The following is a 129,724-nucleotide window of genomic DNA, read 5'->3' as shown; positions in this document are numbered from 1 at the left end:
CCCAAATCTCAAGGAAGGTGGTTCTCAATTCGTCTGTATGTTTTTAACCCCCGACGCAAAAACGACGGGGTGTTATAAGTTTGACGTGTCTGTCTGTTACTTCGTAGCTCCCGAATGGATGAACCAATTTCGATTTAGTTTTTTTTTTGTTCGAAAGCTGAGTCAATCGGGAGTGTTCTTAGCCATGTTTCATAAAAATCGCCAAAATCGGTCCACTATGTCGCGGTCGGGGGTTTTTTCAAAATTTTAATTTTTATATATTTTTTTAATGTTTGTTCCACGATATCTCCGTCGTTACCGGACCGATTTTGTTTTTTTTTAATGTGCATACAGATTGGTCCATTTTTATCAGAACCCAGTTCTGATGATGGAATCCTGGAGGAATCGAGAACTCCTCAAACCTTAACGGTATACGTATAATCATTTGTGTTTCCAACAAATAATCAAAGATTTACATAAAAATCAGTTTTAAAAAATACCTACACATTTCTACATAATCCAATTAACATTCGCAAGTACCTTTCACCAGAACACCGAAAGCGGCGGTTTTTTTCTTAAAAAAATATTTTTTAACAAATAGAAATTGATGCTTCGTTTTTAAAGAAAAACAGTGGAAATAACTTTATTTCACGACCTCTTGATCATTATTACCAACAGTGTCACCAAGAACTAATATCCGACCGCGATCTCGGTGTCGGTCTCGGTTCTCGGCCAAAATGGGCCGAGATTCTCGGTGAAACTTTATACGCACTCGCGCCCGTTTTTTCTCTACACCCGTTGGTTACACTTACACCGCCCGTTTGGTATCCCGATTTTAGTGATTTTGGTTTAAATACTTATGATTAGTTGGTTCATCTTCATATAGCAATAAAATGCTTAAATGTGGGTAAGTGTGCCTGAACTCGTGATGCTTGACGTGGCTTACACCGCCCCGGGAAATTACTTCGTGATTCCATTTAGAAATGTGATCTAATCCATTATTTCTTACGCCTATTCCTGGTTTAATTATGTTACTTAGGTTTTATGCCTTTTGATGTTACAATGTACGCACCAAAAGTTCCTTATTTAAGACGATACAGGAGGGGTCAATTCTCCATACAAACGCTCTCGACTATATTCCTTCCTGGTTTTATAAGATAGATCAATGATTTTTTCAACACAGATTATTATTATTTTTATCTGTGTCGGACCGTTTTGATTTTTTTGACATTTTTATTTTTAAAGACGATAGAGCCAACGAAAAATTTCTAAAAACGGCCTTTTCATTATGGCGCAAAAAAAGGTGTGATACTCAAGATTGGTAACAATTAGCCAAAAAAACTAAACGGTCCGACACAGACTATTTCATTGTTATTCAGAATTCACATTCTCAAATTTCGTTCCGATTGATTAAGTTTTGAAGGAGGAAACAGTCAAGAGCGGAACCTCGATTTTAAAGATTTTTTTCGCAATATCTTTTAACTGAGTTGTTCTTAATGGACATTTTTTGTTTTCGATAAATCTAGTTAATAACACTCACACTAGTACATTTAACTAAAATTCCCAAATTGAAAGGAGCCCTCCTTTCCATTTTAGCATTCTGTATCGTCTTAAGAAGATCTCGAACAGCTAAAACTGCTCTAATGTTTTAAAATTAGGTTGCCGTAACTTCGCAGTTACTATTATTTATTATTACCATATTAATTAATTAAATGTTATAGGTATGTACACTATGTGCAGTCGAGTTTTTATTTTACAGTTATACAATAACATATATATAATATCCAAACCTACTGAGCATTTTGTGTCCGGTTTATAATTAGACAATCTTTTTTGAGTAGCCTACGCATGTGAGCGCGTTGAAGTCTATTATTAGCACAACAAAATAAAAATACTATGCTCGGAAACTATAACTAGTATTTAGAGGTAGATCATACTTGAATCGCACACACTCTCTATTTCTATCGAAATCAAACTTTTCTACAGAAATTAGAAAAATAGGATTAATCGTAAAATGTAGTCTTACCGAACGGTTTTACTTACGGTAAATATGTAAAATAATCGGGCTTTTACATACATTAATTTGGTGTAATGTTTAGTTAAACAGTTCAGGTAGATTTAGTACTTGTAAGGTGTAAGGTAATATCTTGGTAATATTAACAATTGGTTTTGTATCGTCCTCATTGTTCAGATAATCATTTACCTGATTGTGTCATCCACCCAACCTAATAATAAAGCCGAATTTATAAAACCTACAATCATTAAATGATTAAGTATCTGAACAATGAGAACGATACAAAACCAATTGTCTAGGCGTTGGTCGCACGATGGTTCACGTAACCGCCATGAGTTTTGGTAAGTACTTACCCACATACAAGTTATTAAGATATAAAAGTCGGTCAAGCGTTGCAATCGCGGGATTCAATGCGTCCAATGGGGCAATTCCGAAGATAGGGTAAATTGTAGTTATAAAAAAAAACAATTAATCTTCTAGCTACCCACCATACTAGGAAAATTGGCAATTGACTTTTAGTCAATGGTATAGAGTTCAATTATTTTATTGTAATAAAAATTAAAGACATGTCACATACAAAGAAAAAGTGACCAAGGCCTCCAAGTGTTCCGAGCTGGGTACCTACGTAGCCGAATGGCACAAACGCTCACGAAACGAAACGCTCGTAGATATCTATCTATATCGCTCTTGCGTATTGGCGCGGCAGAGCCAGACTACTTTTCGTTTCGCGTCGTAGAAATTCCATTCGACTACGGCACCTGGAATCGAACCAGCGTACCTACTCCATTTACCGTTTATTTTAATATTGAATTACACAAAATAAAATAACTAACTCTATCCATTTCATTGAAATTACATTTTCATTAGAGGATATTTGGACATATTCATGACAGGTCACCTATTGTTACCATTTAGAATCAAAATCAAAAATAAAAATAATTTATTCAGCAAATAGGCCACAGGGGCACTTTTACACGTCACATGTAGGTACATATTTAGAAAATATTTAACACTGAATTGAAATTACAATTGATACTATACTAATTCTAAGTTCTAACTAAAGTATAACTCTACTACAATTAATTAGAGATGTAGAAAGTCTCTAAATGTCGAATTACAACCAAGAACTACGCTAAATACTCGTATAAAAGTACAAATACAAAAAAAAAGTCTAAAATTACTTTAGAGGTGCAAATGACCCTAAATGTCACAACTAAAGATAAAATGTATACTTGATCTAATTCTCCTTAGAGATGTATATTATGGTCTCCAAGAGTTAAAATCATCATCATCATCGTCATCATCAGGTATTCCGATATGTGAACTGTGTGTGGCCAATTTTCAGTCACGGTTTTAGTATTTTGACTCATCTATTGAAGATTACACCTCATATAATAATGACACCATACTTAGGTTATTTCTTTCCATATTTCAAAAAATAAACGAGCGCTATTTTTTACCCTTAGTGCATTTTCACATTATCCGATCCGATATCGGATGTAGGGCCGATATCCCATACAAACAAGCCGCCATCTTTGATTTTTGCCTTTGAAATCCTTCCGACATCCAGTGTCGGATCGGGTAATGTGAAAACGCACTTACTCAAAAACCTTTGTAATTGTAACTACATACAAGTTTAATTTTAATCACCGAATTTGCTTTTAGAATAACCCAAAATCCCTTCAGTGTGATGTGACCGACGTCTACAGAGTGTAACTGGAGGTACTTACAACTATCGACCTCGTAACCCGAGCTACGTAAGTCAAGCGAGGAAAGAAGGTACAAGTCGCGTAAAGCTTTTGACAATTATGGAAACTGTTTGCTGTGTGAATATAAATTATAAGTAATTAAAAAAGTTAGCTCAATTGTTAGTGATACTTACAGTTGAGTATAAGTAGTAACTATTTTATACGTTTGTACGAGTACTTTAGGGCATAATGTAGCTTATTATTTATTATTAGGCTAGTTTCCTAAACTAAAAATAAAATATTTTATGCAGTGCACGAAATAAAGCACCACATAATTAGAAGAAATATATGGACAGTAGTTATATTTAAACATAATTTCTATGAAATAAGTCAAAGAGAAAGATATAAAGTAAATGTTTTGGCCGTGACGTCACTCCTCAGTATTTCATAGTAATTCCATATTATCAAATCGTTTTGACAGATCATAAAAAGAAGCTGATTTGACTAGTAGGAAACTAGCCTATTATTACTTATTAGTCTTCTCCCAGTCTTTCTCATAACTACTCCATATTACCTTACATAGGTATTTATTCAGTAACAAAACTAAATATGTAAGTATTTACGAATGTGTGCCTAGCCGTCTAGTGGTAGAAGTCTAGTAGTAGCCTTGCAAATAATATTTAAACTTCATATTGTACGAGTACATGACATTGGGTACCAAAATAAATTTTGTGTCGAAACTTCAATAAGCTAACTATTTATTTATGACGGCGGCGGCGGTCCAACCGGGATATCAACAGTAACTTATAAGTATAATCTTTTTTGGTTTAAGAGTACTACTGGCTCAGTAGTTTTGTACAAGATATACAGTCAGCATGAGATCTGCATTAAAGTCCACTTTGTATCTTTCGCACAGACATGCGCCTGGCGAGACATAAGCCCGATGCCATCAGTGCGTGCTGACGTAATTCTAGGAACAGGCTGTTGTCGTAAAACACTAGACATTAACTTGGATGACGGCACTACAGCTGCCCTGTCTTTCTTAGTGAAAACCTACGTAACTAAGCGAGATTATCTAATTAAATAATAACTCTATACGACGTGTAATATGATCAGTGTCATACCTATAGTACATGTTACGTTACGAAGGAATGATTATGTCACGAATTAAAATTGATTTTGAACAAGTATTAATTAATATTCACACTGGTCCCATGATGGGACTCCCATCTCATCTCCACCCGAGCTCTGTGGGTACAGCGGGTTCAGTGGACGAAAAGTATTTTAAGTTAGTAAGTATATGTACATTATATAAAAACCCATAGTAACATAAGCAAAAGACTATGAGATAACTGCATGGTATGCGAAAGTAACCGTCTTGCGATAATTAAATACTATAAATACAAGATTGGATTCACGATAAGTAAAATCGAGAGTTTGACACAGATTGCACTAAAGCTTCAAGAGTCGATTAAGCGCCGCTTATTCAAACATCGCGCGGTTCATTGCCACTGAACCGGCATTAAGCTGCAAAAAGAGTCACAATCGGGGTACATGACCCGGCAAACGTGACCACATACGATTTTCACTCTTACTACCGTCTGACATAATGGGTATCACCGTTCATCAGGTCGGGTCATTAAGGCGGGAATTTGCGCGATGTTTTTATATCACAAATAATTATACTTGCTATCGATTACGTTAGCACGTTCACTTTTATTTTTGAGAGGATGTTTCCGGCGTGCCCAGTTGTGTATTGCATAAGCGTTCGAGGGCCCTGCGCCCACTCGGCTCGAGCTTGCGACCTCTTTCCGGCGACGGGAGACTGCCCTCTGACATAACTCTTGGAAAATACCGTCACTAAATGATCTATGCAGTCCCCGTACTCGCACTTAAGTTATTGGCATGTAGAAAAAGTCGAAGATCTGACTTACCGCTAACTAGGTTTGCGGTTGGTACTACTCGTACCTGCCGAACTTTGAAACTTTAAAATGTCTTAAGGAAATACAATAAAAGAACCCCAAAATTGGGTCGAAAGCATTTGTTATGATGTTTCATAGATACATAAAACAATACCATTACGACTGTTATGATAATTAAGTAACATGACGATGAAAAAGCACGTGTATGTTTTTTTGCAAACAAACACTCCACGTAAGCACTAGACTAGACGCTTAGAATGAATAGAAAGTGCTTTAGTCTCGGGGCAGTGCACTTGATTCGAGTGAGGAAGTAAGGAAACGCCGATAAACATGGCTTTGCCTCCGACACAACCTGTTCAGCTAGTACATTCTTCAATAGACCGCTGGAAAAATCCAATAGGCGTTGAAAAGACAGTCCGTTTAAGGATACCAATATAAGTAGATTATAAATTAGCTTACTCGACCGGTGTTTCAGGCACGCGCAGCTTTTCAATATGTAGTGATTGATTGATTACATATCCGCATTATTGAGATGTGATCTTACCGTCAGTCCGTCACTAATTAGAGATCCATGTATACCACGTAGCGTCTGGTTGAATAGGGTCAGCAGTGCACTGCGCTGGCCGCTTACGATGACTTGCGAAACCGGAATAATATGTAAGCAGAATGCATGTAATTACAGAACTTTTATTTATTAGCCAATTACGACATATTTTGTTAGTTTCCTTCCTCGTTTTACTTTAGATGCCATTTTGGGGTTTTATTCATTAGGTATGTATGTAGTGTATACTGAAAGTTTCTCAAATCTCATTATATAATAAACATGTTTAGCTATAACTAAGTAGCATCCTCTTTCGAAATTACCCGAGCATTTCTGTGCATCGAAATCACCCCAATGCACCTATTTGCTATTTTTAAGTCGAAAACTTAAAAAGAATAATTTCCGTATCACAATAATTGATATGAAAGTTTATTTGGTCCTCAATTTAAGGTTACATTTTGATATAGGTAAAATAAGTACGAGTACCTACCTATACAGTACCTACTTGTATAAGCGTAATTTAATGAAAAGGGTGACATTTCCTCTCGAAATGACGAGGATTTCGTCTACATTCTATCAACATTTCTGACATTATTTTTCTTCCAATTTTTGGTCTAAGCATTAATAGTTATTTGTTATACAAGGGGGCAAAGTTGTATTTTAACGCCGAGTGTGGAATTGAAAAACGAGCAAGTGAAAGGATTTTATAGTTGAACCACGAGCGAAGCGAGTGGTTCGAGAATAGAATCCTGAACTTGCGAGTTTTTTAACACACGAGAAGTAAAATACATTTGCACCCGAGTGTAACACAAAACTTTTCCCCTCACTGTAGCGAGGAAACTACAACTAAAAAAATGCATTTATCACTGCTTCCAGTAGTTCCACAGGTAGTAAATCATCTTTATTACTAGATTCACCTACTTTTATCAATTTTAAAGCAATCAATATGACTTTATTCAAGGTCAAATTACTTTACCCACTAGTGGATAAAATGCGTTTTTACCCGCTGGTATTAAAGGACAAAACACGTGTTTCCGAGCTAGTGAGGGGAAAACAATTTCAACATGTACGATTATTCAGTGTGTTACACTTTTGAGTGACATTTAAGAGAATTAAGTAGGTTAGGTACCATGTAACACAACCTATAAATAATTATACTTACTTGCCTATTCCTAACTCAAAAGACAGCCAACAAACTGTTCCAGTTTGGCGAAAAGAAAAAATGTAATATAGTCATAAGTTTTTTTGAAATAAATAAATAAATAATTAGCAATTATAAAAACTCAATCAAGCTTAACCACAACCTACGAAATTATTGCAAATCCATATTGCATCCAAAGAAGCTTGCGTATACGAAGTCAAAAATATTCGTAATAACATAATATGTAGTTACGTATGCGTATTTGATTCCGAACAATCGTCTTTATAGTCCAGTCGAGAACTCGCTAAGTGACGAAATGAAATAAAATTTTATTGGACGGTGCGTCCTACTTTAATTTTACGAGTAGGTATAGATTTTATAAAATTAGGTATTTATATCTCATATACGCATCAAAACTACAATCTTTAATTTTTAGACCTCTGAAATATGCACTGATTCACTTCGTAATATAAGTATGTACCTACACCTACCTAGGTATTATATATAACATGTTACTCCACGGCACCGCAAAGGTATTAAAATTAAATTAGGTACATAATAGTTATCTCAAATATATGACGTTTTCTTACCAACGTAATTATAAGTATATGTTGTAGCTGTAATACGTAGTGGAATAGAACGAAAACTCTAAACTATTAGGTATAACTTTGCGTGTTTTGTTCACAATCCCAAAATTCGTGTGGTTTCAATTTAAGACAACCCGGTTCAGAGATGACATAACTTTAGGTTGTATGTACTTGAAATAAAATATTGCAACAACTTGAAGTGAATGGTGTAGTTCTGAGAATCCATCACACCTGTTTAAAATGGAACACCCTTTAAAGCTTCAATTTCAGAAAATATCTCGAATCTGGAGCACAAAATTCAAGTACATTGATTTATCTTTACTCATACTTTACTTCATATTTTCTACTTTTATTTTCTCTAACATAAGAAACGGAATAGGTTTAGAGAAAGAACATAATTAACCTATCCTGTTTTCGAACCTGAGTTGTGTTATAGTGGATGTTCTATTGGTGTTGATATCTGTGCCATGGACTTAATTCGTCTACCTCTATCTAGGTACTGTCCGTCACTAGGTACATAAGGGTTTATTTTATCTTTATTTCCACTTATTCACCGGTACCTTAGTTACCGGTAATGTTTGTTTCAAGTACCTAAAACATGTTTAAGTACTCCAAAATAACTCCAGTATGTAAATACATTTCTCATTCGTTCGGGTCAGTTAATTCACTTACTTATCTATGTGTACACTTTAGCTCAACATGCGTGGAGTAAGTAACACGATAAAATGTAAATTGAAAGTGTCTCGGCGTTGTTTTTACGTCTAGGGATAAAACTTTCCTTTGAACCATACGACAGAGGCGAGTTTGAACCGAGATTAATATTTAAATGCACTTGAGGTAGAGGTACAACCTACTAGTATAACCACAGTATAATAAAGAGTACTACTATCGTACAGTATGGCCACTCCCGCTCCCCGCTGAAAGTGCCGCCCACCCCCTCTCGGTTACCTCACAGTTACCGCCTGTCAAAAATGCGAACAGTCGACCATAAGTCGACCTGTCATATTTCACTCATACAAGCATAGCACGCGTTCACCTACACGAGCTTAGACTGTGTGCTAGGAACGCGCCTTTTTCATATATTTGATCGTCAGTGTCCGAGGTGTGGTATAACTATGCTACTAGTATAAACTATTGTTTGAAAATATGGACTATATTAGTTATGTGGGTATTTATGTCACCGGTAATGCGGAAACTTTAGTGCATATAATTAGGTATTTACCTAATGATAAATAAAATTGCACCTGTAATTAATTAACTAAATATTATGTTTACACACAAAAAAGAAACCCAAAACCCAAAATAGAAAATAAAACCTTTTTACAAAAATACAACCGACTTAAAAAGAACAATCATCATCATGAGGTTCACTTTATGAAAGTGCTAGTTTTCGAGAGAAACTAACTCGAGTTACTTAAGAAAACACCCAAAATCATCGTACATGTGCTTTTAAAAATTGAGGAGTTCCCTCAACTCTTCATAGATCCCATCATCAGAACAGCTCCAGATTAATATGGGACCACCTTTCAAACAAAAAAATAATTAATGAAATCGGACCACGGGTCTCGGAGTAATCAGGTAACATACATAAAATGAACCCGAATATATAACCTCCTTCACCTTTATTTTTCAGTAAAGAAGTCGGTTAATAAGCAATACTCCGCAATACGATGAAGTTACAAGTCATGAAGGTCTCAATAGAGTAGCACAACAATGACAGTTGTGTTTGACAAATAATATATATATAAGTAAATAAATCTCAAACACAATCAAACGGACAAAATGCACAAATTAAATTAAATTTACTTAGCCATTGGCTCTGGAGCCGGAGTCAATGGCTAGCTCAGTACTACAGTTTTCTTATAGACCAAGTGAAGATTCACCAGTACGCCGACAAATACTTTTTAGGGCGTTACTCTTGATCGCAGTATGTATCGTGGCATTTACAGTGAAACCTAGGATACGGGATATACCTCATGGAAAAATTGCATGTGTCTATAGGCGACCCAGACGGGTCTCCACCTTTTCGAACTTGACCATGGCCCTCCTTATAGTTTTCGAACCACTCGCTATCTTCTGGTTGTTATCGAAAGACTTTGACGACGCCGTAGACATTTTTCTAATGTGGTCGCTGGCTATATCAATCACCGCTGCGATCACAGAATTTCTAAAGCTAACGGTTGGCAGACTTCGCCCAGATTTTTACTATCGGTGCTTCCCTGATGGAATAAGTAAAAGTGGTGTGCAGTGCACGGGCAAATGGCGGGATATTATGGATGGCAGGAAATCGTTTCCTAGCGGGCATACTGGTCTGTCGTTCGCCTCTCTTGGCATGGTCAGCTTGTTCATGTACCGAAGGAATATAATGTTGGACGTAGAGCAGAGCCGAACATCACAGCTATTGTGCTACTCTATGCCCTTGCTGGTGGCAACCGCTATAGGGGTTAGTCGGTATTTGGACAACTGCCACCACTGGGAGGATGTGCTGGTCGGAGCTATTATCGGATTCTCAACGACATGTTTCTGCTACCCTCCTGATTATGATTGGTATGATGTCGATGTCCCATATGCTATTTTATATCCCAGCAGTTTTTGAATTATTGACGGACACTTTTGTTAAGTCCCCGCACTTGTACCTATTCGTCATTTTTTAAATCAACATTGTATTTTTACAAGCTGAAATACTGTATTAACTTTATTAATCGTAAATAAATGTGAATAATAATATTTTGTTACACTATTTCGAGTCCTTACAAGAGGTACCTGTTGTGATCAATTGCTACGCAAAATCTTTTTCATCAGACTCGCTCGTAAACGGTAGGTACGTTATTACATGCCTGCTGCATACTGACACGTAATGAGGTATTTTACCGCCCTAGGGCGGTAAAGTGAATACCTGGGTGGGGCCTTCTACGACCTGTCAAAAATTACAAGATGGCGGACGAATGTTCGAAATGTCAGCGTAGGTATTTCAATACACTTGTTTAAAATCTGGTTATTACTTTGCGAGTGTGATGAAAAACATTGTGTAATGTGTATTAGGGTAATTCCGAATGACAGAAATGCTCTGGTAATTCCGAATAGGGAATCTTGTTATGATGGAAATAATGGTGATTTTTATGAGACTTTCGTAATTAGACGACTTTCGGAATTACCCTAATGCACCTTATACCACGGGCGGCTGAAGGATTACAAACTAGAGTTATTAAAACCCTCCTCCTTCGGCATCGGGCTTCATACGTAGGTCACTCGATAAATTGTGAGATGCTCGAAATTTTAAAATGGAACGCACCCATATTATATGTTTTTAAAAAGCAAATTTATTTGGAAATAGAACACAAGAAGCCAATTCGGTTCAATTTTAAAAATAAATTTGTTTCTTTTGTTTTACTACAACGGTTCCCGCGTTTTTTCTTCGAAACGATGGGGCTGACCCGCGAGCATTTGCGTGCTATGATATTTTATGATTTTAAATTTGGTTTAACCGAACAACTGAGTTTGCAACGATTACAATCAGCATTAGGAGAGTCTGCTCCATCCCAAGCAACTGTTTTTAGATGGTTTAGTGAATTCAAGAGGGGTAAAACTAACCTCGAAGATGACCACAGAAGTGGTCGCCCGCAAACAGCAGTAATTGCAGAAAACGTATGGACTACTGAAATGTTAGTGCGAGAAGACCCACGAATTTACATACACCGACATCGAGGAAATCCTAGGCGTTAGTTCGCCACAAGTTTTCCAAGCAGTGCGGGAGAGGAGACCAAAGGCTGGGCTTCGGGGAATCATGCTGCATCACGACAACGCCTCTTCCCACACGTCCCTCAGAGCAAAGGCGTTTATTGAAGAAACTGGGATTGAAACCTTGCCTCATCCACCCTACAGCCCTGACTTGGCTCCCTGTGATTTCTTTTTATTCCCGACAGTAAAGGAAAAAATAAAAGGAAAGTTTTTTTCGAGTGCCGAAGAAGCAGTGGCTGCCTATGAAGTAGCAATTTCTGGCCTAACCGATGAAGACTGGCAAAAGTGCTTCCAAAGTTGGTTTAGACGTATGGAACTTTGTATAAAAAATGACGGAGAGTATTTCGAAAAGATGTAAAATAAATAGTGTTAATATCTTCAATAGTTTTTTTGTATCTCAAAACTTTTCGAGTGACCCACGTACAGCCCAGCCTGTCGTTCGTAATCCTTCACTTTCCGCCCTTAATACACAAGAATGGCTGACGAAAGCAGAATCGAACAAATTTAGGAACGTGACGAAAAACGAACGCGGCGACCGAAGAGTATACCCTTTCGCTTGCTCGGGTATCCATATTGGCACGTGTGGTTAAACTTTGCCCCCTTGTAAAACAATAGTACATTGTGCAACAAGTTGAATATTACTAACGAGAGTAAGTTAAATCGCGACGACTTGCCGGAGCGATTTAAAGACTCGAGTTAGTAATATTCATACTCCCCGAGTTACACACACACAATGTTTTTCATCACACTCGCAATCTAAAAAATATGTAAATAGATGTAAAAAAGTTAAGTACGGTACAAGAAATTTCATTATTCCCTTGGGAGAAAGATTTTTCTATACCTCACGCGCCACCTGCGTGCAATAGCACATGTAAAGTGCGGGTGTGATGAAAATAATTATTATCTACCTAAAAAGACATATGTACAGACGGTGTCCCAACCCCAAGACAATGGAACATGAAGCCAATCGTAAGAGATAGGGTATTTTGCTGAAAGACTTTGTTTTTAAAAGTTAGTAATAAAATGCTGCATTCAACTTTTTCTAAGAATTATCTAGTTGCTCTGAGAATCGAACCGGCTGAAATGTGAAAGCGGGGGCTGGCTTTGGGGAATAGACTTTTATGTAGGGTTTTAAAGATCGATGCACGACCCTGTAAATGACGAATAACAGTTCGGGAGTAGAAAAAAAATGGTTCGATTCCCAAATGTTTAAATGCAGAATTACTTACTTTTAATGTAATACCCTATGGGCCACTAACTTTTTCATAACTGCTAAAAACATAAAAACAACTTAAAATGCTTACATATATATGTTTATTATCGATTTTAGAATATTTATGTTCATAACACAGTACACCAAGGAACTTTTATATATGTATGTATAAAATAAAGTATATCATACTCATAATATTCAATTCAGATCAATAAAGGCCCTGTCCGACCGGCGGTGATATAGCGAAACAATGACATTATATTTCGTCAAAAATTTTTACAGGTAGATCTCGTGTAAATAGAAGACACGGGCTAGATATAATAAATAGAAAGTCGTGAGATAAAATACATACATTTTCTGTTTTTCTAACAGGCAATGACGTCACAGACGAATTTACATTGAAATCATAATAGTAAGCGAGAGATAATTGCTGGACCCCACGTAACTAACGGTACATTTCTAATTTAATTACTGTAGCCACGTATATAAAAGCACATGGAAAACAAATATGCCAACCAACCTAGCTAACTTACGACAACAAATCTCTCTATCACCCTTCCATATTAGTGCGACAGGGACAGCTGCGTTCCGTTCGCTATGGAGCGTTAACTATTGGCATGTTGGCTACATGGCCAACAAGTCATTACAGTGTTAGCATTATAACATAATCAAGTATTATTAGCTCTATGAGTATAGTTAACATTAAATCAATACAAGATTTATTCCAATACTTATTATACTATAAATTTTTACACCACTAGAACTTAGGGATTGACAGAGAAGTATCAATACAAAATTACAAATTTTAAAACATTTTTTATGTATGATTTTTGAATACCTATAGAGTAATCGGAGGCATAGGCACTGGTCCCACCACGAGCTAGTAAGCTATGTGCTATAAAACGAACAAAAGATAATCACTCCCGTGTAAATAAAAGAGACACGACGATGTTTATAGTTACTCGCCCAGCGGTGAGCTATGAAAATAGCCGTGTCATAGCTTACTAGCTCGCGGTGGGACCAGTGCCATATTGTATTAAAGTAGCTAAAAATCTGTCAATCTTAAACTAAACTCAAGTGTGGTGCAAAATAAGTACTTTATTGGAAGCCCAAGCCTGCGAAAATATTGAGATTAGTAATTACCAAAGAGGATCGAGTATTAAAGAGCGTTACTGTCAAAGCAAAATGTGTAATCACAGTGCATAGACTGCCATCTCTCCACACAGGCTTAAAACTTTTGAACCTCAGTTTTGACAATTTGGCCCATATTCTGAGCTTGATATGTTTTAAAATGACAAATTTTAATATTAGCGCCATCTAGCTGAGCCTACCCCAAAGGTGTAACGCCATCTAGGTCACCACTGCTTTATCTATATGGTACTGAGGTACGTTTTTTTCTTAGACTTTATCCGTCTAGATGGAGTTATATAGGTCTTTGGTAATTACTAACAAATAATAAATGCAGAACATTCCAGCCATGGGCTTGCCGGTATAAAAATAATCTTATGATAAGTTATCATATACGAAAATGCATATATTAAAATTAAATATATTGTCAGAGATTAGAATCGTGTCCAATAAATAATATAATAACATTTTATTTCATTCACAACATTAATTCACTTACATTATGTTACAATTTATAATTATTGTACTTTCAAAATAAATGTACAGAGACTTGATAAGAATTTTCCATTAGTTTGATACAACTAACTGCTACATAAAATAAATAATACTAGTATTTACGGAATGCATACTTGTAGTTTAATATAGTTAATATAGTTTTGTAAAGATATCCACAAAGATTTCATTTTGAAGCAACATAACGCACACAGTAACTAAAGAGGAGTTGTTATTCAAAAGGCTATGTTGCATATGTTTGAAAAACAAATATCATTATAGAAATAGATACGACTATTTCGAATTCGTATTTTTTAATGTATTCGACTCGTAACAAATAAGTACCTAATGAGTAATGAAACAACTGTACATGGACTTGTACTTAGGAAGGTTTTCGTGCTTTGTATTAACAGAGATCCAGTTTCTTGTAAATAAACAATCAGATCCAGATTTTTCCTTCGCATTAGGGAAGCAGAAAACAATTTACAGAAAAACTGTACTGTATATTTAAATATTCTATCTACAATACAAATTCAGTCTGTCACGTTGCTAAATCTCTCTCTCAGAGCTACTTGAACGAGCGATTTAAATATTGAATAGTTATGAACAATGGAAATTTCATCACGTGACCATACATATAAGCTTATCGGTCGGAAATACGTTTGATGTACGTGTCTCATATTTTATCAAGTCTTATTACGCCTGATGTCCGTACTATCTTCATTTCCGCAACATGGATTTTCTGTGGTTCGTTCTATCCCAGCATTCAACAGGTCCGACAGTTCTTTACAAACTTTTCCTTGAACGAATCGATAAGCTAGTGTCGCAGCGTTCATTCTATGGGTGATATCAATTTATTAACATAGGGTGAAATTAAAGGGACCAGCAGAGTTAGCACATGATTGGTGCGAGAGTATGTAGCCGCGAAATAGATCACACGTCCTCTTCTAATTGTATTAACGACATAAGACTCTTGCGCCAATCACGTGCTAACCCTGCAGCCATACTTTCAATAGTGACTTTTGAAATAAAGTCAGTTTGTCGATAAAGTGTTTCTATTTTATTCTATTCATAATTAACAACTTTTATTATGGAACCAATGCTGAAATCGCAAAAAAGTGGCTGTTTCAAAGAAATAAGCGGCTCATGTCAGTCGGAATGTATGCAACAGCCAATTATTTTTCGCAATTTCAGTTGTTCATTGTGACTTCAAAAGTCACTATGCAAAGTATGGCTGATGGTCCTTCACAATTTCACCCTGTATTAGCATCAACATCAGCTGTCTTACAGTCTGGCTAAAAAGAGCAGAAATTAAAAATTGGCAACATCGTAGTGCCGTCACATCAATATGTGTGAGAAAACAGCAAAACAAAGAGTTGTTAGCCAGACTGTACTTGTAGGTACTTAACCTTTTCGCCAGCATTGTCTTGATATAAAGTTACTACATAGTCTACATATGTACCTATATACGCACAGAGAACATTACTTTTAGAAAAAGTCTCTTAGAACAGTTTAAAGCATGACTAATTAAAACTGCTATACTTATTTAAAATAATATTCTGATAACTTGTACTATAAAACATACCTACCTACCATTAGGTATACAACCAATAGGCATACTGATAGATAAAAATAACTTCTAAATACATGTATCAGGCCAAACTACGTACATATATTGTGATATACGACTGTTGTTTATTAACTAATTACGACTCAATATTAAATGGGCATTGATTTTGGTACATAGTCGTACTATATAATACTATAAGAAAAACAACGACATTAACAGGGTAAAATGATCACGTAATTCGACCCTGTATGATGGGAATTTTGTAATCTCTACTCTAATGCGGGTTTTGTTGATGTCATGTAAAATGAATAAGTTGAGGTCAAAAATCGATCTTACGTCATTACAATAAAATTTACCTCACTCCAGAACTTCACATTGACGCGTTTACGAAAAAGTCAGGTAAAGATCCAACCGGAGTTACTGTAACATGAAAAATCGATATGCAATCTGTGTTAAAATTTCTAAAACTAAAACCAGTTAGAGGAGCTCATTCACTAGGAAAGCGAGTACCCAAATGGTCTCATCGCTCATCAGCGACGAAATGTTGTTAAGTATGAATAAGTATATGGAATAGTACTGATCGACGTGGTACTGCAGCATGACTCGCAGTACAAATAGAGTGTAATACCACAACGATCACAACTCGTCCTTTACATTGGCATGAGTCTTGCAGAACTTGAGCAAGTCGTCGAGGGAGCGGTCGCCTTCGTAGTCGGCGAGGAGCTTGCCGTTGGCGAACATCTTGAAGGTGGGCAGCGTCTGGATGCCGGCCACGTCCACGGCCTTCGGGTTCTTGTCGGCCTCCACCGCTATCGCTGTCACCGGGGAGTTTTCCGTTTTGAGAGCCGTCGCTAGTTTACTGAAAGTCGGTTTCGCGGCGACGCAATGATCGCACCCTGGAAGAAAAAAGTTTTCTCAACAAGGAAAGCTGAAGTAATTTTTCGTATCGTCAAATGTGGCGAATATGGATGGCCGAAGTAAACAGGAACAACAACGTACTTTTTGTCAATTTATTGAACACATAACGTCTCCGGGCGGATTTCATCACTTCAGCGATAAAAAATGTAAACGCTTAGCGTGATAATTCCATCTTGTAATGTAAGATGCAGTTCGATTAACTTACATATGGCGTGGAACATGACGAAGACGGATTTGCTGCTACCTATGGTGGCCTCGAAGGAGAGAGACTCGTCTATCTAACAATAAAAGTCTTAGTACAGGTAACTCACATATGGCGTGGAACATGACGAAGACGGGTTTGCTGCTACCTATGGTGGCCTCGAAGTCAGCGTCGAAGGAGAGCGTGACGCTGCCGCCGAAGCCGGCCGCCTGCGGAGACGCGGCCGCCTTCTGCGCCGTCTCGCCCATCGCCGTGTGGATGTACGACACGAAGTCCGCCTCCTGCGATATAACAACATTAAGTTTGATGGCAATACCGAGATTAAGGGCCAGTTGCATCAACCACATTTAACAGACACATCGTCACGCAGCTGAGGTCTATGGAACTTCCCATACAATAAAATTTAACGAATGCTTTAACGGTGACAGACGGTTTGGTGCAACCGGCACTAAATATGTTTCAAATTGTACTAAATATCAGGAACTCAGTATGTGTGTTTTATTTAAATTTAATATGTGTAATGTAAGAGTACTTACAAGATAAGAGTAGTTTACATTTAGCACACTAAATATAAACTAAACAAAACGAGAGCGAGGATTCGATAGAGTATAATTATATCAAAGACGGTAAAAACGATCCGAGTGATCCGTACGCTCAATTTGTCTCTTGACATACTTGACTATCTTTTCAGTGAACGGGCAGCCACAATTACTCTACCGCCAACACCAAATGCCCATTTCTTTATAATTATTATTTTATTAAATATGTTTTGATTTTTTTTTAAGTATTAACACTACTAAGGATTCATATAGGAAGTGCAAGCAAGTGCAAGGAGTGGTGTAGCGGTTTAGCACGTCAGCCGCGATAGCTGGAGACCCGGGTTCGATTCCCGGCTTCGCCATGAGTGGGCTTGATCAGTTTTTCTTTAGTGTATGGCATCTATTTCAGTTTATACTTTAAAGATTTTTATTTAACATAACATACATTTAGTAACAAAATTGTTCGTAATCAGCTGCATTAGTATAAATTGTGTCGCAGCTATTTACGCCCACCTCGGAACATAGTGAATTTTATGTTCTACTTATATCTAATAGACACATCAGTTTAGAAGTTTAGTAAAATTAAGTATACTTAGTAATTGTTATAATTAACATTAAATAAAATTTTATTACAGCGCCTTTACGTTTTCAGGAAGTAATAGTTTAATATTTATGAATAATTAGTGAAACATTAAATATGTTTCACTAATGCAATATAATTCAAATAGTAACTCAGTGCTGAAGCGCTGGTGGCCTAGCGGTAAGAGCGTGCGACTTACGATCCGGAGGTCGCGGGTTCGAACCCCGGCTCGTACCAATGAGTTTTTCGAAACTTATGTTCGAAATGTCATTTGATATTTGCCAGTCGCTTTTCGGTGAAGGAAAACATCGTGAGGAAACCGGACTAATTCCAATAAGGCCTAGTTACCCGTCGGGTTGGAAGGTCAGATGGTAGTCGCTTTCGTAAAAACTAGTGCCTACGCCAAATCTTGGGATTAGTTGTCAAGGACCCCAGGCTCCCATGAGCCGTGGAAAATGCCGGGATAACGCAAGGAGGATGTTTCATAATAATTGAGGTTTTGTAAAAAGTTTTTTAGTTTTTTCTTGCATTCCCAGCATGACAGTTGATAAATAGCATAAATTAAATATAACAAGATCATACCATCCCATACATTAAAATGCGACCGCCTAAGACCGCGCTTACACTCCACCACACATAGATGGCGCCACAAAAAAATGTCTTGTAGCTTTCGATTATACTTGTAGATGGCGTTAAGTGTCACTTTTGACATAGATTTACGGCTTGGAATTGATACTTAATGCCAATCTACAAATAATCGGTGGCAACAAGGTTTTTTGTGGCGCGTTCTATGTGTGGTGGAGTGTAAGCGCGTTCGTAGGCGGTCGCATTTTAATGTATGGGATGGTATGATCTTGTTATATTTAATGTAAATAAATGTAAATAGGTAGCAAAGAATACTTCGTAAACTAGAACTTTCCTTTGCTAATCCGCGAATAGATAACGTGCAAGTCAATCAGTGCTAACCTGTTATAATTACGGTCCGAAGTCCCGCAACTGACTGTCAGTTGCGGGACTTCGGACCGTCAACATCAGCTCCTGAGGATGCCTCGTAGAGAGGCGAAACACGTGTCGAGTTTTGTATTTTTGGTGGTGGGTTGTTATATTTATTTGCGTATTTATTTTTATTTTTGCGGTGGGAGGGTGGGAAAATTAATTTGATTCCATCGATTATTTAAAGAATACTTCTTATAGGTACAGTACATGAACTGTCCAATTGTGTAAGGGCCCATTTAGACGGTACGAGAACTCGCATACGAGTTTTATTACATTGATACACTAGCAGCTATTTGCGTGTATATCACTGCACTTGTGTTTATTTTGCAAAAGTTCTATATGTACCCTCAACAGCCCGTAATGTATCTAAAATCGCATGGGAGTTCGCACGCCGTCTAAATCAGGTCTTAGTGTATGTGGTGTACCTGCCGGCCGGCCGTGTAGTCCAGCACGCGGCGGTCGAAGTGGCTGTAGTACTTGAGCGTGGGGTACCCGCGCACGCCGTGCTCGCCGCACAGCTTGGCCTCGGCCGTGCAGTCCACGGCGCCGAACAGGACCATCAGCTCGTCCGCGAACCGCGTGGCCGCCTTCACGAACTCGGGCTTTGTGCTCTTGCAGTGCCCGCACCCTGTGTAAAAGTAAAGAGGATCGAGTATTTCGACCGGTCTGGCTTAGTCGGTGAGCCGCGGTCCTGGGTTCGAATCCCGGTAAGGGCATTTATTTGTGTGATGAGCACAGATATTTGTTACTGAGTCATGGATGTTTTCCTATGTATATAAGTATGTATTTATCTATCGTCGCTTAGCATCCATATTACAAGCTTTGCTTAGTTTGGGTTGCTAAGTTGATCTGTGTAAGGTGTCCCCAATATTTATTTATTTATAGAGAGTTACTGTCGAAGTAAAATGTGTAATCACAGTGCATAGACTGCCATCTCTTGACACAGGCTTAAAACTTTTGAACCTCAGTTTTGACAATTTGGCCCGTATTCTTAGCTTGATATGTGTTAAAATGCCAAATTTTCATTAAAACAAAACATTAAGTCATTTTTCTATGGTGACATACTTGAAAATTTTGTATTTATGCTTGTAATTATGATTCGTTCGTGCTTTTCCTTATTTACAAATATAAAAACACCATAGTATAAATAGTTACATGGACTGTAGAACATAACGATGTGATATGATAAACGATTCGCGATCTTCGAGCGTGGTCCGGAAGGTGGAGGCGTCGATGTCGTCGAGCCACCAGCTGCTACTAATGTTACCCTAGTAACGCCGTCACCAACGCCTCTACTATGCCAGTGTGCGAAGCCGAATGCACAAATGCTCTATCTCTATCGCTCTTGCGTATTGGCGCGACAGAAGCCAAACTACCTTTCTGTGGCGTTTCGATTTCGTTTCGCGTCGCAGAAATGCCATTCGGCTACTGGGCCAGGTATCCTAGTTATCTCATACGTAATATCTTAACTTACATGGAGCGTAGAACATGACGATGGCATGCTTGCCCTTCCTCAGCGTGGTCCGGAAGGTGGAGGCATCCAGATGACGCACGGGAGACTCCTCTTCGGCCCACGGCCACAGGCTGCTACGTATGTTACCCTAGTAACGCCGTCACCGACGCCTCTACCATACCAGGTATCCTAGTTATCTCATACGGAGTTATATCTAACTTACATGGAGCGTAGAACATGACGATGGCATGCTTGCCCTTCCTCAGCGTGGTCCGGAAGGTGGAGGCGTCTAGGTGACGCACGGGAGACTCCTCTTCGGCCCACGGCCACAGGCTGCTACGTATGTTACCCTAGTAACGCCGTCACCGACGCCTCTACCATACCAGGTATCCTAGTTATCTCATACGGAGTTATATCTAACTTACATGGAGCGTAGAACATGACGATGGCATGCTTGACCTTCCGCAGCGTGGTCCGGAAGGTGGAGGCGTCTAGGTGACGCACGGGAGACTCTTCCTCGGTCCAGGGCCGCTCGGGCGCCGGTGGCGGCGGCGGCTCCTTCGGGTCCTGCACGTATATCGACAGTATGATAGATGTTAGTCCGATGTTACATTACACACGTATACGTATATCTTACAGTAAATATTCTGCTTAAAACAGAAACTTCCGAGTCTTTTTAAGGGCCAGTTGCATCAATCACATTTGACAGACATCGTCACGCAGCAGACGTCTATGGAACTTCCTATACAATAAAATTTAACGAACGCTTTAACGGTGACAGACGGTTTGATGCAACTGGCCCTTAGTGCCGAAACCCTCGGTGAATGGTTATACTTATTGTATGGACTAAAGTTTATCCGACATAGCTAATTCCCACAAAAATCTACAGACTTCTTCACGACGCATCGCTCTAAATGCGTATTATAATCGCGAGACCGTCTTAGTCTGTATTGCTTTGCGGGCGACACTTTACCCACAGGTTGAAAAAGACTGTGGTCGAGAAAATGACAGACAAAGCGTCTCTCGTCTCAAAATTCCAAGGCTGAAAATGGTTCTGGAAACGTTACCCTAATAAAGTTAATGATCTGTTTCTCCTGGGGTGTATGTCCAGCGTCATACTTGAACTCTGCACGGTGGAAGTACTTCTGTATACAGGTATGTATAGCTTTACGACTGGTAAACGCATCGCGGCTCCGTGGTAGCGTCATTCGTCTGAGAACGGTTCTGGAAACGTTACCTTGATAAAGCTAATAATCTGTTCCTCCTGGCGCGCGTGCCCAGCGTCGTACTTGAACTCGCCGCGTTTGAAGTACTTGAGCGTCGGGTAGCCCTTGACGCCGAAGGCCGACGCTAGCTCAGGCTGCTTCGTCGCGTCCACGGCGGCCAGGATGCCGTTAATCTGTAAAGTGATTGTGAAAATTAATGACTTCTTAAGTAACGATGAACTTTCAAACATTTAGGGCACTTGCACATTCGAAGGACCCAGGTTAACACGAAAACTTAACTCCGAGTATAGCTTTACGAATTTTACGATAGATATAAGGGCATTTTCAGAATTTGGGACCCCCCAATTAGCTTAAGTCGTTAACAAAAATGAACTCGCTGTCACTGGGCAAATTCTGAAAATGCCCATAAACGTCACTTACATGCCAAGATCACGGCCGAAGCGTTATCGTAGATTTATGGTTTGACTCGACCAATTAATTGACTTTTATTCCAAATTTTATTACGATTTGTATAATAAAATTGTCTGTTTATGAATTTATTCCTAATGATAATTGTCGTAAAGGAGACACCAGTAACATCAATGGCGAACACCATAACACTTGGCGTTGCACGCTGTGCGCACGACTAGTTCTTTACGAAGCCTGCAAAAACTGCGCACCTCAGACTGACTTGCGATAATACGCCAGGATAATGCAAGAAAGAATAGAAGCCTGCAAAATCTGTCATGTTTGTTTAGTGTTTACCTTATAATTTCCGTTGAATTTGACTTCATTGCACCTACCTTTTCTGACTTTATCTTAGTGGCAGCCTTCTCGAACTCTGGTTTGATGCGTTTGCAATGGCCGCACCACGGTGCGTAGAACACGACCAATGCGTGCTCCGCCGCCGCCAATACGGACTTGAAGTTGGCCTCTGCAACCAACCAGAAATTATTACAAAAAGTATTCAGAAAATGTTTTCCTGTTCCATATACTCCTATTCATCCACAATATTAAAGGTTTGATTAGTCCTATAACGGCTCTAGATTATGCACGAACACTCATAAATGGGTCCTAAATTAAAGTTATAATTATTGGAACATTGATCCAACCGCTTCGTTCTACCAGGGCTACCCTATCAGACATGTGCAAACTCTCATAAATACATACATACATATAATCACGCCTGTACCCCATAAAGGCAGAGCACATGAACTACTAAGTTTCAGTGCCACTCTTGGCAAAAAAGGGGTTGAAAGAAATACAAATTGTGACATTGCAGTGACAGATTGCCAGCCTCTCGCCGATGCCACAATTTAACCCATATCTAACAGTCGACTTCTACGACACCCCCGGGAAGAAAGGGGGTGGTGAAATTCTTAACCCGTCACCACACAGCTAAAGCATCATAAATAACATTTATGATAACGTAAATAAATAAAATAAATAAGGTAAAGTTGAGAAAATATAAAGTGAACCGACCTCTCGAAAAAGTTCAAACATCATAATTTTTAAGAAAAAAAAACCGCCGCCTTTGGGGTTCTGATGAAAGCTACTTGCGAATGTTGGATTATGTAGAAATGTGTAGGTATTTTTTAAAGCTGCTTTTAATACTTTAATTATTTGATGGCAACACATTTGTCATTTGATATTTACCAGTCGCTTTTCGGTGAAGGAAAACATCGTGAGGAAACCGGACTAATCCTAATAAGGTCTAGTTACCCTCCGGGTTGGAAGGTCAGATGGCAATCGCTTTCGTAAAACTAGTGCCTACGCCAAATCTTGGGATTCGTTATCAAAGCGGACCCCAGGCTCCCGTGAGCCGGGGCAAATGCCGGGATAACGCAAGGAGGCCAAGGAGGATGATGATGATTTGATGAGCATTTCTTTATTTTTTGCCAATAAAAAAAATTTGTTTGTTTTAGGGAATTTTAGGTCAATTATACTCAGAATCACGAGTACTTTCAATCTCACTGGGAGACAAAAAGTGTCCCAGAATTTCCATACATTTTTGTTACTTTCCTCTTTTGTTACCCCATACAACATGTATGGAAAATGGCAACAAAATAAGAAAAAATCGTATGGGACAATTTTTTAACTACTAGGATTGAAAAAGCTAGTAATTCTGAGTAGAAATAGCATTTTTTTTTTCAAAAATATCACACTTCATAAAAGTGGCAAAAAAAAAGAAATGCTCTGATGGCAACACAAATTAATTATCGTATACCGTTAAGGTTTGAGGAGTTTCCTCAATTCCTCATGAATCCGATTATAAGAAATCGAAGCTTGACAAAATTTGACTTGAAAACTCAATATTCTTAAGAAACATAAATAAATGTCACTGTTCTGAACTTAAATGTATGCTATTCTTATAAAAATACCAAAGTCCCTATAAGTGTGCGATTCAGATTTAAGGAGTACCGTTCTGATCTTCATCAGCAGTTCCACTGCACCAAATGTCACTGTTCCGTACGTAAATGCATGCTGATCCTTAAAAAACACAAAAATCACCATATGTGTGCCTTTCAGATTTGAGGAGTTCCATCGATTTCTCCAGGATCCCATCATCAGAACTGGGTTCTGAGAAAAATGGGACCAATCTGTATGCATATACATTCAATTAAAAAAAATTCAAAATCGGTCCAGTAACGACGGAGATATCGTGGAACAAACATTAAAAAAATAAAAATAAAAACATACAGACGAATTGAGAACCGTCCTTCCTTGAGAGATTTGAGGCGACGGTTAAAAATCGGCTCGAATTACCTACATTTCGTCAACTTTACTCGTCTAATATTTCGACTTTATACTTTCAGAATAATTATGACAAAATTAAATTGACCTTTAACAAGTGGTGCCTTGAGCGACAAGCGATAACCATTCAGAAGAAGACAAAACCTTGGAAACTAGCAAATTGTACCTTACCTATGCTTAGCAATACCATTCTTGCAGTTGAAGCACACATCTCAGCAACTTAATCGTATATTTAACTAGGTATTTTTATAAATGCATGCCCCAGTTTACCATATAATAAGCACAGCACGATTTAAAAGGAAAATTAGTAAACATTTTTACAAAAAACTGTCACAACCAAAGAGAATATAATCTGGTCACAACATGTCAGTTGTCAGCAACTAGAATATAAAGTGCCAGCATTTTCTGACAATAGGCCATATTCCATAGACCAGCATAGATGGCCGAAACCCGGTACTGGTGAAGTTAGAGTATATGTCTCTTTCATTATATGGTAAGCTTTATGAGCGTGTAAAGGATGACATAAGGTTATCTAGATTCTGCGTAAAACATTTTCTTCTATGTCTATAACATAGACATATCTATTATGACATGATTTGGACATGATTATGACAAATACAATCTATTGTCTTGTCTTGCAGTCTTGAATTCAACAAGATGCGGATAACAAATTGAGTATAAGAAACTGTGGTGGTGTGTGGTGTAATTTTAAACTTTTAATACAATGTACATAAACAGGGTAGGCAGTGCTACTCTTAGAAATGAAGAGGTTGAATTGAAAGAAAAATATACTGTGATAAATTGATAATGCAGTGACCGTCGACTTCTACAGCACCCACGGGAGAAAACATCACCACATGGGTAAGTTTTTATCTTGGTAATTCATATCATCGTTAGCAGATGTCTCTGTTTGATATCAAATTAATTGAAGGATAAATTTTATATCCCTTTCCAGACCGCACAAATCTAACCTCTACTACAGCTTACTTCAATAGGTAATTTAACAATAATTTTAACTATAACCATACTATAAAATAACTTCTGCAAACTGTAATATTTTGGGCAACAGAATCAATGTTTAATAACTGTTCACACTGTACTTTTAATTATATAGTTACTGTGTTTTTCTAATTTTCTAACTACTGTCAACAGACTTCCATGAAACTGAAAACTTACTTCAATAGGTAATTTAGTAATAACTTAATTATAACCATAGTATAAAATAACTTCTGTAAACTGTAATACTTTAGGCAACAGAATCAATGTTTAATCATTGTTTACACTGTACTTTAATTATATAGCTAACTTGTTTTTCTAACTTTCATGACATATAAATGCAATACAGGTCTCCCGCGGTACAGGCCTAGCCTAGTGCGGGGACCCCTGGAAACTTGTGTTAACAATAATTAGGATATGCACAAATGGATGTAAATTTTACCTATCTTTTGCAACAAATGACTTTGTGTTTATGTGCAACAATAAACGATTTTTACTTTTTACTTTTTTACTTTAGCTGCTAACCTCTTAACTTGTTAGTAGCTGCAGTAATTGGGACTTGGTTGGGACTCACGCTATAAGTAGGCGGTCGAATCAATGGTCAGATGCTGAAGGATGTCTAAGACTAACCTTAAACCCTTACTATCTCTACAGGTCGGCAGCAAGAGCTTTGCCGGGCTGCTGGTGCACCTTAGATTAGGTTTTTTATAATGTATTTGAGTATTATTTTGTAATTTTTAGTACCATAATATATAACCTAACCATAAAATCCCCCTTACACTGTGGACCGATTTTCATGAAACATGGCAAAGTCTAAGAACACTCCCGACAAACTCAACTTTCAAACAAAAAAACTAAATCTAAATCAGTTCCCTCGTTCGGGAGCTACGATGCCACAGACAGACACTCACACAGACAGACAGACAGACACGTCAAACTTATAACACCTCGTCGTTTTTGCGTCGGAGGTTAAAAACACAACCTAAGTGTAAGGCTGCGTGAACGCTCCGTGCGGAACGTTCGGCGGGGCGCGCAGCGGAGCGGGCTGGAGCTACGATGCCACAGACAGACACTCACACAGACAGACAGACAGACACGTCAAACTTATAACACCCCGTCGTTTTTACGTGGGGGGTTTAAAAAAACACACTAAGCACAGTATAATAAAGAGTACTATCGTACAGTATGGCCACTCCTGCTCCCCGCTTAGGGAATGCAAACCGGTAAACCGGTTTACCGGTTTACCGGTAATTTGCCAAATTTGGCTTCGGTAAATTACCGGTAAATATATTCAAAAACCGGTTTTTTACCGAAATTTAAATTTACTTAAAAATTACTACAAAAAGCACTTCTGTCGCAATTTCTTCGTAAATAAACACTTATAGATACTTCTGGTAAACACTTTATTTAGCAAGAATTCGTTTTCTCCACGAAAACGTTTATTTTTTGTGTAATTGCTATGCTATATTGTGGTATTGAAAACATGTCTGTTATAGCTTACTCACTGTAATACGTCGACATCAATACGCGCGAGAGAGATGAAGGGTTGTCGTCATAAACGTACCTAAGCATGTCTGCCGACATGTTTCGTGTCATATGGAGACCCATCATCAGGCATGAGTTCTTGCAGCGGCTAGAGTCCGTGCATTGTTGCCTGCATTGTCGATTCCAAGATAAAAAAACTGATTTCTATAAAACCAACAAGTGTGGACTGTGGACAATCACTATCCACAGTGGGTTTTATAAACTCCAAATTTACACCATTAATTCACTCATTGTTATATAAATATTTGATTAGCTTTTAAGATAAGACCCCCCTCCTCCTCGCATTGGTATCTTCATTGCTGAGGGTCGTGAAGTCCCAATAGAATCAGTTTTATTCTGAATTTCTGTTCCGGTTCTGAAGTTGGGTGTAGAGGGTGAAAGGGATCTCATCTGTCCATCTTGCGACCTCTGGATCGTTAGCCATCAACCTTGCCAGTAATGATTAGTTTCTCAAGGTTGTGACCTTTTGCCCTCCAAAAACTCTAAAATTCTACGTAAACAGATGGTTGATAGCCTGGTGTTGATTTTTAATTCGCGTAAGATAGACACATTTGTACGGAAGGCAATTCAGGGTATTTGCAAAATCTTCATCTGGCACCACATCTCGGAAGCGTCAATGCGGTTGCAGCCTTTTTCAGACTCCAAGTCTCAGCTCCGTAGATGAAAATGGAGAAGTCTAGAGCGTAAACCAATCCGGTTTTGGTTTTTATAGAGACATGCGGTTCTCAGGAACCAAGAATTATGGAGATAATCCTTGTAGCTGTGACTCTTTTGGCCATTCCTATGCGTATTCTGATTTTTTTTCAGAAGAACCGGTATTGTCGATGTTTACGCCGAAGTATATGAAGTCATCTACTGTTACTGGCCTAAGTGCATCTGTGTGTTGTATCTACCTACCACAATCCACCACCATGAGCTTGGTTTTTACTATGGTTAATCTTGAGATGCGTTTCCAGACTGATGCGTTCCATTTTACCAGTGCTGTCAACTATTTCCGCTTCATTGGCGGCCAGAAAATTGGTGTTATCTGCCTATCGAAGATTCGTTATTTTGGTGCGCACCAATGATTCTTCCCTCCCAGCTTCCGCAGGCTCTTCTGATGACATATTCACCGTAGGCAGGTGACGGGTAATTTTATCAACACATTTTACAAAAGTAAAACGGCTCGAAGTTTCTCTGCCAATCCAGTTTCCTTTTTCAACGGAGTTTCAAATGAATGAAAGCTACCAAATGCTTGATGACAAAACGATGCAGTCAAAGGCTTTGCTATAGTCGATGAAGCAGAGGATCATCGAAGTACTGAATTCATAAGCCATCTCTATCAATGGACGTATATTTAGGATCTGTTTGCACCTTTGCCCTTGACGAAACTTGCTTGTTTTTGCGGGATCTGCCAATCCAGGATGTGACATAACCTGCTGTGTAACACAGCACTTTTCTGGTGGGATATAAGAACCAGGGTCCTGTAGTTGTCCTTTACGCAATTACAAATACGTGATACTTATATGAATGATATGTGATGATTTCTAGTGTCTTAGTTGATTTTATCGAAGATGAGTGCTAATTGTAAGATTTAGCATCTAAAATGTATTTATTTTTTGTACCTAAGTACTAAAACTTGCTTTTTTCAAGATTTCATTAATCATATTTGTCTTGTGAAAGTGGTAGTTTAATGAACACTACTAAAAAAACTACTTAATTATCGATTTTGACGGAAAATATTGACTTTTCATGAAATAAAATGAAAACCGGGAAATTACCGGTTTACCGGTTTTGGCGACGCTATGTCGGTAAATTACCGGTTTTGAAAAACGACCGGTAATTGCATTCCCTATCCCCGCTGAAAGTGCCACCCACCCCCTCTCGGTTACCTCACAGTTACCGCCTGTCAAAAACGCGAACAGTCGACCTGTCATATCTCACTCATACAAGCATAGTACGCGTTCACCTACACGAGGCTACACGAGCTTAGACTGTGTGCTAGGAACGCGCCTCTTTCATATATTTGATCGCCAGTGTCCGAGGTGTGACCTAGTGTAAGGCCTGAGTGAACGCTCCATGCGGAAAGTAGAAATGTATATGCGTCGATCCAACCTAAAGAATTAATAGTATATTGTGCAACAAGGGAGGCAAGGGGGATTTTTTTAACGAGTGTTATAACTCGCGACAGCCGCAGGCTGGAGAGAGTTATAGACTCGAGTTTACAAAATCCTTACCTCCTGAGTTACAAACTATATTTTTCATCACATTTGAGAGGAAAACACAGAGAAAAAAAATTATAGTCAAATTTTAATTGTGCAAAAAAATCCTTGGCTGATTGAAACATCCTTTGCCTGTATTGTACGGATTGTATTAATTTTTAAAACTAAATCCATTACTCCCTTGGGAATAAAATGGTACATTATTCGTCAGTACACGTAGACACAATGAGACCTTTAAACAGCAAATGTGATGAAATAGTACATTGTGCAACAAGGGGAGGAAGTTGAATATTACTAACTGACGAGAGTAAGTTAATTCGCGACGGCTTGCTGTTAGTAATATTCATATTCATACTCCCCGAGTTACACACGATGTTTTTCATCACACTCGCAATGTAAAAAATATGTAAATAGATGTAAAAAAATTAAGTACGGTACAAGAAATTTCATTATTCCCTTGAAGAACGATTTTTCTATAACTCACGCTCCGCCTGCGTGCAATAGCACATTTAAAGTGCGGGTCTGATGAAACAAGTATTTAAGCCAATCGACCGACCTGTCAGGTGTACAACATCAGAGTCCTGAGACCAGCTCTCGTCGGCAGCTGGCTCGGCTTTCTTCTGTTTGAGCAGCGACGTGGGATCCCTCATAAAGTCCACGATCGCCTGCCTCTTGTTCTCGCCGTTGTAAGGGAACTTCAAGTGGCCCTTCCTGATTGTCAGATAATTCTTTAGTCAATTTCTGTGTACAGTCGCGTCAGTTACATCTAAAATCATAGTCACCGGCAATAACATCGCACAAAAAGAATCCAGCCAAAAGATCTGCACAATTTTATTTTTAGAGCCATAAGAACGTGTCAAATATTTATGTAGCCTTTTTTTGTTGTTTTTTTTGTCGATGTCAAGGACGGTGACTGGAAATAAAAAAAATCTAAACATGACCGTATTATCATGATCATAAGATCGTGTTCAGATTTTTTTTGTGTGTAGATGGAATTGAATGCGTATGTAATGCACTTTAAGGGCTTACTAAATAATTCTAGAGATCTCTGAATTGATCATCTCATCTCCAAATGAACCTACAATTCTATGGACGGATAACTCCGAAGAAAAACCTGTGATTCCATCATCCACATTGATAGCTTTGTCTATGACCTCATCCACTAATCTCCCGTCAGTCGGATCGAGGCGCCCGTGGCGAAAACATCTCCAGAAAATTAAGAAAATATGCCTACATGCGTTATCAAACTGTGTAAAAATTACAACAATCGAAAGAAAAAAAAATACGGAGTAACTATTCATGCGTTAATTAATACATTATCACGTTATTATACGTAAAATCACGATATTCATTAATGTTCATAATCATAAACCAACAAACTGCAAAACAAGAGTGTGACCAGTATTTTTGTTAAATAGTGTTTGCACACGGTGCAGTGAGTCATTATTTTATAGTTAAAAACAATATATTTCTTGTAATATATTACAAGTCTTTTCCTTTTCGCACGTAAACGTTTTTCAGTACAGATGAGCTTCCGATTTCGACCTGTTATTTGAACCACTTGATAAAAAAAAACACCATCTGTTCTGAAAAATAATTAATTTTTGATAATTTAAATGAAGAATTGATTTTCTCTTGACCTGAATCATCATTATTTTGATTTTAAATCGTGTTTGCACATCGCAAACCGTCTGCCATTGCTGGCTTGAGTGTTCCGCCACAAAGCCATAAAAAAAGTTAAAAAAAATGTCTGCCATTGTTGGGTCACAGCCGGTCTTCAGTGAGGCTCTCTCTGTTTCTATTACTCTATGCTCCAAATTATGTTTTTCGTGCGCGCTGCGCCAGACATAATAGAAATACGTAGGTATATGGACATTTAGCGCGCAAGAAAGCGTTAATAGTTGCAATTAATAATTTAAATAACAAACTTATGTAGTATGTACACAGATGGTATACTCGTATGTACAAAACACGATGTCTGCTGATATTTAAACATAATTAAATTCATAAAATGTTATGCTAAGTATGATGTCATTAGTTTAAGACTGTAAATTAGGTTGCTTTACATAATTGGCCACATTATTAAATGTCTAGAAATTCTACATTCGGCTTACTCATAATACAGCAAGGTGGGGAAACCGGTGATATTGTACAGTTGTCTGATCTTGGCGTTGCCGGGTTTGGCCACGTCGATCGCTGCCAGCAGAGCTTCACCCTAAAACACATCACATTATAGATTTGACGACTGGTTTGGCCTAGTCGGTAGTGGCCTGCTGCGGTGCTGAGTTCGAATCCGAGGGCATTTGTTTGTTTGATGAGCACATACATTTGTTCCTGAGTCATGGATGTTTTCTATGTATATAAGTATTTGTATATTGTGTATATCGTTGTCTGAGTACCAGCGGCGGGGCGTGAAAATTTTCGTTGTTAAAGCCGGAGGGGTTTTTGGAATCTGTTTTGTATGGACTTCTACAGATAGTACAGATACTAGAGAATTTTAGGGAACCCGTTGGGAATCGAGTTGTATCGACGCTCCGCCACTGCAGTGAGTACCCACATCACAAGCCTTCTTGAGCTTACCGCTAAGGCTGTCATATAACATTTATTTATAGATAGTTCTTAGGGTTTCATAGCACGGTTTGCGTGAGCGTTTGTGAGGAGAAATTGTTTTGTTTTTTTGCATGTTTAAGAAAAAAGGAAACCTAATTCCATCGCAAGTCAGTCGCCATGCTTTCCCTCCACCCCTTAATAAACGACGATCCCTCAACTTGTGTTCGAAATATAGAAACGTAGCCATATTTCTAACTGTACTATTATTAGGAAAAGGGTAGTCTGAACACTCTGAAGTAAACTAGTTTTTTCATATCCAAAAACACAAAGAGGCGACATATTGTTACAAAGGTTTTTACTTTTTTGTTAAGGCGTCGGAAGTAACGGTTATTTGAGCCCACGCTCTAAAAGTACAGTTGTTTAATAGCACTCAGGTCAATAAACTGGACGATATCCTTTTGGTTATCTTAAATATACATATAATAGCTAGTATTAGACAGAATGATATTAGAATGGAGTGAAGCTAAATATCCGCGAACTTAGCGTTGGCGAAAGCTGACATGACTCAGGAGTCTCAGGGCGCGTAGAGCTTGTCTCAGCGTATTATAACTCTCTTTAATTTATTTATTTATTTTATTCAAATATGTTTACACAGCAACAGTAAGAACCAAAGCACTGTGTAACTAAAAATACATACCTAACAAAAATACAAAGATTAATTAGATTTAGGTGACGACGTAACGTCGAGGCTTCGTTGCCTCGTCGTCTGACGTAGAATTCGGCAGGTTTCAATATGATACCCGCCCAGGATTTATCAAAATAGCGTACTTACTCTATGTTGGAACTTGACTTATCATCACATCAGCCACATCTCGGACACTGGCGATCAAATATATCAAAGAAGCGCTTTCTTTAGCACACATTCTAAGGGCCTTATCACACTTGCGATTTACAAGCGAGGCGAAAGCAAAGCGAGCGCGCAGCGAGTTCGTCGCGAGCCCGTTACCAATTCGCAGCGAGTGCGTCGCGACCTTGCCGCGAGCGCGCAACGATTTCGTAGCGAGTTCGCCGCGTCTAGATATGCTGTACCTTCGTCAGCAAAATTCATTTCTACCCACTTTAGTTTAATCCTATCATTTGTAGTAGTTTATTATCTACGAGTGTGAGCGGACAGTAACAATAATGGCGGAACAATCAAACACTGTTGGAATCGATATCGAGGCATTTATAAAATTTAAAAAATTTTGATTCGTTCACAAAACAGCACATAATAATCGCTCTCTTGCAGTCGATTACTTAAAAATGGATCCTCCCAAACACGCCGTTTCTGCTTTAGTTAAGGCCCTTCGTGTAGGTGAACGCGTACTATGCTTGTATGCGTGAGATATGACAGGTCGACTGTTCACGTTTTTGACAAGCGGTAACTGTGAGGTAACCGAGAAGGGGTGGGCGGTACTTTCAGCGGGGAGCGGCAGTGGCCATACTGTACGATAGTACTCTTTATTATACTGTGCATCAGCTGAGCAAGTTATTAGTAAATAAATTACCCTCAAATCTCCGGCCGCCGACACGTAGTCTGGTTTCATGCTCTTGCAGTAGCCACACCAAGGGGCGTAGAACATTATCAAACATCTCTTGTAGGCAGCTGCACCTTTTTTCAAAAATTTCGCCAATGCCTAAAATGAATAACACTTAGATTACAAATTTATAGTACAAAAAGGAGATTTTGAAATTGATTATTTTATTATGTCTCGTGTAATTTTGGCGGTACTCAGCGATATTAACACTTTCGCAGTCCAGTGCTCCATATTTGGATCAAGCAAAACTAGCTCCAAAAGTCCATGGCCCATATATGGGTCACTGAGTATCTTTATACTGCAGATGAGGTCGCATATTGATTAAAGTAATTTGATTAACTTTTGAAGACGTCGAGATTTATTTTGTGTCTGTTAACGTGTTACAAAAATAAAACAAAAGATAGGCAGATTAGGGCAAACTACAACGTTCTATTACGTTCAAGGACAGGACTTGTACGTTTCACGATATGCCTAGGAATTTCGCTGGCCGCCTATCGGCCGCCGTCATATACAAACGGTGAAATGTTTCGGTTCGTTAATCAGCATTAAATAAGGTTTCGCTTCAGCCCAGCTAAAACAATGGCAGTCAATTAGCTACAGCGGTCGCGCGTCGCGCATTCTCCACGCCCGTTGCGCAAATCTACATGTATATGTATACAATCAGAGAAGGTTGCAAGCTTGTTATTTTCACAATTCATCATAGCGTAAAAAATATTGATAAGACTTCAATTAATTATGACATCCTCGGAGGTAGGCTCCTATAGACTACGGTGATTGCTTATCATCATGCAGACCACTAATGTGGTTTAACCTCCTTGAATCCCAGAAGCATTTGTTTTGTTTTTATATTTGGATTTCTATGTCACTCAATAAAAGATCAAAATACTTATTACAATTTGTAAGTTCATAAAATATGTATAATTTATTTGTTATGAAAGTATGTATTGTATTAAGAAAGTGTCGACCCCAGTGGCTAGTGTGGCTACATCAGGTTTCTAATAATTAATAAACCTATTAATTTCTGTAAAATTTCATTGAATATTAATATGTAATTATGTATTATTCCCCAACTTTTGGTCTTAGTGATTTTTTTCAAAAACAAATATTTTTGCTATATGTATACCTAAAATACACTTTCCCTGTTAATGGAGCAACCACTGAATTGTCAACTCAATTTCAGTATATATTATACATATATTGGTATTTGGCAAGACAGCAAAAAGCGGAGCAAAATTCGCGAAATATGCACATAATGTCAGTACCTAACTACATAGTAACATGTTTACATTTAACAACAACAGCTGTGCAAACTTTATGCTCCATAGATATTGGCTATTCATTTGTACAACAAGTGGTGCAACATGGTATTAATTACCACTTAGTTCAGCATGGATTCAAGTATGAATCCAGAAAATAGTTTATGTCCAAATTATAGGCCACATGCACGGAAAATGTTTCATCATACACATATTTACGATTTCTTAAAATGTACAAAGACTTACCTCTCCATCTTGCAAATGGTATATGTCAGTGGCCTCTGGGTCTTCTTCCCATGGCAAGTCTCCAGTAGGGTCCCGGAGGAAGTTAGTCATGGAACTAACTGATTCACTTCGGTCATAATCTTTATGGAACTCTCCATCTTTATAATGTTTTATAGTGTAAGGTTTGTCAGGAGATATTTTTAATTTTTTACATAATTTCTTGCCTTCACTGAAAATAACAAATGCAGAGACATGCCTATTATTTTATTCATTACATAATATTAGCAACTACAGGTATCAGTGGATTTTAATCTTTTACCCTATTACTTGTTGCAAATGCAATGTAGCTTTAATCCCATTTGTACCCGGGTGGGTACAATGTCTTGTCGGGCAACAAGACCACTAACATACTTAAGGCAGAGGCAAATGGGAATGATTCACCTATTTGTATTTTCACATGGTAGGAACACAGGAGAATTTATTATCAACTGGTTATAAATCACTATGCCCATGTCAATCACGTGGCACCAAAATGAAAGTAGATTAGAAATCCAAGGTATAAAGTATTTGTGAAATGAGACTTACCTAGTACTACAGTCAACAATAACTAATGTCGCCTGACCCTTCATCATATCCGCAGTCTCCTTGAACACATCGGTTACACTCTGAGACTGCTTCACTATGTTTACAAACAATATCAACACATTTGTTTTAGTCCTAAGTAACTTTTTAAATTCTTTTATTTCATCTATTCCTGTAATTACTGATGTCTTTTGTTTTTTCGCTTGTACTGATATGTGAGCCAATATTAGCAGTAATGATAGAGAAACCTGAAAGATCAAAAATAAAATAAAGATTAAATAAAAGCTGTTGTTCCTGCACAGGCATAGTAGAAAACTATAACTTAATTGTTAAAATCGTAAAGTGTAACGAAGCCGGCGATAAACCGGTGGTAATTCTATTTTTATATTTATACTGTTATCGGCTAGAGTATTAATGAAAATAATAAACTTTAATTCAAAGTACTTCAGTTCGTAAAAAGTTTTAAAGTATAACATTGAAATAAAATTAAACCGGTAAGTATTATAATTACTATATACAGACCTTCCAAAAAAAATGACAGCGCATGTTTGTATCAAGACGATGTGCACTTGTTAATAAAAAAATTAACCCAACTTGACTATTTTGATTTAAAATAAATCGATTCCTTATTCAACTACGTATAGTAGTTGCAAGCTGCATTAATAACAGTATGTGCAAATGCAAATAATGCAAATCAAGAAGCGGCTGAACCAGTGTTGTCACATACAATTTGAACAAAATGGTAGACCAGGGTGAAAAAATAGGTAGAAACTGGTAGAATTAGAAACGAAAAATAGGTAGATCTACCTGTTTTAATACCATCTAAGGTAAGTCCAGTTTTAATGATTAAAAATGCTTCTAAACTAGAGTGTGGCTAATGAAATATTGCCCCAACTTTTGGCGGGAAATTCAAAAAATACTAGGGCTGGTCACACTTGGTATAGTAGGAGCCCTAGATTTTTTGAATTTCCCGCCAAAAGTTGGGGCAATATTTCATTAGCCACACTTTATTAAAAATATATTTTTCTACTCCCGAACTGTTATTCGTCATTTACAGGGTCGTGCATAGATCTTTAAAACCCTACATAAAAGTCTATTCCCAAAGCCAGCGTCTGCCGGCTTTCGGCGCATGCGCGCAGTATCGAAAAAACTGAAAACGCATTGTTTGGCTCTGTAACCATGGCAACGCATTGTTATAACGATACCGCGTTCGTGTGTTATTCAAGAAAACAGTAAAAAACTAAGTGCATGGTCGTAGAAAAAGTATTGTATGCAACGGTGTTTAACTGAGTCAAAAAATACTCGTGGCGTCTTAATAACAATTTTCGGCTTCGCCTCAAATTGTTACCCACGCCACTCGTCTTTTTTGACCCCCTTTAAACGCCTGTTGCATAAAATACTATTATTGGTTTACTTGGTGAGTTCTTTATGGTGTTTATACATGTTTTTGTTAAAATATTTTAAACACAAGCTAGCGTCTCCGAGAGCTGCCACTGTCAGGCTGTCAGAAGTGTCAGTGTCATGTCATTGTCAAATGACACTGTCACTGTCACTACCAGGCTGTCAGTGTCAAAACTGTCAAACATCAAGATTTTCAAGCTGACAGCCACAGATTATTCACTAAACACGTTCCGATTTAAGTAAAATGCTGCAGGTAAAACTTAATTTCGTAACACGCATGGAGAATTTTCTACAATAGTAATATTTTAGAAAATAGGTAGATTTAGGACCGAAATAGGTAGACAGGTAGACGGGAGGCAAAATAGGTAGATCTACCTATAAATAGGTAGATGTGACAACACTGGGCTGAACTGAACGAACACGTCATAAGTGCGGTGCCACAGACAAGACATGATAATAACCTAACCTTCTTCAATTTTATCATCTTTCAAAACCAAATTATGGCACTAAAAAATGGCGCAAAATTCAATTTTTCTATGGAAATTAAACCTTCGCCTTTCCATTTTCAATCAATATTTAAGTGTCATGGCTCGTAGATGATAACGCTAATGTTAAGGTTTAGGATGGCACGTATTTTACGAAGACAATTTGGCCGATGAGCACTACATTTTGCCGCCTTTTTTATTGCCAAATGGAATTTTTCCTCGTAAGTGAGAGCGAGAAAAAAAGGACTCTTTCTCGCTTTCGATAGTATTAGAGTCTGTTCGGAAAGTGAAAGCTAAAGGCTGGCGCACACCAGGCTCGATGAGTTGAATCTCATTAAATCGCCTTTTGGTTAACGTTGAACGCCGCTCTTTCCATGATGGGTGGGTAAATACATAAAAAAACAATATTAATGACTCGGTGTATAAGTTATTAAATTTATTTTGTCATAAAACTCTTTAGCTATACTGCCAATAAACTGCGTAAATTTTTCATTAACATTCCATAACACTTCAGCTGCATATAACTTAGGCGTCAATGACGATGGGTTGGGGAGCGGGAATGATCTCAATCGGGGAGGGAGCGGGAACGATCTCGATAGGAGTAGGGGCGGGAGCGATCTCGATGGGAGTGGGAGCGGGAGCGATCTCGATGGGAGTGGGAGCGGGAGCGATCTCGATGGGAGAGGGAGCGGGGACGATCTCGATAGGAGTCGGGGCGGGAGCGATTTCAATGGGAGAAGGTGCAGGGACTATCTCGATGGGCGATGGAGCAGGGACGATCTCGATAGGAGTAGGGGCGGGAGCGATCTCAATGGGAGAGGGAGCGGGGACGATCTCGATAGGAGTCGGGGCGGGAGCGATTTCAATGGGAGAAGGTGCGGGGACGATCTCTATGGGAGAAGGAGCGGGGACGATCTCGATAGGAGTAGGGGCGGGAGCGATCTCGATGGGAGTGGGAGCGGGAGCGATCTCGATGGGAGAGGGAGCGGGGACGATCTCGATAGGAGTCGGGGCGGGAGCGATTTCAATGGGAGAAGGTGCAGGGACTATCTCGATGGGCGATGGAGCAGGGACGATCTCGATAGGAGTAGGGGCGGGAGCGATCTCAATGGGAGAGGGAGCGGGGACGATCTCGATAGGAGTCGGGGCGGGAGCGATTTCAATGGGAGAAGGTGCGGGGACGATCTCTATGGGAGAAGGAGCGGGGACGATCTCGATAGGAGTAGGGGCGGGAGCGATCTCAATGGGAGAAGGTGCGGGGATGATTTCAATAGGAGTTGGGGCCGGGACGACCTCGATGGGCTGGGGAGCGGGAACGATCTCAATGGGAGTAGGAGCGGGAACGATCTCAATGGGAGTAGGAGCGGGAACAATCTCGATTGGAGTAGGTGCGGGAGCGATTTCGATGGGCTGGGGAGCGGGGGCGATTTCAATGGGAGTGGGACCTGGGACGACCTCAACAGGAGTGGGGGCGATCTCGATGGGCACGGGGACCTCAGGAACGATGACCACGGGCTCGGGGACCGGTGGGGCCTCGTCCACGATGATGACAGGAGAGGGCTCCTCAACAACGACGGGGGTCTCCTAAAGGAAAAAAGTTTCTTATTACCAACATTTTAGAATTATTGTTTTGCCTGTTGTTTTATTTCCTCTACAATCGCTAAAATATTTGGTATGAAAGTAGATGAAGTTAGGTGTGTAAGTGCGTTTTCACATTATCCGATCCGATATCGGATGTCGGATTGATATCCCATACATTACAGGCGCCATCTTGGATTTTTTCTGTTGAAATCCTTCCGACATCCGATATCGGATCGGATAATGTGAAAACGGCCTAAGTAGTCAGTGACCTACAGTCTTCATCGACTCATTCGGGTGGAATGAAATCTTGACAGATTATTTGGCAGATTTCGTACGAAATAAGCGTCTGGCATCCGTTGATTGCTTGGGTGAATGATTATCCTAAAAATCGCGGGGGAATTAGCCCTTACACCCTGGCCATGAAGAAATAATTAGGAGAATTAAACTTACGGCAGCGGCCGGGGAGTTGATATTGACGATGATCTGGACAAGGGGGTTGCCAGAAGCGTCGGTCGCAGTCGGCCTCAAGCTCTCGAGCAGATCCTGCGGGGACCATTGAGTGGTGGGCGCTGAGACCGCGAGGGCCAGAACGGCGGCGAAGACGGCAAATACTTTCATGGTTTAAGCTGGAATATAGTGAATGGTAATAACATTGAGCTACATTTGTAACGGGCGTAGTATAGCTGCATTTAAACTGATAAATATTGACCCTCTTACCCTCAGATATAAAATAAGTTTATTTTCTCAGTTTCCAAATTCAGTCACGCTGCGGCAAATTTCTCTAATAAGTAAGACCGTGAATAGTTATTTAAGGCAAAATCCACATATTCGTCAAATCCGTTGAACTTAGATACCGCATGTCTACTTACACTAACCTTTGCAAATTATTACAAGTGTAAAATTAGTTAACTAACTACAGTAACTATTATTAATGTATTCATTCAAATAGAATACTGAGAGGGCAAAGTAGAATAACATTGTAGAAGCATACAAACAGCTTGAAAAATTAGAGAAAAAAAGTATTTTCCCCTCACTAGCTCGGAAACACGTTTTTTGTCTTTTAATACCAGCGGGTAAATACGCATTTTATCCACTAGTGGGTAAAGTAATTTTACCTTGAATTAAGTCAAATTAACTGCTTTAAAATTGATAAAAGTAGGTGAATCTAGTATATGATTTACCACCTGTGGAACTACTGGAAGCAGTGATAAACGCATTTTTTGCGTTGTAGTTTCCTCGCTATAGCGAGGGGAAAAGTTTTGTGTTACACTCGGGTGCAAATGTATTTTACTTCTCGCGTGTTAAAAAAACTCGCAAGTTCAGGGTTCTATTCTCGAACCACTCGCTTCGCTCGTGGTTCAACTATAGACTCCTTTCACTTGCTCGTTTTTCAATTCCACACTCGGCGTTATAATACAACTTGCCGCCTTGTATAACAAATAACTATAATTCGAGTTTATTTAGTGCAGAAGTTAAGCACTTTTAATACAAGTAAAAATATAAAGATAGTAATAATTATTATTATATGTATTAAGTATGTAATTAATTATCTCGAGAGGATTTGTACTTACCAGATGTCCAATCGATTTGATATCTTCTTTCCCCATTTTCGATATTTATACGGTTTTAAAATAGATAATCGTTAAATATCAGGTAATTATATATGAAGGGATTAGCGAAATAATCTGGCAAGATTTCGGTGTAAATATACATATAAACTAAGCGCGATCATGGCTGAGCAATAAAAGCTAATCATGTCATTGCGTTCCCTATTTTTTATGATTATGACGTTAATTTAATAGCTAGGTAAAGCACTGGTCCCACCGCGAGCTAGTAAACTATGAGCTATCGGCTATAAAAACGAACAAAAGATAATCACTCCCGTGCAAATAAAAGAGACACCGCGATGTTTATAGTTACTCGCCCAGCGGTGAGCTATTAAAATCGCCGTGTCTCTTTTATTTGCACGGGGGTGCTTATATTTTGTTCGTTTTTATAGCCGATAGCTCATAGCTTACTAGCTCGCGGTGGGACCAGTGCCTAAGGTATAGAGCTAAACACAATTTAGGTACTCCAGGTACGGTTTTCGAATAGGCTATGTGTCATCAACACAGACAACACAGAGATAGGACAGTTGGGCGACATTTGTATGACGTTTTCGAAATAATGAACCTTAATATGTTGTTAGTATGACGCCCAGTCTCATCTCCTCACTCTCCTCCATCTCTTAGACTTAGATTGTGTCACAAGGGAGCAATATGACATATTTTCGGCGAGGGCTTTACATTAAATTTTGAACGAAGCATAGGATTCTGTAATCAAGTCCTGGGCATAGCGATGAATTCTAAATTAAATCCGAGCGTAGTAAGGGATTCAAGTGTTAACGCCCAAGGCGGATATTATTTTCCTACTATGTGACAAAAGATACTCCTTTTCACACCAGTTAGGAAGACATGAAAAAATGCAGAAAGTGCACTTTTCTACCCTCCTAGTGGGGAAGATGAATCATCTTTTCGAATAGAGTATTGATCATTGAAACGGACGACACACTGACACACACATACGGTTCGAAGGACCATGTTGAGGGGAATAATCCATACTAATATTATAAATGGGTAAGTGTGTGTGTCTGTTTGTTTGTCCGTCTTTCACGGCAAAACGGAGCGACGAATTGACGTGATGTTTTAGTCTACTTTTTGTCTCTTTCTAACGCGAGCGAAGCCGCGGGCAAAAGCTAGTAGGTTTATATCTTGAAACCCCAAGAACATCGTTTTTAGGGTTCCGTGCCTCAAAATGGAAAAACGGAACCCTTATAGGATCACTCGTGAGTCTGTCACAGCCAATTTTCTCCGAAACTACTGAAACGATTAATTAAATACTAAATACCTGCATCGACGCATCAGCGTGGCCGTGTATAGGTAGGTACATTAGGCACGTGTATATTGACAAATACGAATTTATATAATAAAAGTAATAAATATTAGAAGACTTATTATGTGGATTAAAAAGATAAGACACCAAGATAATCATTGTATGTGAATGAAAATGATGCTCATGTGACTGATAATTAGTTTTAGCCAATTGATAAGAAAGTAAAACAAACAAGTCTATACAGGTTCCTAAATCCCCGTCAATAAGTTATATCCGGACCGAAGAAAATAATACTTCGTATTTTTTTGTATTTTAAATAATACAATACTACAATTTAACTTTGAACCTCCGGGTATAAGAAATATAGGACACTTTTTTACGCCCAATAGTACTACCAATATAGTAAATAAAATTGTCCTTGGTACTACCTACTTTATTAAAGCGGGAACGTTACTTACAAAAAATGTATTGTACCTATACTACAAAGGAACCCAAATATTTTTTGTTTTCTGTAAGTAAGCGCTTGGGGTGTTCACTATACAGTCATATACATGTGTGTAATTTTTCGTGATACTCTCGCTCGCAACGAACTCATGGTAGTATTTTTAACCGCCGCCTCAAATCGCTCAAGGAAGGTGGTTCTCAATTCGTCTATGTTTTTTTTCCCTCACTAGCTCGGAAACACGTGTTTTGTCCTTTAATACCAGCGGGTAAAAACGCATTTTATCCACTAGTGGGTAAAGTAATTTGTCCTTGAATAAAGTCAAATTAACTGCTTTAAAATTGATAAAAGTAGGTGAATCTAGTAATAAAGATGATTTACCACCTGTGGAACTACTGGAAGCAGTGATAAACGCATTTTTTGCGTTGTAGTTTCCTCGCTATAGTGAGGGGAAAAGTTTTGTGTTACACTCGGGTGCAAATGTATTTTACTTCTCGTGTGTTAAAAAACTCGCAAGTTCAGGATTCTACTTTGGAACCATTTGCGCATCGCTTTGGTTCAACGCATAAAATGCATTTATCATTGCTTTAGTTCCACTGGTAAATCGTTTTATTACTAGAATTCACCTACACTCGGCGTCAAAATACAACTTTGCCCCCTTGTATAACAAATAACTATTTTATGTTTGTTCCACGATATCTCAGTCGTTACTGGACCGATATTATACATATAAATATATTCATAGAAAATATCCATGACTCAGGAACAAAAATCTGTGTACATCACACAAATAAATTCGAACCTGGCACCGCGGCTAAGCAGGCAGGGGTCACTACACGCTAGGCCAGACTGGTCGTCTTAGTTACTAAATAGCTATAATATACCTAATCTAGTAGATTTCTTGAAAAATATTTATATTTCGTCCATCTCTAATGATTAATGAATATAAATAGCGATTAAGCGAGCGATAGTGAGCGAAGTGAAACTAGGCACTACTTATACAATTTAACTGTAACTTCTTTTGAAAACGAAAAGTGTATGACATCATTGTACTCGATAACGAGTACCTCACGAAGAATGTCAGTGGAAATTATATAAAAACACGTTTAAGATAAAAGGCAATTTAATCAGACAATTTTAATATTCATTAATAAGGTACATCATTAAGGCAAATTCACACTGACATAAAATAAAATAAAATAAAAAACACACACATTAAAATGACTCAGTCTTCGATTTATTCTGCTTCGGCAGATGTACTCAAGTCTCCAACGTCAATGCCGGTATCATCGGCGTTATCTTGAACTAATTCCTGAAATGGTAATAAAGATTAGTTTACGTGACATTTCAGTTTATGTATGTATGTATGTAAACACTTTATTGTACATAAGACAATTAGGACATGGAAATACAGTATAGTTTATTCAGATAATTTACGGGTTTATGTTCACACTAGCTTTTTCCCGCGGCTTCGCTCGCGTTAGAAAGAGACAAAAGTAGCCTATGTCACTCTCCATCCCTCCAACTACCTCCACTTAAAAAATCACGTCAATTTGCCGCTCCGTTTTGCCGTGTAAGACGGACAATTAAACAGACACACACACTTTCCCATTTATAATATTAAGTATTAAGTATGGATATATAGGACATACTTCGAACAACCTTTACTAATGGGACCAACAACCACATCGCAAAAAAAATGTCGATAGCCAAAACATTTTTGTTGTCCTAAGGCACCCCAGAGGTACAAAGGGCCTTCACAAGCTCGCGCCACGACTTCCTATCTTCAGCGACCCTTGTGGCCTCGCTCCAGCTCAAACCAGCCGCTCGTAGCTCATTTTCGACGGACCGCTTCCATGAGTGGACAGGGCGCCCGGGGCCACGGCTTACGTTCTGCGGTTTTCAGTCGAAAGCAATGCTCGCGTTATTTCTTTCCCCTCTCCGAAGAGTGTGTCCAATCCATCTCCGTTTTCGTGTCGCGATTTCCTCGTCAATGGGTGTTTGCTGTCATATTATACTCCACAGGTCTAGATTTCGGATAGTATTTAGCCAGAAAACGCGAAGGATCGACCTTAGGGACTTGTTGACAAATACTTGGAGCTTTTTCGTTAGGCCCTTTGTCACTCTCCACGTTTCGCAGCCAAACAGCAGCCAAAACATTGTGTAGGATAAATTCATTTTTAGCATAATCTGGCCAGTATGAGGAGGTTAACAGTTAGGGGGCGTCCATTAATCGCGTCATACGTTTTTGGCTTATTTTAGACCCCCCCTTCCCCCATGGTGATCTTTGGTGATATTTTCAGGACCCCCTCCCCCCCTGGCCAATATGACGTGTAATTTTTTGGCAACTTAAGTAGACTTTTTTCCAACCCACGAATCAACCAAATCTTGGCGCGAAATTCAAATTTTCTATGAGAATTAAACCTTTGGCCCCTCATTTTTAAGGTTCCGTACCTCAAAAAGGAAACCACTGAACCGAAACAACTGAACCAATTAACTTGTTTGGCACACATATGTAAACTTGTGAACCAAAGACGGGCATGTAATTTAAATAAAATAAAAAACAACTATAGGGGCCACTTTTGGGGAGTAAAAGTAAAAATTAGAAATCAAAGTTTTTTGAAATAGTTTTTTAGCGTGTAACATATCAAATGAAAGAGCGTTAATTGGGCCCCACTTTTTTTTTATTTGGAATTTTTTATCTGCTTTTCACTTAGAATCGCGAGCTCTTTCAATCCTAATAGGAGTAAAAAGTGTCCCAAGGTTTTTCTCTATTCCGTTACCATTTTTTCATACATTTTGTATGGCGGTAACGGACTGGAAGGTCTAAAAAAAAAGGAAATCTTGGGACATTTTTAGGGTTCCGTAGTCAACTAGGAACCCTTAGGGACAGGCCACACTTAAGAGACGCATGTCCTGAGGTGCGGAACGGACGTCCGCGCCCCGCCGCCTGGGGGCGCGTCTTACGTGACTTACGTCCTTCCTATACAAAATGTACTGAGGAGACGTTTTTTGAATTACATTCAGGCGGCGTGGTGGAGACGTCCGTTGCGCGCCGCAAGACATGCGTCTTATGAGTGTGGATGGTAGCTTATAGTTTCGCCATGTCTATCTGTCCGTCCGTCCGTCCGTCCGCGGATAATCTCAGTGACCGTTAGCACTAGAAAGCTTAAGCTTAAGAAAATTTGGTACCAATATGTATGTCAATCACGCCGACAAAGTGGTAAAATAAAAAGTTGAAAAAAATGTTTTGTTTGGGTACCCCCCCCCCCCCCCACGTGTAAAGTGGGGACTGATATTTTTTTTTTCATTCCAATCCCAACGTGTGATATATTGTTGGATAGGTATTTAAAAATGAATAAGGGTTTACTAAAATCGTTTTTTGATAATATTAATATTTTCGGAAATAATCGCTCCTAAAGGAAAAAAATGTGGGGGACACAACCCCCTCTAACTTTTGAACCATATGTTTAAAAAATATGAAAAAAATCACAAAAGTAGAACTTTATAAAGACTTTCTAGGAAAATTATTTTGAACTTAATAGGTTCAGTAGTTTTTGAGAAAAATACTTAAACTACGGAACCCTACACTGAGCGTGGCCCGACACGCTCTTGGCCGGTTTTTTCTCCTATTACGATCAAAAAGACCTCGCGATTCTAAATATGAATCGCGTAAAAAATACCCATGTTACAAAAAAAGTGGGGTGGACAACATTGAAAAAAATGGCCCTTATACGTACATACATACAATCACGCCTGTATCCAATAAAGGGGTAGGCAGAGCACATGAAACTACTTAAGCTTCAGGGCCACTGTTGGCAAATAAGAAAAATTAAACACTCTTGGCAAACTAAAAAAATCTTTAAGAATTAAAAATAACCAACTGCACACAGCTCTTTTTTTCTCACTTGATGGTCTCATCGGAACAACAGCGCTGGAAGTCACCAGCAACACGCTGAGATGAGGCCATTTCGTGGCACTTCATTCCTTTCTGTTTGTGTTGTAATGTGTAATTAACTAATTAATCTTGACTGTGTTCACGAATAAATTATATTATATTTTTATTATGTTCTCTTTGCACTGCACAACGCAAGTTCTTACTGTAAAAGTTGTTATAAAAATAGCTCAAATGTTTTTTTCTTTACGTTAGTGTAACAAAAAAATACACGTGATATGTTCCTAACCCCCCCACCCCCCATGGTGATATTTGGTGATTTTTTCATGACCCCCTCCCCCCCCTATGCAGTATGACGCGATTAATGGACGCCCCCTTATTAGAAAGGGGACAGGAACTACACCCTTAATCATCCATAGGTACTAATGTGTGTGTCTGTTTGTGTGTCCGTCTTTCACGGCAAAACGGAGCGACGTATTGACGTGATTTTTTAAGTGGAGATAGTTGAAGGGTAGGAGAGTGACATAGGCTACTTTTTGGCTCTTTCTAACGTGAGCGAAGCCGCGGGAAAAAGCTAGTATTTTATAAATTGGACAGTCAATATTAATAATTATACTCACTTTAAAAACATCTACAAAGCTGTTAGCTTCCTCAAGTAAAGTTTTGTATTGATCATTTTCTATGGATAATGATTCATATAATTTACACAACCGCTCGTTTTCGCCTAAAGCCTCTTCCAAGGCCACACTGAAACAATAAAATGTATTAAAATAATAAAAACATTAAATATTGACTATCAAAATAAGAATACTGTCACACTGGAATACTCAATACTTAGGCTGATGATCATGAAGCAAAGACATATATAATTCCGTATAGACAGATAAAGTCTAAGAAAAAACGTACCTCAGTATCATACAGAAAAAGGTACAGCCTAGATGGCATCACACCTTTGGGGTATGCTCAGCTATATGGCGCTAATATTAATATTTGACATTTTAACACATATCAAGCTAAGAATATGGGCCAAATTGTCAAGGTTCAAAAGTTTTAAAGCTGTGTCAAGAGATGGCAGTCTATGCACTGTGATTACACATTTTACTTCAATAGTAACTCTCTATAATACTCAATCCTCTTTGTCATAAAGTAATGAAAATAATGATGTCAAAAATATACTTCTATTCTAACACTAGATGCGTTGCATGTTTTTTTTTGCTGTGAAAATTCTAGATTCTTAAAACTTGTTAATTTGACTGCCTGATTGAGAATGATTTAGTAGTGTTTGAAACGTCGGGACGAATTGTAAATTCATTATACACAATATAATCCGTTTCCATAATGCACATAATAACTTTAATATTACAAAATAAAAACTAAACTAAAATTACACTAAAAATAAACGACGTACAAACTAATATTAAAAACAAACAACTTAAAAATATAAACAATTTAAACTAAAAGACCGCTCCCAGCCGTTCCTGATGCAAAAGTGCCCATAACGCTCACTGCATTCCCGCGTTGGATTACAATGGAAAGCTTTTGCACCAGGAACGACTCGGAGCGGGGGTCCTCTCCTTTTTGTCTAAGTCGACGGCCCAGTTCGCGCACGAAACGCTTCGCGTCTGCACCCCAGCACCCTAGTTTCATTTCATGAGTAACTAAAGGTAACCAAAGACAATATTAATATTATCTGTTGCTTATGTTCATAGTTCTTACCGCCTCTTTTCCGCTACATTTTGCCAGAAATGTTCACTAGGGACATCACTTGAAATATCTTCTTCCGTAATCCATGTGCTGTTTACTTGTGTAGATTTGGATACTTTTTTCTTATTATCATTGTCTCTGTAAACATAGTAATAAGACTGACAACTGTGAAATGTTGAAGACACTACATAGGTTTTACCAAGCTCTTGTTCTGAGAATCGGCTTAATACAGTCATGGTGGTACAGGGTCCATTCAATGCCATATATGGTAAATAATCTTGCCAAATTTGGAAAGTTACACCGGGGAGGCTACTTCTCTTTACATATTGCGGCAATCACTTGGTCTGTGGTCAATTGTCAATTCCAAATGCTCATGGCAGTCATGGTCTTTGGGCCTAAGTATTGTTTAATGTAAACTTACGTACCTAGAGTGAAAGTAGTCCAAGAGGTTATTTTTAGTTTTCCCAGTTTTCAGTGGAACTCCAGTATGCCTATTGATATTGTGTAACGCAGTGAGACCTTGACAAGGCCTTGATTCCTGTAACCATGTTATAGATTTTAATCAAAATAAAAAAACAAAATTGTCCCATTATTTTATAACGAGATCATTTTATGAAAGAATGGGCATAATCGAAGTGTAATTTTAGTAAGCATAATAAATGAACAACACATATACATACCTCAGATTCTCCCATTTCTGAAGCTCCTTATTAAATACCAATAAATACTGTGACTTTTACAGAAGTGTAAGTTAAACAATGGTAGTTAAATTAACCGCTTATCAATTCATTCAACTGTTTTAGTTTAAATTTTGTTGCTGAGATTGTATTTTGTTATCGTCCGTTACACCAAACAATACACCCAGTGTTGTCACATACAATTTGAACAAAATGGTAGACCAGGGTGAAAAAATAGGTAGAAACTGGTAGAATTAGAAACGAAAAATAGGTAGATCTACCTGTTTTAATACCATCTAAGGTAAGTCCAGTTTTAATGATTAAAAATGCTTCTAAACTATTAAAAATATATTTTTTCTACTAGGGCTGGTCACACTTGGTATAGTAGGAGCCCTGTTTTTTGATTCCCGCCAAAAGTCATTTATTAAAAATATATTTTTCTACTCCCGAACTGTTATTCGTCATTTACAGGGTCGCATAGATCTTTAAAACCCTACATAAAAGTCTATTCCCAAAGCCAGCGTCTGCCGGCTTTCGGCGCATGCGCGCAGTATCGAAAAAACTGAAAACGCATTGTTTGGCTCTGTAACCATGGCAACGCATTGTTATAACGATACCGCGTTCGTGTGTTATTCAAGAAAACAGTAAAAAACTAAGTGCATGGTCGTAGAAAAAGTATTGTATGCAACGGTGTTTAACTGAGTCAAAAAATACTCGTGGCGTCTTAATAACAATTTTCGGCTTCGCCTCAAATTGTTACCCACGCCACTCGTCTTTTTTGACCCCCTTTAAACGCCTGTTGCATAAAATACTATTATTGGTTTACTTGGTGAGTTCTTTATGGTGTTTATACATGTTTTTGTTAAAATATTTTAAACACAAGCTAGCGTCTCCGAGAGCTGCCACTGTCAGGCTGTCAGAAGTGTCAGTGTCATGTCATTGTCAAATGACACTGTCACTGTCACTACCAGGCTGTCAGTGTCAAAACTGTCAAACATCAAGATTTTCAAGCTGACAGCCACAGATTATTCACTAAACACGTTCCGATTTAAGTAAAATGCTGTAATTATAAGACAGGTAAAACTTAATTTCGTAACACGCATGGAGAATTTTCTACAATAGTAATATTTTAGAAAATAGGTAGATTTAGGACCGAAATAGGTAGACAGGTAGACGGGAGGCAAAATAGGTAGATCTACTACCTATAAATAGGTAGATGTGACAACACTGAACGACGGAGATATCGTGGAACAAACATAAAAAAAAACAGACGAATTGAGAACCGTCGTTCCTTGAGAGATTTGAGGCGGCGGTTAATAAAATACAGACGATTAGAGAACCACCTTCTTTTGAGATATTTGAGGCGGCGGTTAAAAAATTGACACGAAACTGAATACAGAACCTCCTCCTTCTACCCAAAGAAGTCGGTTAAAAAATCTGATAAATTATTGTAGTTAATATCAACGCATTTTTTCCAAGCTATACAAACTCAAACGTTCATATCGATCGTTCATAACGATAAGTTGTCATCCCAACAATACGACTCATAGACAATCTAGACTTCATAATGTCAGGAGTTTTTGATGTCATCCGTTCGTAATTACAATGTGTGTGTGTGGATTGAGTGAGCACCTTCCGAAAATAAAAAAAAATATGCTGATCATTTAGTAAAAGTTCTAAAACAATTGTAAAACGAATCTCTGAATTTGTAAAAAGATAAATCAAAAGATACAGCCATTAACATGTGCTCACTCAGTTCTCACAAACTACCAACGAAAACAGTGAATATATTCATTTAACATATAATATTTATATACTAACATTTAGTAAAAAATAGGCCAACCTACCTCTATAAATATTAGATCACCTAGTGACGTATTAAATTTTTTACAAATAGTTTCTTATGCTCACTCAATCCAAACACTTTTGAAAAGCCGAATTTTGATGAAAAACATAAGATTTAGACCGCTATTATATGTGTATAGTTTAGTAAAAGTGAAATGGGAATTTGTAAAATACAAAACAAACCACTAACGTGTCAGGTTTTTTTATAATAAATTTTTGTAAGTGCTCACTCAGTCCACACGTTTTGAGAAAGTTAAAAATGTAAATATCTTACGATTTGTAGCACCTAAGACACTCGAAAGTACTTCAACATTTAGTAAAAATTTTTACTAAATATCCACCATCTAATATTTTATATTCGTTGTCTGATTTTAAAGATATTCAGACATAACTTTTCTCATACAAATGTATCAAGTAGGGTGACCACACTATGTCGGCTCCTGATTTTCCCCACCTTCCCATTGTCATATTGAGATTGGGGAGTTTCGTTCAATTTTGATAATAGTTCACCGGATTTGTAAGTGGGAGCGAGAAAAGAATAACTATTTCTCGCTCCCACTTACAAATCCGGTACGCTCATCTGTTAGCGCGATTAGATTACCAGGTTCTGGTTTCTTACTAGTGAAGTATTATATTCTTTGTTTCTTATCAATTATCATTCATGTCCTTCTTAATGCATGCATGTCGATATGGTTATTATCCTGACGTCGATAAAAATTACACAATACACATCATCACTAGGCCAAGAACATAACCTAAAACAGTTTGCAGATGGATAATTAATATGGTATTAGTTTAATATTATCAAAATTGAACGAACGAAACTCCCCAATCTCAATATGACAATGGGAAGGTGGGGAAAATCAGGAGCCGACATAGTGTAGTCACCCTACATGATACATTTGTATGAGAAAAGTTATGTCTGAATATCTTTAAAACCAGACAACGAATATAAAATATTAGATGGTGGATATTTAGTAAAAATTTTTACTAAATGTTGAAGTACTTTCGAGTGTCTTAGGTGCTACAAATCGTAAGATATTTACATTTTTAACTTTCTCAAAACGTGTGGACTGAGTGAGCACTTACAAAAATTTATTATAAAAAAACCTGACACGTTAGTGGTTCGTTTTGTATTTTACAAATTCCCGTTTCACTTTTACTAAACTATACACATATAATAGCGGTCTAAATCTTATGTTTTTCATCAAAATTCGGCTTTTCAAAAGTGTGTGGATTGAGTGAGCATAAGAAACTATTTGTAAAAAATTAAATACGTCACTAGGTGATCTAATATTTATAGAGGTAGGTTGGCCTATTTTTTACTAAATGTTAGTATATAAATATTATATGTTAAATGAATATATTCACTGTTTTCGTTGGTAGTTTGTGAGAACTGAGTGAGCACATGTTAATGGCTGTATCTTTTGATTTATCTTTTTACAAATTCAGAGATTCGTTTTACAATTGTTTTAGAACTTTTACTAAATGATCAGCATATTTTTTTTTATTTTCGGAAGGTGCTCACTCAATCCACACACACACAATTACAATTACTGATGAAAATCGTTTTAGAAATGATATGTTTCTGTGGTTTTTTGATTGATTTCAACACTTTGTGAGTTTTTTAAGTGTATAATAACATTTTAGTGATGGTTAATTAAGCTCGGAACACACTACGCGGACGTCCGTCGTAAATCGACCGCGGACGGGAATCTGGACAATGGAAATACACGTAGCCGTGCAAACTATCGGTCGACGGACGTGGACGTGGCCTTGAGCGCGTGGACGTCCGATCGAAATCTGGCTCGCCGGATGTTTTGTTCCGTGCACACTGATCGGTCGCGGTCGCGGTCGTTTTACGACGGACGTCCGCGTAGTATGTTCCTAGCTTTAATGTGTAATTCCAGAGAAAAGTGAGATAATGTTTTCCAGCAGTGTTTGTTTACTATATTGGACAAGTAAAGCTAGGAACACACTACGCGGACGTCCGTCGTGAATCGACCGCGGACGGGAATCTGGACAATGACATTACACATAACCGTGCAAACTATCGGTCGACGGACGCGGACGTGGCCTTGAGCGCATGGACGTCCGATTGAAATCTGGCTCTCTGGATGTTTTGTTCCGTGCACACTGATAGGTCGCGGTCGCGGTCGTTTTACGACGGACGTCCGCGTAGTGTGTTCCTAGCTTAAGCCTGTATAGGGTATAGCAATGTATGCACAAACACCCACCAAACACCAAATGTCAAATATGACAGCACCATGACAGCACTGACACTGACAGCGTCAAAATAATTGCGCGCTTGCTTCATTCACTATGCACTATTCACAAATACTATACTCCAATTGCTAATTCGAGTCCAAAAAAACTACGACAGATACGTCAATGTCACAGCTGTCAATGTCACTTATGTCACTGTCAAAATACTTTTCATGTTATTGATACCTGAAGTGATACAAGCGCAATACCAACTTTACAACTAAAAATCACGGAAAAAAAGAAAAAAAATCGAGCGACCTAGTATTTATGTAAATAATAAAAGACTATTACCTAAATATATAAATCAAAGGATTGAAATACATAATAAATAATTTATCTTGGCGTGTGTTTTTATAAAAAAGGATTATACTATTTTACAAACATTTTATTGCAGTGGCAACATCGTAGTAGTTTTTTAGGACTCGAATTAGCAATTGGAGTATTATATATACTATAATACGTGCAGCTTCTGACGTTTCCCATACATTGGAACGGCAACAATTTTACTAGCGCCATCTAGCGGTACGAGTTGATCAAAGTAGTTGTTCAGACTTTTATTTTAGTAAATTAAAATAGAAAATGCTATTACTTGATCTACTTTAACATTTTTAGACGGAATAAAACAAAAAAATAAGAATATGTGACTTTTTTTAATTTTATACTGTATGAAACTAAACTATTTCGATCAACTCATGCTGCTAGGATTTTTTTTTTTTTTTTTTTTTTTTTTAATTTATGGCCTGGATGCGAGTCCTTTAAGCCAAGTCTTTGTTTTATTATGTTTAAAGCACTTCATTTAAACAGTTTTATGGCATATTATGCACTAATAATTTGTTTTCAAACACTTCACTTGTTTAAATCTTCAGCGAGGTATTTTTAATATACTTGTACAACGGAACGTAACTGTCAACGTTTTTGAGAATGTCGGCAAGGCGGCGGGGGACATTATTATTAAACACTTCACTTAATTCACTTGCGAGGATAAGTCTTTCAAATGCAAACACTTGACATTTAAATATAAGGTGCTCCACATCTGCAATACTACCATTCTGGCAGTGAGGACATGTACCATCGGCTATTATTGAAAATCTGGCTAAGTGCGCTGGTGCACGATTGTGACCAAACCTTAATCTGTTTATGGTGGTTATAAAACTTCGACTTCCCATCTTCATCTTCTCATACCAAGGTTTTCCAGGTAATTCAGATTGAATACTAGCATACCATCTTCCTTTTGTTTCCCTGTCTCTGGTCCATAATTCCATCCATATATCAACAACATCAGTTTTAACAGAGGCCTGACAATCCGTCAGGGGAACTCTTGTGGCACATCTAACATCCAATTCATGGATCCCTGAGTAAGCAGCTTTGTCAGCAATTTCATTCCCTGTTATACCAGTGTGGGAAGGAATCCACATAAAATTTATATGTACATTATCATTTTTGAACTGTAATAGCATCATTTTAATTTTGTACAAAATGAAGTTATCCTTGTAATGCAACTGATTATTTTGCAATCCATAAATTAAGCTAAGTGAATCAGTAAAAATAAAGAAATGTTTATATTCTGACACTCTCATTATAACTTTCAGGGCCTCAAATACTGCATAAGCTTCAGCTGTGAATATGGAACATAAATCGTGCAACCTAAAGCTCTGTACAAATTTAGTTTGCGGATCATACACTGCACTTCGCACATGAGATTCAGTTTTACTACCATCTGTGTAAAGTTTGTAATAATTAGGAATTAGCGATAAGAAATTTAGGAAGTCAGTATTATTATTGATAGACTTTGTACATACGGTTATGTTTATAACTTTACTATTAAAATTATCTTCATAACATGGCCAAATTTCATTTTTATATACATTAGAAAATTTAGCTTCCACCTGTAAGAGTATTGTTGTTAGCTTAGGGAGTTGGGGATGACTCTTTATTCTTTTAATTATACTCTGATTGTTTTTAGCATATATCTTAATTAAATATCTGTAAGCTAACAGCACCCATCTGACTGGTAGAGGCATTGTTTTGGTCTCTACTTCCATTGCTCTTATTGGGGTTGAACACATTGCCCCTGATATTATTCGCATTGCTTTATTTTGAATTATTTCTAACTTATGTGTATGACAGGTATTCATATGTACAAGAAAACTATAGTCGAAATGACTTCTGACAAGGGTTTTATATAGTAAAGACAGTACTTGAGGGTCAGCACCCCAAGATATACCTGCAAGACATCTCATAACATTTAAACCTTTAACGGAATTAGACATTATATGTTTAGCATGTAAACTAAAATTTAAATGATTATCTATGACTACACCTAAAAATTTATGGGATGGAACTTCTCTAATTATCTCATTATTATATACAATATTTACATTTGATGTATCTTTGCTCAATATTAATAACTTGCTTTTGTCTGGATTTATTTTTAAATGTAAGTAATTGTTGTAATAAACATAAAGTTGATTGAACGCATCATTAATATGAGCTTTAGCTACATCTAAATTTGAATTAATAGAATATATTACAAGATCATCTGCAAATTGCAGTATATTAACATTAGAAGTATTTACAAATGAGTTAATCTCACTAGTGTATAAATTATACAATAGAGGAGACAGCGTTGCTCCTTGCATAGTGCCTTTGAAGACTTGTCGTGGTCCGTGTAATATGTTATTAAATTTAACATACAGCTCTCTATTATCTAAGAAATTAAAAATCCATTCGCAAAGTTTTCCTGGGATATTAAAATTGGACAGAACTTTTACTAAAATTGTAGGGTCAACATTATCAAATGCCCCTTGTACATCTAAAAATATGCAAACAGCATGTGACTTGTTGTAATTTGCTAGTTTTAAATCGGAGATAAGAGATATGAAGCTGTCAGAACAGCTTCTACCTCGTCGAAATCCATTTTGAAATGAAGGCAATATGTTGTTGGCCTCCACATACCAATCAAGTCTAGTTTTAATCATATTCTCAAAAACTTTACCTACACATGAAGATAAGGAGATTGGTCTATACGAATTTGCCTCACTAGGTGGTTTGTCTGGTTTTAAAATAGGTATTACACACTGTGTTTTCCAGGATTGAGGTATTTTCCTTGTAACCAAAGTAAATTCATGACTCTTAATAAAACTTTTTGACCGTTAATATGTAGTTTTTTTATAAGAAAATATGGTATATCATCTAAGCCTGGGGTAGTATTTTTCCTAGATTTCAAACTTCTAACAAATTCTTCCCAAGTAAAAGGTTGAATAAGATACCTAGACTGATCATTATCGTTGTTCATTTCGAAAAACTTTCTAAAGACCTACAATCGTTATTATTACCTTGACTAAGTTTATTTAAAAATGGTTCTATAAATTCATCGTTTTTATTTACCTGCTTAGATTTTAGTCCTTTAAAACGTTTAATATTATTCCAAATTAACCCAATTGGTGTACATCTATTTAAAGTTCCACAAAAACTACGCCAACTATTAGTCTTTTCCTCAGATATTGTTCGTTTTTTAAGAGCAACGAGTTTTTTGTAAGTTATATAGTTTTCTAAGGATGGATTAGACCTGTAATATTTTAATGCCTCATAGGCTTTAATGACACTGTCCTGACATTTTTCATTCCACCAGGGAACCGGTGGTCTGCTAATGAAATTATTAGTTCTAACAAATTTTGGAATACACTGTATTTTTAATAGGTTGAGTTCAGAAATAAATTTCTCATATGACTCTATAGGATCATTGTCATTTAAAGGAAAATTAGAGAAAACCTCTTCTGAAAGCTCTTTATACTTATCCCAATCAGCTTTAGCATATATAAATTTATCTGTCGGTTCACTTACTTGATACTTTTCAAGAGAGGTCTGCATACTAATTATAGTAGGATAGTGATAGCTACCCATAGGGTCATCATGGACTTTCCACTCACAATGAGGTGCTAGACTTGCACTGCAGAAGCTAACATCGATCGCTGAAGGATTTCGATTGGGGTAAGTTACAGTTGTTGGATTTCCATTGTTTAAAATACACAAGTCTAAGTCACTAATAATGTCAAACAAAGTGTTACCCCTCGGTTGATTAGAAACGCAGCCAAACGCTGCATGATGTGCATTAAAATCTCCTGAAACTATTATGGGTGTTGGTAATTTCTCAATTATGTGTTGAAGTCTATTTAGCCTTATGCGTGGACGGTTTGGAGGACAGTACACGCATAAAACTGATAAAGGTCCTCGGTTAGTCATGATTGAGATCGCTATATTTTGAATACTCTCATAAAAATCGGTCTGTATAAAAGTATGTTTATATATATTTTTAACCAGTATAGCGACTCCGCCGCGACCATTATCAGCATATTTGCAGAAAATATTATATCCAGGTATCCTAAAAGCAGTAGTTGGTTTTAACCATGTTTCATTAAGAAGACAAACATCTATATTATTATCTTTTAAGAAATTGATTAGCAAGGGTTTTTTATTTATAGCTGATTGAATATTAAATTGTGCAATTTTAAAAAGTGAAAGATCCATTATTGAATATTCTTAATAAACATTTCTTCAATTGAATGTTTAGTGATTGGGAGGGAATCGGTCTTATTTGCTAACTCTATGAGAGTGGTCACAACTGCATTCATTAAGACGTCGTTTTGTAGCAATTCCTTTTTTATATCAAACGTTGGTGTTTCTGCTGGTGAAGCTGTAGAAGGAACATTAGTTTGGGATTGTGGTTTAGCAGGTTTCGATTTATTTGTCTTGTCAGTCAGTTTTTTGTCTATTATCGCCGGGAATTCTACTTTACGAGTTTCAGCTTTAGAAGCATAAGAGATGTTTGCCTTCTTATCCATTATTTTTTTAAGCTTTATTGGACAAGCTTTTGAAATTGCCAAGTGAGGGCCGCTACAATTGGCACAGCATAACTCGGTTGGTTTATCGCACTCCTTATAGAAGTGGTCGCCTGAGCAAATGGAGCAACGCTGCTTTCCGTTACAAACTTTTGCCGCGTGATTGAATTTAAAACATTTAAAGCATTGCAGTAACGGAGGGACATATTCAAATACACGGTACGAGAACAAGTCGTACTGTACGTCATCTGGTAAAACATTTGATAGGAATGTTATGCTCACAGTCTGTAGGGGAATACGGTCCTGTCCAACTTTTTTTGTGAATCGCCGTATTGCGATTATTTCATATATTGAGCTTAACTTTGTGTACAAGTCCTTGTTTGAAATGTTGGTCGGTACAAATCTTATTATGCCAGTTTTTTCAATTTGGGTTGCCGGAATGTACGCCTTCATATTATATTTAGCCAAAAAGGCGTTGTTGTTTAAGAAATTATTAGCAGTGTTATATTGTTTAAAAACAACTGCGATTTTGTTTGCATTTACACGCTGTATTGCCGTGACACCTTTGATATCCGTCGTGAAGATGTGATTTAAGAAAATTGGGCTTTTATTTCCCAATTTTTCTTTCGGGTCCTGTTGTTCAACGAACACTTTAAACTCTACTTTTCCCGAGTTTTCAGGGTACAGTCTTTTATAGTCCGGTTTAAAATATGGTAAGTACGCATTGTTCAATTGCTCACCCCCGCCGCCATCGTCCGCGCCGCTGCCGCCCGAGCCGTCGATTTTGGAGCGTTTTAGGGTGGGCGGGTTTGTCCCGCCCCCCTCCTCGCCTTTCATTCTTAACACAATACCTATATATTTATTTACAACTTTACATACAGTATATACAAATTAAGCTATTAAAACTCAATAAATTATAATTTTAAAGATTGGAGCGAAAATTTTCCGACTACTTTTTTCAAATTCCCGCCAAAGACCCCATGCTGCTAGGAGCGCTAGTGTGCATGTTGCCAACTTTGGCACCAAGCTGCACGTATTGCCAACTTTGGCACCAAGCTGCACGTATCAAGCTAGGAACACACTACGCGGACGTCCGTCGTGAATCGACCGCGGACGGGAATCTGGACAATGACATTACACATAACCGTGCAAACTATCGGTCGACGGACGCGGACGTGGCCTTGAGCGCACGGACGTCCGATCGAAATCTGGCTCTCTGGATGTTTTGTTCCGTGCACACTGATAGGTCGCGGTCCCGGTCGTTTTGCGACGGACGTCCGCGTAGTATGTTCCTAGCTTTAACCTATTCACTAGGGATCCCGAGATTTCATAATATTTTTTGATTTTTGTCACAGAATCGTCAGTGTTGCCAGTTCGGAGATTTTCCTCCGATTTTCGGAGAATTTTAGCCTCTAGCGGAGAATTGGCGGAGATCAGGTACGATCGGAGAATTTCGGAGATTATGAAAAGGTCCCTAATTTTTTAAAGTTAAACCGCTCGGAAAACCTGAATGCATGAATTAAATATTTCAAATATTCTCAATGTTCTGTGCATTTCTGATATAAAAGCGTTAAGTAATAAAAAGTATGTATTCACTATAAACATTTTTTTTGTTTATAGACGGTCAACCAAATCTTGGCAGTAAAAAAGCCGGCCAATTAGTAAAATGTATCCTAAACATTGAAGTTGGAGGAATGGAATCATCGAGGAACTGCTGGCGTCCACTAGGCTCGCCGAGTCGAGCCTCGTTAGTTCGTTTTCTGCATTTCTTATGAGACCGCGTCCATTAAAGCGGAGGCGGAAACAGCCGCGTCGAGTCGCATTCAAAATGTATGAGGACTCGATGTGATGCGGCTTGATTCCGCCTTAGGCCGGCAACAGACAGTCTTAGGCACGCCACAGACAGTCTGAAAAATTCATAATCTGAATTTGGATTTGTATGCAACCTGTCAGTTCAATTTGACAGATTTGTCAGTTTGAACTGACAAGTTTTATACAAATCCAAATTCAGATTATGAATTTTTCAGACTGTCTGTGCTGTGGCCTGCTTTATGAAATCAGATCTAGTGCACGGATTTCCATACAATTCACAACTGTCCGTCTTAGTTTTTAAGATTATGTTTTTTTTCTGATCGATCTGACAAATTGCGAATAATCTTAATTTTCAATGCACTCGATCTGATTTCATAATATTTTGATTTTTTAAGATTATGAAATGAAGACTGTATGCAAACTGTCAGTTCAAACGGACACTGACAGATCTGTCAGTGTCAGTTAGCATACAAATCTTTTTTCAGATTATGATTTTTTCAGACTGTCTGACTGTTTCCGGCCTTAGTAGATGCCAGGCTTAAGACGGAATCGAACTGTGTCGAATCGAGTTCTCATACAATCGAATGCGATTCGACGCGTCGCTGATGGACGCTATTTCATAAGAAATGCAGAAAGAAGCTTAGAGGGTGCGCTCACGGGCGACTTTTCGAAGTGACTTTTTTGTCGCGACCATGGGCTAGTATGAAAGTGCGCTCATGAAGCAACGCAACTTTTCATACAAATACGTAGGTCGCCGAGCAACTTTGTCGGCCGTGGGCGCGCACCCTGAATAGATAATATGTTGTAAATAAATAAAAAAAATATTTTTTTTAGCTCTGTCGGTGACACTGACAGCTACAAACTGCGCAGCTATTAAATTAAAATGCGAGTACAAAGCTTTTGCGTGTAAAATGTAGTCGGTGAACCAAAATTTGGCACTAAAAATTGGCGGAATATTTGAAATGTTAAAAAAGGGGCTCACCGGCCAATTGTCTTAATAAAACGCGTGCCGGTTAGCCAAATGTTGGTACAAAAAAAGACGCGTAATTCAATATGCCCCTATATTCTGGGTCGTTGATTCCATCAACGTTAAGGTTTCGAAAGGCACGCGCTTTTTTCAGACCCCCCCTCGCCGAAAAAAAACTGGTTCTTGTATACGTTACGGAACATATGGATTGCAAAGGTCTGGCGGAGAATTGGTTGACATTTCGGAGATTTTTGCGACCGACTTCGGATAAAATCGTGGTTCACAGCTGGCAACACTGAGAATCGTGCTTTGTGCGATCTGCCGGGTACTTTAGAAATAATTGCAGTTCATGGTATTGGTATTTAAGTGTAATTTCGTATAGTATTTAGTTATAAAACATGCCAACGACTCGCAAAAAAGTAACAAAAGCAAAAAGTTACAAAGATGAAAACGATAGCGAGCCCGAGGAGTCCGGAGATTTTAGCGACTCGGGTTCCGACGCCAAAATAACTGACGTCTCCAGCTCCGAAGACGAGGAGCAAGCCGTGTCCTCAGGAGAAGAATTTGAAGACGAAGATCCAAAAAGCAGTAAACCCAAAAAAGCAGCCCCGAGAAGAAGACCGCAATTTGCGAAAAACTTCATTAAAAAGATTCGCGATGAACCTCCGGATGATTTGGGTGAAAATTCTGCTGCCACAAAAGCATTCTCGGGGAAGGATTTAACCGATGCTGATAAACTGTTGCCTTCTTTTCTCAACCTATCAGAAAGTGGTAAGTGGACTTAGTTTAAGAGTTTCCCCTTTATTTTATAACTGGGCCTTCACTGGCTCTGTAGTTATTGCCAACCGATATTACCATTAAATTAAGCCGTTAACTTTAACCTAAATAGTCTCAGAAAATACAACATTAGTTTTAGACTTGATTTATAAATCATAATCATATCAAAACAGAAAAAAAATTTGTTAGGTGTTAAAAATATACACTTTCAATTAATGTCCTGTATCTGCGGAGCCCAAACACCTAGCTTGCAGAATGTTAATCTGGCCCTATGGATAGAATAGACAAATATATATTACCGGGAATAGTGTAACAGGGAATTAGAATATTACTTTGCTGTATTTATTAAACAATACTTACATATAAGGACATAGATAAACTCATCTGTATTCCCTAACAGTTTGGTAAAGTACATGAAACGGCTCAAGTTTCACTGCCACTCTTGGCAATATCAGGGGCGGCTCACTCCGCGATTCTATCGCCGTGCTACAAGTACATGCCGGCGGCCGCGAGTTCGCGGCCTAATCAGGGGTGGCGCGCGTTCTCACGGAACGCAAGTTCGCATTTTCTTTTGTTACTTTACGTCATGAGTTTTTTTTAAGGTTCATATGTGATGTCCACGTGAGGAATGGCTAACAATGCTAAGTTAAATAGACATCATTAATGAAATATGTACCATAGGGCATTCTTACAGATGTGTGTAACCATTGATTAAGTCCCACGGAAAAGTTCAATAAGGCTTGTGATGTTGGAACTTAAACTAAAATACTAAAATACATAGAAAGTACTCAAGATTTAAATATAATAGTATACAATTTTATCTGAGTAATAATTTCGTTTTAATTCACAGGCAACCCTATCATCCGACGCTGCGCATGTGCGGCTGGTTTCTTTGTAAAAAAATTGTAGACATTTAAAAAGGCGGCATTTCGTGAACATCAAAGCAGTGGGCCTTCTGTACTTGTACTATTATATATTCTGTGGCAATATGTAAAAAAAACGAAATTGTGATATTTGGGCCATTTTTCAAAGTTGTCCACCCCACTTTTATTGTAACATGGGTATTCCCAAGATTTCCATACATTTTTCAAACCTTCCATTCCATTACCGCCATACAAAATGTATGAAAAAGGTAACGGAATGGGAAAAAACCTCAAGACACTTTTTTTTCCTATTAGGATTGAAAGAGAACGTAATTCTGAGTGGAAACCACATAAAGAATTCCAAATCCATAAAAAAGGTGGACAACTTTGAAAACAATGGCCCATGTATTAGTTATGTGTAGGGAATGCAATCTCGTTCTCGCGAGATCTCTTTTGTACGAGATCTCGGTCATTTTTAGCGAGATTGATCTTGGCCGAAAAATCGACGAGATCTCGCGAGATCAACAAGATTGAACTCAAGCATAAAACGTCTTATTCGAAGCTCGCGAAATGACTAGACATATTTTGTTCGCAAGTTGTAAGTGATTTACATGAACTATATCATTTAACTGAACTCGTCAACTCTTATTTCGCTCAATAATTTACCTATCTCAGTTCGGAATGACGAATGACAGATTCAGACCGTTTCGCAATCATTAAGGGTGTCAGCCAGGCCTATTTGCGTGATTCGCCATTATGGTATATATTACACATACGGCTGTGTGTAATGTGTATACACCGTGTTTCCGGTAACACTCAAAACCTCAGACACCCCAACTGATTTTTATTTTTTTAAACTCATCTAGAGTATTCATCTTTTAATCTGATGGTTACTTTTTTTTTAATTGAATTTTTAATTTTTTGTACAGCTCTACTTGACTTTTAGCTCTACACTCAATAAAATAATTGCTAACTTCCACCATAAACCACAAAACTATTTATTTGTGTACGTTACTGCAACGACATAAGGTTTACCAATAGACAGCTAAGATGTCACTGTAAAACACTTTAAAGCTTTGTCACAGTAAACTTCAAATTGGACAGGTAATCAAATTTAAACCCAATGTTTAAAATGACAAGGTTGTAATTAGGTACGAGTTCAATTTGTTATGACTTATGATAAACATTAAGATTAAACTGACAAACAACGTCAAACTCGTAGCGAAAAAATAATCGTCGAAGTAACCAGCCAGTATTAATACCAACTAAATACTGAAAAAGGTAAACAACCTCTAGCAATGCGATATACACAATGTTGTCTTACGAGTACAATAGAATAGGCACGTAAAAAATAAGTAATAATACAAATTTAAATAAAAATATTACCCCCATCAAGATATAGCTGAATCGATTCTACTCTCGATTCTGAACAAACTGTTTTCAGGTTTTTAGTGTTAAGTGAAACACGGTGTATAACCATCTATTTTACGAATTTTCATGCACAGAGTTTTGTTGGATGTCGAGAGAGCAGAAGCCTACAACAACTTTACTACGGCTGTCGTTTGTTAGGCAACCAATAACAATTTCTATTTTATACTCAAAAAATCAAATTATTGTATTAAATATTTTTTATTCCTTTTTTTAATAGTCACACTACTATATATTATAATATGTCTTTCCCATCACGGAACAATGGTATTCCGGACCTTTGGGAGGCGTGCGCGGCGCCGAAGCCAACGCGTAGAGGCCCTTTCGACACTTTAATGAAATGTAAGGGGTACACCGAACGGATGTTGCCCTTGCCCGTATCATTGGGACACACGCAGAGGCAATGTTATTATTATATTTTTGACGACCGGTCTGGCCAAGCCCAGCGGGTAGTGACCCTGATTGCTACGCCGCGGTCTCGGATTCGAATCCCGGTAAGGGCATTTATTTGTGTGATGAACACCGATATTTGTTCCTGAGTCATGAATGTTCTCTATGTATCTAAGTACTTGTATATTATGTATGCCATTGTCTGAGTACCCACAATACAAGCTTTCTTGAGCTTACCGTTGGACTCAGTAAATCTGTGTAAGAATGTCCTGTTATATTTATTTAATAATATTTATATATATTTATCTGTTTTTCTTTCTATTTTAGTTTCTTATTTAACTGTCGGGTTTAAGAATTAAATTACATTTCAAATCGGTATTAAATTACATAAAAATATTAGACTACCAATACAATACTATTGGTAGTCTAATATTTTTATGTAATTTAATAGTAGTCAACTAGTCATAATTAATTAAGGACAGGTAATATTTTTATGTGGGTCTATTTGATGATGGTAGGGATAACCTTGATTTTTGAATTTTTATCCTTTCATCAATAAAGGCATATGTTGCGGAATTTTTTAGTAGTCTCTACTGTGTACTGTTCGCGGTTGGCATGGCAACGAATTCGAATTTGGCACGCTTCTACTCATTCGTGAATAATTTTATTTTATTTTCTTACATGATAAATTGATAATCTATACTGCAAATTTTTATGAAAAGTTTGAAGTATAGATTAATATAATAATTGTGAGTTGTGAGGTACATAACTTATGTTAAACAATGTAAAATACATTTAAAAATATGAAAAAATAGGCAAGAATAATATTTGTTTCATAATAGCAATCTTTCTTATTATTTTTATCCTTATTTATTGCTATATTGTGATTATTTACAAGAATAAACCTACAAACCGGCCAATCTCGCGAGATCTCTAAATTGGCGAGATCTCGCGAGATTGGTTTCACGAATTCCCGAGATCTCGCTTGGGCCCCAATCTCGTCGAGATTGCATTCTCTAGTTATGTGGTATAATATCAAAGTTTGGCGAGAAACATAAATGTGAAGAATATAATGTACTTATTTGTTAAATAAATTAAAAAAAAAATGTCTAAACTTACAGACAGTAGTGATGATGAATCTCCCAGAAAACCGGCGAGTATACCTACCAACACCACCTTCTCATCCGCCAATGATGCAGACAGCGACCATGAAACTAAAATGGAGTATCAAGATGTGAGCATCAATTTTTTTTTTACTGTAAATGGGCTTGCTCATGGCCACAGACTAGCAGAGGCGAAGATGTGGCCTGCAATGGAGCAAACTTGCCCAGAAGGTGCCTGTTCACCCTTAATTTGAAGTTTGCTGGGTCACATCATGGGTCAGACTAGACAAGTGGCTTTTAAAAGTTTTAAATAATAAGATAGTGACATGACTTTGCTAACTATAAATCACGAGACACTGTGTGACATAGGCTCATCAGCTGAATAGCTGCTCGCCTATAATTGAATAATAATAATAATAATTGCCTTTGGATTAAAGATTAAAGTGTCTAAAAGGGACTCTGTGCTGTTGGCTTTGGCCCCACACATGCCTCCCAAAGGTCGGGACCCCATGGTCCCGAGATATGGTAAGACATACAAATAATAATAATAACATATATGGTACACATCATTTTAAGTTGCAGCTTTAAAAAGTGTAGTTTACTGAATTCTACAAATTAAAAATAATAGTTGGTGAATACTCCTTAAAACAATTTCTTTAGAATAATGAGAGTGAAAGCACACATTAATTAGACAATTCATCATTTTATAATAATTAAGTTATTGAAATAATTTGATTTGTTCCCTACATCGATAGATGCCAGCACCATCTCTCTCGCTATATCGTAATCCTGCAAAAGAATTCACATAGGAGGTGCAAGCACAAATTGTTCGCCCTTAGAGTTGGTCAAAGGCGCCTAGCCTTCAGAGATAACATACACTAGAGAAATTTCGACGGGTACCTCGGCGGTCGAGGTGGTGTAGCGGTTTATCACGTCAGCCGCGTTAGCTGGAGACCCGGGTTCGATTCCCGACTTCGCCACCAGTGGGCTTGATCGCTTTTTCTTTAATGTATGCCTGTATGGTATCTATTTCAGTTTATAATTAAGTTATATTTATTTAGTTTAGATTTGTAGAAAGATTTTTTTTACTCATGGAAGTCATAGAGAAGAGAATTTGCCCTAACTCTCTTCATTGCTACTACTTACCTTACTTTACTAGTTACCTGTTACAGTAGTTACTAATCAATGTCAATTTGTTCTAGGTATGGTCTAAAAATATACCCGACAACAGTGAGGAGATTGCCCAAAAGACTTTCAAGGAATTGGAAATCCACAAAACCAAAATCGAAGAGACAAAAGCCTCAATCCTCACTTACACGGCCAAAAATTCGTCCCAGGCCTTTGATGTCAAAGATCTGTTAGCTCAGGGAGAGGAAGTGTTGCCAGATCCCACTGAAGTTAAGAAACCTAAGAAAAAGAAGAAACAAAATGACAGTGATTCTGAAATGGAGGATTGGGAGGAGGTGAAAGGTAATTAGAATAAAATTAATCACTTATTAAGCAATTTTTGATGATCACTGTAATTTTTTACGATCATGATGAGAAGATAAACATAATTTTGACATGTAGCAAATTTATAGTGTAATTTGTACTTGTACCATGAAATAAAAAAATCTAATGTAATGTTATGATTGAAATGAATATGCAATGCTCTTTGAGAGTAATATATTTTACATGTTGGTATTATAAATAGATCATACTTAGGTAGAAAGTCTTTTCTCTAAAATAATCAATCAAAGAGCACTTAGTGTTGTCTGTAGCACGGCAGAGGCATACCAATATTTAAAAAAATGTTATTGCCATATATAATATACATTTGTGAGTGTGCACAGGAAAACGTCACACTTTGTCGATTGCTATAAAGCCACTTTGTCAGTTTATTCATATAAAGATGCAAGCAAATATGGTAACCGACAAAGTGGGACGTTTTACTACTTTTACTAAACACACTCACATTTAACAATTTTACATGTAATTACAACAATACATAATAGTCTTATCTCTCTCTTCTTCTTCCTCGGTTCCTCATGGCTGAGGGTCGCGACCACATGAGGTCGTTATTTTTCGCACCAAAGTTCTCCACTCCGCACGGTCTTCTGCAGTCCTCATAATAGGCGCCCGTGTTAATCCCTGGCCTTCTTAACGCTGTCCACCCAGCGGGTCTTATAAATAGTCTTATAATGAAGCAACTTTTAAACTATCTATTTAACATTTTCAGAGTCAAAACCACTTCCAGCTTCCGGATTGCAGGTGGTAGTTGACTTCCCCGATGCTGTCCACAGGAAATCTAAAAAGCTAGATGTTGAGATGATGATGAGGAGGAAAATGAACAGGGTTAGAAAAGAGTACCAAGTGTACATGCATAAGGTCCACGTCTTGTGCTGGCTGGGCCACGGAAACGATGTAAGCTCCATTTTAAATGACCAGGAAATAATGAGTGCAGTATTAACGCTAGTCCCATCGAAAGAATGCTACCCGGGTGAAAGAGTTGATGTAAAATATGTTGAACAGATCACTAAATGGTTTAAGAATAAAATGACTTTAGTACAAGATAAGCACGAGAACAAATTCAAGCCTAAATCGCCCCCTCTTAAGGATATCTTGTTGAAAGAGATCAAGAACAAAACAGTTTCAACTAAGAAGTTTATGTTTTTCATTTTTGTTAGCATGTTAAGGGCTCTCGGTCTACAGTGTCGAGTCATGTTCAATTTTGTAACATTGCCAATTAGGCCGCCTAGTTCCGAACTCTGTTCTCTATCTACCAAGGAAAAAGAAGAAAAGCAAAATGCGGAACCTAAAAAAGAAGATACAAAAAAATCTGCTCAGAAAAAATCATGCAAATCGAAGAAAAAATCAAAACAGATACCACAAGTTGATGGAAACTATGATAGTGACATGGATGTGGATGATATATATTTTAGTGATACAAACATAATGCAAGTTGATGGCAATGATGATGGTAATATTGTAGCTAAAAGTCGTAAAACTAAACGAAGTAAAGCATCTATAGCTATAGAACCCACAGAAAAAGATGAGGATGTTTCACCACCTAAAAGGGCAAGACGTGCTGCCAATCCCTTAAATTCTGAACCTTCGAAAAGTGTATCCCAAGATAAAATTCTACCAAAGAAGAGAAACAGAAAAGCCAGTGAAGAGAAATCTAAAGCTCAAGAAACAAAACCGGTCAAAGTAGATAAAAATAAAGCTTCACCAGCTTCTAAGACACTTTCTTTAAATAGACGTGGCAAAACTATTAAAGAAACTGAACCAAAAGAAAGCAAAAATGATATTTCAACTACTTTACAAGAAAATTCAAGTAAAAAGGATACAACTGCAAAACAGACTGATCCTCCAAAAATTATTGTAACTAACGAAAATAACAAGGCAGTTAGTACTAAATTCTTTGAAAGTAATAGCAGTGCTGAATCTATAGCTATAGAACCCACAGAAAAAGATGAGGATGTTTCACCACCTAAAAGGGCAAGACGTGCTGCCAATCCCTTAAATTCTGAACCTTCGAAAAGTGTATCCCAAGATAAAATTCTACCAAAGAAGAGAAACAGAAAAGCCAGTGAAGAGAAATCTAAAGCTCAAGAAACAAAACCGGTCAAAGTAGATAAAAATAAAGCTTCACCAGCTTCTAAGACACTTTCTTTAAATAGACGTGGCAAAACTATTAAAGAAACTGAACCAAAAGAAAGCAAAAATGATATTTCAACTACTTTACAAGAAAATTCAAGTAAAAAGGATACAACTGCAAAACAGACTGATCCTCCAAAAATTATTGTAACTAACGAAAATAACAAGGCAGTTAGTACTAAATTCTTTGAAAGTAATAGCAGTGCTGAATCTATAGCTATAGAACCCACAGAAAAAGATGAGGATGTTTCACCACCTAAAAGGGCAAGAAGTGCTGCCAATCCCTTAAATTCTGAACCTTCGAAAAGTGTATCCCAAGATAAAATTCTACCAAAGAAGAGAAACAGAAAAGCCAGTGAAGAGAAATCTAAAGCTCGAGAAACAAAACCGGTCAAAGTAGATAAAAATAAAGCTTCACCAGCTTCTAAGACACTTTCTTTAAATAGACGTGGCAAAACTATTAAAGAAACTGATCCTCCAAAAATTATTGTAACTAACGAAAATAACAAGGCAGTTAGTACTAAATTCTTTGAAAGTAATAGCAGTGCTGAATCTAGCAAATCTGCTACACGGAGCCGATCTAAAACTGCAGACGTAAAAAACGTACTAAATGCTAAAGATTCTGTAAATAAAAATACTAAGTCTAGGTCAAAGAGTGCTGGCACTTCGGAAACTAGTAAATATTTCAACGACAGTGCAAAGACACCAACTAAAATAGTTCCTAAAAGAACTAAGAAGACAGTTAGAGATCCTGATGATGAACTTAGAGTGAGTCACCGAGATCTTGCGCCGAAAATAAAGACATCTCCTAAGAATGATGTGGCTTCTACACTGATTGCAATCATGAAAGACATTCTGTCTTCCATTCTGGAAAAGTCGATGAATAATGTGAAAGCGATAAAGAAGAAAACGAAAACTGTAAAAGGTTGGTATTCTGCTGTTTTCTGAAATTCCGCATTACTTTAGAGTACAATATTTTGTTTTAGAGTTAATAAGTCAAAAGGAAGGCAAAAGACTGGCACACGTGGAAGTTGCTCCACCTACAAGAGTACAACTCTTAAATGATTGATGATGATGATGATCCACACTAATATTATAAATGGGAAAGTGTGTGTGTCTGTTTGTTTGTCCGTCATTCACGGCAAAACGGAGCGACAAATTGACTTGACTTTTTATGTGGAGATAGTTGATGGGATCGAGAGTGACATATGATACTTTTTGTCTGTTTAATGCGAGCGAAGCCGCGGGCAAAAACTAGTTTTGAATAATTCTTTTGAAAATTTAGTTTTCATGGTTGGTTTCGGGCGGGCAGGGTCAGAGAATGTGTTAAGCTAGAGATGTTTTCTCTAAAAAATTTGGATTTTAGGCTTTTTTGTAGCGAAAAACTGGATTCACCAGAGTATATGGTTGTTAGCGTATGTTGTAATTGTCGAAATCCTGTTTGTCTTCAAATGTATAATTTCATCGTTATTTGAGCAGGAAAATCAAAGACCAAAGGCGACAGTGATTACGAACCTGAAGCAGCGAGTGACGACGATTTCAAACCGACCAAAATCAGTCCGAAGCCAAGTGGCAGTCGGAAGATCGACCGGCGCGTGTTGTCCACTGATGATGAGGCGCCTAGAGACAAGACGGACGTCTGGTGCGAAGTGTTTGTCGAGGAGTTGGAGCAGTGGATAGCTGTCGATGTGGTGAAGGGGCAGGTTCACTGCACTAATGAGATTTATGTAAGTATTGCCGAGTTTCATCATCATCATATCAGGCTTTTATTGCCCACTGCTGAACATGGGCCTCTCTTCTACAACGCCACTTCTCCCTGATCTGAGCTAGTCTCATACAGTTGTGACCCGCAATTTTCCGGATGTCATCCACTCAACAAGCCAATGGATGCCAAGCGCTTCTTACATCTGTAAGCGGCCACCATTCCGTTAACATTTCAGTCCATCTGCCATCACTCTGCCTATCAACATGTCCCAACCAACTCCATTTTAGTTTGGTTTTGCCGAGTTTCACGTCTTCTTAGTTGTTTCTTTTTGATAATGCGGTTAGTGCCATCATAGCCCGTAATACACCCTTGTTTTTTTTTTTTCATACTACGTCGGTGGCAAACAAGCATACGGCCCGCCTGATGTAAAGCGGTCACCCTAACCTATGGACGCCTGCAACTCAAACAGTGTCACATGCGCGTTGCCACCCCATTAGAAACTTGTACATTCCCTTGTGATTCGTTTGCTAGTTTCTTATCGTAAAATGGTTACAGAGCCGAGCGACCCACCCCGTCTGCTACGTAGTGGGTTGGGACAACAACAACTACCTCAAAGACCTGACGCGTCGCTACGTGCCTCACTGGAACACCGTCACCCGCAAGCAACGAGCCGAACCCGTCTGGTGGGACACGGTTATATCGCCTTGGAAAGGACCAAGAACGCCACGGGACAGAGAAGAGGATGAGGCTCTGGATAGAATGCAGCTAGATGCCCCCTTGCCTAAGAGCATAGCTGAGTGAGTCATATTTATTATTAGTAATATTACTTGATGATGAAATGACAACAATTTCCTGAAAAGCCTCTCGCTACGTGCCTCAATAAAAAGAGGAAGTCAAAGCTTTGAATAAGATAAGAGTATTGCTGAGTGAGTGATGTTTATTATACTATATACTTGATGTGGCTTGAACAACTGCCTCAAAGACGTCACATGCCTTACTGTGGGTTACACTATGTCCGTGTGGTGGATGGGACATAGCTATCTCACTGTGGAAAGGGCCCAAGACTGCCTGAGATACGGGAGGAAAAAAAGCGTTAGAAATGATGCATTTGGATGCTCTCTCAGTATTGCTGAGTACTCAAACCTAAAGCTTGGGTTTGCCTAGGTGCTGTCATATAGCTGCGGCAGTCTCTATACTTCGTAGCTCATTGAGCATGCAGTTGTAGTTGTGTACAGTGAAGTGCAAAAATACGTATCGAAATAATCGTCTCATAATTATATGGTACTACGCTCTTATTACACCGGACTAAGATGCTATAGGACATATTTTTGAGTAAGATGTGTAATTGTGTACACCCATATTTTTACACTTGACTGTACTTACATGCGTGATGACAGAACTCGCTGGTCGTTTGCACGTACTCAGACATAGAAATGATGCGCGTGTATTGCCCGACAGGAGCGTCCATTTGACGAACTTGCGACAGGCGTATTCAATACAAATCGCCTGGCAGGCCCGATCTCCTTCCTTCCTATATCTGTGAGTATAACTTACAGTAATCATTTCAATGTTTACAGATACAAGAACCACCCTCTCTACGCGTTGAAGCGTCACCTATTGAAATACGAGGCGCTGTACCCGCCCGACGCGGCGACGCTCGGGTTCGTACGCGGCGAGGCGGTGTACGCTCGCGACTGCGTCTACATCTGCCGCTCCAGAGACACCTGGCTCAAGGAGGCGAAGGTAGTGCGGCTGGGGGAAAAACCGTACAAGGTCGTCAAAGCGAGACCCAAGTGGGATAAGGTGGGTATCAATATTAAAATAAAAATTTGGGGATACATTAGTCCCCCCCCACATCTAGCGTCTTTCGAGCGTAGCGTCAGGCCAACTGTATGGAAAAAGACGCCGCGTCGACGCTTTTGCCCATAGTACAGGATTAAGGGCACTGAATGTAAGAGCGATTTTCTGGCTTCGTCCGATCAGACTGTGATCATGCTGCAGGCTCTGTATCTTAGCGTACCTATGACAGTCCGTCGTATGCATGTTAAAGACCCTAAGGCTTGATCCACACACAATCGACGTAAGGCATAAGACGCGTCTTACGCAAGTCTTGCTTCTTACGTCTTTCCTATACGAAATGTACTGAGACGTTTTTTAAATTACACTCAAGTGACGTGGCGCAGGCACGCAAGCGCGTCCGTTCCACGTCTTACGCCTTACGTAGCTTGTGTGAATTTCATGCCTAACGTTTCACAATTCAAATTTTCTTTATAACAATTCAAATTATCTATTCATACTATTTTATCTCATCCTTTTCAGCTATCCAACAAGCTAATAACCGATAAACCGCTGGAAATATTCGGTCCATGGCAAGTCCAAGACTACGAGCCGCCGGTCGCCGAGAACGGAGTCGTGCCTCGCAACGCGTATGGCAATGTCGAGCTGTTCAAGGCCTGCATGTTGCCTAAAGGCACCGTACATATCAAGTGTAAGTATATCAGTAAAAGGTCATATAGAGTCCTAAGTGAGGCTTACGGCGACGTTCAAGGCCTGCATGTTGCCTAAAGGCACCGTGCATATCGAGTGTAAGTATATCAGTAAAAGGTCCTATAGATAGTGAGGCTTACGGCGACGTTCAAGGCCTGCATGTTGCCGAAAGGCACCGTGCATATCAAGTGTAAGTAGAAGAGTAACTGGAGTAGCGAATATTCGGTCCGTGTCAAGTCCAAGTACATGTCGGCGGCCGCGAGTTCGCGGCCCATTCAGTGGTGACGACCTTTGCGCGGCGCAATAAAATTCAATGTCGGCTGCTCGCATGGGACCGTTTGTTAATGAAGGTTCTTACCTTCCTTCCGTCCTTTATTTAGAATGGCGGCATTTTGTGAACATCAAAAGAGTGAGCCTTCTGTACTTGTACTATTATATATTCTGTGGTATACTAGCGAATATTCGGTAACTGTTCAAGGCCTGCATATTGCCTAAAGGCACCGTGCATATCAAGTGTAGGTACGTATAAGGGCCGGTGGCACTAAGGGCCAGTTGCATCGACCACATTTGACATACACATCATTGTCACGTGGCAAAGGTCTATGGAACTTCTGACACAGCTGAGTATTTATTTCTAGAGCTAAGTCTGTCTCACTCTAAAGTCCTTTTAGGTGTATTTTACTCTCCCTCCCTTCACGTTAACTATTTCTCTTCTTTTGAAAAGCTTCTTGAAGATTTGATGCCATCGTATACCCATCATATCGTTATGGGGGATTTTAATACATGCCTTCTGAAAAATGACTTCCGATCCAAGTCTCTTAAATCCCTTGGTGAAGCTTGCAACTTGTCCATTCTGCCATCAGGTCCGACGCACTTTTTTCCTAACTGTTCTCCGTCGCTTCTCGACCTTACTTTTGTTTCGTCTATGGATCATGTTGAAAGATTTAGCCAGTACCCGGCGGATGCTTTTTCATATCATCATCTGCTTTTTTTGTCGTACAAAATCCGTCCCCCTAAGGTCAAACCAAAAATACTCTTTCTGCGCAATTTTAGTCGGATGTGTGTTGAAAAACTTCGTGAGGATGCCTCGAGGTTCGACTGGGGTGAGGTGTTGGGGGCTGTTTCGGTGGATGATAAGGTATCTCGCTTTAACTCTGCTCTGACTCATCTTAAGAGGCCTTATTCCTAAAGACGAGCGTTTTTTGCAAAATAGAACCTTTTTCATTCAAAATTATAAAGAAACTATAAATGATTATTAAAAAACTGATAATGTTCCTAAAAGTACATATCTTAAGCTAGAAAGTCAATTGGTACTACTTTAAAATATGTCTTTTTATACTTCCGAAAAATCAGTTTTTTTGGAAGACGTTTTCAATTTTCATAGTGGGATAGCTCGTTTAGAATCGTGATTGTGCTGTTAAAAATGTTATTTGGGGTAATAAATAATCACAATCCTATTTGTTATATCCTGTACGAGTTAGCTAATACTTTGACATTTTAAGATTTACTTGAAATGGTGGATAAATAACCTTCCGTATCCTCCCCATTTTTTCGATAAAAAGAGGTTTTCATTATGTATTTTTCCTGCGATTCCTGCATTTTTTGTAACTCTTCAATAATATTATCCTAAACTAGAACTTCTTATTGACCTATAAGAAAAAAATCATACATATAAGACATACCTTTCTGTCGATAGATATGTTTTTAAAACACCTAAAATTCGAATAAAAGACACTGTGCTAACGCGAGCCCGCTCAGTCTGCGCCGAGCGCTCGAAGACAACGGACCTGCGTTTGATCGTCCGGCGCACCTAGCTTTCGTAAGCAGCTCGATAGTTCCGAGAAGTGCCGTAAACTGCGACTAAACAAATCTTGATCCTTTTTACACCTTATGCAATTTTAGCATTCGACATGCTTTTCATATGATTTTGGATTTTAAGTTATACGTGAAGTTTGTTGAGAGTTTGAATTATTATTATATTTTGGGACCAGGATGAGGTTCTGGTTCTCATGATGATGGAGTCAGGCAGGAGATGTTCAACAGAACTGCTATTCTACTTATCATAACTCCACCATGTTTGGGCTCATTAGATTTGGGCTGATGAGCACCATCGATCTAGATGAGGTCCAAGGTCTCATGATGGAGTCAGGAGGTGGTCAACAGAACTGCTATTCTCCTCATCATAACCCCATCATGTTTGGGCTCATTAGATTTGGGCTGACGAGCACCATCGAACTAGATGAGGTCCAAGGTCTCATGACGGGGTCAGGAGGTGGCCAACAGAACTGCTATTCTCCTCATCATAACCCCATCATGTTCGGGCTCATTAGATTTGGGCTGACGAGCACCATCGAACTAGATGAGGTCCAAGGTCTCATGATGGAGTCAGGAGGTGGTCAACAGAACTGCTATTCTCCTCATCATAACCCCATCATGTTTGGGCTCATTAGATTTGGGCTGACGAGCACCATCGAACTAGATGAGGTCCAGGGTCTCATGATGGAGTCAGGAGGTGGTCAACAGAACTGCTATTCTCCTCATCATAACCCCATCATGTTTGGGCTCATTAGATTTGGGCTGACGAGCACCACCGAACTAGATGAGGTCCAAGGTCTTATGACGGGGTCAGGAGGTGGCCAACAGAACTGCTATTCTCCTCATCATAACCCCATCATGTTCGGGCTCATTAGATTTGGGCTGACGAGCACCATCGAACTAGATGAGGTCCAAGGTCTCATGATGGAGTCAGGAGGTGGTCAACAGAACTGCTATTCTCCTCATCATAACCCCATCATGTTTGGGCTCATTAGATTTGGGCTGACGAGCACCATCGAACTAGATTAGGTCCAGGGTCTCATGATGGAGTCAGGAGGTGGCCAACAGAACTGCTATTCTCCTCATCATAATCCCATCATGTTCGGGCTCATTAGATTTGGGCTGACGAGCACCATCGAACTAGACGAGGTCCAAGTTCTCATGATGGAGTCAGGAGGTGGTCAACAGAACTGCTATTCTCCTCATCATAACCCCATCATGTTTGGGCTCATTATAAATATGTGGAAGGTCGTTAATAATAATAAATGTTTTATTAGGGTACCCCTACATGTAAAGAGGGGGCAGATATTTTTTTTCATTTCAACCCCAACGTGTGATATATTGTTAGATAGGTATTTAAAAATGAATTAGGTTTTACTAAGATCGATTTTTGATAATTTTCATATTTTCGGAAATAATCGCTATAACTTTTGAACCATATGTTTAAAAATATGAAAAAAATCACAAAAGTAGAACTTTACAAAGACTTTCTTTGAAAATTTGTTTTGAACTTTATAGGTTAGTTTTGAGAAAAATACGGAAAACTACGGAACCCTACACTGAGCGTGGCCCGACACGCTTTTGGCCGGTTTTTATTTTATTTTAATACTTTTCTGTGCTATTCATACAGCCACCCTAGGGGATTCAGTATTGACAGCTTCTTTTTTTCTTTCTGCTTATATTTGTTTCCGCTTTTAAGTTTATTGTAAATAAGACTGCCTGCACTTACATTGAGATTATAATTACATAATGCTATTAAATTAAATCTAATGAAGCGTTGTTTTATTTCCTAAATCTCAAAACCCTTTAAATCGAATATGTATAGTAATGAGCAAAAATTTTACCGCAGGCTTTCCAAACCGACGATGCTTGATCAGCTACTTTTAGAACGAACATGTACACCGTGTCCAATAAGTCCGAATACTCACATTTTACCTCAGTTCTAAAGATATAGGGATCACAGGCCATCAAATTCTTATTTAAACTGAAGAGTATATTCCTTTTAATAAAATACAAGCACAAAGTTCATGAAATTTCCGAAGTGTCTAAGAAAAACAAAGAGGTAAAGTGCCAACAAAATACTTGCTCGGCACGCAGGTGACGAGTTATTTTTTATAAGCAGAATCTGTATGTGATAAAACAGACGCCACGTGTCCAAAATAAACTATTATGGGTACCGAGGATAGATAACGTTCCGGGCAACTAGAAAAATGTGCTTATAAGAATACCAAAGTCACTATAAGTGTTCCGTTCAGATTTGAGAAGATCGGTTCTGATCTGACCATCATCAGCAGTTCCACTGCACCAAATGTCACTGTTCTGGACGAAAGTGCATGCTGTTCTTATAAAAATACCAAAGTCACTATAAGCGTGCCGTTCAGATTTGAGAAGTTCCGTTCTGACCATCATCAGCAGTTCCACTGCACCAAATGTCACTGTTCCGTACCTAAATGCATGCTGTTCCTTTAAAAACACAAAAATCACCATACGTATGCCTTTCAGATTCGAGGAGTTCCCTCGATTACTCCAGGATCCCATCATCAGAACTGGGTTCTGAGAAAAATGGGACCAATCTGTATTCATATACATTCAATATTTTTTTTTAATCGGTCCAGTAACAACGGAGATATCGAGGAACAAACATAAAAAAATGAAAAAAATAAATAAACATACAGACGAATTGAGAACCTCGCCTCAAATCTCTCAGATTTGAGGCGACGGTTAAAAAGTGACACATCATGAGCAGTTCCAATGCACCAAATGTCACTGTTCTGGACGTAAGTGCATGCTGTTCTTATAAAAATATGAAAGTCAGTATAACTGTGATAATTTCCGAAAATATTAATATTATCAAAAAACGATCTTAGTAAACCCTTATTCATTTTTAAATACCTATCCAAAAATATATCACACGTTGGGGTTGGAATGAAAACAAAATCAGCCCCCACTTTACACTTTACACTAATAAAACATTTTTTTCCATTTTTCATTTTTGCACTTTGTTGACGTGATTGATATACATATTGTTACTAAATTTCAGCTTTCTAGTGCTTACGGTTACTGAGATTATCCGCGGACGGACGGACGGACGACGGACGGACGGACGGACGGACGGACGGATGGACAGACAGACATGGCGAAACTATAAGAGTTCCTAGTTGACTACGGAACCCTAAAAAACAGAAATCACTATTAAACTATTCTCTAATTTCAAGTTCCTAACTAAAATTTTCCTAATAAAAAAAAACAAATTGATCCCGCTACAAACTTTCACCCCCTTTTTCCCTCTACTAGGGGTGTAAATTTTCATAATCGATTCTTATCTCTTCGAAATTTTGTTAATGCAATCTATACAAATTTCGACTTTCTAGCTTTCGTAGTTTCGGCTCAGCGGTGTTGGTTGTTGAATCAATCAATTAGGAAACCTGAATTTATATATGTACATGTAGACTACTACTATACTTTTACTACATTCATATACCTTATTTACTACTACCATACCATGAATATGAAATTAAATAAAGAGTCCCCATATAAAATTGAAAATTATGTTATTAGCAATTTAATTCAAAACTATCAAGATTATTCATGTCTGCGTTGAAACGCGCGTTGAGTTGCCGGTGCTCGCGTACCGAGCGCCAACGCCATCTATCGATGGCCGTTTCGTGAAATTGATGAGCGCTCTAAGGAGTAAGGGGTCTTAATGATATTCACGCCCCTATTCGCCCGGTAAAAATGAAGCACCTTCCTGCTCCCTGGCTTACCGAGGACATTAGGTTATTAATAGCAAAAAAGAATTCGGCTAAATCTAAATTTAATAGTCCGTTGCTTCTGGAAAGTTATGTATGAAAATGTTGGCATAATTAATGGAAGATTTTTTTTGATTGGGATATGTACATTACAGGCCGAAGTTATTTTTCATCAACCCTCCCCATCCCTCCCCCCTCTGCGTCACCCCTCTTCCCCCCCCTTAAATAGCCGAAAATGCGGTTTTTCGCGATTTCTGACAAAACCGTTGTAGATACAGGAAAAGCGTGTAGGAAAAAAGTAATCCTTGATAAATTTACTACAAATCGTTCATTGACACTTTGGTTCTAGCACTTATAGGTTTCGCGTGATCCATCACGAAAGTTGGTCCTTTACTGCAATTTTCTTTAGTGAATGTTAAGTTTTCTCCCAAATTGCTTACGAAATCTGTTTGATATTACTAAAATATTATAAACTTAAAATGAATTTCAGGGGGAAAAATCACTACCATGGGTGGGACTTGAACTCACGGCTACTGGATTGATACTCCAGGGCTCTACCAACAGCTACCAAAAGCTCATCCCCAGTCATAGATACACTATATAGATCAATGGTACTCCTAGCGACTACTACCGTAAAAATATTACGTCTTAAATAGTTACTGGAATTCCAAAACATATTGGAAATTCCACCCATGGTAGTGATTTTTCCCCCTTAATTTTATTTTAGTCATGAGTTACAATATTTTAGTTATATCAAACAAATTTCGACGATTTCGTATGCATTTTGGGCGAAAACTTAACATTCACTAAAGAAGATTGCAGCAAAGGACCAACTTTCGTGACGGATCACGCGTAAACTATAAGTGCTAGAACCAAAGTGTTAATGAATGATTTGTAGTAAATTTATTAAGGATTACTTCGTTCCTACGCGCTTTTTCTGTATCTTCAACAGTTTTGTCAGAAATCGAGAAAAACCGCATTTTCGGCACTTTAAGGGAGGGTAGAGGGGTGACGCAGAGGAGGGAGGAGTGGGGAGGGTTGATGAAAAATAACTTCGGTCTATAACGTACATATTTCAATTTAAAAAAACCTTACATTAATTATGCCGTAATTTTAGCTAATTTCCCCCTGCTATAAGGGACACCCCTCGGATAAAAATAAGGCTAAGTACCTTGCTCTACGTAATCGATGTAGTACAATTTGTCGAGACGCCCAAAGAAGACACATCCACAATTCCGTTGAATCTGGGAATCCTGCCGAAGTTTGGAAATTCTTAAAGTCGCTTGGAGTTGGGAAGCAACCTCATAACTCTACCAGTGATGGTGTTGACATGTTGACATATATTTTTTTTAGATTTTTTAGGTAAATAAAAATAACGATTTTATGAGCAAAGTATTATTTTTAGAGATTTCTTCCATAAAGTGGGCAGTCATTCTGACGTCAAGATGACTGCCCAAACTGAGTATGTCGAGGTTGGACCCCCTAATTTGCAACAATGTATGTACTATGATTTACTACCTATTTGCTACCTGCACATATATTTTTTTCGGATTTTTTAGGCCAAGATTAACGATTTTATAAGCAAAATAGTTTTTTTGTAGAAATGTGTTGCATAAAGTGGGTAGTCATTCATACTTCAAGATGGACCCCCTAATTTGCAACATTCTAGGTCCTATGATTTACTACCCATTTACCTACTTACATAATATATGTATGTTTTCAGATTTTTTTAAATATGAAAAATTGAATAAAATGAAATAAATATAGACCCCAAGGCCCCATTTGCCTACCTACATAATATTATGTATGTTTTCAGATTTTATTTATAAAAAAATAAAATGAAAATATAAAGATATTATATGTAGGTAGCAAAGGTAGTAAATCATAGGACATAGAATGTTGCAAATTAGGGGGCCCAACTTGAAGTATGAACGACTGCCCACTTTATGAAACATATTTCTACAAAAAAACTATTTTGCTTATAAAATCGTTATTCTTAGCCTAAAAAATCCGAAAAAAATATATGTGCAGGTAGCAAATAGGTAGTAAATCATAGTACATACATTGTTGCAAATTAGGGGGTCCAACCTCGACATACTCAGTTTGGGCAGTCATCCTGACGTCAGAATGACTGCCCACTTTATGGAAGAAATCTCTAAAAATAATACTTTGCTCATAAAATCGTTATTTTTTACCTAAAAAATCTGAAAAAAATATATGTGTAGGTAGCAAATAGGTAGTAAATCATAGTATATACATTGTTGCAAATTAGGGGGTCCAACCCCGACATACTCAGTTTGGGCAGTCATCCTGACGTCAGAATGACTGCCCACATTATTTTTGGAAAATCTTTTTTCTAACTTAGGTAGCAAATATGTCAATATAGGTAGTAAATAGTAGCAAATAGGTAGTAAATGCTGATGGTACTCCAACATCGATCTGCCACTTTGGTCAGTCATTCTGATGCACACGATAACTTAAGCCGAAATATGATCCTCCCTCTAATTGATATTGTAGCGCCCATTATCACTTCTATCTTAAATAGTTCCATTTCATCCAATGTTTTCCCGTCGCTTTGGAAGGAAGCCGACGTTATTCCTTTGCCAAAAAAGTCCAGTCCCTCTTCCTTCTCTGACTACCGTCCCATTTCCATTCTTCCTTTCCTATCCAAGGTTTTAGAGCGCTTGGTCCATCAGCAATTCACTTCTTTTTTGAACAGACATGCGCTCATGAATCCATATCAATCCGGTTTTCGTACAGGGCATAGCACTACTACAGCTCTTGTAAAAATTACTGACGATATCCGGGTCGGTATGGATAATCGCAAGATCACGGTACTATCGCTTCTTGACTTCAGTAACGCTTTTAACTCAGTCGACTTCGATATCTTACTTGGCATATTGCGCTCACTTAATGTATCTCCTGCGGTAGTTGAATGGTTCCATAGTTATTTGGTGGGCCGGCGGCAGCGTATAAAAGTGGATTCCTTTCGTTCTTCGTGGTGCAACACGCTGGCTGGTGTCCCACAGGGCGGCGTGTTGTCTCCTTTACTTTTTTCGATCTTCATAAACTCTATTACTTCCAATATTTCTTCTTCCTACCACCTTTACGCTGACGATCTTCAGATTTATGCTCAGAGTTCTGCTGCCGATCTACCTCAGACTATCTGCGCCTTAAACACTGATCTGGAGAGAATACTAAACTGGACTAAATGTTACGGTCTCTCGGTAAACCCTACTAAATCCCAGGTAATAGTCATAGGTAGCTCAAAGCTTACTTCCAGGATTGACTTTAATTCTTTACCTGCCATTGTGTTTGATGGCGTACGGATTCCATTCTCTCCAAAGGTTAAAAATCTGGGTATCTTGATGGATCAGAGTCTTTCTTGGACAGCTCAGGTGAGTGAGGTTAGCAGGAAAATGTTCGCTGCGGCCGCATCTCTCCGTAGGCTTCGTAATCTCTTGCCTTACGCAACTAGGATTGCGCTTGCTGAATCTCTCTTATTGCCCATATTAGATTATGCCGACATTTGCTATATTGACCTTACGGAGGATCAACTCAATAAACTTGAGCGTCTGCAGAATCTTTGTATAAGATTTATTTTCGGCTTGCGAAAATATGACCACGTGTCTCACTTCCGTTCTCAGCTCAAATGGCTCCCTATTCGTCGCCGCCGGGACTCTCATATACTCGCCCTTCTTTTTGGCATTCTCTTTAACCCTGCTACTCCGCCTTATCTCAAAGAGCGTTTCAAGTTTCTCTCTTCTATCAGATGTTCTCAAACTCATATTCTTGCTCCCCCACCATCTACTTCTAAATTCTATAGCAACTCTTTTACCTTCCGGGCTGTACGGTTGTGGAATTCCTTACCAGTAGAATTAAGACTAGCAAAATCTCTTCCAATTTTCAAAAATCAGCTTAAATTATACTATCTATCTCTATCTTAAGTTGCCATTTTTATTTATTGTATTTATGTATGTATGTATGTATGTATTATGTGTATGTAAGGTATATTTATTTATGTATTCGGTATATATGTATGTGTGTTTGTGTTGGTTTTCTCTATATTTTTTGTTCTTGCACTGCCTGTTAACTTTTGTTTCTGTTCCGTTTTTCCAGCTACCCTAAGGTTGTCTGGAAGAGATCGCTTTTTAGCGATAAGACCGCCTGTTGTTACCTAGTTATACTCTCACTAAACATTCTGTATACATATAACATGTAAAATGGTGCAATAAAGAATATTTACTTACTTACTTCTCATACAATAAAATTTAGATAACGTTTTGACGGTGACAGACGGTTAGGTGCAACCGACCCTTAACCGTCTGTCGTCAAAGCGTTACTTAAATTTTATCGTACGGGAAGTTCCATAGACCTCTGCTGCGTGACGATGATGTGTATGTCAAATGTGGTTGATGCAACGGGTCCTAAGAGTAACTATATGTAGTTGCGAATATTCGGGCCGTGGCAAGTGGAAGACTACGAGCCGCCTGTGGCCGAAAATGGCAACGTCGAGTTGTTCCAGGCCTGAATGTTGCCTAAAGGCACCGTAGTATAACGGCTCAGCCACGACAATGGTCTAAGCGCGACAGCGGTGAGCGGCGGCCATACATTGGAGCGAGACACAACGATGGGACTTTTCATTCGCACGTATGGCTGCCGCTCACCGCTGTCGCGCTTAGACCAATGTCGTGGCTGGGCCGTAAGAGTAAGTCCTGAGTGCTCGCACTAGTGCACGCTATGCAGGGTCGAATCAGGACGCTTGTATGACCTTCAATTGTTTGACATGCACGCCACACGCCCAGCCCCTCTGCACGCCCAATATAAAGCCCCATTTAGATGGTACGAGTTTCTCGCCCGTTTTGGTCGAGAAACTCGTATGACATTATCGTATGCGATAATCGCCTGGCGATTATCGTACGAAAACGTTTACATTCGTGCGAGGAATAAAAACTCGCATACGAGTATCGTATACGATACTCGCCAGGCGATTATCGCCAGGCTAAATAGTTTAGACGGAGAGTTGAATTTTCAGGAGATATTTCCATATCATTTCTCGACTCGTCTAAACCGGTTCTCGTATGACATTTCTTCTCGAATGTGCGATTATCGCACGAATCGGAGCGAACCGATTTTCATGCGAGTTTTGCCTGTCAACTTGCGTGCTTAGTTGCTAATTAATTAATTATAAACACACGTATTATATACTTTTTTATAATATTGGATATAATTTCCTTTGGATTTATTTGAATTTAAGTTCGATAGTACCCAATAATATTAAAAACACTATAAATTATTTATGACGGTCTAAATAATAATTATATAATAGGGAAAATAATGAATTCGACCGTAGCGTTAGCTAGCTAATAAAATCTTGGTTGCGATTAGGTTTAGGATATTATTGAACATTTTTTTATACTACGTCGGTGGCAAACAAGCATACGGTCCGCCTGATGGAAAGAAGTCACCGTAACCTATGAACGCCTGTAACTCAAGGAGAAGGAGTGTCACATGCGCGTTGCCTGCCCATTAGAAACTTGTACACTCCCCTTTGCTGTGTTAAGTAAGGAGTGTACAAGTTCTAAGGAGAGTTCGGGTTGCCGACGACTCAAAGGACAATAGACGGAACAAATTAGTTCCGTAGGTCCTTCCGTCACCAGCACACCGCACCCTCGTTGAGCTCTGGCAGCCTTACTCACCGGCAGGAACACAACACTATGAGCAGGATCTAGTGCATATACATAGAATATAGATAAGATTTTATTTTAAATGTTAGCATGATACCCATATAGGGTAAAATGCCAGTAAACATTAACTCTATAATATTGATAATGGTTTTAGCAGTTAGAGAGGTAGCTATAAATATAAAAATACCCTGTTTACATGATTTACATGATTTCTGTTTCTAAGTATAGATAATTCATTTCGACTGAGTAGCGTACAAACTCGTATACGATTCTCGCATACGTGTTTAGTTTACACGGAGACATAGAAACATCAAAGGCGAGGCGATTATCGCCTCCTCCCGTGCGATATCGTACGCATAGTTTACATGATACGATATTTTTTCTCGTACTTCGATAATCGTACGTTCGAGGCGAGAAACTCGTACCATCTAAATGGGGCTTTAGGCATCATCCATATATTACGTCACAGTGTAAGGGGGGGGGGGGTCATACTAAATGTGACAATCCCAGTTAAAGGGATACAAAAAGCGTGACATAGGAGGGGGGGGGGGTCCAAAAACCTGAAATTTGGTGTGACGTAATATGTGGATGATCCCTAAGCGTGCACTCAGGCCTTAGTGCGTTTTCACATTATCCGATCCGATATCGGATGTAGGACCGATATCCCATACATTACAGGCGCCATCTTGGATTTTTCCATTGAAATCCTTCCGACATCATACTAAGAGGAACCATTATTCGTACGGCTCGTACTACCTGCTACATTGCCCAAAGGCACCGTGCGTATCAAGTGCCTAATTAAAACTAATCTAATTGGCTAGTCTGTGGCCAAGAGTAAGCCCATTTACAATTTAAAAAAAATCTGAGCTATTTACTTTTATACATTGGGAAACATCTTACACAGATCGACCAGGGGCCCGTTTCTCGAAAGGTACAAGTCTTGTATTACAAGTGTGTTTCCATGACAACCCATACGATTTGACATTTCGCGCACTTGTAATGCCAGGCTTGTACCTTTCGAGAAACGGGCCCCAGGGGGCCATTTCTCAAAACTGTTACCTACAAGTTACAAGCGGAAGTCTGTTTCCAACTTGTCATATTAGACATTGACAACCACGTGTAAACCAACCAACCACGTTGTAACTTGTAGCTTCGAGAAATGGGCCCCTGATTACATAGATATTTGATGACTTGTTGTGATTACAGTGCCAGGCCTAAACAAAGTGGCCAAGAAGTTGAACATAGACTGCGCGCCAGCTATGACAGGCTTCAACGGCGGCTGGTCATACCCCGTGTACGACGGGTTCGTCGTCTGCCAAGAGTTTGAGGAGGTCATCACGCAAGCCTGGCTCGAGGTAAGGCGCTACCAAAGACAGTATAAGACAGATAAAGAATGAATGATAATGTATCTCGTTTAGATGTCGCCTTTGGTTGATACTAGGTTATATATTTAACAATGTAACAAGGGTATGGGTCAAATAGACTGAGGTTCTAAGTATTCTTTCTAACCCTGTGTCGAGATATGGTTGGCTAGTCTGTGGTCAAGAGTAAGCCCATTCATAATAATAAAAAATAAATATGGCAGTCAATGCAACATGACTTCAAATTTGACAAAAATCTTCTGTAGGTATCCATTCTGTTTGCTGCAATCGAATGTCAGATTTAATTTTTAATCCACGGAAATAACGGAAGAGCAAAACCGATAAAAAGGGGAATGTGTGAGAAATTACATGAAACGAAACGACAAACGCTTACGATAATATTGTTTTCGTAGCTAGCTATTTTAATCGCTCTTATCCAATACGGATTGGCGGGACAGAGCCAGACTGCGTTTCGATCGGCGTCTAGCGTCAATTATTGTCATTTCGTCTAGGCCGGTTGCTACCACCCAACTGTCTAACATTCAAAACTTAATTTACAGGACCAAGTAGAAATGGAAAGGCGCGAGAAAGAAAAAACCGAAGCAAGAGTGTAAGGCAACTGGAAGCGGCTGATCAAGGGTCTCATGATCAAGGAGAGGCTCAAACTGAAGTACGGGTTCGAGGAACCTAGCACCTCGGACAAAGCCAAGGGCTCTAAAGGATCTAGGTTTGTGACGAAGAAGAAAAAGTGAGGTGAAAATGTAAGAAAAGAGACGTGAGATTACTGCAGATGGTGTCACTTTACACACAGTCAACACCAATAGTAGCGGATAATAACGCGCCAAATGTATATGATATCTTATATTTGGCGGCCAGAAAGGTACGACAAATGTCGTTCGACAGAAATTGCCAGCTTTCGTGAAACATATCTTAAATCCTGTTGAATTATGGTTTTATACAAAAAAACGTGCGTATGTGGTCGAGAGCTCTAATAGGGCTACATTTAAATTGTTTTTACCTCTGTGATGAAAAACATGCGCGTCCACATATGGAATGTGCACGAGAAAACGTCCCACTTTGTCGATTGCTACAAAGCCGCTTTTTCAGTATAAAGATACAAGTAAATCTCGCCTTAATGGTAACTGACAAAGTGGGACGTTTTACTAAACACACTCACATTAATTATTATGTAGAGCGAGGCACGTCATGAGGCAAGGTTCTCGCGTGTCAATTTCCAAAGGCGCATTTCCATTTCATTTAATTTCATTTCAAGTCTCGGCCCCCTTCTGAGGCACGTCTACGTTAAACATTTAGAATAGAATAGAATAAACATTTATTCATGAACACAGGCAAGACAAAATACACATAATAACAACAAGACAGAAAATAATGAAGTGCCACGAAATGGCCTCATCTCAGCGTGTTGCTGGTGACTTCCAGCGCATTTGCATCACGAATACATTGCCTCGCACTGTGTGGATCCGCCTAATGATATGAACCGTCTCCCACTCCCACCAGTGATATAGTAAAATGCGCAATATGAATTATGAAGCATTGCCAGTGAACTATTACCGCCTATACACTTTAATTATGTAATAACTTTTGAGGTTGTTAAACTTACTTTAATAATTAGAATTAAGTCACCCTTTTGTTTTTGTTATTTGTTTTAATTATTTCTACGGGTATTGATTGAAAAGTATAGTAAGTGTAATGCTTTAATTTTTGCGGATTTTTGTTGAGATTCGTCAGTTATCATGTAAATGTTGAAATGCTCGTTTTAATTATGTTATGCATGAATTTTTTTTAAATTGAGTAATGTAATTAAAATTATTTCTTTTAATTAAAAGTTATAATTTTACATACTTTGTTTATTTTATGAAATGAAATGAATTTATTTGCGGAATACGGGTTACATAGGGTTGGTATAATATAATGACATGTTCTCCATATTCTACTTAAACAAGCATGCAAATTTTATGTATTTCTGGCGGATTGATGTTAATCAGTCCACCAAATACAAAGACCTAGCCTATTTACAAGTTTTAGCCAAACATGCATAATTATTATTAATAATTACATTAAAGATTTAAAAATTCATTAATGGAATAAATATTGTGATCGCATAACCAGTTATACAGAGCAGTTTTGAACTGATTGAGATGTAGATTTTTTATGTTCATAGGAAGCTTATTATATATTTAGTAAGTATGACGCCAAAATCTACATATACAGGCTGCTCCTATTACGTTTGGCTATACTCTGAGGGTAAAAGGGGGTTGGGGACATTTCGGTGAATCACATGTATTTTTTTTGGAATAGCATTTTTTTATAATTTCAAGTTTGGCCCCTTAGTAAAAGTTAAATCATTAGTATAGGTGAAAAACTTAAGAAAGTCACCTGTTGTATGTGTGAGTGACGTGTTCGAATAGGCGTTTGTTTTGTTTGTGTTACTAATTTTAAATATGTGTTCTCTATTCGAACACGTCACTCACACATATACAACAGGTGACTTTCTTAAGTTTTTTACCTATATCATTACAAACTCACCCCTCGAGAGTATGGTCGAAACATTATTAGGTATATTATGTGGTCAAACAAAACAAACCATCCTTGGTATTATTTCCCCTCTCTAATAAAATAGACTGTTTTTTATTGATATTGGTAGCACTGTTGTGTCAAGGTGTAAGTAAAACAATTCGCCTTTTTCATTTTATTTTATTTAAAAAATGATAACCTAGACAATGCTCTGTCAAAAATGGTCATATAAATATAATGCAATAAGCTGTCTTATTTTAAATCTTGTCAAATTTTGTGTGCAAGTTATACAGCAGAAGCCTAAAAGCGTAAGTGTAAATAAATGTTAGAATTTCCCCTAGCACAGCTTATTGTTACTTGATATATAAAAATTATGGCTATTACAAATACGTATGTACAAAAATCTTTGGTGTATAAGAAATTAAGAATACCTAGGTGAATGACGCTTCAGATCTTTACTAAAACTAAGATCTGGTCGGTCGAAACGATTACATTTATTTGTAATCTTTTCTTGCGTTTACAGGATAGTCCCTCACCGTCACACCGGCGTGACAGTTTTGAGGCGTATTAATCACAATGCCGTTGTTCCTTTTTTTTTTGCTTTTTAAAACTTTTTTTTTAATAATCCATATTTTTTTCTTCCTTACAGCTACAATTAGATCTATGCGTCTTACTAAATAAGAGTTACAATATTTTATGACAAATTTATAAACGTAAGGGCCCAGACACATTCATCACACACTTTGTACATAATATGAAAGGAATGTAACCTTTAATTTATACCTTTCTATCATAAAATATATGCACTTAATAATGCGTTTAAAAATATATCATACATACATACATACATACATACAATCACGCCTGTATCCCATAAAGGGGTAGGCAGAGCACATGAAACTACTAAAGTCTCAGTGCCACTCTTGGCAATTAAGGGGTTGAAAGAAAACGAAAAACGAAAAATTGTGACATTGCAGTGACAGGTTGCCAGCCTCTCGCCTACGCCACAATTTCACCCAAATCCCACAGTCGACTTCTACGACACCCACGGGAAGACAGGGGGTGGTGAAATTCTTAACCCGTCACCACACGGGCAAAACCCGTCACCACACGGGCAAAATATATCATTATTCACTTAATTAGTCTCATTGGATAGATCAACCATTATTAAAGCCAGTTTAATGAAAGGTATGATCGAGGGTAGCACTAGGTAGATTAGATTCCTTTCATGCTACCATTCGCACAATTAAATGATCCTATAAAGTCCAGCTCTATAGTTCAACTAAGCCATGGTTAATGTGCCTGCGCCCATACCGAAACCTACACCTTTAGGTCCGTAGTTACGGCCGTAGCAGCCGCGGCAGTAAATCTCACCGTTGGGGCCGTCATTCAAATTGGTGGAATCCTGGAATAAACAGAGCTCATTATAATCGAACAATAAACAAAAGACTGGCTAGCTTAAAAGCGATAAGTTCCCCTCAGTTCGGTTCAAGATATATTTTTTGGTTCATTTAGGTACTGCCATAATAATCAGTTATTCAACGTGTATAAAAGTGACTCAAAGATAACGACACGTCAGGTTGACGTCAACTGTCGGACGGAGAGAAAAACAACTAGATTTAATGTTCGTTCAACATTTCTATTTTTTTTTTTTTTGTTAAAATTGCGCCTACGTGTTCTTTCATTCAAACTACAAGTTTGATGTTGTTAAGTGTAAAGTTACACTTCCTTCTACATTTTTTTTTTATACCACGTCGGTGGCAAACAGTTATAGGGCCTCCTAATTGAAAGCGGTCACCGTAACCTATGGACGCCTGCAACTCAAGGGGTGTCATATGCGCGTCGTCGACCCATTAGAAATTTGTATACTCCTTTTCTTTTTTAGAACCCCATACTGTAGTTCATCGGGGAATACCTTGACATAGCTCATTCCACAGCCGGAGCGTTCGTGGGAGGATATATTATTGTTTTTTTTTTTGGACCAATCTTTTATTTAAACCAACAAGTCGATTTTGTAAAAGCACATGTCACATATTGATTTAAACATAATGTTTGGCTGATTCAATAAAATATATTTTAACAAGTTTGACCTTGTTGTTTGGTTCGTACAAATTCGACTTGTATCATCAATATTGTGATTTATTCCCTTTACTAAAATACTATTGTTTCAAACAGATACACACGCAACAAGACGAGTTTGTTAGATTCACAAGGCAAATTTCTCTCAGTTGTACCCTTAACTTCACATCCGTCTATCGATCCATTTATATATAGAATAGAATCATGTTCCCTAACTTCTAAATAATGTGCATTGTAGGTAGTTAGGTACCTAGATAATTGACGTGAAGCATTGAAATCTGTGATTATTTAACATTTTACAATCACTACAGACAAAGCTGATTCAGCCGCTGATTGTTGTCCTTTTGTTCATTTTCTTGACCAGACGAAATAAGGTCACTAGTGAGATTTACTTTATAAATTTACAAACTTAGGTTACTAGTTCGCGTGGAAAATCTTATACAAATTTAATATGTATTCACGAAAGAGAGACCACATTTCAATATCCTCCCGTGAAATTACGCAAACAAGTTCAGCATTTTTATTTCTTATTTTTTTTTCTATATTAGTTCAATAGAGGCTCACAGATCCATTAGTTTATTTGTTTTAACTGGACACCTGACTTGTATGAGATTTACCTACATGAATCTCTGCAGTATGTACCTATTACCCTAACTGATAACGAGTACCTTCAGTACCAATATATTTTTGTAATGATTTTCAACTGACGTAGATTGTCTTTGAAAATCTATCATAGATTAACTTAAATAGGCATGTCTTTCTCTTGAGGTCACCCATACTGACAAAGCCTTGTTGACGGTAAGCAGAGTTAGCAACTTCTTTTTTTTCCGCGTTGTTGAAATGTATCAAGCGTTCGCTTAATTTTATTCAATTCAGCTGCACCACTACGTGTTTTTTTTATATACAATGCAATGTCAAACCAATGAACTGTCTTTATTTATTTATTTTTTTCACTCTTTTCACTCTGATTGACGTTAGCGGCATCTAGGTATATAAAGAGTGCTCTTTTCCAGCGCTCCCACCGAACTCCTACTGATGTAGGATCACCTTCGCTGTCAAATGCCTCCAACGACAATTAAGAAGCCATACTGGACTTTCTTGGGGCAACCTGTACCCAATCAATTTAATGATTCTAACTAACACAAGTCAAAATATATTATATTGAAAATATTTCAACTTATGCTATCTCAAAGTACTCAGTCATTGTACTTGAGTGTTTTACTGGGGTAGTTGTCTCAGACTCTCAGGCACTGGATGCCTTGGTATTTTTTTCTTTCATATGTGTAATTTATTTCGGTTTCAATTTAATGATATTTATTGACCGACGTCAATCTACTATTATGACAATTGAAGGCTCAGATAGCATTTATCATCTGATCTAAGCGTCATTTAAGCGCACGTTCAACCAGTATAACCGTAACACCGTACTTCGTGTTTAGGTTATTATCATTAAGCTCATATTTGCAACAATTCAATGTTCAGTTTTTTTTTTTTTTTAATTGCTGTTTAACTATGTTTACAACAATTTAATGACCAGATAAATATATCTGCCTTAACCAAGGTAAGTATGTTTTTTTTTTTCATTTATTTTACATGACAATTAAATGTCCAGATTCAGTAATCTGCTGGTTCCACATATATCTATATTTATCCTCGTAAGGCTAAAGTCATGTCAAATTAATGACCAGATACATTTTATCTGCTTTGAATGAGCCGTGCACACTGTACAGGTCAGGTCATTGTTATTCTGTTACCAGTAGCAAGGACCATTTAATACTAGACTGATATAGCCCATACAAAAAAGCGTACCCCTGAAAAAAGCTTAGTTTTTGCTTTAAAACTAGATGGCGTTGTTTCGTAACCCGGGAGTGGAAAAAAACATATTTTCACACATATGTTTACTTGTTTTTATATTATACTATGAATAACTATCAAAAAACTTTATTTTAATATCAAAATATTGGCTCAAAACATAATTTTTACAAATTATATTTTTTGGTCGGCCTCGACGTAGTTGTGATCGCTTCGCTGGCTAAGTTTGTTCGCATGTTGTCTAACTATTGCCAAATAAAATGACTAGATGACGTTGGTGGACTAGGAAAATGTCACATCCGTTTCGTTGTTCATTAATATAATATACTTAGTGATAATAAACCTATATGTTGAGCTCAAATACGTTCAACAAAACGCAATCATTGTGCCAACAGATGTGACATCCAGTGACATTTGACATCCATGTCACATCACAAATGTCATTGTATGATTTATTGAATATTCATAATATATGGATATTAAATATTTTAGAATCGCAGCAGCAATGCGAGTAGAGATACAGAATTAATAACTGTATAAATTATTAATTGTATGACCAATGACCTCATACATAAAATTACCAGTTTAGGTGACAGAAGGCGAATCCAATTTGTAAACATTAAATTTAATGTGCTAAGGAAAAGAATCTTTCCGATTTTCAACGGGACACGGCTGAAGGGGCGAGCTGGTTTCGACTGCGCCCATGCATCTCAATTGTCCAGAAAGTTCATTCGAAGATCATTTTGCTTATAATAATCTGAGTAATGTTAGCTTTCGACATTGAGTTCATAATTTTCATTGATTTTATATGTATACTGGCCTTTATCAAATTATCGGTAGATATAAACGTGCCTGAATAAGATTGGCCCTTTTAAAAAAATAAAACATTAGGCGGGAACCGCATAAATCTTGACAGATGTCACCGTGAAAAAAAAGATATAATCGGCATTATGGAAAAACTAGAAAAAGCAACCATATAACCAAGCTGTGATAATTTTAGGAATTTGTGTATTGTATTGTTAATATCGACTGTGATTGTAACCCAAACTGTTCAGTATGAGATTGGCATTGTAATAAAACAACGAGCAAGGAGAAGTTCTTTCATTTAAGACCAGAACATAGCCTTCAGTTCAGCAAGAGGGATCAAAGGCTTACTGTCGCCTAAACCACGTCCACAACTTTATGAACGGCAGGTAAACAAGTTAATCTGTATTTTTGAGTATTGGAGACCGAGTTATATGATAAAATGATATTAGTGGTCATATAACTGGTAATATCAACAAGTATGGGAAGTGATCGGGTCATACCGATTGTTTGGAATGGACTTGCTAAGTTATGGATTGAGATACAGACACTTATGAGTGGAAAATGTTGTTTTCGTGTTTATGCAGAATACTTATTCTAATTACTTGTGATAGCAAAGGATTGCATCAAATAGTATTACTCTCTGAATGACCTGTTTTAATTCAGGAATGAATGAGCATCAGTAATCAGTATATTTTATTGCTTTCATAGACTTCAGGTCAAAGAAACAAACATCCATACTTAATATTATAAATGGGAAAGTGTGTGTGTCTGTTTGTTTGTCTGTCTTTCATGGCAAAACGGAGCGACATATTGACATGTTTTTTTAAGTGAAGATGGTTAGAGGGATGGAGGGTGACATAGGCTACTTTTTGTCTCTTTCTAACGCGAGCGAAGCCACAGGAAATAGCTAGTGAAATATAAACTGAACAATGTTTTATAAACACATGGGATAATTTCTTTTTGGAATAAATACTAATGATGTCTAACTTATTCAGTAATGATAATTATTTCAGAACTAGTTTCACTGTCATATTTCAGTTTAGTGTAAATATTTCATTTTGTGCTTTGAAGTCAAGTGACATCATAATCATTTTATTGGCTTTCAATTCTTTTACCGTTTACTTTTGTCTAGTGTGCTCAAATGCCAGTTGCTTGAAAGTCACATGCCTTTTTGGAGCTCATCTATTCAGGATGAAGTTGATGGGGATGAACTTTAATTAACATTAAGTTCAACATTGTTGTTTTTGTGTATCAGACTAGGAATGTATTAATCTTTTGACATTGACAGTTTATTTAGTCATTGGTGTTGGATTTCTGTCTAAGCTACTACATTTAAAGTATGACTACAAGGTATAGCAAGAAATCAATGATGGTAAATTATGAGGATGTTAAGCTAAGGATCAGGGTGTTGTATATAAGAAAAACAAACCATAATAAAGAAAAACAAACCATAATAGTGACAGCTCTGGACTAAGGAGGTGGCCGGTGACATGTGTTGTTTGTCTCAACACTAGTGATCCATTTTTTTTTTGTTACATGTACAAAAACATATTGAAAAAGTTTTCCTGTATATTACACATCTAATATACTTGTAATTCTACATAAAATTGTTTTACATAGGTAATGTGGTTAAAGAAGGAAGTGAATATTTAGGTACTATAAATAAGAAGGAGGAAGAGGTAATAAAAGGGGAATTTAAAATAAAGCTTATCTAACATATAATTATAATTTGCAGATTGGATGGTGGTACTGATTGAGGAGGAGGATCAGTACAGCTAGCAATTAATGCTGATGAACTTAGCTGCTGCACTAGGATAAAACAGCAGAGAGGTCCAGGATATGGCCATGAATCAAGGATGAAGAACCCGGCACAAATTAATGCTGATGATGGTCTTAGCTGAGGCTTTAGGCTAAGACATCAGGGAGGTCAAGGATACGGTCATGATTTAAGGAGTGCATTGGGTTCAAGGATGGAGAACCCGGCACAAATTAATGCTGATTGTCTTAGCTGTGGTGTTAGGCTATGGCATCAGGGAGGTCAAGGATACAGTCATGATTTAAGGAGTGTGTTGGGTTCAGGGATGGAGAACCCGGCACAGATTAATGCTGTAGGTCTTAGCTGTGGTGTTAGGCTGAGACATCAGGCAGGTTGAGGACACGGCCATGATTTAAGGACTGCTTTGGGTTCAAGGACGGAGAACACAAATGGTTTCAAGATTTTAGGACGAGTGGTTTCTTGGTTTTGTTTGGAGCAACTCTTATAAGGAAGGTTGGAGAAGTGAGCACTGGAGGTTGAGGGACTATTTTTCAACATCATCTGGGTCTGGTGGCAGTTCATCACCTCAACTTAGGAAATGATGTCGCGGATCAAGTATAGTGTTATATTAAATCAATTCCTTAGTATTCTTGACAAGGTCAAGAGTTCAGACAAACATAAGTTATCCTATAGGGTAGCTAAGACTTGTTATCAAGGATTATCCACCTTTTTATTTACATGGGATGGAGAGAGAAATTTATAGAATCCTTTCCTTGTCGAGAAGACTATGATAAACTTCTTTCATATATGTAATTTTAGTAAGGAAAGTAAAACATCATGTGAAAAGATAGGATATCTTGAAATTTATTGCCATAGAAATAAAAACACTGATTAAAGGAATGAAACTCAAACAACTACTAGTGATAGGACGTATTTGTGAAATTTGTAAGGTGTCAGAATCGGTGCTCGCGGTGATTTCAGTCAAAGGAAATAGTAAGTCCAATGTACTTAGGATATGTTTAGGAAAGTGAACGATAGAGGGCGTGAAGGGCAATTGAACGCAAAACTGACGCGTACAAATATATACCGTGGTGCAAGTTGTTACTAGACGTCACTATTACCATTTACCACTGCAAACTGGTTGGCTGGGTGTAAGTATTTCGCTAGATGTCGCTGTACCATCTGCAAACTAGCGAAAGGCGTTCTACGTATGGTTAGTTGTATTTAATTGGCTGTGATTTCTTGGAGAGATGGGTGTTGATAAATAATAATAAATAAATAAATAAATATTATAGGACATTCTTACACAGATCACACAGTGGTTGAAAAATTGCATTTGATCTTTTAATGTGCTAATGTTCTGGATAGTGTTCGCGCCTGGAGGCTTTTACACATGATGATTGTAATTTGGTTGTATTAGGCTCGGATTCTGTGTGAAAAATAAACCTAATTAAAAGTCCCGTCATAAATATGTGACATTCCATGTCAAAAGGGTGCACATGCTTTGTGTGTTATAAGGAACCTTAATAATAGATGGCGATGCATTCGAATATCTTGATAAGTTGATAACTCTATCATACTATTCAATTTTCATATTTAGATTGTCGCGCTGACAATGTTGTGTTACATTTCAAACAATTCATTAATATCATGGCATGATCAATTAGTCATTTGTAGGGTTCCGTATTTCAATTTATTGTGTGATGCATTTTCATTGGATAAAGCAGTTATTTGTTCGGGGATCCAATTCTAAATTTTTGGGCCAACGGTATAATATGTCCTTTTGGTAGATTTGGTCAGTCTGAAGTTGGATGTTTTTGCCACGCCCCTATTCCTGTTCCTTAAGCGTCTCAAGTTGACGACTCTGTGTGGAAATATGTCAATGTGGGTTCTTACGAGCTTTAAAATGTTAAAATATATTGCGATGGTAATGTCATGGTTCATAATGATATATAAATAGTTGTCGAGCTGGCAAACCGGAGGGCGAGTTGGCTATTATTCTTATAGCTCGCTTCTGCAACACGAGGACACCATGCCGGTCAGCGACGACGCTTCTGAAATTCTAGACTAGTTTGGCACAGAATGGAAAAGGACAAAATAACTACTTCGTACTGCTGCTGCAGAATTATGCTGGACTCCTAGACACCCCTAGAGTATGTAGAGGACCATAGAGGACTACATCTACCTGAGGACACTTTAATTTCATTTAAACAAGACTTAGAAAAAGAAATTGAAAGAAGAGTAAATCGAACATGGAACAAGTATTGGTCATTAAAGGAAATTTCAAAGGTAAAAATGTCTACAAAACAAAAATGAAGACTAAAGCAATGGAAATTTGCCTATTTATTACCCTGCCTTATATATGCATGCCAAACCTGGCCCACTAGGAGAGAAACATTTAGGAGAATAAAAGCATGTCAGGGAGGAGTTCAAGGAGGCTACCTAGGACTGAGACTGGAAGATGGAGTAAAAAAATAAACGTTCGAAAGAGGACCGGGGCAAATGAGCAGTTAAGCAGGTATTACGCTTTAAATGGAGATAGGCCGGACACGCAAGGAACCGAGGACGGACACTGGCCAAATGTGGTAAGCGAGTGGCTAACCCAGGGAAAGAGAAGAAGTGGAAAACCACTCATAAGATGGAGCGACGGCATAAAAAAAAATAGTAGGCTACAGCTGGCCAGAAGTAGCAAAAGGAAGAGAATGCTGGAAAGCATTGGAGGAGGCTTTACCGTTCAGGGTGGTCCTTATGAAGATGATGAAGAAGATAAAAAAAAACATAACTGTAAATATTTATCAAGAAAATAAAAGCTTATATTATATTATTATATGTTTGTGCTTGAGGAAGAACAAGGACAGTATTTTGGGTGCGAAACAGATTCCTGCTAACTTAGTGCGTGCATACTAATTCAATTTGGGTGTCCCATTTTAGCAATTGGTCGAGGGTAACGCTCAAAATTTGGCAGAGGTGACGTGCGGAAGGATTGTGTTGTTCATGGTAACTACTGGCGGTCTCCTTCCTAGGTTAAAGTGGAGAACCTGAGTTATTGATACATTTAAGGACGAGCCCATTAACGAAACCAATGTACTAGGAGTTTATGTACGTCACGGGTGATTGACGTCTTGAAGCTATCGTTGTTCGGAGCAGTTAGTATGTCGTCAGCAAAAACATACATTTGTATTAGAAAGCATAGATTGGGCCATGGACGAGCCCTAGGGGATCCCAATATCTACAGAACCACAGTCAGATTTTACCGAACCACTATTTATTACAACGGATTGCTGTCTTTCCTATAAGAAATCGGCCATGAACTTTAAAACAGAGGCACCTGGACCGTGGTGCTCAAACTTTTTGATTAGGACGTTGTGATCGCAAAGGTCAAAAGCATTCGTCATGTCGCAAACGACAATGGTTACATGTAAATGGTTCTCTTTAATAATTGAGACACATGAGCGATTTCGTCGATAGGCAAATTGTTTTGTGTGTATTAATTGAAACTTTTCTAAAAAGTTATGCGGCCGATTACTCACTCCCGCTTTTAAAACTTTGGACATAGTGGGAATTATACTTATTGGCCTAGGTATAGTTCCTCAACTCATCTTTCTGACTTTTGCCTTTATAAACGGGAACGACTGTTACATTTTTAAGTATGGTGGGTAAATACCTACTTTAATAATAAAAAAATGTTAGTTAACTGAACTATGCCTAGGTAGTCCAACTTTGAGCATTAGCAACATAGTTGAGGTATCATATACATATATACCACAGGTGTTTTTCTTGTAACAATATTTGTCGCTATATGATTTTATACAACTCATCAAAGGTAAACCGAGACCGATAACTTAACGGAAACGGGACTTGAGGTGCACGAATGTGTAAGAGGTACTTCATTAGTCAGTTCCGGGCGAGCGATAGGTGCATTTGCAGCAGATAAAAAAAAATTGATATCTTAGCTAACCGGTTCCGCGATGTGTATTGTTCATCCCGGCTATCTTTTAACGAGTCCAGATTGCATTGTCGCTTGCTGGAGACGCGTGTCGTGACGGTGTTTACGATTTGCCAGAGAGTGTTTAGTTGATAACCACTACTTTGTAACGTTTTAGCGTAGTATTCGCGTTGTGCGATGTGCGTGTGATAGAGATTGTTTAAATTATTAATATTTTGATTGTGATATAATTAGTTTCAATATCTCATTACTATGCGGGTGTTTTTGAGCGATTTCAATTAACTGGACGAGAAGTTTTTTTTTTTTTTTTTATTATTAAGTCGTTTGTGACCCACGGATAGTTATATTTCTTGTGTGTTTGTACAAGACTGTATGGGAAACAGATACTGGCAACGTTATTTGAAATATAATGGATGTTAAATGTGTGATTTGAGCATTTTGTTAGATTTTTGGCCAATCAACTGAATAAAGATGTTTTTTTTATATACTCTATGACAGTAGTTACGCTATACATGTTAAGTTTATTGGATTAAATTTCTTGTTGTGTTTCGGATTAAATTATTATTCCATACGACTATCGGTTTTGTTATATCTTATGATCTATTTTTGTTTGTTAATGTAAAATTGAATGACAATGTTGGTATGCCTATAGGTGCAAAATTTAATAAGTAGGTACAAATTCATTGTTTTTTTTTTATCGCTGATCTCTAAGCATATTATCTAATTGATAGTTGATACTCGTAGTTCCAGTCGTGACACTGAGAAATGCTCAAGGCGAAGGGACTCGCTTAACAACGAGGATGGCCGATGTACTTATTGCACTCTTCCTGTTACTGTTGTATAGTCGTATTATTATTGTCTGAAAAATGGAGCCTTTGATTTTTTTTTATTGTTATTATTGATGTTATTGATAAGTTTGCTATTGTCAAAACTCGTAAATTTTATTGTATAGTTGTGTTATCATTAACAAGCATGTCAACACCTGGAGGATTAGGTATGTTACCATTACCGTTGTATCAGACGAATGATTATTGTCTGAAACATGCAGCTTTTGATTTATTTGTTGTTAATTTATGTTTTTGAATAGTTTTCTATTGTTGAAACTCGTAACTTTTATTGAAGTTATGTTATCATTACAAGCAATGTTCAATGATATGTTATCATTACCACTGTTGATCTCTAAACTAGTAGGCATAGGAAGTAGGTTTGTGTTATGTCAACAACCTAGGGATCGGTTGCACCAATCCGTCTGTTAACGAATTAAACGTTTGTAATATTTTTGTATGGTAATGTCCGTAGACTTCTGCTGCGAGACGTTGATGTGCCTGCTAGCTGTTGTCTGCGGGTGATGCAACTGATCCTAAGCGAAGGGCCTCGCTTACACAGGAAGGCCGAGCTGTTAGCTTTCGACATTGAGTTCATAATTTTCATTGATTTTATATGTATACTGGCCTTTATCAAATTATCGGTAGATATAAACGTGCCTGAATAAGATTGGCCCTTTTAAAAAAATAAAACATTAGGCGGGAACCGCATAAATCTTGACAGATGTCACCGTGAAAAAAAAGATATAATCGGCATTATGGAAAAACTAGAAAAAGCAACCATATAACCAAGCTGTGATAATTTTAGGAATTTGTGTATTGTATTGTTAATATCGACTGTGATTGTAACCCAAACTGTTCAGTATGAGATTGGCATTGTAATAAAACAACGAGCAAGGAGAAGTTCTTTCATTTAAGACCAGAACATAGCCTTCAGTAATCACAGTGAATGGTTTGACAGTATTTCAGCTAACATGTAGAGAGACTTGTTAGCTTCGTCGGTCAGGCTTCGTCTTGGACACAACGCGGATAGTTAGGCCGCCAGGTGTGGCACTTTGGATTACGTTTTTATAATAAATTAATGATAGTTTGTATTGTTTTGGTAATATATTTTCTACTCGTATACTACTCGTTTGGTACTCGTATAAACCTAAACTGAGATAATAAATGAATAAAAGGAAATAATTAGTGAAACTCTGACATAAGTAATAATTAATGAGACTAAATGCGTTTTCACATTATCCGATCCGATATCGGATGTAGGACTGATACCCCATACATTACAGGCGCTATCTTGGATTTTTTCCATTTAAATCCTTCCGACATCCGATATCGGATCGGATAATGTGAAAACGGACTAAGACAATAGATACCTTGTTAGTGTTATATACCTATGCCTATGTATATCCCACCAAAAACATTCTGTAAAAAATAGCCGTCTCGATGGAGCTGCTTGTTTATCTCTAAAAAGTAATGAAATCTACATAAAGTTCCTTACTGCGATTTCTTTATTATTATAGTTAACTAGCCTTTGCCCGCGGCTTCGCTCGCGTTAAATTCGAAAATCTCTCCACAAACTTCCATCCTCCATTCTAAGGAAGTGGGGGATATAAAAAGAGACAAAAAGTAGCCTATGTCACTTTCCATCCAGTCAACTATCTCCACTTAAAAAATCACGTCAATACGTCGCTCCGTTTTGCCGTGAAAGATGGACAAACAAACAGACACACACACTTTCCCATTTATAATATTAGTATGGATGTTGTGTGACTTGGCCGTTAAAGTGTAGCGGTGCTGGCGACAGATTGGTGCAATGGTGTCATGGAGCACCTGGTTATAAACTTCTTTATACCCTTGTGTATAAAGAAGTTTATAAGTTTCATATTCGATGGTCCGAGCTAAGGTTCGTAAAGCCATGAAGCCGAGCTGATAATCATTGTCGCTAAACGCCGATCGAAACGCAGTCTGAAGTGGGTGATAAACCTACGATACGAGCAGGTATGCGTACTTATGGCTCGACGACCTTTTTCGATTGTGTGTCACCGTAAGTACGCGTAAAAACCGCTGCGCATAGTAGTCGACCATCCAACGCGTACTTGCTCGTACGCCTATCACCCACTTGACGTCGCGCCAACACTTTATGGAAAAAGCGGGTTTTCGACAACTACCAATAAGATTTTAGACATTCAAAAATCTTCAATAATACTCAACTGTTTCGGTCGCACTCGTTCAAATATAGGATAGGATTGGTATGAGCGAAACGGTCAGGAGATTGATTGTCAACATGATATCTATCATAAACACCGTTCGAAATGGCCTCATTAAAATCTAAATTTTAAATATATTGAAAGTACCTAATATTACTAATCATTGACGTAGCGCTCAAAATGAAAGAGATAGAAAATTTGACAGTATGGTATTCTTTTGCATGATTGTCATAATTCAAAATAAGAACGATGGCTTGCGTTGTAAACAGGGACTGAAACATGACACGGGCCCCTAGCGTCATCTATATACTTTTCACTGTAACACTTGTAATGCCGTTGAACTACCGCGTGCGTATTTAAAAAAAAACGACATTTTTATTCAAATGACACTCTTAGTGACATCTAGTGACATAGATTTACGGCTGCCAACGGGGTACGGTATTTAGTATGGACTCTGCTGGTCCTTTATAATCGTCCTTGCCAGTAGGTTTTTTTTTTCCATGACAATTTAATGTCCAGATTCGGTAATCTGCTGTATTAACTAGCTTAATAACCAGAATTTCTGTTATCCAATTCACACACATGACAATTAAATGTCCAGATTCTGTAATCTGCTGTTTCCAAATTCGCAATTTAATGCCTTATTTTCAGCCACAAATGGCATAAAATTTCATAGTATTTAGATGCCATTTAAACGGTCGATACTAAACAATACAATTGAATGTACAGAGTGCACCTCCATGTGCTGTTTCCAAATTCGCAATTTAATGCCTTATTTTCAGCCACAAATGGCATAAAATTTCATAGTACTTAGGTGCCAATTAAATGTTCGATACAATTGAATGTACAGAGTTGCATATCCGTTTAATGCCTCTTTTTTTTCTGCCGACTTTACTGACAAAGTAATTTAATACTTAGATGGAAACTGCTTATCATAAGTGCTTCAAAAATGTATTTTTTTTTGTTATATACCGTGTTTTTTTTTCGTTAAATTTGACACGTCGTTAGGTTCATTATCAAGAACCATCCTGTATATCACTTTTAGGTAAATATGCAATAAAAAATGTTCATCCTTTTCATACATAATAAATTAATTTATTATTGTGAGAGACCCTTAAGAATAACATTCAAGTTAGAGTCAAGTCACAGTATAATAAAGAGTACTATCGTACAGTATGGCCACTACCGCTCCCCGCTGAAAGTGCCGCCCACCCCCTCTCGGTTACCTCACAGTTACCGCATGTCAAAAACGCGAACAGTCGACCTGTCATATCTCACTCACACAAGCATGGTACGCGTTCACCTACACGAGCTTAGAATGTGTGCTAGGAACGCGCTTATTTCATATATTTGACCGCCAGTGACCGAGATGTGGTCAAGTGATCGACGGCATATGTCAAAACAAATAACATTAGGAATTGTTGTATTCAGCACTTTTTTTTTTTAACTCGATAACCGCAAGAATTACGACGCTAGTTTCATAGATAAATTAATTGTATTTGATGTAATGAATCTCTTTTTTTTTTAAGTTAACGTAATCCAATAACAACAGGGTGTATATTTCTTTATTTATTATAAGTAGGTATATTTAGCACTTAATGTGAACCCATCTGGTTTTCTGGTTTTTAAGTAATTAAATACTCAGAAATAACTGCTCGAAATCGGCGTTAGGAATGTTTACGTAAGTCAATCCGCGACAAGAGTATTAGTCACGATTTTATGGCATGTTCAATCAATTCAAAAGATTCACGTTCAAGTGATAATCTATCTCTTAATAAGTGTTACTTTCCCGACATATGCATAGATCCTTTCATTTGCAGCTGTAGTTCAAATAACCACTTAATGAAGTCGTGACTTACGTTACTTTTACGTAAATTCACCCCTGTAAGGAAGTATACTTAGGTAAGTATTTATCTAGTTTGTTTTGGTTTTCACCTTACTCTCAAACATCGACTAATGCTACCATAGGACATTTAAGTGTGATGGTTGTACAACATTTTATCATTCAAGTAAATGCCTTATTTAGGTAAATAACTTAACCATTCATAAATTTAGCAACATCACATAATTTTGTGTATTAAACCAACCAACAGGTAGATGGTAACTTCACTAATTAAAAATAAATATCATTTCTTTTGGTTGGACGGAAATTATTGTAATGATTCCGGGCTGTGATTTATGTAAATAATAAATCAATTTTATAAACCCACTACACATAAACTCAAATAACATTTTGGTACCTAAAAACATTTGGCAATCTAGGTAGGTAACCAAACCGTTTACTAGGTAGGTAGGAGCCACACACCAACACCTGTATAGGCATGACAATCTAGGAAGGCTGGCCGTATGTTGTCAATTGCCTCAAACATTTTATTAATTGCATCGTTCGGTTACCTGCTTAAGGTTTATATTCGCACGGTTGAAAGAAATAACATTTCATTTATTTTTATTTGGTTTTGACTTAATTCTTGAAAAACTGCCGTTATAATCATTTCGCTTTGTAGTATTTAATGAACACTTTCATTTAGCTTCATTACGTTCCGAAACTACTAAGAATGCCAGTAATTTAAAACGGCAGGTAACCAAACCTGTTTACAAAAAGATAACGGTGCATCATGGCGCATCGTTACTCGATTTTATAGGTTATGTTACTTATGTTTCTATCCCATCTTTTCCGAATACTAGATTCACGTGGTAAGTACTTGCTTTTATCCTCGTCGCCACTTGTAATGTCACGCTATTACACTATATACATCGGGTTGGCTCGCCAATACACACCGCACGTCCGTGCTCCATCGCACTCGGACACCGACTGCCATATGTACTCGAGACACCTATACACTACAAACATCAAGGCGCTAAACTCCAAAATAAACAGGATACAAAAAGAAGATACAAACCAAAGAGGATCGAGTATTATAGAGTTACTGTCAAAGTAAAATGTGTAATCACAGCGTGTGACGTCACGGTCAATTCATTTACTTTATATCTTTCTATTTGACTTATTAAATGGAAATTATGTTTAAACATCACTACTGTCCCTGTTTTTCTTATAATTATGTGGTGCTTTATTTGTGCAGTGTGCACTGCATAAAATATTTTAACTAAGTATAGGAAACTAGCCTATTTGTGGGCGTCGTATAGGTACGCAACGGGCATACAGGGCTCTAATGTCCAGTTTTGGGCATCCGTTTTGGGTTTTGATGGGGCTGCCTCGTTTCTGTAGCGCATCGGGGATATTCGCAGCGGAGCGCGTAGACTATTTCTATACTACCATGCGTGCGCGCCAGCCCCAACCCAACAGCATCCTACAAATGATAGCGGACAGGGGTTGACTGTCCTTATTTAGCGAACTGCGAGGGATTGCATTCCCCAATGAGTGTTGACTGTTGTATTGTTTTAAATTTAAGGTTATGCACTAACCCCTTCGTTTGTAAGTCCTACCACGGAATATATAATAGTACAGTACAGAAGGCTCACTCCTTTGATGTTCACAAAATGCCGCGATTCTAAATTCTTATCTACATTAACAAACGGACCGCACGCGAGCAGCCGACATTGAATTTTATTGCGCCGCGCGAAGGTCGTCACCACAGAATGGACCGCGAACTCGCGGCCCCCGACATGTACTTGTAGCGCGGCGATAGAATCGCGGAGTGAGCCGCCCCTGGTCCTACTAATATTCATTTTTAGGGTTCCGTACCTCAAAGAGGAAAAACGGAACCCTTATAGGATCACTCGCGTGTCTGTCTGTCCTTCTGTCACAGCCGATTTCTCCGAAACTACTGGACCGATTTACTTGAAATTTGGCACACGTATGTAAACCTGTGGCCCAAAGACGGACATGTAATTTAATTAAATGAAATTTAATCACAGGGGTCACTTTTGGGGGGTAAAATTGAAAATTAAAAATCAAAGTTATTAAAACCATATTGTGTTATATATCAAATGAAAGAGCATTTTATCAGCATCTGAAATATATTTTTTTTTTATTTTTTGTTTTGGTAATTTAGAAGTAATTTAAGAAAATAAGCAAAAAATGACCATTCCCCCCCCCTTATCTCCGAAACTACTTAGCGTGAAATTTTCAAAAAAATACACGAGATAGCCCTCTCCCTGTAGATTACAGGAAAACCTATTAGAAATCTACAGTCAAGCGTAAGTCGGACTTAAGAGAAAAAAACTCAGTTTACGAATTTCACTCACTGCCGCTGCAAGTAGTTACTAAACGTCTTAAAATTGTGTAAGCGAGTTGGACAGGTATAAAGAAATACATTTCTGTCTTTTTCCTTTTAGAACTTGTTCAAATTTTTTTTCATTTGTACAAAATGACTTAAGTTCCTACTAAAAAAGAGGCGCTTAAGACTGTTTATAAATTGACTGAGCAAAATTTTATTCAAATCGGTCCAAAAAAAGGTGTCTGTTGACGAAAACACAGAATTTGTGCCACCGAAAGCCCAAATCTGAAGTCCATTTTGCTCTATCTCTTATCGTTTCCGAGATATATACGTAAAGTCTTGAAAGTGCGAAACGTTAACTTTGCCATCATAGTCGTTCAGGCGCTCATGAGTTCTTTGTATGGAAAAGTCGAAAACCGACTCGCACTTGACCAATGTTCATAGAACGTTGTGGTTTTTTTTTATTAGCAAAAATGACTTAAGCGCCTTCAGAAGTGCAGGTGCTTAAGACCGTTTGTAAGTTAAAGTTAGCTGTGATGGCTCAACGAAGAAAGAAGATTTCAATATCCTACTTATACATATTTCATTAATTTAACTATACAGTTTTTATTACTCAAGCCAAGCGTTACGTTAGCTATTGCTATTGAAAGGAAAACTTGTGTATAAAGCTTGAAACAAATTATGGAACGCGTCTGACGACCGCGACTGATAAGCCGATGGCTTGCGTGGGCGACGGTCGCGCGATGGTCGCGCGACGGCGATGCGACGCATACGAAATCAAACCTTATCGATATGGAAGTAGACGATGCGATGAGACGTGAAGGCGACGGTCGCGCGACCGTCGCCCACGCAAGACACGGCGTAAGTGTTCACAGTCTTAAAACATTCAGCGCCTCAGATTGCGGTAGGACACCATCCGATTCATCCGAACGCTCAAGGCCACGTCCACGGTTTTCAGTGTCATATTCATTATCTAGATCGCGGCAGTGGACGGCGCTCGTCGCGTTTTTAGGTGATTATCTGATTATCGATGGACTATCGCATCGTTCTAAACTACCGCGCAGCAGCGCGAACTGAATTAAACTTATGTTGGTTGCAATAAGACGTAGATTTGTTTAAAAATATGCACACTTGCCACCTGCGGTAATAAAATTTTATGGCTTGCGCGATGATCACATTTATTAATGTCATAACCGCCAATTGCTTACATTTGAAATCGAACTTTAATTACTAAGAAATAACGTTGTTTTTGTAAAAAAATTAAAGTAGTTTTTACTACATTGCGAAGTTTTCGTTTGTCAACTAGACGCACACATTTGCAACTAAGCGATCGGACACTTTTGAGTGTCGAATTTGTAAGTGACAGTGTATCTAGCCTCGAGGCGCCGAATGTACTTTCTAAAGTACATAATGGTTTCAATGGAATTTTAACTCTCATAAACAAATAAAATATAATTTCTTTTGTTTATAAAATTTTTCGAATAACTGAAATTGAATTCAATCTCAAGTACAATAAGAATCAAAAAAATTCTCTAGCAAAAATTTTGTATGGTGGGCGCCACGAGGCTCGGGAAGTTTTTAAATTGATGTTATCGCATCGATCTACTGAGGGGGGCGGTGCCTACAGTAGTTGTAGTTGTATGCATAGCTAGCTCACACACACAGACGCGTCCACTGGCGCCGCGCCGGTGTCTGCGTGCGCTCTCTGCAATGTCTCTGCAAATTCTATGCACAGCGCAGAATATGCAGAAACCACATGGTGGTCTGTGGCAGAAACTCAATAGACATTTTTAGGGTTTTTAAAATAAGTACCTAGGTACGTGAAGTAACATGGTAAATTAAAAATTATCATTAGATACTTATTTGCGGAGGTGTAAACAATTTCCTTCGTTTTGCCATATATCAATAATTACCTAAGTATCTATATTAAATTAATTAATCCGTATACATTATATTTTTACAATTAAGTGTATGAATTATACTTTTTATCGTACGGTCAGCTACATAAATATCTATACACCTGTATTCATTAAATTTTGAACCTTCTTCTTCAGTAATAAGTTTCGATATGTAAAGAGATTGAAGGACGATACACAGGCGGGCGGAGACACCGCGCGCCGCTGCGGACGGGATGGGAGGGAGGAGGGGTGTCGATGGACGATGTCACGCTATTCGCCGCGCGAACTCATCATTCGCGCGGTCGGCTCCCTTCGCTGCCTGCACACGTTCGCTGCTCTCGTACGATTTGATATTATACAGGGTGCCCGGTAATTAATGGACAACCTTTTAACCACCAAGAGGGCACCTTATACTGGTCCAGAAAATCTATGGGATATGGGTTAAATTGTGGAGTAGGCGAGAGGCTGGCAACGCCCAGCTGTCACTGCAATGCCATAGTTTCGTTTTCTTTTAACCCCTTATTTGCCAAGAGTGGCACCTTATATTGGTCCAGAAAATCGACTTTAAGGTTTAGTAAAAGTCGCCTGGTTTTCGAGATTTTCACAATTTTTTTAAATTTTAATACCTACTACCCAAAATTTTAAAAAGTGTGAAAATCTCGAAAACCAGGCGACTTTTACTAAACCTTAATGTCGATTTTCTGTAAGGTGCCCTCTTGGTGGTTAAAAGGTTGTCCATTAATTACCGATTAATTACTGGATACTTTAGTGTATGAATAAGGGTTTTAAAATTTATAGCTACGAAATTTTACATAAAACACCTACTTTAAAATAAAATAAAAAATGTTGAATTTGGTTAACATTATAAAAGACCTCACGCAAGCTGTGCTAATTAGTTCGCGAATTCGTCGAGAGGTGGCGCTAAACACAATTATGCTCATTAGAGAACCTATACTTCTAGCCTAGCCCAGTCTTTAGAATTATGTGAGTAACGTAAAAGTTTTGTAGGTACGGAACCCTCGGTGGGCGAGTCCGACTCGCACTTGGCCGGTTTTTTTTTTAATTATAAATGGGCTTACTCTTGGACACAGACTAGCCAAAGACGTGGCCTATGATGGAGTGAGCTCGCCCAGAAGATGCCTGTTCACGCTTGATTTCATTGTAACCCACCTTATCCCACCTAGGGTTCGCTTTGACGATCTTGTACGGCTGCTCCCCTTGCCGCACCACTTTGGCCAGCTTGTACCACGTGTGCCTGGAGTGGCAGACGCACACGCTGTCACGTGGGTACACCGCCTCCCCGCGTACGAACCCGAGCGTGGCCGTTTTGGGCGGGTACAGAGCCTCGTACTTCAATAGGTGACGCTTCAACACGTAGAGAGGGTGGTTTTTATACCTGAGAACGAATAAAAAATATTAGTTCCCAGAAGCTCGGCGAATTACCACAACCTCCTTGATGACGAAGGTTCGGAAATAATGTAGGCGACACCGATTAACTTTTAACAATTTTAATCAAACTTTAGCGATTAAATTACAATGAGAATTATATAGATCGGTGCGCGCGCGCCTATGCCGAGTGCCGTTGGAGGAATGGTGGCGCGGTGCGCGGCGTGGAGACAGCCGGCGGGGGCGGCGCGCGGGGAGAGCTGGAGGCGGGGGAACCGGTCCGCGAGTCGTGGTAGGGCGTTAACAAGCTGGCCCCCTTGGACCGTCCTGGTCCAAAGTGAATGGGAGCGGGCAGAGCCGGTTGTAGGCTCGTCTCAGCGTCCCTGTGGTGGTGGTAACGTCAGCGACGCGGCTGACTCCGTCGTCGCCCGGGTAGACAGCGGCGACTCGTCCGAGTAGCCACCTGCTGGGCGGCAAGCGGTCGTCCTTGATGAGGACCATCTCACCGAGCTTCAGCTGGCCTCCGTCCCTGCGCCATTTGTTTCGGACCTGCAGTTCTGAAATATATTCTTTATAATAGCGATTCCAAAAATGCGCTTTGAGCGCTTCTATTCTTTTGTATCTTGCAAGGGTGTGGATCGGCGAATCTTGCACCAAGGGAGCAGGTGTCATTGTGAGAGTTCGACCTATCAAAAAATGCGCAGGGGTGAGAGGAGTGAGATCTGACGGATCAGATGAAATTGGTGTCAAAGGTCTAGAATTAAGCAAAGCTTCACATTGAACCAAAAATGTTACCATTTCTTCATAATCTAAGTGGGCCATTGAGGTAACTCGTTTTAAATGATATTTTACCTGCTTTACGGCTCCCTCTGCCAAACCATTAAAATGCGGGCTATAAGCAGGACAAAATTTAAATTCTATTTCCTTAGCAGCTGAATATGATGTTATTTCATCAGAATTATTTTTGAGGAACTTTGCTAATTCGTTGCAAGCCCCTACGAAGCAAGTACCATTATCTGATAAAATGGTGGCTGGTTTGCCTCTGCGGGCTATGAATCTGTTTAGAGCGGCAATAAAGCCCATTGCGGTCAAATCAGTGACGAGCTCCAAGTGTACCGCCCTCACTGCTAAGCAGACAAAAACCACTATGTATGATTTTTTTAATTGACAACCACGACCCTTTTTGCTCGCTATCAGGATCGGCCCAGCGTAGTCGCAAGATGTGTTAGCAAATACATATTCAGACTGTACCCTTTGCAGTGGCAAGTTTCCCATAATAGGTTGATGAGTTTTCCCTGCATATCTTAAACATGTAATGCAGCTTTGTGAGGTTTTTCTGCAAAGGTTACGGCCGTTAATTATCCAATACCTGTGGCGTAATGTTGTTAGCATCAGCTGCGGTCCAGTGTGCAACAACATTCGATGGTAGTAGTGTACCAATATTTTAGTGATGTGATGTGATGCATGTAATAGAATAGGGTGTTTTGTGTTATAATCGTAATATGAATTTACAAGTCTACCGCCTACTCGCATAATCCCAAAATCATCTACGAATGGGTTATATTTCAAAAGTGTGTCTTTAGGAGAGAGCGGGCATTTCTTTTGCAAACGCGAGAGTTGCTCAGCGAATTTGTCAGCCTGCACTTGGTGACATAACATTTGTAAAGCTAAATTTAGTTCAGACACTTTTAATGGGCCAGTGCTTTTACTTGTTTCATTTCTACAGTTATGAACGAATCTATTCATGTATGCTATAATTCTTTGCAGTTTACAAAAGTTTGAATATTTAGAAGTGAAATTATCCTCACGTTGTTCTTTAATTGAAACAAGACAATGTGTTTTGACTTCAGGCAAATCGTGCAAAGGTAAGTTTTGAGGCTGAGTAGGCCATTGTATTTCGGTTTCGTGGAGGAAGGTCGGTCCTTCCCACCACAAGGATGAATCCTTGAGGCTAGATGCACTCTGACCCCGGCTGCCTATGTCGGCAGGATTCATGTTTGTGGGTACATAGTGCCAATCAGTGGGGTTAGAGTTGTTAGTTATTTCTGTGACCCTATTGTGGACGAATTGTTTTAATTGATGTTTACATGTTTTTATCCAGCACAAAACTATAGTTGAATCAGACCAAAAATGATGTGAGTCAATTGTTAGGCGCAGTGAATTTTTCACTTTTTTTGCTAGTTGGGTTGACAAAAGGCCTCCTAATAATTCCAATCGTGGGGTACTTAATTTCTGTTTCAGTGGAGCAATTTTGCTTTTGGCTAGTGTTAGGTGAACATTTACTTTTCCTGCATTGGAAATTGAGCGTATATATATGCATGATGCATAAGCTTTGTTACTAGCATCGCTAAAAGCGTGCATTTCGACCTTGACGTAAAAATCACATAATATTCTTCGCGGGATGCGAATTTGGACTATTTCAGGTATTTGTTTAGCAAAATTGTTCCACTGGCTCTCTATTTCGTCGGGTAATTGGCTTTCCCAAGAAATGTTTTTAGCCCACAACGACTGTAGAATTATCTTGGCTGGCAATAAACAAGGGTTTATAAGTCCTAATGGATCAAAAATAGTGGCAATGGTGGATAAAATACTACGTTTGTTTATGGGTTTTTGTTTTAAAGTGTCAGTTACAGAGAACAGCAGTTCATCAGATTTGCATGACCAAAGTAACCCTAAAGTTTTTGAGTTATCTTCTTTGTCTAATTTAAGTAGTGTTGGTGTGTTTGAACGCCATTTTCGTAAGTGAAAATGTGCGCTTTCTAGTGTTTTTATGACGCCTCTGCACGTTTCTAACAAAGCGTCTTTATCATCGTTGCCCGAGATGAAATCATCAACATAAAAATCATGTAAGATTGTTTCACTTACAGTTTTGTCTGCACATTCTTGACCTAATTGTACGAGACACCTAGTGGCAAGATATGGGGCACTGGATGTGCCATGTGACAGTGTTTAATTTGTATTGTTTTATTGGCTGTGATGAGTCTGGCCGCCACAGGATTTGTTGTAGACTTCGCTGGTTTTCAGTTACATAGATTTGTCTGTACATTTTCTGGACATCTGAAGTTACTACAAACTTGTGCTGTCGGAATCGAATTAATATGCTCAGCAAGTCATCCTGTACAGTCGGCCCAACGAGTTGTATGTCATTAAACGATTTTCCTGAGCTAGAAACTGCAGAGCCGTCAAAAACAGTGCGCAAGCGTGAAGTGAGACTAGACTCACGCAAAATTGCAAAGTGAGGCAGAAAATATGAAATTTCGTTTGTATGTATGTTAGTGTTTTCTGACATGTGACCTAACCTTAGGTATTCTTCGATGAATTCAATGTATTTTTGTTTGTATTCTGGGTTGCGCTTGAATTTACGCTCTAGTGCTTGAAATCTGAGTAATGCTTGTGTTTTTGAATCGCCCAAACATTCAGGGGATTCCTTTAGGGGTATTGTGACAACAAACTTACCATCTGGGTGGCGTGTTGTTGTTTGTGTGAATATGCGTTCACATTCACTCTCACCTTTATTGTGGATTTGTTGAGTGGATGGAACCGATTCTAGTTCAAAGAACTTGTCTAGTTTTGCGTCAAGCTCAATGTTGTTTATTAGATTGCAGTGGACTGTATAAGGTTGCTTTTGTTTAGAGTTTTGTGTGTGTATAGAACCTACGACAAGCCATCCGAGTGTTGTTTCAACTAAGATGGGTTTATTCTTGCCCAGGGCTATGTGATTGAATGTCATCAACTCCCAAAAGAGTTGTGCACCCAGCAGCATCTGCACCTCGGATGGCTCGTGGAAATTCGGATCCGCTAGGTGGATGTGAGGGGGAATAGTGAATGAGTCACAGTTTATTTTAGTGAATGGAATCATGTCAGTGATATCTTGGACAACGAAACAAGTAACGTCTGTTGTGTAATCTTGTGTGCGTGATTTAATGGCTACATCACAATGTTCGGTGATGCGTGACCTTTTCTTTTCTAGAACTGGGACTGACATATTAGTAGAATAGGTAGGCAATTTTAGCTTTGACTGAAGATCTTTCGTTATGAAACTCGATATGCTTGCGTTGTCCAAGAGAGCTCTGACTTTGTGCATGTTGCCATCGCAGTCGCTGACGTTTATGACAGCTGTAGCTAGGGGTATACTCGAACTACCCAGAGTGGAGCATAAAGCAATGCTATTAGTAGCCTGTGGTGCTTGTGTACACTCCTTTTGTGTTGATTGTGCCACACAGTCATTTGAAGGTGTGGATGTGGAAGGCTTATTGTTTGCATGTATGTCATGTTTCATGTGTAACATGGTGTTGTGCCTTTGTGTGCAAAGCCGGCATGAGCTCAGCCTGCAACGTTGCTCGTCATGTCCTGATCGCAAACAATTTGTGCAAAGGTTCAATTGTTTTACTTTGGTAATTCGCGACTCAATTGGCATTGTTTTGAATTTAGTACATTGATATATTGAATGGTTATTGTTGCAGACAGGACATTTATATTTGTACTGTGTCTGATTTTGAGTATGATTTATAAGAAATGTTTTATGACGATTATGGGTAACGTCACTGTGTCTACGTGGTTTGTCTAGTGTTCGTGCTTCTTCCATGGTTTCTAGCAAATCTGCGCGGTTTCTCAAGAAAGTGGTAAATTCTGTTAGTGTTGGTAGATGTTTAATGTCATTGCGCTCGGTCTCCCAGTCGCGCAGAGTGGCTGAATCGAGTTTGCTAGCTACCATGTGAATTATGAGTATGTCCCAGTGCTCCGTGGGTAAGTTAAGAGTCTTCAAAGCCCTGAGATTTTTGTTTACTAAATCTATAGTATTGCGCAAAGCCCTTGAAGACTCTTGAAGCACAGGGTGTATGTTAAATAATGCATTTAAGTGATTATTTACCAATATTCTATCATTGGTGTAACGTTCACAAAGTAAGTCCCACGCGACTGTGTAGTTATCAGACGTGAATTCTAGTGATTTAATTACGAGTGAAGCACCGTCCTTTAATGAACTTCGCAAATAATGAAATTTATGTATAACAGGAATTGATTGGTTGTCGTGTATGAGAGATTTATAGGTATCATGATATTCTAACCAGTCCTGATAGCGCCCAGAAAAGGTAGGTAAATGAATAGTAGGTAATTTAATATTTGGCCCACCTGTGAGTGCAGTAACGATATTGGAACCCGTTACCCGATTGTCCTCAGGCGCCGCAGAGGCAGCACCGGCCGCGGCCTGCCTGCTGAGCAGTTCCTGCGCAGCAGCCATGGCCCCGAAGTAGCTTGTCTCGAAAGATTCCCGTTCTGTGTACTCGTCACCTGAAATTTCCGTCAAGTTTTCTATATCAGTTTGAACTGAGTCGAAATCATTGTACATATCTTGGATTTTGTTAAATCTAGTATTTAATTCGTGAATTTGCAAGCTATTTAGCGTAGTGCAAGACAGAAGAGGCTCTAGATAAGATTTAAATATGGTGAGCTTTGATTTGTAAGAAGCACGTGTTTTTTTTAAGTTTTTTAAATCCATTGTGCGAGAAATGCAATAAGAATTTGAAATTGTGTGCAAGATTTTTGGCAAAAAGTACCCTTGAATTTAGCTGCAATAAAAGGAAATACAATTAAAACTTTTTATAATTTAAATATGAAAACTTTTAGAACGATACGTAAATTTTAAATTTGCAAATAGCGTGTTTGCGAATGGCAATAGCGTGGCAGAGGCAGGCAAGCAGCTGGAACAATGGCCTAAGCGTCCACGAGCACGCTGCAGCCGCGGCCAAGGCACTGCTCGGATACGTGCAACGTGCGAGGATGAACGCGTGGATTTCTGAAATATTTTAAATAAATATTAAAAATTAGCAATGATGGCACACGATTGGCACAATGGTTGCAATGCAATTAATTAGACCTTGAAACGTGGTGACTAGTTTAAGACTAAATTTAGGAAAATATCATAAAAATATCCAAAATATGACCGGGAATGTTATCCTTGCTATAGAAACTATTAAATTTATAGGAAATATTGAATAAATCTTAATGATTGACTTAGATGTAAACGGATTAAGACTTGGGGTGACGTGGAGCAGGAACGTAATTTTGACAAAGGCCAGTTGAATTTAATTGAAATTTAGAGAATTGCCCAATAAAATGAATAAACTGAGGCAAGACTATACCTGCGCATTAAGAAATAAAATAGGAACGACTCACAAAATGAATGTTGCAAACCCTTTTCCTGGTATTTGGCACCTTTCTTGGTTTTGTTTAAATAATTGTGTTGTTTCTCGGACGGGCGACTCGAGCGAGTCGATAACTTCACTATTTTCCTGTTTGTTCTAGTAGTTGTAGTTTGCTTGGCTTGCGGTGATTCACTCCGGTGTTGAGATAAAATGGCGATCGTAGTATCGGCTGGGCGCGCTGCAATTTGCTTGATTTATCTTGACCTCGTCGAAACGGCGTCCTTACGGTTCCTTTATGCCGAATCCGGCTCGAAACTTGATGACGAAGGTTCGGAAATAATGTAGGCGACACCGATTAACTTTTAACAATTTTAATCAAACTTTAGCGATTAAATTACAATGACAATTATATAGATCGGTGCGCGCGCGCCTATGCCGAGTGCCGTTGGAGGAATGGTGGCGCGGTGCGCGGCGTGGAGACAGCCGGCGGGGGCGGCGCGCGGGGAGAGCTGGAGGCGGGGGAACCGGTCCGCGAGTCGTGGTAGGGCGTTAACACTCCTCTTCTTATCCTGTCCCGCGCCGTGCGGGGCCCCTTCCACAGTGAGATACCCGTGTCCCACCATAAGAAGCCCTTCAACTCAAGGGTAAACACGCATCTTCTGGACGAGCTCACTCCAACGTAGGCCACATCCTTTGGCTAGTCTGTGGCCAAGATTAAGACCACAGAACTTAATTTAGATAGAAGAAACAAATTCATATATTTGTATTGTATAGGGGCCGAGCGTGTCAAATTTTGTACAGAAGTTGATTCTTGCCTGTAATTTTAAATATGTCTCAGGCTCTTGATTGTTCATAATTTTTGTGTTGTTGCAATTGAATATCACGTAACGAAGCATTTTTTATGTTTTGGTTGACTTCAACTTACAAAAATTGACGCCCGAAAGCTGCAAGCTGCGAGTAAAGACGGACAACTCAGTGGATTTCACTGAGTTCATTTGACACGCTAAGTAGATACGTTTGCTTGATCTATGGTATATATGACATCTGTGATTAAGACCATTTATAATAATAAAAAAACAGGCTCAGCTTTCTGCGTGTGACACCGTACAGTGACGAAAGTAATGTGGTAATTGAGGCAGTTGTTATTTCAACATCAACTAAAACTAGTATGTAATAATAAACCTAACTCACTCAGCGATACTCGTAGGCAGCGGGGCATCCAACTGCATCCTATCCAGAGCCTCATCTTCTTCTCTATCCCGTGGCATTCTTGGTCCCTTCCAAGGCGATATAGCCGTGTCCCACCAGACGGGTTCGGCTCGTTGTTTGCGGGTGACGGTGTTCCAGTGAGGCACGTAGCGACGCGTCAGGTCTTTGAGGTAGTTGTTGTTGTCCCAACCGACTACGTAGCACACGGGGTGAGTTGCTCGGCTCTGTAAACATTTTACGATAAGAAACAAGCAGAATCACATGACAAGCCTGCCATCTGGATAATATTTCAGCCGGCCAACAGACAAGATAAACATCTAAGAAGTAAAACTTGGCAATACTCACATAAATCTCATTAGTGCAGTGAACCTGCCCCTTCACCACATCGACAGCTATCCACTGCTCCAACTCCTCGACAAACACTTCGCACCAGACGTCCGTCTTGTCTCTAGGCGCTTCATCGTCTGTGGATAACACGCGCCGGTCGATCTTCCGACTGCCACTTGGCTTCGGACTGATCTTGCTCGGTTTGAAATCGTCGTCACTTAAGGCTTCGGGTTCGTAATCGCTATCGCTTTTGGTTTTTGATTTTCCTGTTAAAATAAAGATTCAATTTCACATTTCAAGTTGCAACCAATTTTACTCTGGCACTCACAAATTTTCTCTATGAAAGAAGTTCAGCATATTTTAATTGACCGCTGTTTTCTACTCAGGCGCGAGTAATCAAGTATAAAATTTTAGTATGGTGCATTAATTGAGTCTCTGGCAACCACTCTCCCAAAACTCTAATTTCAAAAACATTTGTATTTAACTCTAATTTAAAAAACATTTAAAACAAACCTTTTACAGATTTCTTCTTTACCGCTTTATTCTTTAGTGACTCTTCCATCCTCACAGCATTCTTAGGAGATATCTTTGTTTTTCTTCCTCTCAGCTCATCATCCATGTCTTTAAGTGTTTTCTTAGTTTTTTTAGGATCAATCTTGATTGGTGTTTTTTCACTGTCATTTAAATACTTACTAGTTTCAGAAGTGCCTGCACTTTTTGATCTAGTCTTTGTGTTGTTATTAATAGAGTCTTTAGCATTTAGCACGTTTTTTACGTCGGCAGTTTTAGATCGGCTCCTTGTTGTAAATTTGCTCTGTGCAGTATTGCTATTACTTGCAACTAACGTGCTACCAGTTTCAGAAATATCAGCATTTTTTGATCTAGTCTTTGTGTTTGTATCACGAGAATCTTTAGCATTTTGCACATTATTTACATCTGCAGTTTTAGATCTGCTCCTTGTAGCAGATTTGTTCTGTGCAGTATTACGTTCAAATATTGTGCTACTAGAGTCAGAAGTGCCAGCACTCTTTGATCTAGTCTTAGTATTTTTATTAACAGGATCTTTAGCATTTTGAATGTTTCTTACGTCTGCAGTTTTAGATCTGCTCCTTGTAGTAGATTTGTTCTTTGCAGTATTACTTTTAAATATTGTGCTACTAGAGTCAGAAGTGCCAGCACTCTTTGATCTAGTCTTAGTATTTTTATTAACAGGATCTTTAGCATTTTGAATGTTTATTACGTCTGCAGTTTTAGATCTGCTCCTTGTAGTAGATTTGTTCTTTGCAGTATTACTTTCAAATATTGTGCCACAAGAGTCAGAAGTGCCAGCACTCTTTGATCTAGTCTTAGTATTTTTATTAACAGGATCTTTAGCATTTTGAATGTTTCTTAAGTCTGCAGTTTTAGATCTGCTCCTTGTAGTAGATTTGTTCTTTGCAGTATTACTTTCAAATATTGTGCTACTAGAGTCAGAAGTGCCAGCACTCTTTGATCTAGTCTTAGTATTTTTATTAACATGATCTTTAGCAATTTGAACGGTTCTTAAGTTTGCAGTTTTAGATCGGCTCCTTGTAGCAGGTTTGCTCTGTGCAGTATTACTTTCAATGAAGGTGGTACCAGTTTCAGTAGTGTCAGCATTTTTTGATCTAGTCTTTGTATTTGTATCAACAAAAGCTTTAACATTTTGCACGTTCTTTACGTCTACAGGTTTAGATCGGCTCCTCGTAGCTGATTTGTTCTGTGCAGTATTACTTTCAACGAATGTGCTACTAGAGTCAGAAGTGCCAGCACTCTTTGATCTAGTCTTAGTGTTATTATTAATAGAATCTTTAGCGTTTTGCATGTTTTTTACATCTGCATTTTTAGATCTGCTCCTTGTAGTACATTTGCTCAGTTCAGCACTGCTATTACTTTCGAAGACTGCCTTGTTTTTTTCGTTAGTGACAATAATTTTTGGAGGATCAGATTGTTCTGGAGCTGTTTTCTTTTTATTTGGACTTTCTTGTGAAGAACTTGAAATTTCATGTTTGCTTTCCTTAGGTTCATTTTCTTTATTAGCTTTGCAATGTCTATTTAAAGAAAGCTTCTTAAAAACTGATGAAGCTTTATTAGGCTCGACTTTGACCGGTTTTGTTTCCTTAAATTTAGATTTAACTTCACTGACTTTTCTGTTACTCGTCTTTGGTGAAGTTTTATTTTCAGATACAATGTTCGATGGTTCAGAGTTTGAGGGATTGGCGGCACTCCGTCTTGTTCTTTTAGGTGGTGAAACATCCTCATCCATTTCTGTTTGTTCCGTGGCTATAGGTGCTTGACTTCGTCTAGTTTTACGACTTTTAGCTTCAATATTACCGTCGTCATTGCCATCAACTTGCATAATGTTCGTATCACTAAAATAGCTATCATCCACCCACATCCATGTCACTATCATAGTTTCCATCAACTTGTGATATACTTTCTTTTGACTTTTTCTTCAATGTGCATGTTTTTTTCTGAGCAGATTTATTTGTATCTTCTTTTTTAGGCTCCGCATTTTGCTTTTCATTTTTTTGTTTGGTAGATAAAGAACAGAGTTCAGAACTAGGCTGCCTAATTGGCAATGTTACAAAGTTGAACATGACTCGACACTGTAGACCGAGAGCCCTTAACATGCTGACAAAAATGAAGATCAGAAACTTCTTAGTTGAAACTGTTTTGTTCTTGATCTCTTTCAACAAGATATCCTTAAGAGGGGGTGATTTAGGTTTGAATTTGTTCTCATGCTTATCTTGTACTAAAGTCATTTTGTTCTTAAACCATTTAGTGATCTGTTCAACATATTTCACATCAACTCTTTCACCCGGGTAGCATTCTTTCGATGGGACTAGTGTTAATACTGCACTCATTATGTCCTGGTCATTTAAAACTGAGCTTACATAGTTCCCGTGGCCCAGCCAGCACAAGACGTGGACCTTATGTATGCCTTTTATAAAAATGAAAACTATGTATGTAAGTACATTTAATAACTAATTCATCAAATTCTAACACAATAAATAAAATTATATTTTATGGAATTTAATACCCAACAAAAATAACAACATTAATTACGTATAAATTGAGCAAACCTCAGTTTCCGTCAGACATTTTCATAATTTAAATTAAGTTGATGAAAGTTTTTGTGGTGTGACTTGAACCATTGATAGATGTTTCCGAGAATACCTATTAAAGTTATGAAATAAAAAAAAAGTCTTAATAATTCCATCTTATAAAAATTGTCAGTTTCCTTGGGAATGTTACCAGTAACATTGGGAACTTACTGGTAACATTTCCAAACAGCATTAAACATAGCTTGCACACACTGACGGCCACTATCAAGCATGCATGAGCTTTGCAAGCAAAAGTGCATGCATGAGCATGGATGTTTTCTGCAAGAGGAAACTGATCACGACGTTGTCACCAGAGGCAACTGATCAACTTTACAATACTTTGGGCCAGTTGCATCAACCACATTTGACAGACACATCATTGTCACGCAGCAGACGTCTATGGAACTTCCCATACAGTAAAATTTAACCAACGCTTTAACAGTGACAGACGGTTTGATGCAGAGCCAATAAGGACCAATTATTATTTTATTATCAAAAGGAGAAACCCTCAAAATATGTCAACTAACCACTCTCTGAAAGATTGAGGAAAGAAGGCAACAGTTTATCAGCATCAGTTAAATCCTTCACTGAGAAAGCTTTTGTGGAAGAATTTTCACCCAAATCTTCCTGGGATTCATCGAGAATCTTTTGAATAAAGTTTTTCGCGAATTGCGGCCTTCTTCGCGGTGCTGATTTTGTGACTTTACTGCTTTTCGATTCTTTGTCTTCAAATTCTTCTCCCGAAGAAACGGCTTGTTCCTCGTTGTTATTGTGAAGGTTGAATATGCAATCGACTCATGCTTGACCAATTTTAAGTTTGGAACCTCAGTTGTCTATGTGCAGACTTTTGAGTTTTCAAACGACACTCTTTTGACAGGACTGATGATGTAAACATGTTTGTGTAAATCAATATTAATAAATTATAAATAAATAACGTTCGGATAATCCAAAGTGCCTTCCTATTGTTCCAAGGACCTCCTGTGGGAATTTCCACAGGTTATGGGCCCAGACGCGACGTTAAGGAACATTGTGTTTAAAGCTAGGAAGTGTTTGTATTTTTTCAGCATTATTTAGTCAGCTTTCGTACGGCGAGAATAACGTTAGCAACCACAGTTGTTGACAACATAACCTTAGCAACGAGAGTAACATCATAGTTAAAGAAAAACCGTAAGTAAACTACATCATGGACAGCAAGGACAACATAAAGACTTTGAAATTAAATACGAATTATTCTAATTGGAGAAAACTAGCTAAATTATTTCTGGATGCAAAAGGAATTGGAGCCGATGATAAAGGTAAAGACGCAAAAGCTAAATACTATATTTTAAATTCAATAGATGAAAATATTTTACATTATGTGATTAATTGCTCAACCACAAAGGATATTTTTGAAAAATTAGATATTGTCTTCAATTACAAAGTGGAAAAAGACAGTCACCTCAGAGTTATAGAATTTTATAACTACAAATTTACTGGAGATATACTTCAAGATATTAGCAAATTGCAAAATATGTGTTTTGAACTAGAATCTACCGCAAATAAAATAAATGATGACATGCTTATACAAAAGATTTTGACCATTTTACCTTCAACATTAAATTACTTCAGGACTGTATGGGAGGTAACTCCGAAGTCTGACCAAACCATACATACTTTGATCGAACGAATTCAAAAAGAACTTAAGCTTGTTGAAAATAATTATTCAATAGTAGTCAATTCAGATATAAATCACCAAACAGAGGAAGCAATGAAAAGCAATGAAAGAATTTGTTTTAATTGTAACCAACGAGGGCATATTGCGAGATTCTGTAATAATAAAAAATGCACTATATGCAATAAAAGTGGCCACACTTCCAGTGAATGTTTTTCTACAAAGGTATGTAGGAAATGTAACAGGAAGGGACACATTGAAAAATTTTGTCGCACTTTTAGTCTGGTGAGTGAACAACTGAAGCATACAACTAGTATTAGAGCCATTATTGATTCGGGTGCATCCTCTCACATGTTCTATAATAATGATGTCATTAACTCCACAGAAAATGTAAATGTAGAAATAAGATGTGCTAATGCAGAGAACCTCGTCGCACAAGCCATAGGTACAGTAAAAACAAATGGTTTTGAACTGGAAGATGTACTACATGTTCCTGCAATTTCTAGAAACCTGATATCTGTAAGTTCAATCACTGATCATGCAGCTTCTGTACTCTTCGTTGGAAACAAGGTAACTGTAAAGAAATATAATCGCATTATTCTTACGGGATATAAAACTAGAAACGGTCTTTATGAAACAGAATTTTCTGCTAACACTGTTCGCGAGGTTTTGCTTTCTGAGAACGCCGATATTTGGCATCGTCGGCTAGGTCACGTATCGGATGTGCCGCGTCTAGCTAAACTGGTGAACGGTATCAAAATTGGGGGGGAACATAAAGAAAACTTTTGTGAAATATGCATTAAAGCAAAAATGACTAGAAAACCTTTCAAAAATAATAGAATTAAAGCAAAATTTCCTTTAGAAATCATCCATACGGACATTTGCGGTCCGATAGAAATTCCCACTTGGGATAATAAAAAATATTTTATTACTTTTTTGGATGACTTTACACATTTTTGTGTTGTCTACTTAATTACTTTTAAAAGTGAAGCCTTTGATAAAATAAAACAGTTTGTGACTTTAGCGGAGAACCATTTCAATACAAAAGTTAAGAAAATCAGATGCGACAACGGAAAAGAATACTCGAACAATAACCTAATGTCTTGGTGCAGCTCTAAGGGCATAATTATGGATCTAACAATACCCTACACTCCTCAATTAAATGGAAAAGCAGAGCGATTAAATAGAACCTTGTTAGAACGAACGAGAGCATTAATATTCGATGGTCGAGTTCCAAATTATCTATGGGGTGAAGCTCTTATAACTGCAAGTTTCTTAATCAATAGAAGTCCTACCGAAGGCAAAGACAAAACTCCAGCAGAGATGTGGTTTGGCATCAAACCTGATGTATCAAATGTAAGACGTTTTGGTTCAACAACTTATTATAAAATAAACTCTGGTGTACGAAAGCTAGATGTCAGATGCAAAAGGGAATCCTGATTGGCTATATCAGGAATGGTTACAAAATATGGGTGGATGAAACAAAAACAATTGTAAGAGCGAGGGATGTAAGAATAAATGAAGATGAGCAAGGTATATATACAAATGAAGAAAATGATGAAAGTATTAGAGGTCTTTGGACAATCGACGAAGAAACTGAAGAGACAGTTAGAGAAGGCACAACACAAAATGAAGATCAAATAAACAGGCAGGAAGAAAATCAGGTCAGAAGAGTCAACAGTAATGAAGGTCGAGAAGGAGATACATTAAGAAGAATTGAAACAAGTAGCAATGGAGAGGAGGGTCGAGAAAGAGGTACATCAAGAAGAGTTGGAGGAAGTAGTAATATAGAGAAGAGTCGAGAAGGTGATATGTTAAAAAGAAAAGTAAGAAGTAGAAATGCAGAGAATGTTCGAGAAGGTGTTATTCATTTAAGAAGATTAGGAAGCGAAACAAGTGAAGATGAAACAAAAGAAGATGAAACAAAAGAAGATGAAACAAAAGTAGATGAAACAAAAGAAGATGAAACAAAAGAAGGTGAAACAAAAGAAGGTGAAACAAAAGAAGATGAAACAAATGAAAGCGAAACAAATGAAGGCGAAATAAATGATGGCGAAACAAATGAAGGTGAAATAAATGAAGGCGAAACAAATGAAGATAAAACAAAAGACAATAATGAAACAAATGAAATAGAAACAATTGAAGAAGAAGAAAATAATGAAGTATTTTATGATGGGAATGAAGAATTTTTTGATAATGAAGAAGTTGAAAATCGAGTTGGAAGTATTGAAAATCAAAATATTGATAGTGATGTTAATCAAAATAGAAGAGTTCAACCTGCTAGAGACCGCAGATTACCTGATAGATATAAAGATTATTTAATGAATTATGATACTGAAGCTTCAATGTTAACTTACGAGGAGGCAATAGAATCAAAAGAAAAGGATAAATGGAAAAAGGCAATAAAAGAAGAAATTAAATCACTTGAAGAAAATAAGACGTGGTCATTTGTGGATGAACAGGAAGCAAAAGGAAGAAAATTAGTTACAAGCAAGTGGTTTTTTACAGTAAAGTCTGATGGCAGATATAAAGCCAGACTAGTTGCAAGAGGCTTTCAACAAAAGTACAAAATAGATTATGACGAGACGTACAGTCCGGTAGTTAATAGTACGTCTTTAAGAATCTTACTGTCTATTGCAGCGGCAAAAGGGTTAAAAATAAAACAGTTTGATGTGAAGACAGCCTTTTTACATGGAGACTTGAAAGAATGTATATACATGAAGGTACCCAAAGGCTATAGCAACAAAGAAGGCAAAGTATGCAAACTAAACAAGAGCTTATACGGTCTGAAACAAGCTCCACTAATGTGGAATATTAAGTTTACAGAGTTCTTAATAAAGATGGGGTTCAAGCAGATGAAACTTGATCAATGTATTTTTGTTATGGAGGGTGAAAGGAAGATTATTCTTGCGGTATATGTCGATGATGGATTAGTTCTTGGAGAGAAAGAAGAAGATCTAGTGTACATAATAGAAAGAATTAGAAAGGCTTTTGAACTAAGAGTCTTAGATGAAGTCACCAATTACATTGGTTTGGACATTAAGCAAGATGAAAATGGGATTAAAATTTTTCAGAAAACATACAGTGAGAAAATCATTAAGAAATTTAACCTAAACAATGCCAAAGAATGTAAATGTCCAACAATTCTGATAGAACAGCATCCGTCAGTAAAGGTTGATACTAAGTCTCATGAGCTTTACCGAGAGATGATAGGGTCATTGTTATATCTTTCGAATAAAACGCGACCAGACATTAGTTTTCAAGTGGGTTATTGTTCGAGGCATCAAAATTCTCCAAATTTAAATGATTTGAATAATGCTAAGACAATTTTGCGATTCCTGAAAGGCTCAACAGAAAAAGGGATTGATGATAAAGTACTCAGGGGTTATTGTGATTCGGATTTCGCGGGAGATCCAGACACTAGGCGCAGCACTTCTGGTTTTGTGATTTGGCTGAATGGTGGACCAGTGGCATGGAGCTCAAGAAAACAATCAGTAGTCGCACTGAGCAGCACAGAAGCAGAATTCATAGCAGCAGCAGAATGTTGTAAAGAACTACTATTCATAAGGGATCTGATTTTTGAGATAACCAAGGAAAAACTAGAAGTTGAGATGAGAGTAGATAATCAATCTGCAATTTGGCTTATGAAAAAAGGAATCATGGGGAGAAGAAGCAAACACATAGACGTAAAATACTATTACCTAAAAGAGAAAATTGACGAAAATCAGATTACAGTTAAATACTGTCCGACGGGATCACAGCTGGCTGATATACTAACTAAAAGTTTACCGGCTGTAAAGTTTGAAAAATGTCAACGAAGATTAGTGTTTTAGTGATATTGTGGCTAAAATGAGTCATTGAGTGTAGTATAAGTGCGGGCTAAAGTGAACGTTAATTATTTTTTCGGCTCATGTCGGGGTTTGTTTATAATTATCGTAGTATGTAAGTTTTTATAGGGTGTGTAAAATAATACAGGAATGTGTATTGAAAGAAAACTTGAGGATTCTGGAAACATGAAATAAAGTTAGAATTAAGGGGGTGCTTAATAATGATTCACTTAAGGGGGTGTAAGTGTATTAGTGTACTAATGGTAAGTGAATCAATATAAAAGCAACCAACAAACGAACTTGAAAAAAGAGTAAAACCACACATTCATTTAGTCATTATTTACACAGTGTTCTGAAGTTATCCTTAAGTATTTTTTCTAAATTTTATTTATTCCATATATTATTATAATTTTAGTATTTTAGTATTTGTTTAGAGAAGGGAAGGATACGTAAATTTTATAATCGAATATGTATTTGGCAATTAGTAATGATGTATTGAGCGGTGGAGAATAAAGATAAGTATGAGTCGAGAGGTGGAATAAATAAGGGAGATAGATGTAGTTAATTTATATATTAGTAGTGATGTATCGAGTGGGAGAATAAAGATAAATATAAAGCGAGAAGTAGAATAATTAACTGTTTATTTATATATTTGTAGCGATGTATCGAGTGGGAGAATAAAGAATAATATGAGGCGAGAAGCTGAATAATTAACTACTTATTTATATATTAGTAGTGATGTGTCGATTAGTGGGAGTTTATATTATATGAGAGTACATGTAGATATGTACTAATTAATATTTGATGATAATGTTTTTTGAAACCTTTTGTTAGGGTTCCGTACCTCAAAGAGGAAAAACGGAACCCTTATAGGATCACTCGCGTGTCTGTCTGTCCCTCTGTCACAGCCGATTTCTCCGAAACTACTGCACCGATTTACTTGAAATTTGGCACACGTATGTAAACCTGTGGCCCAAAGACGGACATGTAATTTAATTAAATGAAATTTAATCACAGGGGTCACTTTTGGGGGGTAAAATTGAAAATTAAAAATCAAAGTTATTAAAACTATATTGTGTTACATATCAAATAAAAGAGCATTTTATCAGCATCTGAAATATATTTTTTTTATATTTTTTGTTTTGGTAATTTAGAAGTAATTTAAGAAAATAAGCAAAAAATTACCATTCCCCCCTTATCTCCGAAACTACTTAGCGTAAAATTTTCAAAAAAATACACGAGATAGCCCTCTCCCTGTAGATTACAGGAAAACCTATTAGAAATCTACAGTCAAGCGTAAGTCGGACTTAAGAGAAAAAACTCAGATTACGAATTTCACTCACTGCCGCTGCAAGTAGTTACTAAACGTCTTAAAATTGTGTAAGCGAGTTGGACAGGTATAAAGAAATTCATTTCTGTCTTTTTCTTTTTAGAACTTGTTCAATTTTTTTTTCATTTGTACAAAATGACTTAAGTTCCTACTAAAAAGGAGGCGCTTAAGACCGTTTATAAATTGACTGAGCAAAATTTTATTCAAATCGGTCCAAAAAAAGGTGTCTGTTGACGAAAACATAGAATTTGTGCCACCGAAAGCCCAAATCTGAAGTCCATTTTGCTCTATCTCTTATCGTTTCCGAGATATATACGTAAAGTCTTGAAAGTGCGAAACGTTAACTTTGCCATTATAGTCGTTCAGGCGCTCATGAGTTCTTTGTATGGAAAAGTCGAAAACCGACTCGCACTTGACCAATGTTCATAGAACGTTGTGGTTTTTTTTTATTTGCATAAATGACTTAAGCGCCTTCAGAAGTGCAGGTGCTTAAGACCGTTTGTAAGTTAAAGTTAGCTGTGATGGCTCAACGAAGAAAGAAGATTTCAATATCTTACTTATACATATTTTATTAATTTAACTATACAGTTTTTATTACTCAAGCCAAGCGTTACGTTAGCTATTGCTATTGAAAGGAAAACTTGTGTATAAAGCTTGAAACAAATTATGGGACGCGTCTGACGACCGCGACTGATAAGCCGATGGCTTGCGTGGGCGACGGTCGCGCGACGGCGATGCGACGCATACGAAATCAAACCTTATCGATATGGAAGTAGACGATGCGATGAGACGTGACGGCGACGGTCGCGCGACCGTCGCCCACGCAAGACACGGCGTAAGTGTGCACGCCAATTGCTTGCATTTGAAATTGAACTTTAATTACTAAGAAATAACGTTGTTTTTGTAAAAAAATGAAAGTAGTTTTTACTACATTGCGAAGTTTTCGTTTGTCAACTAGACGCACACATTTGCAACTAAGCGATCGGACTGTAGGTGACAGTGTATCTACTCTAGCCTCGTGGCGCCAAATGTACTTTCTAAAGTACATAATGGTTTCAATGGAATTTTAACTCTCATGTAAACAAATAAAATATAATTTCTTTTGTTTCTAAAATTTTTCGAATAACTGAAATTGAATTCAATCTCAAGTACAATAAGAATCAAAATTCCCTAGCAAAAATTTTGTATGGTGGGCGCCACGAGGATAGGGAAGTTTAAATCGATGTTATCGCATCGATCTACTGAGGGGGGCGGTGCCTAAAGCAGTTGTAGTTGTATGCATACCTAGCTCACGCACACAGACGCGTCCACTGGCGCCGCGCCGGTGTCCGCGTGCGCTCTCTGCAATGTCTCTGCAATATATGCAGAAACCACATGGTGGTCTGTGGCAGAAACTCAATAGACATTTTTAGGGTTTTTAAAATAACTAGGTACTTATTTAGTACGTGAAGTAACATGGTAAATTAAAAATTATCATTAGATACTTATTTGCGGAGGTGTAAACAATTTCCTTCGTTTTGCCATATATCAATAATTACTTATCTATATTAAATTCATTAATCCGTATACATTACATTTTAACAATTAAGTGTATTAATTATACTCATAGCTGGGCACCGTTAATCAAATAGTTAACTTCGATAATCGCTAATCCGTTACTAATAAAAATTAACTTCGTTAATCGTTAAAGCGATACATTTCAACAAATTTAACGGAAGTTAAAGTTAATCGATAATCCGTTAATCATGATAAAAAATAATTTTACTGTAGCTAGTTGCATCAGTTATCAACTATTAATTTTTTGGGTAAGTTTATTATGTTACTGTAAAAGACCGAAGTTCGCCAAAATCTCTTGAAAAATCCCAGCTGCCAATTGGTAATAGCGAAATGTTAATAAATATTGTTCTCTTTGGACTTACACCGACGTTGGTTCGGTAAATCCTAAATACAACAATAGATAATGTATTTACTAAATAATATTTATTTAGTAATTTCCCGCTAGAAACTTGCGTTATACTATTCTGTATACTTTTTCAGCTACCATAACCAAATTTGGATTAGATTAAAAAAACCTTAAAGTAAAACTTAGAACCTTTCAGATTGTTTTACTCACCCTTTCTGATGTTTACCATACTTAATTACTTACCCCGTTATTCATAAACGTACACTAAAGTTATCAAGCCGATAAATTTCGTTTGTCCCTTTCCGACGCTCGTCTTCGGAGCTGGAGACGTCGGATATTTTGGCATCGGACCCCGAGTCGCTAAAATCCCCGGATTCCTCAGGCTCGCTATCGTTTTCATCTTTATAAACGGTTTTGATTACTTTTTTGCGAGTTTGCATATTTTTTAACTAAACACAGTAAGATTACACCTGTAGTTTTTGACGTGATAACGTCTAATAACTCGTTACTACGGGCAGCATGCACGAAAAAGATGACGTCATTGTCCCGTTTCGCAATATAGCTTTAGCGCCATCTATTGGCGCGCGTTGGAACTAAGCGGCTGATCGATGCGCTCGGTATGGTTATAGCGTGTGGCCTGAGTAAAGCACCACAGCTGGGACAGATGGCGCGCCCGTGTGTTGTTCTCGTTAAGCTGAGTTTAGACCAGCAAGTTATTGCTGCAAGTTTTGAGACGCAACTATAGGTAAGAGTGAGTGGCAAATATCTGCATCTCTTTCTAGCATATACTTCTGTCTCAAAACTTGCAGCAATAACTTGCATGTCTAAACTCAGCTTTACAAAATTAATTATTTTAATTTATACGACTTTTTACAGAACATATCCCGTCTGAACTCATCATAGATTTAGAATTATTAAACTAGATTGTGTAGTTAGGTTAAAAGTGTGTCCACATGAGAGGTCATTGTTTGGGCTGGTGTCCCTCTCGCACTTACTGACAATGTCAACATTATTCAGTGAACGTCGTTTTTAAATTATACAAATCTTTGATTTATTGGCATCAAAATAATTACATTGTAATTATTTTCCAATTCTTTGAAATATATCGAAACCCTAGTTTGAATATAACACTAAAATAATATAAGAAGTTATAAAGTCAGGTAATATATATATATATATAAAAATACTACTATTATGGCTCATTAACACTGGCCACACGTGCGAGAGGGACACCAGCCCAAACAATGCCCTCTCATGTGGACCGTTTTCGAGTTCAGAATAGAGAAAACGGTCACCTTTTTGTCTCAGTAATAAGGTTCAATTTAGTATGGCAAAAATGTGATTCCGCTGTCCCCTGTCTTTGGAACTCACTGACAATGACATTTGGGCCGCTAAACATGGT

General features: G+C 38.0%; 6 protein-coding genes and 1 long non-coding RNA gene across 8 annotated transcripts; 2 read left to right on the top strand and 5 right to left on the bottom strand.

Moving 5' to 3' along the window:
- Window positions 1-15,484: 15,484 nt before the first annotated feature.
- On the bottom strand, window positions 15,485-36,297 carry LOC125240993 (protein disulfide-isomerase A5). The gene is made up of 12 exons (XM_048149243.1): window positions 36,115-36,297; window positions 35,596-35,840; window positions 35,032-35,239; window positions 33,500-33,628; window positions 31,517-31,617; window positions 29,959-30,113; window positions 22,710-22,840; window positions 21,939-22,100; window positions 21,127-21,268; window positions 19,674-19,876; window positions 17,243-17,414; window positions 15,485-16,909 (listed from the first exon to the last, which is right to left on the bottom strand). The coding sequence occupies exons 1-12, from the start codon at window positions 36,136-36,138 to the stop codon at window positions 16,650-16,652; spliced, it is 1,932 nt and encodes a 643-aa protein (XP_048005200.1). The 5' UTR covers window positions 36,139-36,297; the 3' UTR covers window positions 15,485-16,649.
- A 1,592-nt stretch (window positions 36,298-37,889) lies between these two features.
- On the bottom strand, window positions 37,890-39,685 carry LOC125241020 (extensin-like). The gene is made up of 2 exons (XM_048149288.1): window positions 39,510-39,685; window positions 37,890-39,062 (listed from the first exon to the last, which is right to left on the bottom strand). Exons 1-2 carry the CDS (start codon window positions 39,675-39,677, stop codon window positions 38,004-38,006), a joined length of 1,227 nt encoding a protein of 408 aa, XP_048005245.1. The 5' UTR covers window positions 39,678-39,685; the 3' UTR covers window positions 37,890-38,003.
- A 3,792-nt stretch (window positions 39,686-43,477) lies between these two features.
- On the bottom strand, window positions 43,478-48,996 carry LOC125241416. The gene is made up of 5 exons (XM_048149893.1): window positions 48,652-48,996; window positions 48,397-48,509; window positions 47,984-48,109; window positions 46,888-47,014; window positions 43,478-43,684 (listed from the first exon to the last, which is right to left on the bottom strand). Exons 1-5 carry the CDS (start codon window positions 48,664-48,666, stop codon window positions 43,610-43,612), a joined length of 456 nt encoding a protein of 151 aa, XP_048005850.1. The 5' UTR covers window positions 48,667-48,996; the 3' UTR covers window positions 43,478-43,609.
- Window positions 48,997-60,292: 11,296 nt separating this feature from the next.
- On the top strand, window positions 60,293-87,237 carry LOC125241386 (DNA repair protein complementing XP-C cells homolog). The gene is made up of 10 exons (XM_048149850.1): window positions 60,293-61,146; window positions 64,955-65,067; window positions 66,139-66,406; window positions 67,155-69,500; window positions 70,055-70,302; window positions 70,836-71,077; window positions 71,858-72,083; window positions 72,600-72,768; window positions 85,225-85,373; window positions 85,940-87,237. The coding sequence occupies exons 1-10, from the start codon at window positions 60,774-60,776 to the stop codon at window positions 85,991-85,993; spliced, it is 4,188 nt and encodes a 1,395-aa protein (XP_048005807.1). The 5' UTR covers window positions 60,293-60,773; the 3' UTR covers window positions 85,994-87,237.
- A 5,339-nt stretch (window positions 87,238-92,576) lies between these two features.
- Window positions 92,577-99,908, top strand: LOC125241182. Its single transcript, XR_007178722.1, has 2 exons — window positions 92,577-92,998; window positions 94,348-99,908. It is a non-coding gene; the product is annotated as an uncharacterized LOC125241182 (long non-coding RNA).
- A 7,778-nt stretch (window positions 99,909-107,686) lies between these two features.
- Window positions 107,687-120,357, bottom strand: LOC125240493 (DNA repair protein complementing XP-C cells homolog). Its single transcript, XM_048148387.1, has 6 exons — window positions 120,229-120,357; window positions 117,000-119,138; window positions 116,505-116,752; window positions 116,142-116,383; window positions 108,592-108,817; window positions 107,687-107,740 (listed from the first exon to the last, which is right to left on the bottom strand). The coding sequence occupies exons 2-6, from the start codon at window positions 118,924-118,926 to the stop codon at window positions 107,687-107,689; spliced, it is 2,697 nt and encodes an 898-aa protein (XP_048004344.1). The 5' UTR covers window positions 118,927-119,138; window positions 120,229-120,357.
- LOC125240770 lies at window positions 108,914-114,986 on the bottom strand. Of its 2 annotated transcripts, none has more exons than XM_048148842.1 (2): window positions 113,938-114,986; window positions 108,914-109,364 (listed from the first exon to the last, which is right to left on the bottom strand). In XM_048148842.1, exons 1-2 carry the CDS (start codon window positions 114,302-114,304, stop codon window positions 109,108-109,110), a joined length of 624 nt encoding a protein of 207 aa, XP_048004799.1. In that variant the 5' UTR covers window positions 114,305-114,986; the 3' UTR covers window positions 108,914-109,107. The 2 variants fall into 2 exon arrangements, with proteins under 2 accessions (XP_048004799.1, XP_048004797.1); XM_048148840.1 differs by having other exon boundaries at window positions 108,914-111,460; window positions 111,842-114,979.
- Window positions 120,358-129,724: the final 9,367 nt, after the last annotated feature.

Source organism: Leguminivora glycinivorella, chromosome Z, assembly GCF_023078275.1.
Source record: "Leguminivora glycinivorella isolate SPB_JAAS2020 chromosome Z, LegGlyc_1.1, whole genome shotgun sequence".
NCBI classification, from domain to species: domain Eukaryota; kingdom Metazoa; phylum Arthropoda; class Insecta; order Lepidoptera; family Tortricidae; genus Leguminivora; species Leguminivora glycinivorella.
This window is presented reverse-complemented; position numbering and strand designations above follow the sequence as displayed.

Coding starts and splice junctions, on each gene's coding strand:
- LOC125240993 (XM_048149243.1), bottom strand. CDS start 36,138: ATGCGCTGTCATTTTTTTTGGAAG. Junction 30,114..31,516: donor CCCACCTTGCTGTATTATGA/GTAAGCCGAATG, acceptor TCTGACAATCAG/GAAGGGCCACTTGAAGTTCC. Junction 16,910..17,242: donor CGTCATGTTCCACGCCATAT/GTGAGTTACCTG, acceptor TTTTTCTTCCAG/GGTGCGATCATTGCGTCGCC.
- LOC125241020 (XM_048149288.1), bottom strand. CDS start 39,677: ATGAAAGTATTTGCCGTCTTCGCCGCCGTTCTGGCCCTCGCGGTCTCA. Junction 39,063..39,509: donor TCAACTCCCCGGCCGCTGCC/GTAAGTTTAATT, acceptor TTTTTCCTTTAG/GAGACCCCCGTCGTTGTTGA.
- LOC125241416 (XM_048149893.1), bottom strand. Junction 48,110..48,396: donor TTGGACTACTTTCACTCTAG/GTACGTAAGTTT, acceptor CTATGTTTACAG/AGACAATGATAATAAGAAAA. Junction 43,685..46,887: donor GCTTTGTAGATGTTTTTAAA/GTGAGTATAATT, acceptor TTACCATTTCAG/GAATTAGTTCAAGATAACGC.
- LOC125241386 (XM_048149850.1), top strand. CDS start 60,774: ATGCCAACGACTCGCAAAAAAGTAACAAAAGCAAAAAGTTACAAAGAT. Junction 72,084..72,599: donor CGAGACCCAAGTGGGATAAG/GTGGGTATCAAT, acceptor CATCCTTTTCAG/CTATCCAACAAGCTAATAAC. Junction 85,374..85,939: donor TCACGCAAGCCTGGCTCGAG/GTAAGGCGCTAC, acceptor CTTAATTTACAG/GACCAAGTAGAAATGGAAAG.
- LOC125240770 (XM_048148840.1), bottom strand. CDS start 111,864: ATGTCCAGAAAATGTACAGACAA. Junction 111,461..111,841: donor TCCAGAAAATGTACAGACAA/ATCTATGTAACT, acceptor TTGGTCATGCAA/ATCTGATGAACTGCTGTTCT.
- LOC125240493 (XM_048148387.1), bottom strand. CDS start 118,926: ATGGAAACTATGATAGTGACATGGATGTGGGTGGATGATAGCTATTTT. Junction 108,818..116,141: donor CTGCCTACGAGTATCGCTGA/GTGAGTTAGGTT, acceptor ATTCGTTCTCAG/GTATAAAAACCACCCTCTCT. Junction 107,741..108,591: donor CGAACCCTAGGTGGGATAAG/GTGGGTTACAAT, acceptor GAACGTGTGCAG/GCAGCGAAGGGAGCCGACCG.